Genomic DNA, 121,896 nt, shown 5'->3' with positions numbered 1-121,896 from the left:
TGATTAGCAGCCAAACTTGCTGTAATTACGGGTATAAGTGAGAGTGGAAAAAGAAAACTAGACTGTCTCTTTGTTGAATTCTATTTTTTTGACTCATGAATAACTTCTACAGCAGCAGAAAGGAAAGCCGTGTCATTTCCCTTTCAACTCTTTGCCTTTTATGGGCAATAAAAAGGAACCCTAGGTTTTTACAAGGATGTTTGTTCAGATAAATCTACATTTATTTCTTATATTAAACACTCTGGAAGGTATGAAAGGGATAGGAGTAATAGTGTTTGGTCAGAGGCTGTGGGATATGGTAGCTTAGTGGTTAAGTCATTGGGCTACCAATTGGAAGCGTGAATCCTGCTGCCGGGCCCTGCAGCAAGGCCATTAACTCTCAGTTGCTTGGTGGTATAAAATGTAAGTAGCGCTGGATAACGGTGTCTGCCAAATGCTGTAAATATACAGTTTTCAATTTAAAAGAATGCAATGTTTTGATTGCAGAACATTACCATAAACAGTGACACATAAGATATATGTTACTGATTGTTAAACTGTAATATTCTCTGTGAATACGTTTCTAAAGAACCGTGTGTCGGTTGACAAAGAACTGTCACGAATGCTATTTTACAACTACAGGTCTTAGAACTGATACATGGTACAGAATTGCTCTCAGGATGAAACAGTAAGTCGATGCCATGTGGAAGAATTTATGTGACTAGTATGATTGTATGAGTTTCACAATTACTGACGCAAACCGTAAGGTCAAAGAATGGAGTGGGTGGCCTTGCTTAAGATCAGTAACCCGTTGTCTGTCCACATATGGTACACATCTCTTTGGTTTCGTCAGTGGCTTGAAGCAATTCAGTCTGACCTGAGTGTCATTGAGTAGGTGGATAAGCTCTGGACTTTAGAGCAAGTGAAACATGATCCATCCATGGTTGGAAGGGGTTGGGAACATAAAAAAACAGCAACATAAGAACAGACCGGAATGAAAAATGAATAATAATTTGGGTTGACACACACTGACCAGCTCCTTCCTTGTCTGAACCTGCTCAGTGTCTCACCCCAATCATGCAACAATCTGTAGTGAAGTCATATATCACTAATAAGATACACACCATGATTACACAATCATGTGCTCTCCTTTATGGAGAAAATTTAGTCTGCTCCTTTGATTACATGAGTTTATCAGATTTTAAAAATAATGTGTCAGTCTAACTCATCCACAACAGATTGGTTTCCCAGGAGCAAAGTTGCACTACTTTCACTGTGATTGAGACTAAACTGTAACAAAGAATTAGTCATGTAATCAGACACTCCCCAGACAATGGTTTTACCAGAAAACGAATTTTAATAATGCATTCCCATTTGTTTGAGTGTACAATCCCAGTAGTGGCTTTTGAGATTATTTAAAAATGGGTGGAACACTGCAGGAAATAGTCAGGAAAACTTTGGAAAAGCTATTAAAACAAGGAGTGGAAATGAAAAGAAAGGAGTGGTCTCTTCTGTATCTCTGTCATTGCTCGTAATTAAAGAATGAGTTTCAGATTCACGTCAGCAGTTTAATAAGAAGTCCTTAAATTCCAGGAAAGCCCATTTAACATAAATCTGTTTTTAAACTTGAGTAAATGATACCATCAACAATATAGAAAATAAAACATATTCAAAGTAGATACTATGCCATAGTATAGTATATTATAGTATAGTATAGTATAGTATAGTATAGTATAGTATAGTATAGTATAGTATAGTATAGTATAGTATAATATAGTATAGTAGTGTCATAGATAGTTCCAAAATAGTAGCATGTATAAATGTATGTCTTCATGTCAGAATAATCTCTTTTTATCACCAGTGTGTGTTGGATGATTGTAATGGGTGTTTTTTCTCACTTTCATCCTGAAAAATTCCAAGAATTTCTGAAACATCTCTTTGACGTCTGCATCACAGGACTATGCGACTTTTGGAGTAAGACACTCTCCAGAAGCCACTGGGACATGAAATCTAACGTCATGTCCAGGAAAATTAAACAAGAATCAACAATCTCTTTACAAATAATTATTCAATTGTTCTCCTCTTTGTATTAACATGCCGCAGGGTGTTTAGGCAAAGAAGACAATGAAGAAGTACTCATCCCGTATGGTTTTTGTCATAAGAAAAAATTTGTAACAGTCTCATAATTGTTTTTATTAGCAAAATGTGTCCTGCACTGTGTAATGTACTGGTACTGATCTACTTTTAGGCTCCATATTTGGTTATTGTTTCTTAAATACATGTAAAGTCAATTTATGGGTTGAATACATGATACTCAGAATCTTGGGCCACTGGTGTATGTGCTAATTTGTTGTTTAAATAAATAAGTGTCATGAATCTTCTATGTTGTTTCTTATTGCTTTGTTAATAATATTAATAATTTTAATTCCAAATCCAATTTTGAAGACTTTTTCAAGTACATTCAAGTACATTATGATTTTTACGTTATTTTTTAGCTTGACAACATACTTAAAGGTCCAAATGATTATCTCATATCTCATAGACTAATTATTATAGAGATGTATCAGTATCACGCCAATACTAGCCTGAAATGATGGATTGGTGACACGTTTTCAAGTCCGATCCATATGTTTTCCTCTATGAACGTATGTGATGACCACACTGTTATGCATCTGATATCACATGTGATACAGATTGTTTTATAGATATTGATATTTGTTTTAGATAAAGCTTTTTGTTTCAAGGGACCAGTGAATAAACTCTGGCAACTAAATAATATACAGGATATTAATAATCACCAACATCATGTGTTTAAACCTTTAGGATCTGATCTTTTTCTATATATTACAAAAAATATAAATATAAATAAGGCTGAACAAAAAGTTTCAATATTTAATAGTATAATATCCTTTGTGCTTAGTGTCTTGTTAATTTTAATATATTTGTTATTGATATATAGTATTTATATATAATGATCACCATGTGTTATGTTATGTGTTTAATAAATATTTAATTTGGACTTTTTTTTTTCATTTTGATCTGCTAGATGATGTAAAATGAAACATACAAACATTTATCTTGTGTGATTTTTAAATGATCAAACATTGCTTTTGTTATGACTTAGTCATTAGTCATATATATATATGAAAATCTTTGCACACAATTTAAGGATTTACATAAATGAGCATTATATATATGTATACATATATATATATACGTATATATATATATATATATATATATATATATATATATATACGTATGTATACATATATACGTATATATATATGTATACATATATATAATGCTCATTTATGTAAATCCTTAAATTTTATATTGATGTCATCAGAGGTGGACATGGATTTTTTTAAAAATATAGTCAGACTCTCTGATATACAGAAAGTGTGATAGGCACATACATGATTATTACATACTTATAATTTTGTAAGTAAAAGGCAGGGAACATTTTTTTTTAACAGTTCCTCTCAGCGCATGAATCACATTGACCATGTGAGGCATCTGGTGGCGGGTTGCAGTGTAAGTAAGAAAGAAAGTGACCACACTTTCAACGTTTAGGCCCCTTAACAATACGTCACTTCCGAGATACAGCAGCAACAGCACGAGCATGTTACAGGTTAATTAATAGTTTCATGTAAAACTAATTATTTCTGGCCTACGCAGATGGGCGTGGATTCCCGCAAATGGGCGTGGTTTTGAGATTCGTCAGCTGCCTTGTCTGATGAAGCGACGGTCACGTGTGGGCGGAGCTTGAAGCAAATAAAACGCAGCAGTTCAGACGCTCGAAAGCGGAGATCTGCATCGCCTCAGGAAGTGTCTCTGCGTCGGTGCTCCTGTCTTCTACTGAATTCTAGAAAGTTTGTCCTGTCCTGTCCGGGTTTTGCCTTTTTTTTCTCTCTCTCCACCATTTCCATAATTATTTACGTCTTATTTTCAATCCTTTGAGTCAAGTTCGAGTTTTTCCACGTCGTTAAACTTCATCTTTTTTCTTGCTAAAATGACCAAACTGAGTAGTTTTTGTGCTCCGTTGCTGTTGTTATTGGTCTGGAGGGCGGGTGAGCTAGCTGAAGCCTGCAGCTGTTCTGCTAAACATCCTCAACAGGCTTACTGCAACTCTGATGTCGGTAAGATCATTATTCTCTCTGTAAAATGCTAAAAAAAACACAGTAACGTGTCGTTTGTTTTTTCTGCTGTTTCTAACGTGTTATTCGCGTGTAAACATCCCCTGAAAAAGAAAATGTAGTTTGTCACGTATTCCGGTCAGCTTTCCTTAATGATTATAAAGTCTAGATAAATAGAATAGAAGTTTTCAGCTGGTCTATAAGCTGTAGGATTTTAGGGATGAATAATTTTACATTTTGGGCCTAACAGCCAGGACTGACCCGTGCAGCGTTCAAGTTCAGCTGGACACAAGTAAATAAATAGCCTTCTGTACGCCCAGGTTCAACACCACTGCATATAAGAGGTTATATAGCATGATTAATCAAACGCATGTTGGTTTTTCCTCATTTGTATACTAATTTAAATACGTTTTTCGAATCCGATTCTGAATTTGATTTTTGTAAATAAAATGTAAACACCCTGTTAGTTGTGCACGTGACTAAGCTACTGTTAACTGTTATTCAGAAGTTATGAACTCTCGATGTCGATTCTGTCACTATTTTTTTTTTTTTTATTATTTTTTTTAATTCTAAATCTCGATTTAATCTCTGGCATCTCTGCGTGCTAGTGTTTTTACAGTTAAGCTACGTTCACAATCACAGCTATTCTATGATGTTGCCAGTTAGCGGTTCTACTACTGGTTGCCATAGTAATAATGTTTCTCAGTAGGCTGCACAACTGGCATTTCACTTTTGACAACAATTCAGTTTTCTTGCCATTGAAATGAAACATTCTGTATGTTTAATTCTATAATACGTGATAAATGTATTTATCATCATATCAAAGGAGGAGCAGTGTGTTCTTTGCTATGGATCACGTGTAATCTACTGTTTTCACTCCCATTTGTAGTCGTTTAACGCTCCCATTATGGCGTTTGACTACTACAGGTCCACCAAGTTGCCACTGTTGGGCCCCTCAGCAAGGCCCTTAACCCTCAATTGCTCAGTTGTATAAATTGAAAAGTCACTGCCCCAAGTTGTTCCATATTTGTATAAAGTCAAACTTTGCCACGCCCACATCTAATAGTCATTGCTTAAGGGTCACAATTCTCATCCAAAATGAACGATCTCCTGGTCACTTGGTGCCTGTGAGTCACTGTATGTGTGAACGTAGCATAAGAAGGATAATAGAGCATCACATTACGTGTTTGTTTTGCACAACATAGAAAATGGAAGGAACCCAACAATTGGGAAAGGCATGGCATACTAACAGATGAGTTTTAATAACTCTAGTTGGTGTGAATGATTGATTGATTATAAGAATGTATATGTTTTGCAACTCTTAAGCAGCCTTGCCTTAATAAAACTGGGAAGTCTTTTTGGCCGGTTTCAGACGAGTGTATCGGTATAACGAATCATCTTTATCATGTAATTTACCATGTTTATTTTCATTCTTCTGCCATTTGTCTGGTTAACCCATCTGGGTTTTTACTGTTGCACTGCCCAGTTTTTTAAAAATAATTTGAGCCTGATCATCAAGTAGCTTTGTTGCAAACTGACCACTGAGGTTATTTTAAGGACCGAGGAGAGATTAAAATTATCTTGAACACGCATGCCTCTGAGGTTTGTGTGATGATGAGAACAGGAAGCCAGATGACTAAAGGCACGATGGGGTGGTTTTATCTCGGAAGTGGATATAATGAATTGCATTTAAAGAAAAAAGAAACATACTAACTGGACTCCTAGTCCTACACCCTAACATCCTGCATTAGCCATCCCTACAGTGACAAGGCAGTCCTTGATCACCACCTTTTTAAAGCCACTTGTCATCGTCATCATCGTTCGCCCAGATTCTCAGCTCATCGAAGTTCCAGAGATGGGAAAACATTGCTGCATTCCACTGGAACCTCCACCCGAAAATCCAGCCATGCCACGTCATGTGGTTTTCCTGTTCTAGCTTTCATATACCACAGCAAGCAAATGGTATTGGTTGAAGGGGTCTGCCACAGTCGCCATGTGTCCACCTGCATTCTGTCCGTTTTAGTCACAATGACTGGACTTTTGGGTAACCTTTTTTGGGAAGGTTTTTTTTTTTTTTTACTTTTTGTGACCTGTAAGCCTTAACGATGATAGAATCACTGATGCAGTTGCAGGGCATTTGTTAGCACCACAATTATTTCGGCATCAATTTCCCAATACCTTGCACAACTAATTAAGGAAATATCCTGTTTTTCAAACTTTGTGTACTTATAAGTGCCGAAAAGCTACCTTTCTGAATTTACATTAGACATCGATCATAATAGTCAATAAAAAATATAAGAGGCTGGTGAGAAACTCACAAGCTGCCATAAGAGTAGTGACAACAGGGACAAACTTGTGGATGTTTCATTAACGTTAAATAGAATTGTAATTGGTTAAAAGTACGACACTGACTTTACAACTACAGGTTTAATATTTTAATTGCTGTGCTATAAAGCAATCAAACACTAACAGTACCCCATCCACATTTGACCAACCTGTCACTGATTACTTTCCTGTTCCTTGCATGATGAATGCATGATCCAGTTTAATGCGTTTGCAGACTTGCATGTAGAAGAGCACACATATAGCAGGCTTGACGCAAATGATAATATAAGATTAACAGATGAGTAAAGCGCATCTTTAGTTCATTAGGCTCTTATTCAGATTTGGATTTGATGGGTAAAGTAGAACCTATTGGGCATTAAGCATGTGGAGCAGGGCAACCCAGGACAGTGAACACATTCAGCAGCATATAAGATGCATGAATCTGACCTGGATCATTACGCTGAAGCAGCCTTAGATTGAGGGAATTTGTTCCATGGGTTCTGCTTGTATCCAGTTTTACAATGGGAACAGGAAATACCTGCAGTAACTGTAAATATCCACATCCGTGATCTGGATTGCTAGCTGAATCTGGTCTGGAGTTCTTTCTGTTCCATCTCGAAGTCTAACACATTGCTGGATAAAATGTTTGTCTGCTTCCTCAAACTGCTGAAGCGAAAGGTTTGTTTGTAGATCTCACTTCAGAGAAATGTGCACTGTTCACAAAACTTCTACGACTAAAGTTAAACACGATAGTTACAACTGCTAAATTTTACCCACTCGCCACTTATCATGCAGGTCGGTTCATGCGATTTCCCACAAATATGGGACCACGTGACCCAGAAAAGTATATCCTGTTGAAGAATTTCGAACATTTCCACTTCCAGTAAACATGGAGCCGAAAGAGGAGTGGAACGAATGAGCAGAAAAAAGGACCTGTGCCTGAACCTGGATAAAACATTGCAGCCCTGTGTGCCTTCACTCACTGATGAAAGCACCGGATTTGACTTTCTAAACGCGGACCTCCTGTGGGCGTAGCTGGCATCCCACGCTTCTGTGTGGTCGAGAGAAAAGCGGCTCTGTGCTCAGGAGAGGGTATGGGGAGGGTGTGTGTGGCCTCTCTGAGAACACACTCCAACATGTGTGCTGTAAAGACAGAGAGGCCACTGAAGGCCATCGGGATTCGCCTTGTGGGAAAGTGGGATGTGCTGAATAATGAATGACGGAAACTTAACGACAAATAACAAGCAAATACACGTCTCTTTTATCTTGATGTGCTTTAATGAGCTTGTGCATGAACAAGAGCCAGAAATGGAGAAGTGTAGCCGTATGCACTTCTGCACTCTTGTCTATTTTGGGTTGAAAGAAAGACAAACATTGTGTACTCTTCCTTGGTGTGTGTCTCTTTCGTCTTTTAAAAGAAGCGGTTTGCCATTTTTCGAGCCCCTTTTCCCCCGTACTGAGATTACCGTGAAAATGCTGACAAGCCACTTTTTCTTCCTCCACAAAACCCACCCAGCTGATCTCTTACCTTTTCACCCGTTAAACACTTACTGACTGTTCTGTCAACGAGTTCAGATTTACTTTCCTCATTCTTCAAACCACATAGCATTTTCTATTAGTTCCACTGTAGCTGCTGAATAAATTATTATACTTACTACATAATATGCTTTAAAGTCATTGGCTGTAAATGAAACAAGGGCTTATGGGTTGGTGAAAAGAGCTGGAGCTGTGCTGCATAACTGTGGGTGGAGCCTGAAATTCGAGGGTTAACCCAAGTTCAAAAAGCAGCTTTATGCATTAAACGTTTCACATCTGGGACATTTTTTAACAAGACACAAGATGCGTCTGCAGCACACAAGTTGCAGGCTGCGAGTGATCTGTTGACGTCTTGGCATCTCAGCTGGATGCCATCTAAGTGCCTGAGCAATTAGTGAACAGCATGCTGTGGCGAAACCTCTATCCAACTTCTTGAGCTTCAGGCAGGATTTTTTTTGCACCGGGCCCAGCACATTCCTCCCTCAACACTAATCAAATACTCCTGCTTTTCCATATGCAGTTCACAGGAAGTGGACTTGCTGAACTCAGAAGACTGCAGTCATTTTTTGAACAGCTGATTTTCTTTTCTTATCTCTTTCTCTCTCTATAGTTCTCAAAGCCAAAGTGGTTGGACGGCAAGAAATTGTCACCGGCAACGACGTATATGGCAATCCAATCAAGAGGATCCAGTACGACATTAAACAGATGAAGGTATTTCTATCACTTCTTCAAACCCGAATATGACTTGGTATCAGTTTATTCATCTGTGAGCGGATCTGGCCTCACACTGGAAATTCTTTCCCCCGAATTTGACAAGTGTGAAAAGCCAAGAACAGAGATGAGCAGTCAAATGTCCTGACCTAATGACCTAAATGATTGCCGTATCAACAGAGAACAGTTAAATGAGTGCTAAGACATGAAATTAAATTAAAGTGAATTTTACAATTAAATTCATAAATGAATAATGCAAGTTTATATTTAAGTATTTGAATATTTTGAATCACTTCCCCAATATGCAGTTTATTTTCAGAACTTTATATTCAGCCAAAGTGGGAAATATGTAACATCTGTTAGTTATAATACTGCATTATTATTATTATTATTGTTGTTGTTATTGTTAGGCATTGAAATTCCATTTGTCAAAATTCAAATGAAACTGCTATGGAAGTTATATTGGTGCTAATGGGAATTGGTGTGTTAATTACAGAACATGCAGCGACACTCCTGATACTAAATACTAACTTTAGCACAGTATTTTGTAGTAATATAGTTGATTTATAAATTTGAAGAGAAAAAAATGTGATGCCATTTCTCCAGCCAAAAAACACACCAATTGGGTCTTTGACATCTTAATAAATAATAAATATATTTCACCAAAACGATATGGAAGTATTTGTGTTAATCACATTGGGTAAAGAGTCTGTTTAACCCATATTGTAGTGAACACGATCAATCTGCCCAACAGTGTCCAATACCGGACTAGATCAATGTGATTTCATGCTTTTGACAGTGAAGTTAATACGTAACTCTGGTTAAATGCATTGAAAATCAGATATAAGTTGCAAAAATGTTGTTGATGCTTCTACATTTCAGTCGAACTGGGAATGCTCTTCATTTTCACTAAATTTAACATACTGTAACTTTAATTGTAATTGCAATATATAGGGGAAAAAGCTTATTTCATTGAAGTGTATTCTCAGGCTGCTACTCTATAACATATATTATACTGCTAATGTATCAATAATAGCAAAATATGAACTTTATTACTATTTGAATCCAATACAAGTAAGTGACCTCACCTTCCACTGCTGCTCCGCTTCATATTTAGATGTTCAAGGGACCGGAAAGAGAGATCGACGCCGTCTTCACTGGCCCTTCTTCTGCTGTGTGTGGTGTGAACCTGGACATCAATGACAAAAAGGAATACCTGATCACAGGTACTGTAGCTGCGCATGATAAATCCTGACTTGTTAGCCTGTCGTACTTGGCAATATCAGTGCAGCATTGGAGCTGTTATTTCATTAGATGTCTCCTCTTGCTCTGTGCAGGTAAACTGGAGTCTGATGGCACGATGCATGTGACACTGTGTGACTTCATGCAGCCATGGGAGTCCCTGACCATGGCACAGAAAAAGGGCATGGACACACGCTACGAGATGGGTTGTGAGTGCAGGGTATGTAGCAAAACATTTATACAGCTGTTCATCCTAGCCAGACTCCTTCATGATTGTGACGGAGCCCTGAATTCAGCAGTCACTACATCCAAGTATTTAATACTACCATGGTTAATCACTTGTGCTCTGTCTTTCTCTCTCTCTCTCTCTCTCAACATAGATTATCCACTGTGCCTCTGTCCCCTGTACGATCAGTGATCCTGCTGAGTGCCTGTGGACCGACTGGCTAATGGAGAACTCCGTGCAGGGTCCTCAGGCTCGGCACTACACCTGCATAAAGAGGAACGACAATTCTTGCGCTTGGTACCGCGGAGCCGCTGCACCAAAGAATGACTTCCTGGACATTGAAGATCCATAAACCTGAAGTCTCCTGACTTTACAGCCACCCCCACCCCCACCTTTTAGAAAAGCTCCCTAACAGTTCCATGGAAATAATCACACTGTTCTTCAATTGCATTCTGTGCTTTATAACATGATGATAACATGGTGATGCGACAATGTAAATGAATATGGCAGAGATAACGTTCTCTGTTGTTTTTTTTTGTAAAAAGCACTTTGAGTCCCCAGTAGCACCTAGATGCGACCTTGCTGTTTAGGAAAAAAAAATGTTTACTGCCTTTATTACCACTGTTGTAGGTTTTTGGTTGGAATTTAGATGACTAAAATATAGGAGATTATGTTGACTTTTTTTTTTTTTGTTTTATTATTTGAGAAAATATCAAACGAATAGAATAGCTCAGATTTGTTTTAGGAAGCATAAATGATTGATCTACCCCATACCTTGATGTTATGGTCTCTCTGAAATGCCATCATTTGACATTTCACATACAGATCCAGTAAATAAAGAAAAGTAACTTATTAGAAATAACCAAAGTGATTCGATTTCTGTGTACAATGTGGACTTATACAGTACAATAGATGTAAAATAAACTGCTTATTATACTATGCACAAAAGGCATCTTGTAATAATTTATGTATGTTGTAATATATATACATGTTTCTAATTTATATCTAAACACTCAATTTTGGTAATTGGTTAGAAAATAGGGCTTTTATTAGGTGTTTTTTTTTTATTTTATTTTGTGGAACTTTGGTGCAAAGCGATGGTACCGTTTTGTACGTTCGAGTTTCCATTATAGAAATGAATCCAGTATTCCAGTTATTCAACCAACAAATGTGTAGGAAATGTCACGAGGCCTAATTCAGACATTTTGTATATCATGGTATCCTTTTTTTAATTTCCATATGTGTGTTTGTCTGTTTGTGTTTTTATTTGTATTATTTTTTTTAATTCATAAAATGTCCTTTTTTTAATATCTTGAGGAGAAAAGAGGTAGTGTGAGCCTTCCGGTGCTGGAACCACTTGGGAAGACTAAGAAAGCTACCCTGCATGCCTTTCATACTCCTGTATTATTCATCTTGGTGTAACAGTTCCATATTCATGAATAAAAGAAAACAAAAAGCACTGACCTGGTGTCTAACTCATTGTACACCAGGCTTTAATCAGGTTTTTCATGTTTCCTGTTGGAGGGTCTACTGCATGAAATATTCAGTATAAAATATTGCTATATTATGTAATCAATTCTTTGCACAGATGACTGCTGGAATATATTTTAAATGAAAAGATTGTGTTTAACTTATTGCTGTTCATCAGAGTAGAAATATTAAACTATATATCATACTGCTGTTTTATAATAAACTCTTCCATTCTTTTCTATTATCCACTTTAGGTATTCTTTGAAACCTAGAGCATTTTTTAAGGAGAACGTTTACAGCAAACTTCGACATAAAACATAAAAAATAGGAAAGGACATGTTGGTCAGACCTTGAACTGGATGTTGGTCCAGAATGACATTTTTTTTTGTATTTAGATCAGGCTGTATATGATAAATTTACCATTATATATCTGCTTATTGAGGACTTTGTAAGGTGGCTCCAATATATAGTAACTGACAATAGTTTGTGACTATCTAATAGTCACAGACTTCTTTTAATTATAACGCTCTTTCAATATATACCAATGTACAGTCTGAACATCCAAGATCATGTCAGTGTAGCTAAAGATGAGAATTTTAAAATATAAATGTGCTAAATAATTAAATTAACTTAAATAAATAAATAGATTCCTTTGAACCACATTAATAAAAAAGACAACTAAAATTATCATGTTTATTAGATACATATTAACCAAAAACTACATTTGAGTATCTTACCATTTCAGAATTTTATTAGATTTTCTTCAAATTGATTTCAATATATGATTTAAAAAATATGCACAGTACAGCCTTTACAGTAATTAAATAAACATATGTGAATTCTAATAATAATAATAATTATTATTATTATTCTTTTGTTGTTGTTATTGTTGTTGATATTATTATTATTATTATTATTATTATTATTATTATTATTATTATTATTATTATTATTATTATATGCCATGACTGCAGTAATAGTCTCTCAAACGCTAAAACATGGCAGTTCACTCAGCCATAGTAAACAAGAAAACGTGATTAAAGCAGTAGGTAGAAGGACATCTTTCTTAGTCTCCTGATTGGATGCTTTTATTGTGAATGAAACGTGTCGTCGGTCCTTTCCTTGCATCCGATTGGTTTATATCGCTGTCTATTAGCCGTGGCCACGCCCTCTGGTAATGCAGCACGGGAGAAAGAGAATGGAACAAAATGAAGGACTTCGCGGCAACCGAGGCTCTTCGTTAGAGAACTAGATTAAAGGCTCCTAACAGTTTCCGTACGGGTATGTGTATTATATCTTTTTGTGCGAATTAAACCCGTGTGGATGACTTTGACGGTATTTGTTGTAATCCTCTGTGAATGTGAGTGTAGAGTTCAGGGCGGTGATGATGGTGCTGCAGCGCGTTAGTACTGTAACAGGCCGAGAGCAGTGGACGTGAGGAAGTCTGATCTCTTAGCAACAGTCAACTTCCACAGTGTCACCTTGTGTCGGTGCAGCAAATAACAATGTAGTGAAGAAAATCCGGCCTACATGCCGCTATGGTGGTGTTTATCTGTGACTGAGTTGATATTTATGGTGTTGTTTGACTCCTCGGTGTCCTGGAAGCTAGCGATAGCAGCAGCGAGTAAACCGAGCAGATAACTAGTTAGCTTTACTAGGTTACACGGTGGGATAAAGCTGACCAGTCAAGTTTTGTGCGCGTGTGTGTTACGTGTTCTCAAAAAGGAACAAAACGAAACACATCTGTATGCTAATCTTAACCCTTATGCTTAATTCAGTCATGAATGCTAACTAGTTAGCTTGGCGCGTGGCATGCTGTGTTATCAACGTGTTAGCACGCGCTGCCGCAAACTAGTCGTGATTTTCACTAGAGTCCTCGTGGTGTTTTAATTTTAACTTTATTTATTATTTATTTATTTAAGATTTGTATTTATTTTTCTGACCTCAGGCATCCTATGCACGTTAATGTTTCTGCTCCAGCTTTGAATAAATAGCTAATCACAGCCATCTGTCTTGTTTACCAGCTCTACTTGGGTGTGTGTGTGTGAGTGAGAGAGAGAGAGAGAGATTGATTGAAAGAGAGGCTGTTAGCGCGATATTACATGAAAAACAAACGAATACCGAACAATTATCCCTAACGTTATATGTTGCATTGTTTATAGCGGTCGAGTGTCCCGTATTGCTTTCATTTTGTCCTCAATATTTGGCAGAAGGCCTCGTTTTGTTAGCACGTGGTCTTTAAAAAGGATCTTCAGTCTTGTCGTGAAAACGTAACAGACGTATAATTTACTTGTTACGTTGTTATTTTTTTGTTTCATTTAAAATTAAACAAAATGCATGCTTTATTCCGAGCGTATATTACGAAATAGTCATTAAAATGTTGAGCGGAGGACATTGACGTCAGATGGACCTGGTGCACGTGCTTATTTCATCATAACGCTGATAACGTCCAGCATTCAGTGTTACACATGCATGCTGGTAAACGCCACATCAGTGGAATAAAACAGGTAATGGTGAATCACAGGTTGAGGGGGAAAATGCAATACACGCCGCTCATATATTGCTTTTTGTAATGGTCAACTTTTCCTTCCACTTTTTGACCATTCTGTTATCAATGATGTGAAAATATGTACAATGAGTTTCCATTTATTTGGCCTAATAGAGAGTGTGTGGTGGGGGGAAAGCACGGTGGCTTAGTGGTTAGCACGTTTGCCTCGCACCTCCAGAGTCGGGGTTGGATTCCCGCCTCCACCTTGTGTGTGCGAAATTTGCATGTTCTCCCCGTGTCTCGGGGGTTTCCTCCGGGTACTCCGGTTTCCTCCACCGGTCCAAAGACATGCATGGTAGGTTGATTGGCATTTCTGGAAAATTGTCCTGAGTGTGTGTGTGTGTGTGTGTGTGAGAGTGAATGAGAGAGACTCCATCCAGGGTGTATCCTGCCTTGATGCCCGATGACGCCTGAGATAGGCACAGGCTCCCCGTGACCCGAGGTAGTTAGGATAAGCGGTAGAAAGTGTGTGTGTGTGAGAGAGATGTTTCTGTACTTAATCTTGTGTACAGTGACAAAATTTGGGCCTTTTTTTGTACTCCACATGACTTTTTAATTCTTTGTAAAGCTGAATCGAGTATAGAGAAATTTAAATTGTTTTTCTGAATGAACTGTTTTCATGCAACAATCTAAACATATATTTAAAAAGATTGTTTTGGAGCTTGGGAGATGTGCTTTTAATGCTTTTAACTGGGGAAAGATCTAAAAACTTACATTTCCTGAGGGAACTAATTCCACCTGCATTTTATTATTGTTTTCTTTTCTTTTTTTTCCTCTTACTGCTAAACAAGTTTTTATACAGTTGTAGGTACTCTACATCACTTTATGGTTGTGTTATGAGAGCGTGAGTTGGAATCACAACCATGGGGAGTCAAAGAGAGCAAAATTTGTAGCAGTCGGAGTGGCAGGGTCGGTGTTTTCGTGATCTCTTGCCTATTTATCAAAGTAATTTTAGTCATAAGTGTCTGTGAGCTCCTGCATGCAGACTGGGTATGGAGTAAAATGGTCAAAAACACGCATGCATAAATCAAAAACCTCTATGTTGAACGTAATCCTTTTTTTGTGAGTATTCAATTCCAAAAGTCTACAATGATAACAGATACAACATTTGTGCTATTTAAAGATTGTAGTACTTTAGTTTCCAAACACGTCTGAAGTTTTACTACCTCAAGTCTCATCTACGAGTACGAATCAAAAGCAGCAAGAGTCGACTGTAAGAATTGTGCCGCTCTGTGATACAGTGGTTGGAAATGATGTTCGTGGCTGGCTCCATGTTTCTCAGAGGTTCTTCATGTTACAGAGTTTCTCAATAAGCTATGTGATATTACTTTGGTAGCTGTGTATCTGGAGACGCTGGATCTCTGGAACACTGAGTAAAAAGTTCAGATCCAGTGTGGAGGGATCACAGTCCTTTTGTGTAATGATTTAATAGATACATGGCAACATGCTGCTTTCTAAACTCCAAACAACATGTTGAGACAGACCCGAATGTCTTAAGGCTGATTTCTACACCTTAGCACGGTAAAAGGAATCATGGGTAAGCATGCTCGTTGTACACCTCTCGACAGCTCGTGTGAGCTGATGCGGTGTTTCAGGCGACTCATGATTAGTTGAGCAGGGAGGTTGATTTTACCGTGTTGGGAATTGGACTGGAATCGGATGGATTACTCCTTGCTATAGCTACATGAAGTATTACATTTCTGTATTTATCACTAGAACTGTTTAACTATTAACTGTGCGTTTTTCCATTACAGATTATTCAACTATTGCAGCAAACAGTTAATGCAGATGTAGTGGTGCACACACGGACCCAATCAGCATTCAGGCCCTACAGGATGTCTGAGGTTTTCTTGTGATTGTTGCTCATAATGCAGCTTCTCTCTCTCTCTCTCTCTAAATTTGTAATGAAACTTGCTGACTGTGGGTGGGCGTTTTTTGGTGTTTGTGGGGGTTGTTTGGTGGATGGATGTGGGTGTGGTTGTTTTTATTTTTTTTGGCTACTACTTGTAAACTTCTACCAATGAGGATACATGTGTTCTGACTGTCTATGAGGGCTGTACCCATGTTAATAACACGTGAGTCATAGAAAGTTTGGGCTGAGTGTGTTGTGACGTGAGCACGTGTCTGCCTCTCTCTGCACGTCTCCGTGCGCGCGTCTGTCTGTGTGCGCGTCTCTCCATCCATTTTGTGCTGTTTGTTAAGGCAGGAAACCTGAAGCCTGAAGGAGCAGAAGTAGGGGGACACCCTGGATGGGTTGCTCTAATCTCACACACCAGACAAAATAGAGATGACAGTCTGTGTAAAACACATGTCTTTGGATTGATGGAGGAAACCAGAGTACTCTGGGGAGACCCCTGCAGCACAGGGAGGGCATTCAATCTCTGTGTACACAGGGGCAGAGGTGGAAATCAATCCCCCAACTTCTGATGTGCCAGGCAAACGCCCTAACCACTAAGCCTCCATGCTTCCGCAGAACATTGGAAATACAAGCAAAAGTTTTGCACGACGAAGAAGCAGTCAGACGAGCGACGCAAATACAGCCATTCACGCACAGCAAGTTATTATTGGAATATATTAGTAGTATTTAATAAACCTGAAAGTAGCAAAAGCATTCATTCACATGTTCACGAGTCACATATTAAAATACTTCCATTGGTTGTTTCTTGTCAAATTCTACCTGATATGAACAAATGAATCCATTACACTTTCTAAAAAGATTGTTTTAATGAACTTAAGGAAAGAGGATCGATTCAGTAGCAAAAGCAGCTCACAGGACTGGAGCAGTCAGTATGAACGTGAACAGACCCTCTTGTGAAAAAGCTCATTAACCTGAACAAGGAAAGATGCAGTGTTGCATATAAAAAAAAACTTGCTTCAGGCAGCAATTCATCCCTTTTCATTCAAAAGATAAAGTTACACAAATTCACAAGCCTCTGAAACACGAGCCGAAAAGCTCGTCATTCTCTTGTTAGGGGGGAAAAGCACCATATGACACATTTCGATCACATTTACAGTTATTTTTTCTCTCTCCATTTTCACTCTTATAATTAAATGTTAAGTTTTTATTTAAAAAAAAAAAAGCAAAGAAATATTTATATTAGTTCAGGAACACTAGAGCAAGATGGTAAAAGAAAAGAAATGCTCTTTTGCCTAAACTAAGATTCTATTTTTGTGTCTGAGGTTTTTGATTCTAGAGGTGGAACTTTTTGCATAAAGCATTCTGTTTCCACCTCCACCGGCTCCACAGACCACAAATGTCCACTATAAAACCACAGTGAGCATAAAATGCATCTCACAAAGGTTACAAAGCACATGAGTGCATCAGGTTCCGCTCCTGTCAAACAAGAACAGGAATCTGTAGCTACACTGGACACCAGTGATGAGCACTGGAAAAAAGAACTAAAGCGCATGTGGACAGATATTAACACTGCAAAGTGCTCTTTCTGGAGTCCTGTTTTGCACCTGATGTTCACGTTTGGACTCCATGACTTTCGCTCAGCTCTATTTGCTGAATCTATCCATATTCTGGCAATGTAGAAAACAGAGGATTTGTAGAGCGGGTTGCCTGGTAGAACTCAGTTGTGCTGTTCATCGGTGGCCCTGCGTGCTAATAACTTGCATCTGGGAGAGCGTATGAAGGTTAGACTGTCCTTGTGTGCATTGATGCATGTGCGGCCTGCTGGTGTGCGTCAGCAGCGCAGCTGATGATGAGTAAGCCTGTGTTTTCTAGCACACTGCAGATCACCCCTCTGTCCCCCACAAGACGTTTAACTCGAGCGTGTTTGGATGGTTCGAGGGATGAAGCTGATATAAAATGCTTCCGAATGCCATACTGCAGAGGGCTTCTGCTAATGGCCGATAGTTCTATGATGTAAAGCACCTTTAATACATTAAGGTCTTGTCTCTTGGGTCTAAGAAGACAAATGGTATTTTTTATTCCTGGTAATTAGCAAACTATGAAGAAAAATGGTGGCTCTGCTATAATAAACACGGACACGAAAACGGCGTTGCTTCTACTCTAGCTAGCTATGCTTTTTAAAAGAATTCTGCAACTGGGTAATGATGCAAATTCCACAAACAAGGATACATTTGTGAGAGCGTTCACTAAATCGGCTTTCTACCATAATTAGAGAGAAATGCTATTGGCCAGATTTATACTCCTGAGGATTTACCCATGTTAGGATTAAAGGTGGCATGTAGAGACAGAAGATTGTGTCTTTCTGAAAGCCTAGCTGTTGTAAACAATCTCCTCTCTTTCTCTTTCTTCCTCTCTCTCACTCTCACCACAGCAACTCTAATGAGGATAAAGTCTACCATCAGTTCCTGTGGCATTTTTTTTGTGGATTTAAGCACTAATTCATGAAATGCGTCACCTCGTGTGAAAAAAACGCTTTGAATAGATTTGGTTTATAATTGAACACTCAGGCTTTTTTCCTCCCATCAAAGTAATGTCTATGTTGCAGTGGCTTTATTATTCCTACAATAAAACATGACCCTTCACTCTGCGCATGATGCTCTGTCGTGCTCGCACCTACACGCTGGGGGAAGTGTAAATCAGGTTTTATCCTTCCTACAAGAAATAAAAGCTAAAACTACTCACTACTGAAAAACTGATAGAATACCACTATCATAATGATAGAAGACCCATATCATCTCTCTAAAATGGACTCAATCTAATTTCCCAGTGATAAAATGAATTTAAAGACGTACTAGACTTCAGATGAGATCCAAATCACGTATTTGGTGACTAAACCTGCACACTGTGTTGTAGTAGAAATAGTGAGTAGTGAGTTCACACTGAAAATTCCCACAACAAAACAAGGATGAGAAAATATTTTCAAGAAGGCCGACAAGACTCCGGAAGATAAGACATCTTACAAAACTTACCGCTAAAGCTAACGGCATCGCATTATTTTAGTTTGACATCATTTGCTTCATGGAAATTAAACTTCCAGTGTTCTGTTTGAGAAGATGATAACCTTCCAAACGTCATTTGAATTGCAGATTAGTCATGTTTTATCTTACTAATGGAATGGGAAGCTAGACATTAACTGTCGGCATGTGATCTTTCAGTGATGCACAATGCCCATAGTGGACAAGCTGAAGGAGGCCTTGAAGCCAGGCCGAAAGGACTCTACCGATGAGGGAGACCTTAATAAGCTGCTCTCCTCCTCGGCCAAGAAGGTGCTGCTGCAGAAGATCGAGTTCGAGCCGGCCACCAAAGGCTTCAGCTACCAACTGGAGACGCTCAAGACCAAGTATGTGATCTTGAACCCCAAGAACGAGGGTGTGGTACAGAGAGCGGCAGAGCCCACACCAATCAAGAGGCAAGGTGAGGCCATCACTGTGTGCTCAGGATAGGCTAAATGCATGTGAGTGGTCCAGCTAATAGAATATTGGGAATATTAAAAATAATATATATATATATATATATATATATATATATATATATATATATATATATATATATATATATATATATATATATATATATATATATATATATATATATATACACATACACACACACAGGGAGAGAGAGACACAAAAATACTCTTGTACCCAGTTATGAACTTATTGGTCCATCTATCTATGCTAAATCTGAACTAAACCAGTTTCAACTGGGAAAAACAAGAGAGGTGGATATTACTTATGTACTTTAAATATCGATATGGACTATGCTACTCTCTAATAAAGAACCTTAAATAACACTGTAACAGACAGATCATAAAACAGGTCCTAACCTGGTGTGTTTGCACAGGCTCTGAAGGCCTCAGTGGAGGTCAGGGTGATGGCATCCCCGCACCTCAGAAGCTGCTCTTTCCAGGGAACAAACTCTCCATGAAGTGGGAGCGAGTGTACCGGGTGGGAGCGGGCCTCCACAACCTGGGCAACACGTGCTTCCTGAACTCCACCGTGCAGTGTTTGACGTACACACCGCCGCTCGCCAACTACCTGCTGTCCAAGGAGCACAGCCGCTCCTGTAAGTACAGAAGTCAGGCAAACACCAGATACACACCGAGTCACAGCTTTCAGTTTTAGAGCTTCAGCATCCTGGTTAAATGCATAAGTATTCAGTGTGGCCAAAACCTTATCAGGCTGTACGCGAAGTTGTACAAGCTGTACAATAGTTGGATTATATTTCTAAAATAAATCTCTTGAAGTCTTTTGAGTGGAGGTGTATACCAAAGTGATGTGCCTAGTAATTATCTACATGTTACTTAAACACACCAGTGTTATTTACCCTACATAAAGGATTTATATTCATATGCATAAAGGATTCCTTATAACTCATCGAAACAAAAGCCTTAATTATTTTTGGTACAATAACATTTGGTGACCATAGCGTTCGTGCTCATCTAGAAAACAAATTCTCCTCGTAAAGGTAATATATATTATATAAAAATTTGTTACGGTCGTGAAAATCCAAGTTAATATCGCTCTTAGTCGAATTCTGCTCGATCAAGTCATCAACTTGTTTGACTGCTCACTAGAACTGAAAAGGATTGAATCTGATTTTCTCCTTTCTTCACTAGGCCACCAGACAGGTTTCTGTATGATCTGCATCATGCAGAACCACATCATCCAAGCCTTCGCCAACACCGGCAACGCCATCAAGCCCGTGTCATTTATCCGTGACTTGAAAAGTAAGATTATAGCTGTGTGACAGATGCATGTGCTGTAAACTGATGTTACTGTTGGGTTGCAAAAAAAAAGCATGATTCATCTCACTGACTCAGCTATATCAAGAAGTGTGTGTATGCAGACTTTGGATGGTTCTCACTGACTCTAGTCTGTGATTAAAGGTTTAGTCATAAGCTCCATCTCCTCTCTCTCTCTCTCTCTCTCTCTCTCTCTCTCTCTCTCTCTCTCTCTCTCACACACACACACACACACACCCTGTGCCATGGCTCTTGTGATTATGCAAGAATCTTTGCCCTTCAAAATACTTTAACATAAGCTATGTTCACACACCATGAGATTTTGTTATTAGTGTCTTGTACACGTGACGAGTCCAATACAAAATGTGCTCTTGCTGCAGAAATTGCCCGCCACTTCCGGTTCGGCAGCCAGGAGGACGCTCACGAGTTTTTGCGTTACACCATCGATGCCATGCAGAAAGCTTGCCTTAACGGTTACCCAAAGTAAGACCCACACCAATAGCATCCTATCCTGCGGTTCTGTCCATTTGGTGCTTTCTCTCGACTCTGAGCACAGAAGTGAACCTGCTGTTCTTTGCTCTTCAGGTTGGACAGACAGACACAGGCCACCACGCTGGTTCACCAGATCTTTGGGGGTTACCTGAGGTCAAGAGGTAAAGCATGACTCCCACTGTGATGTGGTTTATATTACACTCATGTTACTGACGTGAGCATATGTGGGGGTGCCGATAAATATAGTAGAGTAGTATCTGAACCCTGTAAAGAGAAGAAACAAATTCTTAGTTTCATCTGATAGGTTCCCCATTTGTAAAGGCACATCTGTAAATCGATTTCTTCTGTTGGGTGCATGATTACTATTATTATTATTATTATTATTATTATTATTATTATTATTATTATTATTATTATTATTATTATCATTATTGTTATAACCTTATAATAAAAGTAAGAGTTCATAAAGCAAGACAAATAAATGTATTTGGATTCTGATGGACGGTAAGCAGTAATTCCAATAATTACAGAGGAAAGGCAGCCTTTTATTCTTTATGCTGGCTCGCACTATAGAATGACGTAACACTGAGTCTCGTGGTGAAATACCCTCCCCACCCCCACCCGAAGCGGAAAAGTCCTGTTTTTACCCGTAAAGTGGTCTCTGGTTAGCGTCTACATGCTGGAAGACAGGAAGGCTCGTGCAAACATTCCAGTCATGAACATAACAGTCATGACTCATGTGGGTGGGTAAAGCTGCTATGTTGGTGTAAGGTTCTCCTTTCAAATGATCAGAACCGAGTGGTTTGTGGGTTTTTTTTCTTTTTTTAAATTAGTTTTTTCCCTTTCTAAACTGAACTTGATTTTTTCCCAACAGATGTGGCAATACATATTCATTTCATAGATACCTACAACCTGTACCAGAACAGGTTAGCTGTGTCATAGATGATTATTCTTTGAGTGCTTGGTACAAGCGATACAGGATATAAAATTGTTCTTGGGGAGGTTTAAAACAAGTAGCTAATGTTAGCCCTGATGTGTTTTTTCTGTCTTCCCCTCTCCACACTTTGCTGGTTGCTTCTTGTATCTGCTAAAATGCTTTTCCCCCACACCATCACCATCACAGATCAGCTTAGGGCTACTGTCAGGTGGGCTAAATGACATTGATTATCCCATTACAGCGCCACCTGTCAAGGAGTGGGATAAATTAGGCAGCAAAATGAACTGTCAGCTCTCAGAATTGGAAAATGTGCAAGCATAAGGATCTGAGTGACTTTGTCAAGGACCAAATTGTGATGGCTAGATCACTGGGTCAGTGCATCTCAAAAACAGGAGGTCATGTGGGGTGACTGGATCATGGACACAGAAGACTGATGTTCATGGGGAGCGAATGTTAGCCTGTCTGGTCTGATCCTACTTTACACAAACTGCTGAAAAAGTTCATGCTGGCTGTGATGGGAAGGTGTCACTCTGTGCATCACAGCTTGCTGTAAAGCATCTGCTCATAACGGCTGCGTTCCAGATTCCACAGCACACCTTCAGAGGTCTGGTGGTGTCTGTGCCTCGATGGGCCAGAGCTGTACACAATATTAGTCAGGTGTTTTTAACGGTAACTCTGATCCGTTTATACGGTTAATAAGCGGGAGATTTTTTTTTATTGATATTAATCTGGGTAGGCTTTTCTGAACCTAGATGAAGTGTGTTTTCCTCATGAAAGAGTTATAGTCTCACTATATACAGTCTCAGGAGTTAAGTGCAATTCAGGCAACCTTTCTTTTATTTAAAGATAAAATATTCAGTATATGAGGATTGAAGTTCTCTCTCCCTCTCTCTCTCTCTCTCTCTCTCTCTCTCTCTCTCTCTCTCTTTCTCTTTTTCTCTCTCTCTCCCTCTTTCTCTCTTTCTCTCTCTCCCCTCTCCGTAGTGAAGTGCTCTATTTGTAAAAGTGTGTCCGATACATACGACCCCTACCTGGATATAGCTGTCGAGATCCGGGTGAGTTTCCTTTAAATGTGCTTTATTGTTTTTAATGTTGCAATGAAGTTGAAGAAGCACCTTTTAAACATTCTCTCACTCCTGTCCCTGTGTGTGGTTTTACTGTCAGCAAGCAGCCAACATTGTTCGTGCCCTGGAGTTGTTTGTGAAGCCGGATGTCTTGAGCGGCGAGAACGCCTACATGTGTGCCAAGTTAGTTTCTGTCCTCACTAAACCCACCCCCCCACCATACACAAACATACACGCACATGCTCATTGGATAAAAGCCTAACATTTTATTTCTAAAGCTTTAGGCTTTTGCTTCATTTCCTAACAGTAACTGGTCATTTTCCAGGTGTAAGAAGAAAGTGCCGGCTACAAAACGATTCACGGTCCATCGGACGTCGAACGTTCTCACGCTGTCCCTCAAACGCTTTGCCAACTTCAGTGGAGGAAAGATTACCAAGGTAATACGAATCCCAGTAAAACACGTTCACGTTTGAATTGTTGCAAATTTATTTTTGTTAGTTATTTTATTTATTTATTTTTTTGTTTCGTCTCTCAGGATGTTGGCTATCCAGAGTTCCTGAACATTCGTCCATACATGTCTCAAAACTCAGGAGACCCAGTGATGTATGGCCTTTATGCAGTCCTGGTACACTCTGGGTATAGCTGTCATGCTGGTCATTACTACTGTTATGTAAAGGTGAGTCACTGCACTAGCTTTTTATTGATGTTATTTATTTACTTCTTAATTTTGCTTCTCAGAGCTTCTGAAATCATTTTTATTAGCTTTATGGTCATCGGACACTGAAGTCATTTTTTGACTTCGCCTCCAGTTCACTATTCTGCCTGCTTTCTGCCACCGTTCGACTGTATGTCAGTCATTTGGTGCAGTTAAGCGAAATTTGGGAGTAAGTGCAAAGCTGGGAATCGATGCGTCTTCATTTTGGTTAAAATTTGCTAAAACCTACATCTGTGCATTATTCCCATCCCCACCCCCCACCCCCCCTTTTCCTCCATGTCGACCATCGTCCCTAGGCCAGCAACGGGCAGTGGTACCAGATGAACGATTCGATGGTACATTCTAGTAACATCAAGGTTGTTCTCAATCAGCAGGCTTACGTCCTCTTTTACCTGAGGTAAAACAACACCTTTGGTGCACTGACCGTACCTGTTCACTTAAGAGATTTTTGAGGCTAACCTTCGAGCCCCTGTGCTGTAGGATTCCTGAAAAGAAGAACACGGACAGTTCAGGTGTTAAGCAGAACTTGGTGCATTCTGGAAGGAGTAACATGACCCCCGAGCAGCTGAAGAAAATCCCACTTAACGGGCCCTTGTCCTCGCCGCAGATCACCAAGGTACAAGATCATCATTAGGACCAGTAGAATATTGCAGTATTCAGTATGGTAAGAATCTACTGTAACCTCAGTAAGTGTAACGACACGTGAGACGTGAGTTTGTGCTTTCATTTTTTCTCTCTCATGAACTTCATGATGGAGATAAACAGTAGAGTCTGGTGAGATAACTACTACGCTGCTATATCGTCACAGGAGCTAACATGTTTATTGGACTATTTTTGCTGTAAGTGTAATTACGAATTATATATGTATTTTCAAAATGCCTTTTCAAATGACTGGAATAGTTAGAGGAAGGGCAACCTTTAATTCTTCATGCTGACTCGCGCTGTAGAATGGCGAAACACTCGGTGTTGCAAGAACTTCTTCCTGCACCCGAGGGGAAAAAGTACTGTTTTTACCGGAAAAACAGCCTAGGATCGGTGTCTACATACAGGAAGACACATGAAAACATACTACCATTCTGAGTAAAAGTCGACTCGTATGTTAACTTGTAAAAACCAGATTTATCTTTTATTTTTTTAATTTTTTTTAATTTAAATGGTTCCTAGTAGATGTAGCACAATACAGATTTATTGAGGTTCAGGTGTTTTGAGTGCTTAGTACAGTGAGACAGGAGCTAAAGCAGTGGATGTGAATTAACGTTGGGGGGGGTATCTTGTATTGATATTAAGGAGAAAAAGGATGAGGGATGTGAAGGACACATGCTTTAGGTAGTTGTTACGCTTCCTCCGTGAAGACTTCATCCCTGCGACTGTGTGCTCATTTCAAGTATGTGTAGCCTATTTAAATATTTAATGCAGGCCCTCCGGTTAACAAAACGCAGCTGATCTCTAGGCTGCTTGTAACCTTTTGATTTTGTTCTTCTTTCCTGTCTCTGCAGAAGGTGGACACCGCTCAGCTGAGGAAGATCCAGTCTGTGGACGGAGGACTGGGCGTGCCATTGGCCCGTAACGGCTCGGGCATCCAGTCGCCCAAACTGACCAACGGTACCCCGAGGGTGCCGGGTGGCCCATCGCTCATCGAGGAACCCATCAAGAAGCTAAAGAAGCCTCCTGTTCAGCCACAGAGCCGCAACAACATTCCTGTCTCATCTAACGGCGTCGCCAAGTCCGAGCAGGACAAGGGGAGCAGCGGCGAGGGGCGGAGCCTGGCAGTGTCTACCTCACTCAAGTCCCTTGCGTCAGAGTCCTCATCAGCGGACACCTCGTCTGAGTCCAAGGTATTTCCACCCTGAGCTTGTTCGAATTAGACCTGCCATTCACTGGGGTTTGTTCTGCTGAGCTTGAGTTTCTGGAGCTGTCTTTGCACTTCCAGGCATATAAACAAGATGTCAGTATTTAGAACCAGAGCCTGGAACAAGCACATTGTGTTTCTGGGTTATTTTTAAATTGTACATGCCATATGGGCAAGTACCTTAAGTAAGGTGATTAAGTAGGGATGTCGCAGCTTTTTTTTTTCCCCCTTCAAATGTTATTCTTCCTTTTCTCTGTTGTTTTGTGATACATTCCAGTCGGCTAATAAAGCTCTCGTTAGGAAAGATACCTCGCTGCTACATGCCGCACTACAAGCATGAACTGAGCCATCAGTAGAAGCTCTTTTTCTTTACTATATATATTGGCGTGCATGGTAACTGGACAATCCGGAATATGAACACCGGACACAGTGCAGTGCTAAAATAACACACACTTACACGTGAAGATGCTAGACAGACTCCAAAAACGGCACCTGGCGAGCAGAGACATCGCCACCACTCAGCTGAAAGATGTGCAAACTTTTTTATTTATTCATTTGGTACAACAGTACACAGATGACGTGTATATTGTCTGTGTTAATCCACATAAGTAGAGTGACTCTGTTCCTATTCTGTCAAATTTTAAATTTAATGTAAAATCTAAATGAAAATGCATTTCTTTAATGTTCATTTATCTTTTAAAAACTCTAATAACGAAAAACAGAAAACCTGCAGTACATATGCTGTCACTGTTGATGTAAAACAAATTTTTGTTTTTACATTAAACTATCATTGGGGCATGTTGCTATGGCAGCTAATAATCATAACTAGCAAAAGCCCATATGAAGCAACATAGGTCTTTTTTTTTTTTTTTTTTTTTAATTAAATTTAATCCTAAGTATTTTTTAATAAGCTCTGCTCCTCTGACCTTCACTCAGGAATCGATTGGCACCAGAAGTGCTCCCGCAGGAGACATGGCTACTCCTGCCAAGAGCATCGTAAACAGAACGTCCTCTCCGGCTAAAAGTGCCGAGCGGCTTGCTCCTGAGGATCAGAAATCGGCCAAGCTGAAACCTCCCGCCCTCAACAACATTGCATCCGAACAGACCAGCACCATGTCGCCCCCTCCTGCCAAGAGACTGGCGCTGTCTGCCAAGAAGGTGAGAGCCACTCGCTCTGCTTCTTCTCTCCCATAGCCAGATGTTTAGAACAGGTGTGCATTGACCCAGGCTGAGTGACGCGACCTGAATGTTGCAGCTTCTAACATCACGAGCTTGTAAGATGAACAGAGTTTTAATATTAGACTCTTGCTGCCTGCACTCGCACCTCATATTCTCCTGTTTTCTGCTTTAAATATTATAAATCTGATATCATTCTATAATTGAAAGGAACTTCCATCTAATATAATTAACATTTTCCTCAATGGCGTGCAAGCCTTAGTTTGCTTATTTGAGTTTTGTCTTTTGTAGGAATATTGATCTGTTTTCACTTTTGTGAAACCCACAACGCTGTTCAACTTCCTGCTGAGAGCGACTACAGTTCTCCAGAAGTCTAGCCTTTCTTCTGTTAAAAAAAAAAAAAACCCATAGTAATGCAACTAGCAATTAAAAGACTAGTTTAATAGTTTGTCCTGTTAGTAGCTTTTAAATCAAGTTTAAGCATTTAGTAGAAAACAAAATAATAATCTTTTATAGACCTCATGCTTTCCTTTGCTAGGACAAAAAGCATCATTTTCTAAGCTGCAGGTGATCCAGAGAGTAACAATTTCTTCTGAGGCCGAGAGAAACTGAAAAACGAATAGTCATTTAAAATCAAGAGCTAAGGACAGCTAAGGCAACACGTCTAAGTGCCAGCATCACCGGTTCCTGACTTTTCAGGCCCTCTGTGTAAAATGTGAACATTCGTAACAGGAATATTATTCATACCATGACAGTTTGTTAGGTCACGTCGTTGCTCAGCCATGTATTGTATATTTCTTTGTCATGCGCCTGCTGCCTGCCCCTTCATTCTTTTTTTTTAAGCAGTTATTTGTGACCGAGTTCTTCTGTTTGATTGTGTAGCTGTGCAGCAGTAAATCTCTTTCGATGTCTTCTCGTGTGTCGATATTGTTGGCACTACTGTCCATTTTAGAATTTCGTTGTCTTCCTTTGCTTTCAGATTCTTTCTTTCTAACCATTTGTAATTCTTCTCTGCCATCGTCCCCTTTCCATTTTTCCCCCCTCTCCCCATTTTTATTTTGTGTTTTGCTCCTGATTTCCCGGCCACGGTTTGATCCCTTTATCTTCGTCACATTTGTTTGGCTACGGTTCATTTTTTTTATTTATTTATTATTTACTTATTTATTTTTTTAATTTGTTTGGTTTTTTTTTTCGACCACCAAGTTTTTATTTATGTCAATAACTGCAGGCCAGTCCCAGTCCCAGCCTCAGCCTGAGCCTGAACAGCAGCAGCAGCAGCATTGAGGCTCCATCCTCGTCATTGCCTCATCAGTCTCGTGACCCTATGCATTCAGCTCTATTTCACCCTCTGACCCCCAAATCACCTTCCCAAAACCACAGGTACTTATATCTTTTAGGCATGTGTGTGTGTGACTGGGTGTGACTGTGTGTGGGTTAGGGCTGCACGATTTGGGGGAAATGTCATATTGCGATTATTGAGGTCAATATTGCGATTGCGATATGCAATTGTGATATAATAAACAAATGGTATCATGAGGCAACTTGCTTGGTTCTCAAGGAAAATGCACACACAGATTACTGATAATGCTGAAATTTGTATTTCTAAACTCAAACTAGCAACAACAACAAACAAATGCAAAACGTTTTCAAATTAAAATATAAAATAACACATTAATGCTGATTAATGAAAAGCCTAAGATCAAAACTGTAGGTATACAGTATATATGTGTGTGTGTGTGTGTGTGTGTGTGTGTGTGTGTGTGTGTGTGTGTGTATATATATATACACACACACACACACACACACACACACACACACGGTAAATTACCAACTTAAATGCAAGTTATACATGGTATTGCACACACCATTATCGATAATATTTGGAGCAATATTACATGTAATTATTAAACTTGATTCCCTTACATATACATTTGGTTTTAAGCCTAATTATTAATTTTGATTATGATGTGATTGTGATAGGGAAGTTTTTTCTGTCACCACTTTTGAATAAGAAACAATATCAAGGCTATAAAACTTGTCAAAACTCCGCGAATCACAAAAGTATCAGTGAGAAGTTGAGAACACTCGTTTAAACAGTGTATACACTCAAACTTGACAGCACATCACATTTTTTTACTTTACTGATACTGCTTTTAATCGTAATGTAAAGACTGGTCATCGGGACATAAGCTGTCATGTTACAATAAAAGCGCCTGCGCAGCGACAGGAAATATCCACCGCCTAGTCCACCGTCTAGGCGGCTTTTTTGTGTTAAATGATATTAAATGAATTTTTTCTACGCACACACTTTTATTTCTTGATAACAGACCGCTGCTAACTATAACACACCGTTCAAATGTAAAACAGAGCGTTGCCATGGACACACAGGGTTCTGACCGTAGAGACGGAGCGCACTATGTACTTTAGCGGAAGCAATACAATTAGGTGTATACAAACAGGCGTATGAGACCTGCAACAGCGCGAAGCCGCAAACTCATTCGGAATATTTTAAAGGCGTAACAGCTGATGAAAAAACAGACAATTGTAGACGAAAAAGAATAGATTTTATCTTAGTTTTTATTTTATACAAAACATTTTCGTCTCGTCTTTTTTTGTCAACAATAATCCATGTTAATTTAAAATGGAATTTTGGCTCAATTATACTATTTTGGTGTGGTGGAAATCTCTGAGCTGACGTACTGCTTACTGTGTGCTGCTTGTGTGCAGTTTAGTGTGAGTAATACACATAGCATGTTTACTTGAACACAGACCACAACCATAATTATAGGTGAGCTCAAATTCACTAGTTTCCACTGTTGTTTTTTTCCATTCGGAGTAACAGTATCACATAAATCCGGGGCATCAGCTGGTGTTTTCAGTAATAATCTGCTTTTTCTCTACTTTTATGTTGGAACAACCCTGAGATGTAAGCATGAGTCCCCTGTGTAGACTTTAGTTATCTATGTGCATGGTCTGTGAAGTCCTTATTCTCTTATATTACTGCAGCTCCTGTTCGAGCAAATGTGATTAGAAGCTCCTCCATCGTGGATAAAACGTATCCGGACACATGCTGTTTCCCAGTGTAGCTAGAATTCATTTTTTTTGATGATCTGTAGGGCCTTTTCTCATGATGTTCTGGTTCTTTATCTTCTCCCAGGATTCCATTCCATTCTGCCAAGCAGCCTCAGCATGTACCTCATCTCTTTAAAAATGCAAGCCTGTTTAAAGAGCCGTCCTCCTCCTCCTCCTCTCCCTCCTCCTCCTCCTCGTTTTTGAAGAATCCCACACTTTCTTCTCCAGTCAGCAGGCTTCACCCCTGTCCTGCCAGCAACTGGGGACCAATCCAGAGCCAAAAAACCACCGAATCTGCCACAGGGTTTGCCGACGGCCTCACCAGTCCAACCTTGAAGAAGAAGAAAAAGAAGAAGAAGAAAAAGAGGCGCCATTCCGAAATGGAAAACCCCATTGCTGAGCTTCCTGCCAAAAAGGAGCACGATATGCCAGAGCTCACAGCTGAAAAGAGAAGGGTAAAAAAGCGCAAGAAACAGAAACGAGAAGAAGAGCCAAACAGCCTGACAGTTCAGAGAGAAGTCGTGCAGTGCCGTCCAGAGCCAGCAGGCCAGGATGAAGACTGGTGCCTCGGAGAGTCGTGGAGAATAAACCCAGATGGAAGTTCAGAAAGGCCAAAACAACAACCACAACGGAGCACAGAGCCAAAACCATCTGAGACCCAAGAGCAAATTCATCCAGTGTTGTGTGAGACTCCACAGAACCATCATGACTCTGACACTATTAAAAAGAAAAAGAAGAAGAAAAAGCACAAAGAGAAGCTGGATGATGAGAACATAAAGCATGAGACTTCTGAAAGGTTTGTGGTATTTACTACAGTAATTCCCAACTCCGTTATTTCCCTAACCAGACATGATATACTTTTTTTAAACATTACATGATGCAACACTTTCTATCCACTTTCCCCTTTATAGAAAGACTGAGATGACACACGTAGACACAGAGTCGCCGGATTCAAGCATTTCAAAGAAAAAATCCAAAAAGAGGAAAAGAGAAGCATGCCAGATAGAGGCTGAGGATGCTTTGGGGGACAGTGCTGGAGACGAGTCACTTAGTCGGACCAACCATGTGGTGCCTGAGAAGACCTGCAAACCCAGCACAGGTACCGATTGTAGCGTCGTATACAGATCCCACAGACATAGCATTGAGACTTGTTAGCTGTTTTAATTCACCCCTTTTTTTTTCATATCAAGTATTGATATGCTTTTGAAGTAAGTCTCAAAACACAATTTTTTTTTCCATATTCCTTGTTTGTACTCCTCACTGCAAAACCAAAGGTCCAGAGGGTGGAGTCTGACCTGATCTAGCTCTGCCTATGCTTGTGGATTCAATCTAAAGTCCAGAGGGTGGAGTCTGTCCTGATCTAGCTCCGCCTACCCTTGTGGATTCAATCTAAAGTCCAGAGGGTGGAGTCTGACCTGATCAAGCTCCGCCTACCTGTGTGGGATCAAATTAATCTGGTCAGACACCCTCTTGATTTATGATACAGGCAGAATCAGCCAGAGTGTAGAGGCTCACTGGATGGTGCTTCTCCTACCCTGGTGGAGTACTAACTAAAAGTCCAGAGGGTGAAGTCTGGTATGATCAAGCTCCGCCTACCTGGGTGGAGAGTCACTGTACAATACAGACATCAAAAACACAATTTTATTGAGTCTGAAACAAAGTGTCAAAGTGTTGGCACAGTTTCCCCATCTCAGAAGCTCATCCAGGCTCCTACTGCCCAGCGGTATACAACTCATTGAAAAATGTCTTTGTCAAACAAAATGAAGCTGGCTTCTGAAGCGAAGTGTTCAGGAGAAATGGACAAGAGCATAATTCGTCTGGGAAATTCATCTGCCACGACCCCATTTGTTTAATTTGTCTTTGTCCAAAGAATTTAATATTCAAAAGCACTACGAATCCAACCATGATTAAAAACTAAAAACTATTCCCCTGTATACTAGAGGTATAGAGAGACGAGGATAACAATCTAATCAAATCTCAAAGAACATCAGTCTGTTTTCTCTGATAGTCCTGCCATGAATGATGCTTCAGTGAAGGATCATTAGTTCTTGTGTTTTGTAAATTTAGTTACAGCACTAGAAAGATTGCTTGTTCATCAAAATGAATCACTTTATTTCATATTAGTAATGTCCAGTGGAGGGTCTGTACCAGTACACCCAGTGTAACCAGTAATCACATTGTGTGTGCATGCCTATTACCTTGCAATCCCCCGCCCCACATGTTTTTAATTTTGACATGTGGATATCTGTATGAAATGGAAACATCTCATAAATTATAGATCCGTCTACTAAATAGTTATTCTACTATTTTTATATACTAATGCTGAGTTTTACTTTTCACTTGTCCTAGCTGCCGTGGTGGTCTGGGACAGCAAGGTTCAGGACGGATATAAGCGCAGTAAAGACACTGCTGATTCAGAGCAGGCGTCCAGGAAAGAGTCTCGTCCCGCTGCCGCAGCCTGGGACGGCACAAAGAGCTCTAGTGTAGTCGAGGAACTGCTTAAGAACGCCACCGATAAAGCGTATGGAACTGAAGGTGAGGTTCATGTTGCGCTTTTTGTTTGTACACCCCACAAATCATTCAGCTTGAAAGTGATGGGACTCTAGCGTGTGAACACGTACGAGCCTTTTGAGACAGTTATACAGCCTCAGCAATTAAGCAAATGAAACCTCTTACTCTTGGCACAAATATGCCGTCCACCTCAACGCACTTGCAGCAACTAAGCATGTAAAACATCCTCTTCAGCACCACTGAGACGCCACCTGACTTAATTTGTGTATTTGTTCTTCCCATGACATCACTGGTATTCTGTGATATGTGACGAAAAGGAACCTTCAGTTATTCATATTCATGAGTTGTTGCTGTCTGTGTTCAGTCCTCAGTTGGGATGGAGCGTGCTCTGCCATCAGTAGAGATGCCATGCAGGATACCTTTGATGCCAAACATAACGCAGTAATCGACGAATGGGATGAAGAGTTTGACAGTGGCAAGGTGAGGGTTTATTTTTTTAAACCTGTAGTTTATTTATTGATGTTTTAATTGGTTGCTTTAATTAGTTCCCAGTATTATATGCTGATCTGATCATGTCCTTTCAAATGAAAAGGTAAAGAAGGTGAAGAAGTTTAAAAAAGAAAGGAGAAGTGTTAACGTCTTCCAGAAGATCCAAGATCGGCGCAGCATGTGGTCTGTCACACCAGGAGGAAGAAGGAACAGTTGGGGCCATCGCTACTGACATGAAGGGTGGGTATAGGGTGGAGACTGAAAAAAGTCTTTGTTTGTTTTGGGTTTTGGCCCTCTGTTCTCTCTTTTTTTTTTTTTTTTTGAGACAGTGTTTGAATGTAATACGTTGGTCTGGTGGCTATTCGTTGACAAGCAAAATTTTAAACCTCTAAAACCTGCTTTCTGTGTTTTTTTTGGCCATCAAGATTTTGGGGAGTACAAGAAACTTCCTAAATCGATTAACATAAATCTTTATAAACTCTCGCAATCCACTTTCATTCTTCCACACGAGATGCCTTGGTTCTAGGGGTGGGGCTAAAAGTGTAAATCATGTTCAAAAACAAACAAATCCTGAATGTATCTATGCGGCATACCAAAAAAAAAAAAACAGGAAGAAACTCCGCTATGCGACTCCAACCACCATTTCCACCTATCACAAATCCCAATTCCAGCACCAAGCAGGAGTGTTGCCTTGCTCTCTGAGGACTCTTCAACCCGGGAAGCGTGTTCAGCTGTGGCATGATGCGGGCTGAAGAGATTCCAATACAAAACTATGAAACTTAATTTATTTATATGTCAAAATGAGGTTTCATAGTTTGGTAGCTGAGAAAACTCGGGTACAGAGGTGTTTAACATGGCACCGGAGAGTGCGCCTAAACGTTCCTCTACAAAATGCTCTCTATAATATCTCTGATACACAATAGATAAATCACCTTGAAAACTTGAAACAGTTAATAGTGAGACGTCTATTTTATAACATCCTCAGTTTTTAGGCTTTCACTGCATGAATTCAAAGAGATATACTGTCTAAAATATTAAAAACGTTTGTCAGGCAGAGGTTATGTTTTTTTTTTTTTTCCATTTTTTACACACATTTTTGTTCCATCTTTTTCCATAGATCCATCTTCTCTTACTCTGAGCTGGTAAAATCTGTATACACTTCCGAAGCAATCGCACACGTTTTGCCTTTATTTTGGTGCCAGAATTATTCAAATACACCTCGAGAAACCTTGTATAGTACAGAAGGGTGCCAACGTGTGCCATCATGGCACACTGGAGAGTGCGCCTAAACATTCCTCTACAAATCTCGATACACAACAGATAAATCAATCTTGAAACAGTTAATGGTGAGATGTGTTTTTTTTTTTTTGCTTTTTTTAGGCTGTTTGAATGAATTCGAAGAGATATACTGTCTAAAATTGTAAACATTTTGTCAAATGTTTAAGGAAAAAAAAAACAGACAGCTCCATTTTCTCTTAAAGCTTTCAACTGATTAAAGTTTGTCTGTCAAAGTTTGTATCAAGGGCATGTCTGAGAATAGAACATTGTCTCTGTATCTGTTACAGATTCGAGATAGAGATCCTGTTCGCACACTCTGGCTTGACCGCCTTATTGGAGAAGAAACTCTCTGAGAATGTTCCAGAAATGCAAGATGCTCGTTTGGGAAGTAAAATAACCCGTTGAGACCAAAGCCACCTGCAAGGGCTGAAGTGCAGTATGTCAAGTCTGAATCAATCGGGCCTGGGTTTGAGCAAACCACCGTGTCGTGGTGTCGGGTTCAAACCGTTGTAATAAACTATTTTAGCCACATATAACTTGAGTCTATGGTGAAATACTGTACTGTATCCTGCTGCATCAGGACAAGGAGGCGTTTATGATAAAATGGTGGTTAATGGTGCTGTTATTATTGGGTTATTGAGACACTGGGCCTACACTACTGCCTAGACTAATGACAAATAATGAATCTGCTTTTTTCCCCCCTCTGTTCTTAAAGATGTTTCATTTTATTACGTATTAAATATAATATTGTCCCATTGGCCAGTGGTTTACTACATATAAGCTTATGTAAGGCCTGCATTTTTGCTCAGTATGGATTCTTACTGATTATGATTATATGAGCCTCATTGAATCCTCCCTGAATCCTCCATATCGCCTGTTTATTGCCACAAATATTGTTGAAGATAATGTGGTTCCTACTATATCTGTTGTTATAACCTTGTATCCAAAAATCCCAAGCTTGATGCACCCTTAATATTTCACCAATAGAATGGATGGATGGACAAACTGACTATCTGTTACCTGTCTTACAGGTTATCAAAGGCTGCTTTAATATAAAAACATAACCATCCATTTCATCACTGGAGGTCTCCGACGGCAGAGCTCCGTCCGTTAGAAATCCGCAGGGAAGGTTCTAGTGTGTATTTTACATTATACATGCCAATGCCACTGTTTCTACTCTCTATGCAAGTCCGACAGGTCTTATAAAAATGTTCTCTCCATCTCGTTCCTACAGTGCAAACACACTCTTCATCCCTCATTGTCACTGCTCATTCATAATCCAGAGTGTAAACCTTTCTCTGGAATTGTAGTATAATGCTTTAGAACAAAAAGATTTATTTTACTCCAGAGACCTAGCCACAGACTAATAGTGAGTAAGATGTGAAGCTTTCTGGAATAGAACATTGTACAGTCCCACTTGTGCTATGTGTGACTTCCTTAAACATCCTTGTAGTCAAAAGTTTATTCCCCCCCAGATACTTCCATTTTAGAAAAAGTTGCCTTGAATTAATTAAAAAAAAACAAAAAACAAACGAATAGACGATCCTAAAAAAAAAAGATCTACTTTAACGTTTAAAAGTGAGACGCATATTTAAATGCGCATGTATTTCACAAATAATGCCTAATATATTAAAGGGTTTTTGGACTGTAACTGTAGAATTTTCTCAGCGGACAGACGCGCGAGTGCTGCGCAGATCTCGGCGTCTGGAGGAACATAAGGACTGTGAACACTGTTGAATGTGTTAGTGTTAGAAATGTTACTCTGAACTTTACAGTAGAACCAGTGCTGAAGAATACACTGATCTTTATTTCATGATCATTTACACCACTGGTTCTATACCTTTACGATGCCCTTTCAAGACTAAGAAAAATGTTTATTATCGAGACTATATGAATATAAATATACAGGTGCAATAAAGTTGTGGGTTTTATTTTATTTTTAATTTTTCAAATTTTTTTTTTTTTTTTTTTGAGGAGGAGGAAAAAAAAAATTCCTCTAGCCTTGATTCCCAGGCTACTCCTACAAATGTATTTGTGAACAAATAGCAAAAAAAAAATGTTTTTCATTGGACTGTTCCAGTTATTTTAACTGATGTATTAAGATTTTAGTTAGTTTTCCATGTTTGGGCTTATATAAGGTAGTTCAAGTAAATTACAGACATTGACAATAGTTGGATTTGTAATGTAATGGTCCAAATCAGGAAAATGCATAAGTTGTAATAAACACAATGAAAATCTTAATCATGTTAGTCTCCAGCATTTCTAAATTATGAAATGGAGTACTGATTAATTCTCCATTAAGGAGCTTTTCTCAGCCCTTGTCTACCTCTTATCAGTTCAGTTACAAGTAAAAATTTCATTTATTCACAGTATTTTAAAGGATTTAGATGAAATGTAAGCTTTGGTAGTAACTTGAGAAATGAATCTACGAGTGTCCACAGGGTAAAATAGCATGCTGTCATCGATGCCATAAATGTAAATTTTTGTTTGATACTTTTTTTCCTATAATTTTCCTATAAAATGGAACTCAGCCTTTGGGCTGCTGCCTTTTTTTTTTCTTTTTTTTTTTTAACATTTAGAAATCCGTGCCAACTGGGTCAGTAGGAATGCCCTTCAGCACCAAGTCTGATTCTGCTTTGAATAAATTTGATTGCCTGAAGTCCATTTAAATATACTTCAAACAGGAAGGAAGTTATTGGAGAAAATCAATCTTAGTCATTTTACCTTGGTGTGAACTTGAGCCTTTTTGAATCATTTCCTGAATTCAATCAGATTGTCTGCTGTTTAGAATAGTAAGTCCATGTATATGGTATAAACCCCCCCCCCCCCCCCCAAAAAAAAAAAAAAAAAACCTGGCAACCACTTTTTCCAAAAGATTACATGATCTTGAACAGTTACAGCAAACTGTTCCACAAAACAGTTAAAACTAGGGACCACTGCCTCAGATCTCCATGCAACATGATGTGCAACTCCACGGCATGTTAGTGACACAGCCCCAACCTTTTCCGTTGACTATCCAGCTATCTCCAGCTGAATCTTATCCACCCCTGCAGTCTTGCCACTATAAAGATTTCTTGATTACTGCCATAATAACCTCAGCCACAGAGCTGGATTCCCAGACGTTTTCTAGCACTGGCTGTTGAAGAGGGGGGCATGTCCACTAGGTTAAACAATTCCTCTAATTGCAACTTCATTGCTTAGAAATATCTAGCTTAGATTTATTCTCTATTGAACTTGCTTAGTAAAACAATTTTGGAATTTTGTGGGGTTTGGGGCCAGGTTTCTATGGCCCTATAAACTGTATAAACTGTGATTGCCTTAGCTTTTTCTTCTGCAACTGCATAGGTAGCAGCCCTTAAGCCTTACCTATACCTCCTATCTGAATCAGGAAAACCTTCTGTTAACGTTAATTAGAAGGTCTTTTTCTTCAACTTGACATTTACCATCACCTCTTGTGTCCATTAGAGCAGCCATGATGGGCATAGCATCTTGCAGCTGTCTCCCAATCAACCTTGAAGGCTCTCCTGGGTTTGTACATACAGTTGACTGGAGATCTGCACAATGAATTAAACTCACCACCAAGTGGTAATCAGTTGACAGCTCTGCAAATCAGTCTGGGGATGCAATTACAATCATTTGTTGACCGTTGAACAAGGTGCTCTAGTATTAAGTTGGTTATTGACAATTCCTGGCTTGGACTAAAGTCCACATTTCACAACCTTGGTTCAGACCTGAGATGTCTCATATCCACCTCCTTCAGAAAGGCTGAATACTCCAACCTGCTGCTTAACAGTCAGTTTTTATTCCTGAGATTTCAGATCTCATAAAGGTGACACTCATGTAGGGAAAAACTCCAACTGCATGTCCCTCAGCCTGGATCCTGTGGGAACTCGAGTACAAAAAGAAGTACACAGGATCAAGAAAGTTTTTCACACAGAGTGCAACAGCACCACCAGTAATCGTAAGAAAAACGATGGTATGAAGAGAGCTTGTGGGATAGGTGTCATAAGGATGGAGGTCATGCCAATGAGCTCATTGTATTTCAGTGTATTGTATTACCAGTCTTGTATTTCAGTCAAGAGAAACACAGTAGCGCCACAAACATTTCATATTACACGTATTACATATGTTTTGTTTCAAAATCATTTACTTGAGTAGTCTTTCACCACTCATGCTTAAGCTAAGTGGAATTTAATTTGTTAAATACCTGAAATACTTTTATTGTTAATGTTGGATACTTTCTACGGACCCCAGCAGTGACTTGTGTCTATAGAGTTTGTTGTTGCAGAAGGATGCCATTAATAATGACTTGAACAAATGACTTGACATCAAAGGGCTATTACACTTGACTTATGCTATAGGTTACTATGTAGAGACTGAGAGACAATATAGTCATTCATTCCTTTTATTTAAGTTGCTTTAGACACTTTTGTATAGATGTTTGAAGTATTAAAGTCTATCGTATCATTAGCCAGGGCTGACATGTTTTAACCACATCTCAAATACCACACAAAAGATATGAATCCTAGTGACTAATCATTTTTAACTAACCTAATCTAGCAACCCTCTCACTATGTATCCTGTCTGTTGCTCCTCCTATAATTAAAAGCAAGTATGGGGCATTTAGATTATTGTCCATACTTTACCTTTATTAGCTCTTGTTGCAATACCCATTTTGACCAGTAGGTGCAACAATAAGTACAGAAGCTAAGCAGTTACACAGGTGTACGTATGACAACTAAAAAGGCTAACAAGTCAATCTGACAAATAGCAACAGATTTTTCATGAATAAGTCTTAAAACACATTTTTATCTTGTTTGTTATAAAATAACGAGTAGGCAAAAGCCAGACTTTTTGACATCGGCCACATATCGACACATATTTGGAGAGCTGGTTGCCGTAGTACTAACGTTTATCTGTGAGAGGTGCAATTAGCATTTCACTTAACAACAAATCAGGTTTATTGAAACTTCATGGTGGAAGAGCGTTAGTAGCCTATATAAAATTCACAAGTGTGAATATGCGTCATATACGAGACGAAGGAGAAGCAGTGTGTGGATCACGTGCGCTCTTCTGTCTTCACCGAGTCGCTCCATATTTGCGTAAAGTGAAACTTTTCCTCAACTTTCCCACGTCTTAGGACACGCCCACTTCTAATAGCCTCCAGCTCTCATTGAAAATTAATGGTTTACGGTCACTGAATGTGTGAACGTAATATTATTGTGACAACGATAAAGAAATAGCTATTTCTCTTGTTGGGTGGGCCTAATGCCTAACGTACTGTAGTATTTAGGGCATGACATCATTCTGGAAAGGAAGAGTCATATATACAGTAGATAGAGAATATGAAATCATGCAAGTATAGAAGCAGTGGTGCAGGGAAGTCTCTGAGAGAGAGAGAGAGAGAGAGAGAGAGAGAGAGAGAGAGAGAGAGAGAGAGAGAGAGCATCAGCACTGCGCCAGCATCGCCTCCCACTCTCTCCACTCTCCCAGTCTCCCACAGCCGGCATGGAGGCGGAAAGCCACGGTAAGAGCGCATCCTTTACGGCACATTTGCACTTGAGTCGTGACTGAATGAATCGTCTTTTGTAGCAATGCGTATCGTCTTTTATTTGTGCACACACACTTTCGTTCCTCTGCGGATTGTTTCTCTATTTGCTTATCTAAATGCGTACGAAGTGCTCGAGGCGCGCGCCAAGTTTCGGAGGAGAGAACATGTCTAATCTCTTCATGGAGGTTAGAAAAGACCGGAGGTGTTAATTATTAACTGAACTGATGCTGCGTCGAGGCTTTTCCTCAAGACCGTGCCCAACCCTGGTCCTGTTTCATAATCAAGTTCTATAACCATGATCCTTTTTTTTAATATAGGTTCTTAAATCAGGTCCTGGTCTTGGAGTACCTCTCCATCTTGCACCTTTTTGTTTTCAGTGTTTTTCTTGCTTTCGATATATCTTATTTAACTAATCAACAGCACTTCCTGAGAGCAGGGAAATCATTAACATGAGCAAGACATAGGGTACTCCAAAACCAGCTTTCAGAACCTGTGGCCTAGAACTTTGTGTAACTCCGTCGCAGAGTCGTTTTGCCACAACCTTTACGCTCTTCAGTTGACTCTTGATCCATAATTTTTTACTGTTAAAATCCACAGTGGTTCATGGTATAAAATATTTTACTGAAAATGCTCAGTCTGTCATATTGCCCAAACTGCATTGCTCTGCTATTTTAAAGATGGAAAGATCTTTTAATTATTCATTGGTCAGATTGCAAAGTGCATGATGCATCTCAGAATAGCGCATCTCAGAATAGAGACTGTGGCTGCAGTAGTCCATTGCAGGAGATCATCTCTCATAGTGTCTTAAAGATTTCTGCATGTTAATGGATCTAAAATTTGATTTGTGATTTTGCGTGATCTTAATATGATGACAACGGTAATTTGGACGCTCTTTGGAAAAGAGAAAGATCATTTGTCCAGGAAGAATCAAAACATTGTGAATTTTTAATCTTCAAATTCAAATTTTATATAATCATACACGGTGTAATGCTCAAAATGCGGTGTTACTTGTCAAAATTGATGAAATCTACAAGGTGTTGGAAACATTTTGACATGATTGTATGACACAATTGCTGCACGTTTGTTAGCCGTACACCCATGGTATTAAGAGGTGCAATTGCAAAGAGTGCCAAAAATAACTGCTCCACAACCAGCCTGATCTTTGAACACATGGCAATTTAAGTCTGTAAGTCCATTAAGTCCATTCTCCAGCTTCAGTGAGCTTTTGCCCACTGTAGTCTAAGATACATGTTCTTGGCTCTCAAGAGTGTAACCCATGTAGTCTGTATGTTTTTGTAGACACTCTGCCTCAAGATTCAAAGTTTGTAGCTTTTCTGTCAGCTAGGACCAGAATTTTTCACACCATTCTGTGCAAACACTAAAAACGTGTAAAAACCTCCGGAGATCAACAGTTTCTGAAATACTCACACTAATCCATCTGGCATCAACAACCATGCCCTGGCCTAAAATCACAGAGATCACACTTATATTCCCCGTAGTTCTGATGTTTGTTGTGAACATTAACAGACAACTGTGTCTCTTTGATCTTATGCAATTGTGCTGCTGCTACATGATTAGATAACTGCATGAATGAGCAGGCACACAAGTGTTCCTAATAAAGTGGCAGGTTATTGGATGTTTTTTTGGAAAAACACATGCAGATTATTGTTTATTTCGTTTTAATTATTTCGAAAAAAATTCCCCAAAAATCAAAAAATAACAATAATATTTTAACAGAATCCTTTTCGATTTTTATAGAATGTTGTTGTTTTCTTGTTAATAAAATGTCTCCAAATGTTTATCACCTCGAATGACAGCAGCAGATCTATTTTACTTTGATATATATGAAATTTGCAAATCAACTTTCAGCCATCATCAGTTGTTACTGTACGTATTCATATATTGGGATTATGCATCGTGCACAGACATAAAACCTCTCCAGTGCTCGAGTGCTTCATTCTCTTCATAGCATGTCTCTTCTTCTCTCATTGATCCACTCAAGCTGAAGACTCGCATCCGAACTGAACGAATGGCATTTCTCGTTCTTTCATTTCTTTCACTGCTGACAAGTAAGGGTACAATTACAGTATATTGCTCACAAACTAGTTCCTTCAGACACATACAGGAGCCACATACAGAATCAGTGCTGTGCTCGTTCAGACTCGACACCAAATCTTATTCAGTAAAAAGTGTATTTTTTTTTAGGTCTAACCAGCGGCATGCCTGATCCCTAGACTAATGCAGACTTCAAAAAGCAGGAAAATATCAGATGTATTATACATGCACGAGTCTGTACATGGATGTGAACTAAAATGATTCGTTTACTTCAAGGATTCAGTCAGAAACCCTGATTTGTTTATTAACAAAACACTGCTATGTTAACTTCCTGTTTATTATAATGAATACTAATCAACAGTTTTGGTCTTCGGTTCACCAAAATACACAAAACACTCTCCAAAAGTGGGAGTCAGATTCAAGTGCACTAAATGCAGTTAATCCCCGAACACACGCAGGTTCACTCTGAATACTTCATGCTATGTACATTGCAAGTTTGCTGACCTCAACAAATGCAACAAACACTGTTTATCTCCTTCGTCCTATCTTTGACTTCCTGTGTCCGTTTTTCCCTCCAACGTTTCTGCAGTGGTCTCTCTGCCCCTATCTCACTGAGATGGCTCTCCATTACAGCATTATGTAATCCTATAATTGACATTAAGCCCTGAAATTCAAGCTCTAATCAGTTTTACTCCATATCCATGAGAGCATGCTCTTCTCTGGCTGTCTCACTTCCTCAGCCTAACCTTTCTCATCCTTTTTGGAAGGAACAGTTAATACAAAATTGGTTGTTTTTAGCCAGTTTTATGTATCTGTATTTTAAATAGTTCAGCAATTGCTAAGGGATTAAGTGTCGCTTTAAATCTGGGTCTAGGCACAGGATTATGAGACAAGCTTTCAGGACTGCAGTATGCCACAATTTTGTGCAGAGCCAGAAGAAAAGGAAAAGTGGCAAATTTATTGAGGCTCCATCAGCCTCCATAACTGGGTGTTGATATAGATCCTAGAAGTCTCTAGGAATGATTATAGGTGAGAATAAGCTTGTATTGATGTGAGAGCCAGCAGTTTTTTTCTGAGTGCATGTTTTCTGCATAACTTTACTGTGTAGGTGGGTGTAGGTGTGTGTTTGCATCAGTGGTGTAGTCAGACTGTGATGTCAAGGAGGCCTTGTTTACCAGCTAGTGGCTCATGTTAGCAAGAATTTTTACAACCTAAAGGAAAACCCTCATATCATATTGTATCATATCATTATTTCATATCATTATCCTGATCAGGATAATATGTCATTTGCTCGGGAGCAGTTTAGCACGTAATTTTTAGGTCCGATTATTATCTTTAACTCTCATAGTAATTTGACATAATATCGAGTAATGGTTGTGCAATATCTCCCACTAGGTCACTTTTTAACTCCATACACCAGTTTCAGTTACTATTATTTTTGTACTTACACACAGGGCAGAAGCAGCAACCAAACCCCCAACCTTGGAGATACGAGCCTTTATTATCATCATGTACATTACAGTGGAATACTTTTCTTTGCATATCCCGACCAAGGAGGACAGCATCAGACCACAGGGGCAGCTATTAAGAGTTAAGGTTCAATTGCCCTTCCAATCAACAACCCAGAGCCTTAACCACTTGAGCCACCACTGCCTGCTAAACACACCCTCATCCAATCAAGCTCATCAATAAAAAACTATTAAGAATTGTTCCAATTTGTCTTCAGCAGTGACAATAAAGTTAGCACTATACCTCAGTAAAACCTTTTTCAGTCGGCTGGAATACGCAAAGACACAGTATAAAATGAGGCGTCTCCAGTGTCTCCCTAGAAAGCATGAGCTGTCTGTTGAAATTTAGCTCATTTGTTGCTCATTTGTTGATGTCAACTATTTTTAATTCAAATAAACTTGAAATACTTAAAGCATATTAATAATTTTACACTGTCTTCAGTGTTTACAGTATATACTGTAGCAGACATCCTTATCCAGAGTGAATGACATTATCTAATTTTTTTAATACAAATGAGCAATGGTTGAGGTCTATGGAATAAAAACACTGTCAATAATAATCGTACGTAATTCAAAGCATTTGTGTGTAAATTTTAATTTTGCTCAGTTGGATCCCAAAAGTTACGGCCACGACAGTTTACAGATACGCGATTTTGTGTGTTTGTTCAAATACAACTCCAAAATGTACGACTATGACAGTTTACACACAAAACACTTGTTTTCACAACACCTCTTTTTCACACACGAAAAAGGTCTGCGAAATAACTGTCAAAAATACGTCATCACGTTCACAGGCATTACTATCCGAGGGAAGATGAATCGATTCCACGAAGTGCGCAAGCGCCCCGCCCTCTTTTAAACCACTGGCGCCGAAATGGCGGATCAGCAGCCAAGCGCTCACTCATCGTCAGTGTTGTATAAAGTATTAGAAAGCAATACTTGAGTAAAAGTACAAGTATCATACTAGAAAAAAACTTTGGTAGAAGTGAAAGTCACCTTTTAGAATACTACTCAAGTAAAAGTCTTAAAGTATCTGATATTTACTGTACTTAAGTATCAAAAGTCATTTTCTGATATTCAATGTACTTAAGTATTTGAAGTAAAAGTAAAATTTCAGTGATTTTCGGTAGGTATAAGATCAGGGACGGTTCTAGGGTTTCATCTTTAGGGGTTTTAGCCCTCAGTAAGAATTTAAAACAAGAAGAGTTTTATATTATATATTATATGACTACATAGTAAGCCAAAAGTTATGGTGTTATTAAATGGCAAAAGTGGACACCAAAATTTTATGCATGATGTAATGATGTCAGTCTTGAATCAAATCAGTTCATGTGTGTGCATTCTCTACAAACAGTGTGTCCAATGAATGCAGTCATTAATAAACAAATATTCAATATAGACCAGATCAATAAATGTTATTTTTATTTAGTATTGTATGGATTGTTTGCATTAATATTTTGTTTGTGCTACAACTCTGGTAATAAGAATAGTGAAATTTCACTGCTTTTGGTTGCTGTATTTGCAGCTTTCCGATTAACGTTATACATTAACGCCTCCAGCTCTGACTGCGCGTGCACTCTGCGCGTGCCTGTGCTTCTCCGTACAGCGTGCAATGCAATCTAGAAGTAGTGATTCACCAAACCTCTCTTATTGCAGTCACACACATTTCTTCTGATTCTATTTTGTAGTAACGAAGATGCTTAGTGGAAATATAACGGAGTAAAAGTATACATTTTATCTAGGAAAGTTGACATAAATTTTAATAGCGAAGTAAAGTACAGATACGTGACATTTCTACTTAAGTACAGTAACGAAGTGTTTTTACTCCGTTACATTACAACACTGCTCATCGTCTCAGGTAAGTTGGTTTTTCCTTCCAAATTCGGACACGTTTATGGGTTAGTTATCACTAATATCAGAGAGGAGTAATATTACAGAGATAGGTTAACTATAGTAAGTAAGATTAGCTCTCAGAGTAAGGTTACATTAGGTGCTTAAAGAATACAGCTGTTTAGGAGGTCATCACTGCAGTCTGTAGCGTGATGAGATAGGCCTACATAAAAGAATTAGCAATTTTAAGTGTTAACTTACTAACAGCTGTGTACATGCACTGGAATACACAGGTCATACAATATGTGTTCACTGCTTAAGTGTTAAAGTCATATTTTATTGTTTATCAGGTTCCATTAGGTGACATTTTGCACTCAGCCCTGAATCTGGTGTCGATGTTGACCGACACCTTAAGTGTTGGACAACAGAAAATGGCGAACCAGTCCAATATCAGTGGACAGTCAGCACAAGTAAGAAGGTCCAAGTCAAATGGGCAGTCAGTGCAGCAGGAAATGGCTAGGTGTGTGTGTGTGTCTTTTATGTAGGCCTATCTCATCACGCTACAGACTGCAGTGATGACCTCCTAAACAGCTGTATTCTTTAAGCACCTAATGTCCGAATTTGGAAGGAAAAAACCCGAGACGACGAGTGAGCGCTTGGCTGCTGATCCGCCATTTCGGCGCCAGTGGTTTAAAAGAGGGCGGGGCGCATGCGCATTTCGTGGAATCGATTCATCTTCCCTCGGATAGTAATGCCTGTAAACGTGATGACGTATTTTTGACAGTTGTTTCGCAGACCGTTTTCGTGTGTGAAAAAGAGTTGTTGGGAAAGCGTTTTGTGTGTAAACTGTCATAGTCGTACATTTTGGAGTTGTATTTGAACAAACACACAAAATCGCGTATCTGTAAACTGTCGTGGCCGTAAATTTTGGGATCCAACTCCGCAAAATTAAAATTTACACACAAATGCTTTGAATTACGTACGATTATTATTGACAGTGTTTTTATTCCATAGAGGTCATGCTCAAGGGTCCAGCAGTGGCAGCTCGGTGGTCCTGGGATTTGATTTCACAACCTTCCAATTATTAGTCCAACCTCTTAACCACAAGGGAAGATCAGAAATCGCGAATATCAAAACGTGGTCAAAATCAGAGAATCTATCAGTAAATTAAAGAGCTTGTTATTGAATAATACAGTCATGGGAAACATTGCACACCAGACCCAAATGCAGGATATAACCATAACAAGACAGAAACAAAACTAATTAAATATTGTGTGTGTGTGTGTGTGTGTGTTTGTGTGTGGTTGTGTGTGTGTGTGTGTGTGCGTGTGTGTGTGTGTGTGTGTGTGTGTGTTTACTAAAAGTAGCAGCTTTTTTACCTTTTTTCAGGTGCTTGTCCACCCTTGATGAGTTTACCTAATTCTGTAAGAGTTACTTGGAAGATCCCAGATGTTTAGGCAGATCTCTTTGTAATACATTTAGTGGCCACCAGGAGGCAACATTTTTGCAAATAAAGAGCAGAAAATTTCATGGCTAGGACTCTCTGGAGCATCACTGTGCTTCAGTACAGTAGGTGTCCTAGATCAAGTTTAGAGAGTTAGAGAGGTGTTAGGGCTGTAAATGAAGTCTTATTTGTTAAAAGAGTAATGTAAGTGTTCATCTCACCTAGATGTATAAATACACGGATATTATTTTGCCGCATATTAGTCTGTGCTCATGTTTTCTTCAAAACCAATTTCAGAATGTTACCAAAATGTTGGATTTCTCCTTATTGAGCCAGTTTTGTGGCTAAACTCTAACTAGGATTCATGTGTAATGCTTCCTGGTTAAGACGAGGGTCTGTGAAACCAGGCGGTTTGTGAGGATTTTAGATTCAAATGATTTCAATGATGGAAATTACAAACTCGAATTATGCAGTATAATATTTATTTCTGAGCGCTTATTAGCCTGTTTGCCTGGTTAATAAAAACTCCCTGAGATGATATAAGGAAGAAAACGAGAGGATCCAAACTAAGACGGAAACCCATCCTCGTTTGGGTGACACTGGACAGTAAATAATATAAATATAAATAAGGTTCTTTCTACAACAGTTTACACTTGGGTGAAATTGTGGTTGCACTTGCTTGTATACTGTACTGTTGTGAAACAGCTTTAAACATTTTGTTCATTTTTATTACTATTTTATATTCCTCTAAAGTTGCTTTGTGATGATGTCCATTGATAAAAGTGCTAGACAAATAGAATTGAACTGAATTGAATCAATGTGTCATGTTAGTAGAAAGTAAGGAATAAAAACAATATGGCTTTAAGTCCAATGCAAAAAAAAAAGGTCAGTAAGATATAAGAAAAAAAGATTGTGTACTGTATAGTTTACATAAAAAGATTAGTTTTTTCAACCTAATTTTAATGTTTATATGTTAATGCAAAGTTTTTGTTTTTTGTGCCTATCTACATTAATGCTTCTCTTTACTGAAAAATTTCATACACTCAAAGCACCCACAAACAAACAAATGTTAAATTTGTGACATGGACCACGGAAAAAAAACAAACTTTGATTCAGTACCAGGAGACAGATAGTAGGACCAATCTACTGTGATAAATATGTTGAAGCCTGTCTTGCTCCTGGATTCACGATGGATATAGTGTGGCAAAGGAGAGAGACCCATGTGTGTTTTGTGTCAACATGTGATAACACAACTGTACTTTAATTTTCTTTATTTTTGGTACTTGATTCTGTCTGATGTTATTGGTTTAGAACTTGATATTTTACTAAAATAGACATTTTAAACTTGGAGTATTTCGTTATACCATTTTGTGAGATGATTCAGGACAGGTGGGGAAAAGCAGAACATATTTTTTACTAAACATAATTAAAATAATAATTCTAATTACCGGATTAAATGATAGTTAGTGTGATCAATTCCCATAGAATAAATGTTAACTATTTATACAATTTACTATATTGTAAAATCTCACAAGGATGTGATTGATGGGAATTGTAACTGTCGTATTTAGATTTTGGTGATTAAATCATGCTTGGTATCAAAGTTAAATTAAGTCTAGCAAGCTGTTTTTAGGTGAAATATTATAGTAAATTTTTTTATATAAAGGTTTAAGAACCACTAGATTAAGGCATATAGACTGACAGCATGATCAGTATATTCATCATTAGAAATAGAAGCTGATCTGAGCTTTTAGTGCACATTTAGTGCACTGTGAGATCTACAAGATGTCAGATATCAGTGTGGAAGTACTATACACACTCAGGGTTTCAGAGTTAACTAAAACTGGAAGTGTAGGCGAAAAACACAGCGTGTGAAGCGTGACAGCCTGGCTGAGTCAGTGGGAAATGGTCATGGTGTCCTCTGATGCCTTTTTCTTTACTTGATGTGCAGCTGCAGCATGTGCCATGGCAGGGTTTTGATCGAATCTTTTATCTTTTTTTCCTGGTGTTTTACAGACTTTTTATTTCATTCTGCCTGTACTTAAGCATCTTTCTCCTATTTTCTTCTGAACATAGCATCTTGATCCTCTGCTGATTTTGTAAGTTTAATCCCTTACAAAGACATGAACCGTCCATATTTTTTATGGTATGTTTATTCTAACATAAAGAGACAAAAAATCCAGGAAAATAAACATTACATAAAGGTTGAAATGAATTTTTATTTAATTGAGTGAAATAAGTATTTGGTCCTCAAGCAAAACATGAGGGTTGAGAAACCCTTGTTGTCGAGCACAGTGGTCAGACATTTCTTGTAGATTTTGGTCCACTCCTTTTTACAGATACTCTCAAAATCCTGAAGGTTTTGAGGCTTTCGCTTGGCAACTCAAATTTTAGCTCCTTCCACAGATTTTCTAAAGACTTAAGGTTCAGAGACTAGCTGGGCCACTTCAGGATCTTAATGTGCTTCTTCTTGATCCACTCCATAGAAAGTTTGAAGACCTATCTTCAGTGTTCTTGCTGAGCCCAGGAGGTTTTAATTCAAGATTCTATGGTACATGGCCGTGTTCATATGTCCCCGAATAAGGTGAACTCTTCCTGTACCCTTAGCAGAGAAACAGCCCCAAAGCACCTCCATGATTGACAGTGGGGATGGTGTTCCTGGGGTCATATTCAGCATTGGCCAGAAATGGCAAAATGAGTTAATGCCAAAGAGCTCAAATTTGGTCTCATCTGACCACATTACATTTCTCAAGCCTTCTTGGAATCATTCTGGTGTTCATTGGCAAACTTTAGTCAGGTCTGTATATGTGCCTTCTTAACCCTCAAGGGGACATTGTGGGCACTGCAGGATCTCAGTCCATTACGGCGATTTGTGTTACCAATGTTTTTCTTGGTGACAGTGGTCCCAGCTCCCTTAAAAGCCCCTCCTGTGTAATTCTCAGAATTACCCCATGAGGCGAGATCTTGCATGGAGCTCCAGAGCGAGGGTGAATGACTTATCTTGTATTTCTTCCATTTTCGAATTATTGCACGCCTCTTTCTCACCAAGCATCTTGCTGATGGCCTTGAAGCCCATTACAGCCTTGTACAGGTCTACAGTCTTGTTCCTGATGTCCTTTAACAGCTCTTTGGTCTTGCCCATGGTAGTGAAGAAGTTTCTTCAAAGAAACTTGAAGAAGTTTGAATAGTAGAGATTAATTCTGTGACAGGTGACTTTTATACGCATAATGAGTTAAGTTTAGGAGAACTTTCCTAAAGGAACCAGACGAATTTGTGTGCAGAACCGGTCTGTGGGGGTCAGAATTCTTGCTGGTTGGTAGGGGATCAGATACTTATTTTCCTCAATCAAATACAAATGAATTTATAACCCTTCTTTAATGTTTTTGTTGATATTCTGTTTCTCTGTTAAAATAAATCTAGCATTAAAATTCTATACCTTCTTTCTAGAACTTCTTTGTAAGGGGTAAACTTACAAAATCAGCAGTGGATTTCAGTGTTTTTATTTATTTCTAGAGCTTACTATTGTTTTTTGTCAGTCCTACTGGTTCCTATTCATTTCTAGTGATTTCTAGTTATTTGTTGTGAGTTCTAGTCTATCATGAAAACGTCAATCTCTGACCATTTATATATCACGTCAACATAATATTATGATGGTTTTACAATCACACCACCACTAACACTAATAGGTCCTTCATTCTCTGTCTCATTATTGTAGAGTATATTAACACATCACACAATTATGTGATGTTACCTGAGGTAGCAGTAAAATGAGCAGTGTACAGTATACACAGAAAAAAGCTCAATGAATAATTCAAATGCATACTTCGGTTCCACGGATTAAATTAAGTAAGAGCATTTTTAACACAATCTTAACAACCAACATGATTTGAATAAAATCACACAAGCTCGCACCTGAGCTGAAAATCAGGTGGTAGCTCAGTGGCTAAGGTGTTGGACTATATAGGTGTTGTATAATCTAGTAATTAGAAACTTATTTAAATTAAGTTTAGTATAAGCAATGATTCTTAGAAACATTTAAACTATATGTAATAAACCTGACCTACTTTACTGTATATTCCTTTTTTTTAGGGTAGGTGGTCTGTACGTCCCATAGCACCACTTTGGTGTTTATTTCCCTTCGTTTAATATCCACAGTTAGTTCCTGCTTGAACTCGAGCTGCGTTTCTGTGTAAATTACATTGGCGTTTTTCCATTCAGTGCAATAACAGCTGACATGATGGTAGTAAAGTGTGCATTAGTTGCTCCCATGACATAATGATAGATAATAATGACAGTGCTATAACATGCATGGATGTGTATAAAGGAAGGTCTTTTATTTACAATGGACCATAAGAACCATCAACAAACTAAGGAATAAATGATCTATGAAAATATGGAATTAATGAAATGTAAAAAAACTTGTAATAAAATATAGTATAGAGAACTTTAATGTGAATTGAATAGAATGGATAGAATGTATATAGTAACAACAGTATACCTGCAAAAATCTGTGTGTGTGTGTGTGTGTGTGTGTGTGTGTGTGTGTGTGTGAGTGTTTTCAGTATAAGCTCCTGTATATGCCTAAATGTCAGCGAACTACAGAGCGGATCTGAACATGTGTTAGGAAATATGAGCAACTCGCCCACCTGTTGCCAAGCAACAAAGCCATCTTTATGAACGCTTCTATTATTTTTATGAGCTTTAACTACTTAAAGTGCTGATGGAAAGAGATCATGAAAGAAATCGAATATGCGATGCATACCAAGATCTGAGAGAGTTAAAAAATAAGAAATCAGTGACAGGTTTCGGTAAGAGGAGGAAAATTTCTGACCACATTTTCCTTGTTATGATAAACGAGTGGGACTGTTTGCTGTAACTTCGGCCGCATGCATGTTGTGTAATTTCAGAAAAAAGACTGAAAACATTGTGTGGGTTGCACCTAATTGTGTGACTTTTTCACAACCACAATGATGTGTTTAATTTTCTAACAAGGTTTGTGTTGATTATTTATCTTGTGTAGTCATTCAGCAAATCAGCAGCGAATGAGAGACAGAGAGAGAGAGAGAGAGAGAGAGAGAACTGAGTTTAACTCCCTATACAGATAGAGAGGAAGGCTGTGATTGCCAGATCGCTGAGAGATGTACTAGGATTACCACACGCTCTGTCTCACAGCCTTCACACACTTGGACAAAAGGACTTTATGAAGAAGGAACTAGCTTTGAGTAACCTTGGAGTAACCCTCTGAAAGTCTATGACGATGGCCACTGCACTGACTTTCACACACACATAAGCTGCTGACGGTTTGAAATTGGAGAAGACAAAGAGGACATCGCAATAGAGACGAGAGTGAGGACTAATTTAGTGTTTCACAATAAAAAACTTCAAACACTTTTATAGAGCATCAAAATGGGGACAGTGAATGAACTGTGTATGTGCAGCCTTCAGGCTTTCATGTGTCCGCCAGTGACGATCCCGTGTTCAGGTAAGACAACGGCGATGACAGAGAAAGTAATGTTCTTGTTTAGCGCTTAAATTAAATCTTACTTATTAAAATTTTCTTACTTATTAACCATATTTTTAAACACCGTCATCTCTCGTCTTGTGTGTTCCTGCTTCTGTCCTGAGTTTTGTCCTGTTGGGTTAGATTGGGTTGGTTTGTATTCACGTTGTCTGGATTTGGAAAGCGGTGATATGAATACGGCTTACTGTTCATATTAAAACTCAGTTTAAAGCTGATACATGAAGGTGTGGTAAAGATTATGTGGTGTGTACTGTATATAGTAAGAAAAAAACCCCAAGATTACCTTAGAGGAATATTTATCTCTGTTAGAATTCTTCAGACTGCTATATCGTGTCACTCGAAACCCATTGCATGACAGAGGGGAAAAAGGAAATATCAGATACTGATTTTAGAAGTTTGTTCCTGAAATATTACTAAAGAATATATTTTTTCTATCTTAAATAGCAGCACCGAACTTAAGACAATTGTTAGTGTAACTATTGTGTAAATATACAATCTAAAAAACAAATACATGTAGAGAAATAAATAAATAAACACAACAATCAAACAAATAAAATAAACAAGTAAATAAATATATAAACAAATAAACAAAATAAAGCAAAAGAAATTGTCAAATGAAGAAGTAATAAATCACCTAATTAGCTAACTGCAAGATTATTCAGGCAACATAATTTGTTTACAGCGATTGTTATTATTATTATTATTATTATTGTTGTTGTTGCTGTTGTTGTTATTATTATTAATAACAACAACAGCAACAACAACAATAATAATAATAATAATAACAATAATAATAATAACAATAATAATAATAATAATAATAATAATAATAATAATAATAATAATAATAATAATAATAATTTATCATAATTTATCATTTCATTTTTGTATCATCATTAATACACATTTTTAATACATATCACAATTGTACCACCTTGTTTGATGCATGTTGTCTGACATTTGTGTACTGTAATCTGTGCACTGTTAACTTGAATAATATTTATCCTAAAAATTTTTCACCATAAGCAAATGTTATAAAACTGAAAATTTAGTATGCATGCTGGTAAAAACAGGAAGTGCTTATACATGGAAGTGCTACCGTGTCTATATTTTCAACCCCAATGTATGCATCTTTTCATGTATAAGCAATTTAGTGCAGCAAACATGAAATCAACCAACAAACTTTTTAAAAGCTGTGAGAATATGAGCCTTTCACATCAAGATATAGTTGTAAACTGTGATGGAAATTTTTACAAAGAAGCTGTTCTGACTACCTGTGTGCAGAACTAGAGGTTGGTTGTGACTAGAGATTGTTTGTATAAACTTATTAGTGTCAGAATGAGCTGGAGACAAGTTGCTCATAAACAACTCTAGGCAGACCTTGGTAAGGGTAAGATTATTTTGATCAGGAGATGATTTGACCATCTAGCCAATAGTAGATGATGTTTTCCTTTCTTCAGATTCTGTGTTTAAATCAGGTTTTTTAAAATGACCATGTAACATATTATCGGGGCCCTTCCTCTCTCTTGCTACACGATGAGGGTTGGGCCCTGTTGAGCAGCAGCACACAATAAATTGTACAATAAACATTTTACTTGATTTAACCCTTGATCCTTCAGGTGAATAAATACGCTAAATGTAAGGTGCTCTAGATAAAGGTGTCTGCCAAATGACATAAATGAATATGTAAATCTTATTATAAGTGAGTGTTGCAGCAGCACTTTAAACCTGAAGTCTGGCCAAGGTCTCAGATACTCTTAGCTCAGACTGATCAGGTTCCAAACCTTCAACATTCATCTTCAATTGAAGCTTGTCATTTACTAAATCACCAGCTATCCAAGTCAGGTCTGGCCACGCCCCATCTCAACTCAACTCTGTCATATTCAGTTCAATTTATTCAATTTAATTTGTAGAGCATTTTTAACAATGGACATAGTTTCAAAGCAGCTTTACAGAACATAAGAAATACAGGAATAAAACGTTCAAGATTAATATTAGACTTATATTTAAATGTGTTTGTATTTATCCTGAATAAGCAAGTCTGAGATGACTGAGGTGACTGTGGCGAGGAAAAACCCTCTTAGATGGAAGGGTGTGATTATAAACTGTTATAAACACCAGAGTGTTATTATGAGTCATGTACAGTCTAACAATTGTGTATTGATCAGGAGGTTGTTGTCCTCAAAGACCACATGTAGTTGGCATCTTCTCTTTGAATGTCGAAAAATGCCGAAAGCTTCATGAAGAGGAATCCAACTGGAACCGGTAGATCTCTAGATGCCCCAGGATCCTTACAGGGTTGGCCTCGTCTCAGTGGTGGTCTGAAATCTTAATGAAGCATTGTACTCTAGAACTTGCAGAATGTTATTTGGAGCTTATATCTCATATGTTTAAGATTCTTTTCATAATGATAATAATAATATAAGATATGCAGCATTGACAAACTAATTAGCACCAGACACCATAAATGTACTTCCATTAAAGAGACCATGGTTTACAGTGATGTTAGAACAGCTATGGGGCATTGCTAGGCATGATGTTGAGCAGAGTGAGTAAAATTTCCTTAGTTGCTCTAATATCACTGTAAACCATGGCCTCACACCATCTATTGCTTTTAGAAAAGCAGAACATACAGTATGCACAGAAAGTGCTTTAACTGAAAGCACTTATCACACCCCACTCCCTCAGATCCTCCAGCACTGCTCAATGAGTCCCACTGTCTCTCAGGGTACAAGGAAGGTACTTACAAGACATTTCTATGTTCTGGCTCCTGGAAGGTGAAATAAACTTTCTCTAGATGTTTAAACAGCTGAGTGACTGGCTGTCTTAAAATGACGTGAAAAGGCCTACCTACTAAAGTGCTTATTCTGATGGTGTTCTTAGTCAGTGACCTGGTGGATGAGTATCAAATTCAGAAAGCACTTCTTTTAAATCACTCTGGATAAGGACATCTGCAAAATGCTGTAAAATGTAATAAATCTGTAAAATACTATAAGGCAATGCTTTATAAAAATAAGCACAGGGCCACAAAAATGCAGTAATTTTCCAGTATATAATAATAATTGTTCCACCAAGCGATGTAGTTCTTCAGCAACATTAAGTGCACTGTAAAGATGCAGAAACCCACTGTAATGGCCAGTGGTCCTCAAGTGGTTGTTGATTGAAAGGTCTGAGTTCATGCCCCAGGACTGCCAAACTGCCACTTTTGGGCCCCTAAGCAAGGCTTTCAACCCTCTCTGCTCCCAGGATGTTGTGTCTCTAGCTTCCAAAGCAAAGATATGTGGAGGTTCTTCTAAATGTAAACGCTTTATACTCAGTTCTTCTCCAGTCCAGTAGTTGGTGTAAATGGATCTTTTAGCTTAATACTAACCGCAATTATAGACAGAAAAAGAGCCTGAGTGCCATATGTGACTATGTAATAGACTTGAGCTATCAAAAACAAAACAATTAACATTGTAGTCTGCTTTATTATTGTATGCTACCATGCCTACATTATATATATATATAAAAAAACATGTCTGTTGAATAAAATACTTCTTTTTTAGTTTTATCTTCCCCCAGTGCTGTCCAGCTTTCAATCACATACTGTATCTCTGATTAGTTCATCCAGTAAATCAAAATAAATATTACAACAAAATCAGACATATTTTGTAGTTCAATAGTTTATACTGATTGAAAATGTCTAATAAGTCGATTCCCATTCAGCCGGTCTACTGATAAAAATGGTTAAAGAGAATAAATAAAGTCTTTCAGTGTGTACTTGAGTGTACTTTCTCTTTACGTACATCCTGAAACACATTTTATATTATTGGATGTTGTCACATTTTAAACATCTCAAAACAATCTTGGTTCCTTTATGCTCAGCTGAAGTCCCACTATACAGTAAGGAAGTTAAAGCTATCCAAGAGAGCACAACAACATATGCTGATAAACCCAGATCTCCTAATATTGCTTTTCTGCTTCTCTGGAAGCAAACGAGTCTGAATGTTTTGTTATTCTCACCAGATGCACGTTACCTTTAATCACTAGCTGTGCATTTGAGCAGCAGACGAGGCATAGGGGCTGTTTACTGCCCATCATTCCCCCGACCCAGCTGAAAACGGCTGCTTTCCCCAGAAAAATAATACAGGAAGCAGTCCACAAACAAAAATAACAGGACATTATGTTTGTCCTTGCAATCTGATTGTTGCTTTTTTGCTGCCAGAGTACAAAAAGATGTATTAAAAGTTAATGACAACGAGGCTGCTCGAGGACAATAAAAGAAACGGAAGATCACACCAGATAATGGTTAGCTTGTGGCAGCGTATGTTTGAGGAGCAGGAAGGCACTGTTCCTTAGAGAGCGGTAATTTGGAGCTGTCTGATAGCTTTGCTTTTATTGAGGGTGGACGTGGCTCTGGGGGTTGTGTACTACAGGAAAATAATAAGCTGCTAAAAGCAGAGCTGATGTGAATTTTGCCAGCTACTGGAGGCTTCTATACGCTGAGTTCAAGGACAGTAAATCTAGAGGGTTTTTGTAACAGGGTTTTTTCCCCATTTATCCCCAGTTTGCTTCAATTGTCACACTCCTCCCAACTAGATCACCCAGTGGACTTAACACACAATTTGTCTAAGAATTAAAGTGGTGTTTGTGCTACATTTAAGCATTTCACACTGTGCTAAACCCTGTGCTGTTGATATTCTAAACCCCTTGATATTTAACCCCAAGTAGAGAAACATTTCACACTTGTAATTTAGAAGCAAGGTCTATACCCCTTTTTTACAATGGGTTATGAAACCCTGCTCAGAAGCGTTACGATTTGATGCAACAGAAACCCAATAAGAAATGGAACAGCATGTGCCTCATATCACATGATTTATACAGCTACAGAAACTCTGCCAGAAAATTTAGATATAAAGAATACAGAATTTAGAATAAAGATAACAATAGCTTTCAAGTGTGAAAAGACCTTAGGAAAGCTCTAATTGCCCTCTATTACATATTTACGCTCATATTAATTGACAAAGAAGAGAATAACACCCTCCCCGTCTGAGACTTCCAGCTGTCCTGGTCTGCATTTGACGTTTACTTCAACTCTTTGTTCAGTATTTAGAGTGAAATTTTCATTAAGAAGACTGACATCTTAAAAGATGCTCAGTATCTCTCACTAGAACGTGAACAGTTAAGACATTAACTGTGTCCCGTTTCCCAATATGTTTTTGTCAAATATAAACGCTCCCAGGTGAAAAATTTGAACCCAGGTATGGGCCAAAAACTGATTCCCAGTTTAACTGAACAAAGTCTGAGATGTGATTCCTGAGATATATGATTGAATATTTTGAGCAGCCAAGAGGCTTGAAACTGAACTTTGATCTCATACATACTGCCTTACAGCCTACTGCCACTGACCTGTGTGCATGCATGTTCTCCCTGTGCTTCAGGGGTTTCCTCTGCGTACTCCAGTCTCCTCTTCCAGTCCAAAGACATGCATCTTGTGACATCTTTATATCTTTATTCATCTTGTGACTGAATGACATCTTTAAATTCTTCATTGTGTGTGTGTGTTTTTATGATCAGTTGACACCTCATCCAAAGTGTCCCTCACCTTAGGCTTCATATATACAGTGGCTGCTCACAAGTCAGGAAATGGCTATAAGACCTTATCTAAATGTTTTGAAGCTCCAGTGGCTACAGTGCAAAGTATTTTAAAAAAAATTCAAGATGTTCCACACTGTGAAAATCTCAAAGGATGTGGTCGGAAGCCAAAAGTGACACCTGTGCTGGCCAGGAGGATAGTGAGAGAGGTAAAAAACAATCCAAGGATCACCACCAAGGCCATCCTGATGAATCTGGGCTCTGCTGGTGGCAACATCTCAAGGCAGACAGTCTAACGAACACTGCACACTGCTGGATTCAACAGACACAGACCAAGGAGGACACCACTTCTCCAGATAATGCACACAAAAGCCCACTTGGCTTTTGCAAATGCTAATCTGGACAAAGAAGATGAAACAAAAATTGAATTGTTTGGCCACAATGATGTAGCTTTCATTTGGTGTAAAAAAGGAAAAGCCTTCAACCCTAAGAACACCATCCCCACTGTCAAACATTGTGGCAGAACACTAAATTTTTGAGGGGTGTTTTTCAGCTAGTGGACCAGGGAAACTAATGACAGTAAACAGCACCATGAAAAAGGAACAATACATCAAAATTCTCAAGAACAACATCAGGCAGACTGCAGAGAAACTTGGCCTTGGGCACCAGTGGACATTTCAGCACGACGGCCCAAAGCACACAGCAAAAGTGGTGAAGAAATGGTTAGCAGACAAAAACATTAACTCTTTTCAGTGGCCCAGCCAGAGTCCTAATCTTAAATCCGGTTGAGAATCTGTGGAGGGAGTTAAAGATCAGGGTGATGGCAAGGAGACTCTCCAACCTGAAAGAGTTGGAGCTCATCGCTAAAGATGAATGGGCAAAAATAGCAGTTGAGACATGCAAAAAGCTGGTCAGCAATTATAGCAAGCGTTCGATTGCTGTAATAGCCAATAAAGGCTTTTCTGTTGACTATTGAGAAGGGTATGAATAATTTTGGATATGCCACTTTTTTCAAATGTAAATAAAAGATGAGTAATAATTTTTTCCACAATGATGCCTCTTGTACATCATCTTATTATCTTCTGGGAGACGCCTGTGTCATTTCTAATCAAGAAAAAACTTGCTGGTTGAATAAAAGTTGAATTAAGTCAGAATTTGCCAGGGGTATGAATAACTTCGGGCTTAACTGTGTATATATACAGCAAATAATGTATAGCAAGCAACTCCCCAACATTAGTGTAGTAATGTTATACAATATGAATCCAATTCAGATTATTCACATTTTAAATCTCTTTAGATTTAGATGTATAGAAATATTTGTGATGGCACTGGGATGGACAGATCTGTGCCAGAGGTGACGGGGATGGAGTTTCATGCTGAGCACTATGAGATTCAGAGCTGTTTCAAAGAGAATGCATTACAAGTAAATCCAGTCTGCGATCTTTAAAGCTAATTTTCAAAGCCTGTTTGTTGTGTGTGTCTCAGTCCCCCTTCTGTCTTCCATCCACTCTTCACTGTCAGTTTAAATATGCTGGATGAAAAAATAGGCTCCGAATTGTTACCTATAGTGAAATCGAAAGATGATGAGTGGATACATTGATTACCGGAACATTCTGGAAACAACGATTTAGAGCAAATTTGTAACTTGTGTATAGATTGTGAGATTGTTCTCTATGATATATTGGCACTCTGTCCAGGGTGTCCCATGTCTTATCCCATGAGGCCTTTGCGGAATTTATTTCCAAATATACAGCATATCATATTTGATATGGATATTGGATATGTCCAATATCAGCTCTACCATTTTTAGCTGGTATCGTCCCAGTACTGATACTTGTATCGGATCACTTACAATCTCTGTTTTTATCCACTGTTTAGATTTGGGATTATTACAATCTGCAGTTCATCGTCTTCTGAGTTTCCTTAGTCACACTAATGCTGTCTAAAGACTTAGGTTTGGTATTAATGTGAATTAGTTCAAATGCAGTTGGAGTATATACACAGTATGAGGCATACAGATACAGGACTTGTGTCATTGCACAGACATGGATGTTGTCACAAATACAGAGGGAACTGTTTGTTTAACACCTTTATGTGGAATTTCTAATGACTATCACTCTTATGCTTTGGCAAGACATGGCTTTATCAAAGTTCTTCACACTCTGGTTATAAAGTCTTGAATCCTTAGGTAACACACACAAAAACATGCATCAGCTGCTTCAGGGTTGGCAATGACCCAGCCTTCAAGTGATGTATTATAAGATGTGAGGTGAAGTTAATACTTAAATGTCTGTATAAGAATACATCATTCTGTGTATTATATGCACATTCGGCTTCACAGTCTCCCGGGTATCCTAGGTAGAAAAAGTCAAATGTACCTCCATTCAGCTACAAAAAATGATTACTTGTCTGGCAATCCACAATCCAAGGGTCTCTTGTTTGTTTATGAGTTTGCATGCTCCTCAGGTCCACCTGGGTTTCTTCCCTTCTCTCCAGTTTCTTCACTAAAATAGTAGGTGAATTTAGTACTTAAAGAGGAGGGAATCAAATCAGTAATGTGGGTTTATTCTTTTGAACAGAACAATAATCCTCCAGAGCTGATTTACAGGGTTGTGTTTAACAGCTGGCACAGGTAGCACTGAGATATCATGAAGTACTGTATAAAAGTCTGAATATTACAGTGAAGATGATTCATTCATCCATTTTGGGAACTGCTTATCCAACACAGGGTCAAAGGAAACCTCAAGTTTAGAGATTGTCAGTGAGCTTACTGGACTAAAACCGCCACAGAGATGTGAGGCAAACATGCAAAGCACTAAGCCACATGTGACAAACATTGATGCAGTTATAAAGTCATGGACATACAAGTTATTAGAGAGTATGTATAAGACAAAGACAATAAGACAAATATTGACAGGCTCTCATATCATATAAAATCAGTGTTAGTAACCAAATATTACCAATCATAGTGAACATATATAACTGATATAAATTTTTACATATGCATATACATATAAATTTTTACATTTCCTAAACATATGCATTTTATTCAACAGTAAGAATTGCCTCCTGGTGGTCCAGAGTCAGGATCCCATCCTCTCATTGCCGTGGCCCATGTTTGAGTCCCGGGCAGGGAGCTAACCCAGCCACTGAAGTGTTAACTCTCAGTGCCGGTCTCAAACCCAGATGAAATAGGAGGGTTGTGTCAGGAAGGGCATCCAGCATAAAACCTTTGCCAAATCTAATATGCTGACCACGTGATCTACTGTGGTGACCCTGACAGGGAACAGCTGAAAGACCAACAACAAAATGATATACTATGAATTTTTAAATATTTCTAAATTTCCTTCTGACATGTTTATTCTGTAGATGTACCAATGTTGATATCTGTGAAAATTTGGGATCGAATGCTAAAATCATCCTGGTATTAAATCTTGTGAAATCTAGTAGCCTTAACAGCATCAGCATGGATGGGGATGCCTCCTCTGCTCAGAAAGTCTAACAACAACAACAACAACAAAAAAACACATATAGTGTTTCCACCACCTAGTGGTGTATCTGGCACATTACACAGAGAGTGATTAGTGATCAGAATAATGCACAAGCCTTATATCTCAATCCCTTTGGTCAAACTGTCACATACTTTAGTCCTCTGAAACTGTAGCTATGTTTCATATAATGTGCTACACACTGTGCACCTACTCCAGCACCTAGTGTTTGAATTTTCATATTTCATTTGGTCTCAGATAGTACACCAAGTTTAACTTTCAAACAATTTGGCAAACAATGATAAACACATATACAGTAATGCATCATTAGCTTAACAGTATACAGTGAATTTTAAAAACATATTAAAAAAATAATAATAATAATAAAAATTATTTAAAACACTGCTTTAAGACACCAGCCATTGGGTCATTCGGTATCGGGCCGCAAAGGAAAAATAAATAATTTCTTTTATTTCCATTTTATTGACAATCACACTCTCTGAACCAGAGTCTCTGTTAATAACATCTGTCTGTTCCTCTTGACATCAGTCAGTCTTTGTGCTGGTTGTATAATTTTATTTTAAATATCTACAACCAGTCCATGATACCAAAAAAAGGTTGGGGACCGCTTACCGATCCTTTGCAAGACGTCTTGTCCACTGGTGTGTTGTTGACCATTTTTAAAAATGGTTTTGTCATCCAGAGTCAGCACTTGGTAGCCCTCCTCCTCATCCACTGTGTAAACAAAGCTTTTTTTAGTTCAATAAGTGTCTAATCTGACATACTATTAATACTACAAAATGGTGTAGACTAGTGAATAAGTATGCCTGTTGGGATTCACCATGTTGACTTGGATGATGTGCTTTCCATTATTATAGATTGTATTGTGTTGATTTAATAGTTATTTCAGTGGTAGTTTTTTGTCTCTAAGAATTGGTTTAGACTTAATGAGACATTTTGTAGTTGCTAAATGTTGTAATAGGCTATATTGTTGTAATAGGCTAGACTTATAAAACCTACAGTCTCTCACAGTTCCTCTGATTTCTGAGAAAAGAGTCAAGAAAAACAGGGATTGTTAGGGTTTTTCCCAACCAGATCATAAAATGTGCTGTGAAACTACCTTGTTATGCATGTTACCCACGTCCTTGTTCCTGGCAGTATGACTGACACAGGTTGTTAAATGTCTAACAATACGGAAATGGTATTTAGTTTCTTTTCTAACTTCAGTACAATAGATCTGAAATGTTCTGAGGTGTTACCGAGCCCATGATTGACATGCCAAACTAAGACAGCTTGAGAAACCATAATACAACATGAACTGAACCTAATGGATGATCGTTTTAATAAGTCTGATGGTGAATCACACTGCAGACTGGATTACTTTCACCTCTAGAAAACATTTCTCTTTTCTTGCTGGGAGGGACTTGGAGCTGCTTACATCTTCTCCTGTTTTAATACATTTATGTCTCTCCTGCATCACCTCACATAAATGGAGATGTCTTTAGTCAAAGACAAATAAGGCAATTGCTCTAAAGATTTGATTAGCCAATGTTTTATTACAGCTGCCTTGTATAATATTTATATTTATGATTGTCCTGGGTCTTTTCCTGGTTGTGTCTTCAGTATGGCCTAAGGGTGTATGTATTGAAAATGGCCTTCTTGGCTTTATAATTTTGTTTTCAGAATTTCTAATGGCTTTAACCCACAGGGAAGCAGAGTTTAATGCTACACAGTCCTGTATGTTTATTCTGCACAGCTGCTAGTCCAGGCTTTGTTACCTCAAAATTGGACTAATGCAATGCATTACTCCCAGGCCTCCCAGCCAACTCCATCAAACCCTTTATATGATTCAGAATGCAGCAGCACACCTCATATTCGACCAGCCCAAATGGAACCACATTACATCCCTCTTGTTTACTACATCTGGCTTCCTATAGCCACTCAAGGCCTTGATCAATGCTCACATACAAGACCTTGTTTGGAACAGCATCCTCCTCTCTCCTTGTGGTTTATTTTCCCTACAATCACGCCTACTCAGTGAGGCATGAGATCCCTGTCCTTCAAATTGACCGTCCCTCAATGGTGGAATGAACTTCCAGCCTCAATCTGGTCACAGAATCCATCACTATCTTCATAAAATGACCAAGGACCCACCTCTTCTGTGAACACTTAACTTGTCTCTACAAGACAAATCAAAACAAAAAACTCAGAGAGGACAACTTATATTGTCCTCTGCTTGATATATCGCTTTGCTTGTATTTCCTTACTCGTGAGACATTTTGATAAATGAATGAAATGGATAAAAGTAAAAAAGTAATATAAAAGTAATATAAGTATATTAAGGATAACCTTAATATAGTTACTGAAATGAGTTGAATAATATCAACAGAAATTGTGTTTTCATTGATATTGTGCTGTTCATGACTTGTTTTCCAATAATGCTTAGTTTTTGAGTGGGGTTAATTCTGTTCACGCCACTGAAATGAAGGAGTTCCCGTGTTATGCTAAAATAAAATTCACTAAAACAGTAAATTAAAGTCATTAAAGTCTGCTAGCTGGAAGATAGAAAAAGACAAAACAAATGCATAAGATACATAATTTCTACATAAGTTGCTTATGGGGCAGTGGTAGCAAAAGTGGTTAAGGCTCTGGCTTGTTGATCAGAGAACCAGGGTTCAAGCTGCCACTGTTGGGCCCTTAAGTAAGGCCCTTAACCCTATCTGCTCCAGGGGTGCTGTATCATGGCTGACCTGTACTCTGACCCCAACCTCCAAAGTTGGGATATGCAAAGAAAGAATTTCACTGTGTAGTAATGTATATGTGGCAATACAAAGGCATGCAGACATTGTTTTCTAACTTTTAATATTCTCTACAATATGTGTGACATCATTAGTAACTGATTTTATCCCTTCAGGTCTAAACTGTTTACCCTGGGAACAGTTACACTGGGATTCGCAGCAAACATGCCGTGTGAAAATCAGCTCAGTTACAGTACTCGCTTGATCCCGAAGTAATGTTAGATATTCCTGTGCTCTGACACGACTCACAAGCTTCTTGTTGTGTTACACAAAAGCCACTGCTTGCTCTTAATAATAGTGTAAGTATATAGTTAAGCTGAGCTAAGGGTGCATATGCAAGTCATGTGAATGAAAGATATCTTGCTGTATTTAAGCATTGTGAAAGTTCAAATTCAACTATAATGAGTTTTCCACACTGGGATGGACACATTCCAGAATACAATAAGAATTGTATTGTGTGTCGTGAGGAACAATAAAGGTAAAAATAACATTCCTCAAATAGAAATGTGTGTTAGTGTGTGAGTGTAGTGCAACAAGAGCAAGACAAAGTCTACTTGGTCAGATTATGGTCTTTGTAAGCATTGCCAGCTCTTTGGGTAAAGCAGTCTGTGAACATTCTCTGACGTTTAAACATACTTTAGATGATTTTCACACTGGGCACGTTTGCTGTGGTCCGAATCAGAGTGCGATTGTTCCTGGTTCCCCTCCCAGCACTAGTTTGGATTCTGACTAACACGATTCGAATCCCGGTGCATTTGTGTTCTTCACAAACATGCATAGAGAATGCAACAACCTCTTCTAGGTTACAGTGTCCCCCTGCCTGGCTTGTGCTTTTGTGTCAACTACTCTCCAAATGTACTTATTGAAGAGAAGGAGAGAAGAGGAATTAAGTCCCACATTCAATCTGTGTGTGGTGTGTGTGTGTGTGAGAGAGAGATAGAGAGAGAGAGAGAGAGAGAGAGAGAGATAGATTAATTCACAAGAACTTTAGTAAGACCATCTTAGTTTGTTTGAGAGTTTTACATTTACATTTTCGTGACATTACCCTGAGCACATTTGTACTTCCTTCAAGCCCTGGGGTCAGATTTACATACGCCACGGGAACGGGTACAATGAATGACCTTAGATTAAATTGTAAGACTGGCTTGTCCCAGCGTGTTTTACATGTATACTTATTTGGGTCAGTGGGTGTACTGCAGGAAAAAAGAAAGCTGTTTTTGTGCACAAACTGTTGCACTCCTTGACAGAGACTGCATTGTGCAGGACTATCATTGTGAGAGCACAACAGTGGCTTTTGTGAGGGAGACGAGCATGTCTGCTACGCTCATCAAAGTGTGACTTATCTGCTTCCTGACCGACTCTCTGGAGATTCTATTTGTTAAAGTCACTACATTGGAGAATAGCCTCTGTTATTATAGGAAGCCTTTCCCACAGGCTTTCTCTCGCTAGGCCACAATCTGGATCAAGCTTTATTTACTTTAGTGTGAATTGATTAAACTGGTCTTATCACGTTTATAAGTTAAAAAATAGCTAAGTCCCTATTCTCTATAAAAGCAGGGAGACATTTTCTTTTGTATTGTTGATGTTAAGGGATTTCTGCAGTAAGCAAATTAGAGAGATGCTGGAGAGTTATATCGATTTTTCAAACTCCAGAGAGAGAAAATGGGTGCGTGTGTGTATGTGTGCACGTGTGTGATTGGGGGGGGGGGGGGAGAGAGAGAGAGAGAGAGAGAGAGAGAGAGAGAGAGAGAGAGAGAGAGAGAGAGAGAATTAACAAACCAGAGTTAACCACAATTACCGCTGTTCTGACAGATGACCTATAAATTATTTTTATAGCATTTATCTTATGTTTAATAAAGTTTATAGTAAGCGATTCTGAGACCATGTTTGGTACATCAGTCAGTGTAATAACTATTATTATTATTATTCTAATGCATGATCTGCTGATATTTCATATATCGTATGATTTTCTTACCCCAGCTAATTATGTTCCACCATGTAACGACCACTTCATTACCAACACGTTGTATTAAAGCATTAAAGGTTATTAGTCCTCGAGCCTCTGTAGCATACATGGCATTTTTTCCAGCCTTAATTCATCCACAAGCAGAGACACGTGTACAGTGTGGACAACTGACATCGATCTAATGTTAATATTATGTGATGACAATAAAAATATCTAAAAGTAAAGAAAGGATTGATGCTATTTTCCCTTCACATCCCTTACCAACTGCATGTTATTTGTTTCCTTATGTTACCTATGAGATGGAAAAAAGAATTGAATGTGATGTTACACAAGTGTATTGTACTGTTTAAGAAGCTGTTATTAGATAACTTGATGTCCAGAAACAATGAAAAGCGGTTCATCCGTATGGATTTTTACTGACGTTAAATGAACATTAAACAGCACTATCACCATTCAGACTGCTTATGTAGAAACTGTTTGTTTGTGATTTTGATTTTAAAAGAAAAAGTCATATATCAACAGTGTTAGAGTCTACACCGGACATTAAATTTGTCATCATAAGGACATTTTTTTAAAAAGTTTGTCAGCACCAGCAATAGAAGCTAATTTGTCAAAATGTCGGTCAACCCTAAGTGCTGACATCACACCCCCAAGCATTTGTATGTATTGTAAGTGTTGTATAAGTTGGTTTAATAAATGAAATGCGTTTAATCAATGTCGAAAAGTGTAAGTGTGTGTGTGTGTGTGTGTGTGTTTCAGGGCGGATTTACAAACCCTTCACACAGTGAACCACGTCATTAGGGCAGTACTATTACACCCCACACCGCACTTCCTCATTTTTTTTAGCGACAACAACAGACAGAAACGGAGACACGGGGTTTATACGAGAACTCAATACATTAAATATCGCCATTTAAATTATAATAATAATAATTTTAAAAAAAAGTATTCGACTTCCGGCGTCTATGAACTGAAGCCACTTCTTCGAGAATCCTTCAACAGCTTCTCATCCGGCGTCGTGTTTATTCTTTAGTGTTTAAAACTTTTGCACTAGTAAAAAAAACCCGCGAGTTTGTTTCGAGATTTGTGAGTGTTTACAAATAAATAATAATAATAAGAAGTCGTGAAAGAAGACGTCATGGTGCTGAAATCAGAGGACGGTGTCGGTAAGTTGATTGGCTGTCAGATATAAACATACAAACTGTTAGCATGCTAAGCTAAAACGACCAACAAGTGTGTGTGTGTGTGTGTGTGTGTGTGTGTGTGTGTGTGTGTGTGTGTGTGTGTGTGTGTGTAGGGGTTGTTAGTAAAGTATTTATTTCAGTCCTGTATTATAATATTTCTAGCTTTAGCGTAAATGATCATTCATTCATTCATTTTCTACCGCTTATCCGAAATGATCATTTTACAGTAAAAACACAGTTAAATTGGATCCCAGCAACTTTGTATTTATTTGTTTTAAGCTGTTTAAACTCACTATAGCTGTACTTTAGTGATACAGAGATTTCTGCATCAGAAAACACGTCTAAACAACAATATTATAAAGCATTGAATTTAAATTTAATGTAAATTTCCCCTTTGCTTTATAAACTAATAAATACAATGTTTTTCTGCTATAGACATGACTTAGAAACACACCAAAGCAAATGCACGTTTTACATCTTTACCATGTCATCGTTACTCTCAGATGAATACAGTCCTGTATTTGTATCGTAGCCTGATTGAATTAAATACCCCCAGATTATAACAGTACCATATTGTCTGTAAGTCTGGTGTGTGACATCAGCACTCACTAGATGACGTCAAAGGTTGCATCATCGTTCATGGTGGGCAGAGAAAGGGTCCTTTGGTTTCAGCTGCTGCTGTAGATCAGGGTTTGTCCCAAACTGCACAATGCCCTGCTAAATATTAAGTGACAATAGAAAGCTGGGCTTATTTTGCTTGGATCCCGTATCAGCTTTAACCCTTATATGTTGTTCGGGTCTGTGGGACCCATATTCATAAACATCAATAGTTTTGAAAAACTTTGCTTCCTTGTAAATTTGTTGATTTTTTCCACTCATAACTTGATTAAATTTGATTTTCTTTTTTAGCAAGAGTAGCACTTTAATTAAAAAATGTAATGTAATAAAGGTAAAGGGCAAATATTAACCATAAATGCTGTTTATATTGCTTGTAATTGGGATGATGTAAACATCTGTAGAGTATTTTAACATAAAATTTTTGATTGTGTTGAATTAAAAACCCAAAAATGTAGCGGGTCCACCAGACCCACGAACACTGGCTGAGTAACAAAAATACGAACAACATACAAGGGTTAAGTCAAGTCCACAAATGTAAAAGGAAGGATGAAAGCAGTTGAGATTTCTGACGTCATAATGAGTGTTGTGTTAAAGGTCAGTTTTGACACACGAACAATTTTTAAAAGGATATTTTTTATTGTAACGTTTCAATATGTGCCAAAGCTTTAATAACACGGACCACTAAAAGCAATATCCTTATTTTTATTTAAAATTCCTTTAATTTCCTGTAAGAAACATCAACAACACCATGAGCACTAGATTTCAGCGTATTTTCCAGTAAACGCACATTAAACAGGTATCAGTATCTAAGCTGGTGCTTTGTTGATAAACGAAACTTTACCGGATCGTACTTTCAACATCTATAAGCTTGTTTGTGATGCCTTCAGCCTGACACATGAGCACTACTCTTAAGCTTATAAGAACAGAACATTATCATCTTATCTGGCGTAAACAAATATTTATCCAAGACATTTTCTGGATACGAATGCATATGTGAAGTCCTGCAGCTCAGCGTGATAGACACACCTTGCAGCCAAACTGTTATAAAGCAAAAAAAAAAAGACAGGTCTGGCCTGACAGCGATTGATCAACTCGACCAAGATGCTCGAGATAGTCAGTGGTAGTTTAACGAAATGAATCATTCAGCCCACGCCCAGCAAAACATCAACATAATCTGAGTCATATCTTTATGAGACACCGTCTGACTCCTACTTTTAGCCTAAAAAACATTTATGATAAACCTCCTGCCTGCCAGCCTGCAAAATTAGCAGCTGCAGAAGCCTGCATGTGCAATCAGCAAAACCTGTCTGCTGGAACAAGGCACGGCTTGTTCTTTAAATATTCTCTGATGCACTTATCTGTCCGAGGTATGACGAGCTACATACTTTAAAACCTGACAGTCCCTTGAACCTATTCCTACTCTTTAACTCCAGTTATGACAGTTTTTTCCTATTGAACACAAGTTTTATATGTTTTCCAAAACAAAAAACAAAAATATTGAGTTGCATATTATGTTTTTAAGGCAGCAGGTTTTAAGACTTCTGTTTCTAAACGTAACTGACCTGAAATGTTTAACACTGTGTACGTATGGAATCATATCATTTCTACACAATATCTATAAGACTGTTCTGACACCGTTGCAGAGAAATTGCTGCCTTAACACAGTACCGTCTACAACAAATGTGTAGAATACTAGAGTAACTGCAGGACAATCATCAAGTCAGAAGTTTTAATCTGATACTTATCCAGCATTTTAGATCAGCTGCTCAGCATCTGGAGCACAATCATATGTTAACAGTCAATTTACATATTTTATGCAAGAGCTTTTGTTTCGAGGAACCTGGAGCCTATCCAAGGGGACTCGGAGCACAAGGTTGGGGACATCCTGGACACACTCCAGTCAGCCTACAGCGTATATATATTTAGACTGGGGAAGGAAACCAGAGAACCTGTAGGAAGTCCACAAAGCCCGAGAAGAACATGCAAACTTCCCAACCCTTTAAAGCTTTAACTCGGACTGTAAGGTGTTACCATAGAAACAGTAATGTAGCTGGCTCTATTGTCCCAGCCAAACTTATGAAATTGGAAACAAATTCCAAGCAAAACAGACGTATGATGAATCGTTGCGAAATGTCTGTAATTTGGAGAGTTTTAGAAACGTCATGACCAGGAACCAAGCACACATTTGACCTTTAATGACATATTCAAAATAATCAGCATGGCTGGCTAGCTAGCTAAAGCTTAGTTAAAAGCAAACCAGCGCACCCTAATGTCCTGGACTTTTATGGACAGTAATATTACGGCCGAAAACTGCCATAATGTGTAAGAACACTCACTCTCACTCTCTCTGAATCCATTAACTCTTTTCTCGTTTCATGCCATTCCTGACGCTAGAACAAGCAGCTGCAAGTCCTAACTCAGCCTGACTTGCAGATGAAACGCAGAACAACACTCTGTATCTATCGCTGACTCGATCTTCATTAACCGTCGCTGAAAAAACACAAAGCCGAATCACAATTTTTCCAGGAACACTGCTTGCTTTTATGCCGAGAGAAGAAAGCAGCCAAAAGACACGCCAGTGTATACTTCTGTCTGAATAATACGGACTTCCTGTCGGTTGGAAACGTTATTAATGTCGTGTTACAAAAGTGTGACCATTCTCATACGATCAGAGCTCTGTAGAGAATCTGAGAGCATTTCAGGAGGCACAGAATGGGATTAGGGGAGCATTATGGAGCAGGTGTGTGTGTGTGCGGGCATGTGTGTAGGGGTGGTAAGGGGGTTGTGTGTGTGTGTTGGTGTTTGAGGGAGAATGGAGGATTGAGCAGACCATCTGTCCCTTACCATGTGAAAGAAGGGGACATCTGAGCATCTGAAAGAGCATCTGAAATTCAGATTTACTTACTTGAAAGTATTTTTATTTGGTATTAATAGTTTCTATTATTCATGTTCATCTAGCAGGTTATATCATGAAAACGAGTCTTTCTAATTACAGCAGCAGTTCTCATGTTTACAGGATCAATGTGAGAGGGTTTTGAGACACAGGGTTTGGGAAGTGTCCAGCATTCCTCAGTTTCCTCAGACACCCGATCACCACCACGATATGAAACAATATCAATATCTTATTTGGGAATCTGAAATATTTCCACACCTATGAATTGTGAATGACTGAGTGGGTGTTTATGTTGTCATGGAAACAGTCTTTCTGCACAAAATCATGCAAAATAGCCTTTTTTTTTTTTTTTTTAAAACATTTAACCACATTGAAATAGTAGCTGAGGATGTTTAATTTAGTTTGTGAGTGTACTCATCTTATGTTGATTTAATCTTTACGGTCAGAAAGGATATTTTTTATTTACTTATTTTATTTTTCTCCAAAGCTCTGATCTCATCCTCACACAGCAACAGAACAAATGTGGTGTAGAAATGTTCGCTTCAGCCGTTTATTTTTTTTCTGTGTGTTCAAGCAAGAAAAAACATCTTCTGTTACTAAAAGCGCAAGTGTTTCTCACCTAAAATTTCACAAAGCAACCTTAAAGCTTCTTCATAAAAGTTGCATAACCTCTATATCCTGACAGATAAACAGGATGTTGCGAGACGTGTCTCTATCTCGAAACAGAGTGTAGCTCCAAGAGGAAGCAGTGTCTTGCGCATACAGTATCTCAGTTTAGGAAGTGCCAATAGTGAGGCCTTTACCACTCTGTGACACAGGGAATCATGGGGGACGGCAGCACGTTTGATAGCCAGCTTTTTAAAAAAAAAGTGATTAAAAAAATGGAGCGTGTGTGTGTTTGAGTCGTGTATGTGTGCTCAGTTTCCTGTCTACACGTATGAGATGTTTACAGCCTGCTATGTCGGGTTTGGTCATGTGACCCAAGTCTGTGGCTTCCGCTGGTTAATCTGATGTGTACCGGATGTGTGAAGGGTTTTTCCATCCAGGCTGAGAGCTCTGTGGTAAAGTTTCTGGAGCTGACTGTATGAATAGATTGTATGTTTAGTTTGTTGTATGATTTCACACATTCATTCAACCTGTCTGCTTAGGCTGTGAAATCTTTCTGCCTAATGCAGCAAATGGTTCAGTGTTCGTTACAGTTTTAGATCATTACAAACCACTTCGATTCAAGTTTAGCTGTAGAAAGCTTTAAATGAAGGACAGTGCCGTTACAAAGAGACTTTACAGAAATATAGCACTTCAGGATTAAAGATACTGTATACATTTAGCGATTTATCCCTAACGAGAAAGACAAACGGTGATGACTGTTGAAAGGAAAAACTCCCCGAGAGGACATGAGGAAGAAAGCATGAGGAACAAGGAACCAGGCTGAAAATGGAACTCCTTCACATCTAAGTGACACCAGATAGAGCCATTATAAAACTACGGATGTAGTATATTTTGTAGTATAAATTGTAGTGTAGTAGCAAGAAGAAGTGCACTTCAAGCCCTCAAATGATGCACTTATTTAACCGATGAAAGTGCCACTTCCTGTGGAAAAGTGGAAGGGCTACCAGGTGCTGATGCTGGAGGAGAAACCTTTTTTTTTTTTTTTTTAAGATAACCGATGACAGTCCGGTAGACAAGACGTCTAACGGATGTATTTTAAATCAGTTCCAGCTTAGTATATTTTTCAACATACGGTAAAGATTTACTGTATTCTACTAAAGCATTACAGAGTTTAGAGTTTTATACCATTAACATCGATTGGGAAAGGCTTACACTTCCATTTAGTAAAAAAAAAAAACCATTAGTGTATTACCCTTCTAACATTCTACACTAGACGCTAGTGTACATAGTGCATAGTGGAAGTGCATATAGTGTAGTACGTTATTTAATTTGGGACCCAGCTCATGTGTTCTGCTTTGATTGATTTCCTCTGCTCCCACACATCACAGGAAGTTTACACGGCTAATCCCAGTCTGTTTGCTTTAGAGAAGCTCTCTGTTTGTCCAAGCTCCCTTTCACACACTGAGGAAGCCTCAGATCATACCGATGCTGGCCTCATTTCCACACCATCATGATATCGATAAAATGTTTTATACACAGCACTTTTACTCATCACGTAAGTCTGTAATAATTCTACAGAGGATTGACACAATGCTGCGTTTGTCCCAGAAAAACGAGTAATGCAGTTTGTATCAGTTCTCGGACCTGATTGGTCAGAATACCGGCAGCTCGGACACCAATCGTGTCGACTTGTTACTATAGTAACAGCGTACAAAGGGATTTGTATGGCAGATTAGTATTTCTCAAAAAGCAGAGAATTAAAAATGTGTGTAGTCTTTTGATATGGTGGAGTTTTCTGATCTAGCAGTTTTTAGTTCTCCCGTAGGCTTTCTGACTGGAGGACGTTTTCAGTCCAACTTTGTGGCTTCTCTGTAACACAACAAACCGGGGTTTGGTCAGCATATCTTCAAGCAATAGTGTGTTGAGTGAGCGGATGTTTTTAGCTGATAACAGGAACTAACGTGTTTTAGGAAAATTCCACAGATGTATTTGGAGTTCAAAAGAATATGAAGTTCTTTAAAAAACAAAAACCACCACCATCACCCACAAAAAAAAAAAAATAAACAAAAAAACATGTTAACATTGGCAACTTCCTGTGGCGTCAGAGGAATAAAACACTTGTGTCCCAACCATCACAACACACTGGGTGGAGCTTCTGTGTTACTGACAGCAGTGTGTGAGTGAAGGTTGGGGGGATGGGGGGAGAGAGAGAGAGAGAGAGGGAGAGAGAGAGAGTTCTTACACATTATGACAGTTTGTTGCTGTAACATTACAGAAAGAGAGAGAGAGAGAGAGAGAGAGAGAGAGAGAGAGAGAGAGAGTAAATTGACTGTAAGCGATAACAGGAACTAATTGTTTGTTGTTTCACAATGTTTAATCTTAACAAACTCCAAACGGTGAAAACCTTGATATGATTGTTGTCAGATCTCTGTGGTATGAGCGGATTAACACACGCCACACCATGCAGTTAGAGGAAAAGGATGTGGGGCAGGTACAGGTGGTGGGTTTTAGTGTATTTAAATAGGTATTCTGAGTATTATAATTGGAATGAGTTCAGTGCTTGGTTACAAATTGAACGTGACAGCTTGTAGTTGTAGTATTAATAGGGATAGTGCATTTATTAATCATGTAAAATCAATCTAACGCTAATATAAATATCATTAAAAAGGAATTATTAGCTGCTTAGTCGGGGAAATAAAGCCATAACAACATGTCAACTCTCACGTGAACAACATGAGGCCATTTAAGAGAAGAGCTGCTGCTTGACTAAGAATTTTGTCATCTGTTTAAAGTGAGTGATGATCTTATAGTAAGCCGCTCCCAATTCACACTGACTCACGTCTGTGCTGGATCAAAGTGCGGGAAAGATGAGTCACTGAGGGTTGCCTCCTCACCTTCAGGATTCTAGCAGTGATGAAGCTGTAGTAATGGGGATCAACTTGAGTCAGTGTGTGTATATAAACCTGGAGTAAAATAGGGTCAACATGGACAGACAGAATCTTTAATAACCCCGAGGGAAATTCTAGATGTCTAGAGGAATAGAGAATCTGACTCACTGACTTAAGAGCTATTACTATTGCTGCTATTGCTACTATAACACAGACACACAAAAACACACACACACACACACACACACACACACGCACACACACACAATTGTAACCCCTTTGTATACCTCAAGCCTATTTTTGAGTTTCCCTTATATGGTCGTGGTTTCCTGTTCTCATTAACACACACACACACACACACACACACACACACACACACACACACACACACACACACACACACACACACACACACACTCTTGGTTTATGGTTTTATTTCCAGCTTCTCTATTTCTGATTTACTGATACTGATTTCCCCCTGATTCTCACATTTTTTAAAAAATTTTTTTTTACTGTAACTTGTTTACAGAATCTGCTGGGCAACATAAATAAGCTTTTCTAAGATATTGTGGATCTTGTAATATCTTTTTTATTCAATTTTAATTCTTAGTATATTCTTTATTTATTTTTAAAAAATTTTTTATTACAAACCCACCAGAAACTTCTGATTCGATGTTCAAATTTATTTATAATTTTAAAATGTTGAATTTGTTTTTGTATCCATTAAATAAAACCCTTGAGCTGTTTTTGTTCATCGCAACACTACTGATTTGCGGCCCGGTTATGAGACAGATTGTGTCTCATAAACATTGTATTTTTGTCATATGGCTCACTCCTACCTTTAAATTTTTTTTATAACAGCTCGGAGGAGAAGAGACAGAAGCAATCCCAAACTGTTACAGTTTAGAAAAGTACAGATTAGGTTGTGAGAAGAAGGCCAGAGAGTGTCCACTGGGTGGAGCTTCTGTGTAAGTGACAGCAGTGTGTGTGAGCGAAGGTCGGGGGGATGGAGACAGAGAAAGAGAGAGGGAGAGAGAGAGAGAGGGAGAGAGAGAGAGAGAGAGGGGAAAAGAAGAGGGATGTCTAGATGGACTACAGCAGTATACTTGCCAAGTGACAGCTCGGATACAAGCTTCGCTCTCTGTTCCTCTCTTTTTCTCTTTCCTTCTCTCTCTCTCTTTCTCTCTCTCTCTCTTCATTCTCTTTATTTCTCTATCTAGTGTGTTATGGAAGGATATTTTTGCTCACTGCCGCTGAACCGTTGTCTCTGGACCCTTTAAGGGACGTATCTGTTATACAGTTATTGTCTCATCACCGACGCTAGTAGAACAGGAGTTTAAGAAGCGCATGGAGATTGGCTGAAGAAGCAAATTTCTTCCCAGGATTAGACAAAACAGGTCAGTTTCTAGGCATCTTTTGTTTTTGTTTTTGGCATAATAGCACCATGTAAAGTCCTAAGAGTTTTGTTTTTGAGTGAGTAAAAAGTTTCATGTATTGAAAGCTTCTGTTAAAGATCCTCTAGCATAGATGGATGGATTTCTGAATTAAACACACTGATTGAGTTAAGGCTGATATGTGTAAATGACCTCTGACCTGATTGGATGGACACCTCACCTGCAGCATGTGTAGAGATCAATAAAGGCAACTGTTTAGTTTGCTTTCTTTCAGCGGATCAGCTGATCCATATATTAGATTTGGCACGGGTTGCACAACTCGCCCATTTTATCCAGGCTCAGACTGGCACAAAGCGTTAACTCCCAAGTGGTTGTGTTGGTTCCGTCAAGTCAAGTCAAGTTTAACTTAACCGTTTAACTGATTTTTAATAATTAGGTTGTAGACGTGATATCCAGCAATAGTATGAGCAAATAGTCTGCAAAGAGCTGCTTCATAATCACTGCTCATGCTGTGTAAACAGAATTGCTTCCCTACTGTGCCTTGAATAAAATGCAGTTCTGTCTTAAATGAGCTGAACTTTTTTTTGCTATGGAACAGCTCAGCGTTTCACTGTTTGATGCCACATCTTTCACTCCAGTAACCCCACAGTGACAGTGGGCAGGGATGAGATGCTGAAAAATGGCCGAGCCTGGCAAAAGCTAAAGCACGCAACACGGCCTATCTGACTTCTAGCTAGGAAAAGACACTCACATACTCTTAGGTGATCGTGAGGGTTTCCTCAACAAGGAGTTTAGCACGTGATGTCATTCCAACATGGCTGCTCACAACATCAACAGTAAATAAAGCAACACTTCTTTGCTTTTAGAAGCGATGCTGTTTATACTAGTATTTACTTTAGCTCAGTGAACACACCGACATATTCCATTCATTTAAACTGTAACATTGGCTATACAGTACAGCTGATTTGAGGAGGAATATATATATATACATACATATATATATATATATATATATATATATATATATGTATATATGTATATATGTATATATATGACTAAACATCACTAAGGCTAGATTGCTAGATCGTAAATGAAGGAGTCTGTGTTTCTCCAGCCGAATCTCCGACACATATATAGTTTGAAAACGTCGTAATTACCGGGTCACTTTAGAGTTAAATGGAACACAGGATTACTTACTGTTAAGTAAAATGCGTTTATTTTAGGGAAACCACTTTGACACCTTGCTTCAAAATGTCCGCCTGAATCACTGTTTCTTATCCGTATCTGCAACAAGAATCTTGTCTGAATTGGACATTTTAAAATCTGCTTAAGAAATCACTCTTTTTAATGGATTTTTTTTTATTATTGTGCTTCTTCCTATCGTTAATTCTATATAAAAATAATAGCAAACGTGGTACTGAAATGGCAGTTGACAATAAAGTAATATTCCCATATGTCAATTCTTCTAATATGTGCTCAGAAGATAACGAAGTGGACGATTGAGAGTGTCTATAGCAGACTTGACCCTTAAAACACGACAGAAGTTTAGCGTGAACTCAGGGTTTAGTGTGTATGCAATTCCATGAGTCCATGAAGTCAAGCTTTTGTAATAAAGCTCGGGATTTTACCCAGGCTGTAAAACCAGGCTAGCTGCAGCCAGGCTCTGTGACCTGAAGTCATTATGGGCCACATTTGTGTTATTTACTTAGAGGCCCAAATTTCTTTCCTTGTTTAGATTTTGGGGTTAGGTATGTAATCAGTCATTCAGTCACCGAATAAGCATGTGGATGAAAGTGGGACTCAGTGAGCGTGCTCTCGTTTAGCTTTTAGTGTGTGTAAGCTTCTGTACGATTCAGCTTCGAAGCCCAAACGCAAGATCTAAATACTCTAAATTTAACGTCCAGGCCTGACTGAATTTAAAGAGAGTGGAACATTCGGGTAAAAGAGATTTTCTCCTCCTTTTATCTGACCGAGGTCCCGGAGAAGTTGAACAAGGATACGAGGAAGACGAGACAAATTCTCATCTTGGGTCTTTCCCAGAATAGACTAAGTTCAATAATGCTAGTGAAGGTTGTGTGGGTGCATGTTATCTGTGATCTGCCCACTGCTTGTGTGTTCCTCTGCCAGTTTGGCCCACATTTCTCCTGTGGAACACTGAGCTCTCTTTTTCACCGCAGGTCAGGTCGAGTCCCTAACGGCCTTGTTTTCTGCTGAACCGTCACCGTATGTGTGTTTGCGGCTCAGGTCAGTCCAAGTGCGAGAGGTCGTAGGGCTGGGACATTTACTGTAAAGTCCTACGCTGCGTGACGGACACAGGCGTCTTTCTGTAGGTATCTTCTGAAGAGTAAATGTAGATGTTGGATTATTGGTGTAGCTTTATGATCTGTTACAAATGTCTCAGGGGACAAGGTGGGGACATCCTGGACAGGGGGCCAATGCATCACAGTCCATATACAAATACACACCATGAACAATTTAAAAACGTCAGTCTGTCTTTGGATCAAACCTTCAATCCTGGAGGTGCAAGGCACATGTGCAATCCAGAAAGCCCTCGTTCCACAGCTGTCATAAAACTAAAACAATTTCAAAACTCTGGTATCTTGCAGATGCTCATTATGTGTTTTTTCACTCAACTTAAAATACAAGGCTGTCTTAGCCAACAGGACACAGACATTCTCACCGTAGTTTCACTATCAGCTTTCCAGCCTCCAGTTTCTCCACTGCTGTGAAACTGACCTGAGGCTCAAAAAGGATTGATGGATGAGGCTGGTTCAAACGAGCGAGAGTTATTAGCAGGGCAGATGTGTCCGTGTTTTGCCTTCTCTAGAGAAGAGAACTGAAGCTCAGAAGTCTTCAGTCAGATTAGAGGAGGAGGAGGAGGAGGAGGAGGCGTGTGGGACCGAGTGGAAGCTAAAGACATCAGGACGGGCAGTTGGCTGCGAGGTTGATTGTATGGAGCACATGGCAGTGGATCAAAGAAGAATTGTAAAGAGTGGTAAAATGGAGCATGATGAAAGTTGCGAGCAGAGCAGATACAGATAAGAGCTTGCACCCTTGAAGGAAAAAAAAATGATTACGGTTGGGATTTCAGATGAACCATGTTTGTTTTTCCCTAATTGAACACGCATTTTGGGATAAATGAACCAGAACTAAGATCTTTTCAACCCTTTTAGCAGTTTACTGACATTTTCAATCAGTAAAAACCATTGAAGTACTTTATTGCCACAAGTCTGATATAAGATCAGTCAGGAGACTAATCCAAACTAATGGGTTTCCGTGTGCTGAGTATCACAACTCTGGATTGTTACATCACATAAATTCAATGCTGAACATGGCAGAAATTGCATATTTTGGCTTCTGGTGGAAAAGAAAAATGTGAAAATGAGCTGAATAAGCATAAATTTCCTTACAGTTATTAATAATGATCTGAAACAATACTCCTCCATACCGTATTGACCACTTCTCTGGATAAATAATGTGTACGGTGCTATAGAGGATACAGCCTTAATGCATGCATTGTTCAGACGGTTCAATAACAGCTGGATCCCCAGGGGAAGGAAAGCTTCAGGGAAGACACCATATCACTTAAACTCTAATGATCCAGTCTGAGATGAACCAGAGATGTTAACTCTTACTCACTGACCTAAGAGATGGATGTGGACGATCACACAGATGAGAGATTATCGACATTGTTGGTTGGTAAACTGATTTCAAAATGGACAAGAGCTTCAGTGACTTTTTTTTGTTGCTGTTTGAGGAGGGCATAGCAGATAGGACAATGGCATTCGTAGCTGGAATTGGTGTAAGAGGGTTTTTTGATAAATGGTACCTTTACAGCTGGTTGCTTATACTATAGGAAATATGAGCTGAATACAATCTGTAAATCACTGGCAGAGAACCTATTGACTGGTTCCTTCTGTCATCCAGTTGTGTTAGTACGGCATTACTAGAACCTCAAGCTTTATATCAAGTCAGAAAACTTGGGCTATATTCACCTTATAGACTAACAGGAAGGATGTGCTTTCTTGCTACAAAGGCTACAGATATTTTGCACTTTACGGTGTATGTGTAAGGGTTTTTTTAATTGGAAAAACCCATGCTTTTGAGAATGTGTTGCTTTAGATGAGAATTTGTAGGCAGTCTCGTAATCTGATGCTGGAACAGATCCAAGTTTCAGGTCGTTTCTGCTTCGTTCTAAAGCGAATGTTAACATACGTTATCAACCATAATGCACTGACTGGTAGATACAAATGATTTGTGATTCATCATTGTTGATTAGATTAGCTGACCTTCTATTCCAAGCTTTGCTCTTTGGGGTAAGAGCCACCGTTTCTGTCGATGCGGCACCCTGAAAGAGAAAGACGACAGCTGAAGTGCGTTTAAGTTTCAGGGGAATTTCTTCAGAACAGTAGAAAAGTTCATCACTTGCTAGATCTAATGCACAATATTGTAATAACTGAGAACATACCCAGTCAGCATGCACAGGGACGGGTTAGGTTGGTTCACTGGACAAACTCCAGTGTGTTGCCTAGTCCAATTTTTTTGGTTGCCTGGAAACCTTATTGATTCTACTTAAAAAATGGTATCTGATTATGTAAAATAACATACGGAGAGCTTCAGAGCTAGTTAAGTGCACTAATAAAGACTAATGGAAAGAAGCTGAATTCCCAGGGAGAGGATGACAGTGCAGCCTTAGTCCATCATACGTCATCATCCAACTACAAATAACAAGCTAATAGCCTGGATATGAAATAAGTCTGTCCTGGAGTACAAAGGAGTCCAGTCCTAGACAAACAGATTTCTTAATCTTCTTAATCTGAAGCTCTTTTTTGATCTTATGAGCAGCTTGAGAGTGTAACCTAAGCGGAAATAAATAAATTAAAGGGTGCCGTTTCTTAGAGGTCCATGAATATCTCTTGTCGATGGTGCCAGAGCATCCTTAGGGGCCCGACCACAGGACATCGCTCTTCATCCGAGCCCCAGCCTGCGGTCTGTGTCTAAAAAAACATGCTGTGGGTGGACTTGTGGCTGTTTGAGAAGGTGTGCACGCTCCAGTATGACCTCACTCTTTCCATGGAGAAGCAAAAATACTTCCTGTTTTCCAAAGCCAAACTCATCTGCAGCTGTAAACCATACTGGTCAATAATGGAACGTCATTAAGATGTTCCATGAGGCTGTGTGTATGTGTTTGGATTTGGGTTACTGTTTACATTTTTTCAGGTTGTCACCAACCTGTAATACACATGCATTTAAAAAACCGCTACACACTCAGCTTCAGAAGTCTGAAAGAGAGAGGAAAATCATGAGTGCTCAGACGAGCGTAGGAGTCAGAAAGCCAGCTCGGGAACAGTCCATGTTGATCGAGTCTGGCAGGGGGAGCAGGTAAGTGCCGTGATCAGCTGATCAGAGCGCATAATAACTCCATCTGTTTCACTGTGCAGAGAACATTGTGCCATTGTTCTACACAGCCATGTCGCAGATGAGTACAGGCATTGCTTGAGGCCTCTGCTTGCTTACATTATTCTTGTACTGTTGTTTTCTTGCTAGCATTTTCCCTTCGTATTAGTTTCAAAGCCGCCGATGGTCATTGGACGTGCAGCCTTGGTTCCATGTTTTATGAAAAGCAGCCAATTCTTACATTCAAGATTCACAATTATTATTATCCTTTCTCAATGGACACAAATTTATATCTGAGAGTATGATCCAGACTTTGTAATCACACAGTGAGAAGGGAGGACATGAACATTCTTGAAAGGATGAGTCAGGCTAAACAGGAAAAGGCCTTTCCTGAATAATATTCTATGAATTTGTTACAAGACAAAAGTCTGTATGTGTAACTTGTTTAAACGTACATACCAGAGCTATACACTGTTAGGGCAACATGGCTACCAGAAACCTGCTGTGTTTCCAGTACATCATACAGTATGTGCATTTCTAGCCATACAGGAACTGTGAGAATGATGCGACTTACTGCTTGATGAATTATGAATAGCTGAGAGGTTTTGCATGAGTGGGTGAATGAGAGAGCTTCCTTGTGGGAGGCAGAGAGTAAGAGGTAAAATATTAGGGAATGAGTGCAATAAGTGGATCGTCTTCATTGTCAGAAGCAGGACACCAAGCCAACCTTGACGCGTTGCCCCACTAATCCCCTAATGCTCCACACTCCCACAACTTCCAGCATTTCTTAACCGGTCATTTCCTCTAAGCGCATGACCTGAGAGCATAGATGCACCTTTGAACCCTTTGGTAACCATGAAGGGAGGATGTGGGGTCATGGTGTTAGTTAGCAGTTAGGCCACTGAAAGGGCAAACCCATAGGAAAACTCAGAGAAAGATTATTTTCACGATTAGCAGAGCTCCATTCATCCTGTGTGTCATCACTCAAGGGTCAGTTGAGATGATTAGTTGCCTTACAAAAAAAAGAGAGCAGTCGATAACGTCAGATAACGTCTCCAAATCGTCGTACTTGCAGCCTCAGCAAAATGCCGAAACTACCCGAAAGACTTTTTTTTTTTGGTACAGAAAGACATTATTGCAGTCTTGGTAGCATCTTTATTTTCATTTGATGAAGTGTTTGAATGTTCACACTAATGATGTAGTTCGAAGCTGTTAGTGTGTAGGAACAGCACTTGGTGGGATTCAGGTAAAAAAAGGGCATTGCACGATTGAAATAGTGAACCCTGGATTATTGTAAACTCCAGGTTAACAGAATCCCGGGTTAGCTTTTTCCACATTTCACACTGTTCATACTTTACCATTGTTCTTGAATCTGATGTTTCACACTTTACAGTCCTAAACCCTGGCTTAACATTTTAAAATTTGCACTCAAAATTGGACACACACAGTGCAAAAGCACCACTAAAGTGTGAAACGTGCCTCTGTCCAGGGTTAAGAGCAGGGTTTAGAAAGATGAGAACTCGTGGTTAAGCTTAGTGTGTTAAGCCGTTAATAGGTAACAGAGCACAGCACTATGTAGAAGGTGCTTTGCTCTAACGAGAGATATATGAACCATTTAAAGTCTGTTTACACATCAAATAGATTTCTTTTTGGATGGACATCAGTTTTAAACAACCAATACTGGTGAAATTATATCAAAACTCTTCATCTCTAGCATCTCTTCCTGATCCACCACAAAAGCCTTTATGAAATATTGATGTGTAAAGACACGTATTCACCTTGATTTTCGTTTTTTCCCACCTTCTGTAGTCCAAGCCCTTTTCTGTTGTGTAGCCCAAAGGAGCTGGTGATCAACAGACAAACTGCTGGCCTTGTGTGAACGCATTAACAAAATACAGCAATTCTAGTTAGTTAGATAGTTAGAATTGATGAAATTGGTAAAAAAAAATCCAGTGTTAAGTTATAAGAGCAGAGTGTGTGAAACAAGCAGCCTTTATTTCCCATTAATATGGATGAGTCTGAATTGCAGGATGATGTATTTGCTGTTAGTAGTAGTTTTGCTGTGACCTTTTATTTCTCTCTGAACCGTAACTTAACTCCTATTTCTTTTCAATTTTTTCCCTCAGTGCCAGACGACCTCACTCCTGAGGAGCAGCAGGAGCTAGAGAACATCCGGCGACGCAAGCAGGAGCTGCTGGAGGACATTCAGGTATCAGAGCTCACGCTGTACTCAAAAACTCAGAATTTGTTTGTTAGGATGTGCTATTTATTTTTAAATCAGTCAGTTGGTTTGAAAATGAAAGGACAGCCGAGTTTCTGGGGTTCTTTTGTATATTTGATGAGCATGACTTTTTTCCAGGCTGATTGATAATGAAAGTCTGGGAGCGTCTTTTCTCCATCTAGAGCTCGTTTATTTATGAACAATTTTCCCGCTCTTCTGAGTTGGCCTTTTAGTCAAAATCCCTTACGTTAGTTTAATGGATTCCCATACTACCCACAATGCCATCTGACTACCTGCTAGGAGAGGCACAACAATGAATTTGTCTAATTTTTTGTGATTACTGTGTAAACAATATGGCTGATTTTGGAGAGGATTTTTTTTCATTATTTGTGATCCAACATGCAGATGATTTTTTATTTGAACTGGTGAAATTGCAAGCACAATACTAATAAATTACTACCAGTGAATGGCTTACTTATGCTAGTGATACTCCTGTTGGACACACAAACTAAAGAGGGCGATGATGATGATGATGGTGGTGTCACATGATGCTTCTTTATCCAAATTGGCAGAAATCTGCCTTCACTTACAAATACAGTGTAGGTTGCTTGATTTTCTGTGATCGCAGAATAATGAGAAAGAGAGCAGTCCTGTAATCTTTACCTCGTCATTTATACATAACAAATCTGCTCAAACAAATCAGATCCCTAAGCTTCAGATGTCATATTAGTGCCACACCTTTGTGATGATCTTCTAGAGAATTGGACTTTGAGTCCAACATTTGTTTTCTCCACCACTTTACTACTCTACTACTACTGAGTTCTCATTGATGTCAAAGTAAGCGTTTGTTTTTAGGAACTATAGAAAACCCTGATTGTGTTCATTGATAGTTCTGGTTAAGATTAATGTCTCATCATGATCTTTGCGCCTAATTAGATTTTCTGTCATTTTCCAAAGGCTGACAAAAATGCACTCAAGTTTAACCAGCTGCAGTTTAAAAGTTGGTCTGAATAATAAAACACGCAGCACTTCGGATGTGCTAACAAACACCGGCTTTGCCTGTAAACACCGTAAAGTGCAGAGACGCAGCTTTGAAAATGTCAAGGAAGTGAGTCAGTGTAACAGGAAGAGGAATCCAGGAGAATGGTACAGGAGACTGATTACATGAAGCAAGTTGCTTTGATCAGATACGATTACATAAAGCTGCATTCCACAGTCCAGTGTGGACTAAAGTGACTTAAGATTCCTCTCTTTTCATTTTGTATCTTTCACAGCAAGATTTATGTTGTTTATTTCCATTACTGCCTCTGTGTTCCTGTCTCAAAAGCCTCCTCCTCTTCCTCCTAATCCTCCTCCTCCTCCCCCTCCTAGCTTCATGTCAAGGTCTGGCATTACAAACATCGCTTTTGTTTGCAGAAACAAGCATCTGAGGAATTTGTTGTGATCGCTAATGTCTTGCAAACAAGGAGGAGAATTAAACAGCGATTTCCTTTCCAACTTCCGGTGAATCTTTTCCAATGAATAGAAAAAAGACACATCTTATTAGAAAGTGAAAGAAAAAGGAAAATGCCACGTATTGTTTTTGTTTAAATCTTAGGGAGGCATAAAAGTGTTGTCACAGGCAGCAGGAGGTCTTTCTGTGAAATGTGAGACATGCTCTGGCTCCAGACTAACACAAGACCTGTAGCAGGAGACTTAAGGTCAGAAAAGACGTCCCAAGAAAGAGTAATTCAATTTCGCCATCATTCTGAAGCCCTTGGTTAGTTGCCGTTTCTTTAATGTCAATTATATGTGAAGGGGCAAACCTGGGGCAGAGAGAAGGGCTTCTTCTGTTAATATTAGATTTGCGTCAGACCTGCTTAAGCTGGGGAGGATGTAATGATTGAGTCATTTTTTTAAATTCCCATTGGATCAGACTCATTGGTCCAAAAAATGTTTAAGTGTAAAATGTGAAATGGATTGAAACATGAAAAATAACCAAATGGTTCAGAATTGTTTAAAGTAGCACTAGCGGCACCTCATGAAAGTGTTGTTCATTCATTTGTTCATTTATTCACACTTCTTTACAATTTGAACAGTTTAACTGCTAAATCATCCACTGGGAGAGGCCAGAGGAAACTAATACCATATCTTAGCGTATGAAATTGGATCAGAGACTCATTAGAGTCATTAGTGTATGGCCTCCACTCATCACACCCTCTGTTCCACACACTGCAACACATCACACCCTCTGTTCCACACACTGCAACACATCACACCCTCTGTTCTACACACTGCAACACATCACACCCTCTGTACTATGGAATAAAAACACTGTCAATAATAATCGTACGTAATTCAAAGCATTTGTGTGTAAATTTTAATTTTGCGGAGTTGGATCCCAAAATTTACGGCCACGACAGTTTATAGATACGAGATTTTGTGTGTTTGTTCAAATACAACTCCAAAATGTACGACTATGACAGTTTACACACAAAACGCTTGTTTTCACAACACCTCTTTTTCACACATGAAAACGGTCTGCGAAACAACTGTCAAAAATACGTCATCACGTTCACAGGCATTACTATCCGAGGGAAGATGAATCGATTCCACGAATTCCGCAAGCGCCCCGCCCTCTTTTATACCACTGGCGCCAAAATGGCGGATCAGCAGCCAAGCGCTCACTCATCGTCTCGGGTTTTTTCCTTCCAAATTCGGACATGTTTAAGGGTTAGTTATCACTAATAACAGAGAGGAGTAATATTACAGATATAGGTTAACTATAGTAAGTAAGATTAGCTCTCAGAGTAAGGTTACATTAGGTGCTTAAAGAATACAGCTGTTTAGGAGGTCATCACTGCAGTCTGTAGCGTGATGAGATAGGCCTACATAAAAGACACACACACACACCTAGCCATTTCCTGCTGCACTGACTGCCCATTTGACTTGGACCTTCTTACTTGCGCTGACTGTCCACTGATATTGGACTGGTTCGCCATTTTCTGATGTCCAACACTTAAGGTGTCGGTCAACATCAACACCAGATTCAGGGCTGAGTGCAAAATGTCACCTAATGGAACCTGATAAACAATAAAATATGACTTTAACACTTAAGCAGTGAACACATATTGTATGACCTGTGTATTCCAGTGCATGTACACAGCTGTTAGTAAGTTAACACTTAAAATTGCTAATTCTTTTATGTAGGTCTATCTCATCACGCTACAGACTGCAGTGATGACCTCCTAAACAGCTGTATTCTTTAAGCACCTAATGTAACCTTACTCTGAGAGCTAATCTTACTTACTATAGTTAACATATCTCTGTAATATTACTCCTCTTTGTTATTAGTGATAACTAACCCTTAAACGTGTCCGAATTTGGAAGGAAAAACCAACTTACCTGAGACGATGAGCAGTGTTGTAATGTAACGGAGTAAAAACACTTCGTTACTGTACTTAAGTAGAAATGTCATGTATCTGTACTTTACTTCACTATTTAAATTTATGTCAACTTTCACTTTTACTCCACTACATTTCCTAGATAAAATGTATACTTTTACTCCGTTATATTTCCACTAAGCATCTTCGTTACTACAAAATAGAATCAGAAGAAATGTGTGTGACTGCAATAAGAGAGGTTTGGTGAATCACTACTTCTAGATTGCATTGCACGCTGTACGGAGAAGCACAGGCACGCGCAGTCAGAGCTGGAGGCGTTAATGTATAACGTTAATCGGAAAGCTGCAAATACAGCAACCAAAAGCAGTGAAATTTCACTATTCTTATTACCAGAGTTGTAGCACAAACAAAATATTAATGCAAACAATCCATACAATACTAAATAAAAATAACATTTATTGATCTGGTCTATATTGAATATTTGTTTATTAATGACTGCGTTCATTGGACACACTGTTTGTAGAGAATACACACATACATGAACTGATTTGATTCAAGACTGGCATCATTACATCATGCATAACATTTTGGTGTCCACTTTTGCCATTTAATAACACCATAACTTTTGGCTTACTATGTAGTCATATAATATATAATATAAAACTCTTCTTGTTTTAAATTCTCACTGAGGGCTAAAACCCCTAAAGATGAAACCCTAGAACCGCCCCTGATCTTATACCTACCGAAAATCACTGAAATTTTACTTTTACTTCAAATACTTAAGTACATTGAATATCAGAAAATGACTTTTGATACTTAAGTACAGTAAATATCAGATACTTTAAGACTTTTACTTGAGTAGTATTTTAAAAGGTGACTTTCACTTCTACCAAAGTTTTTTTCTAGTATGATACTTGTACTTTTACTCAAGTATTGCTTTCTAATACTTTATACAACACTGACGATGAGTGAGCGCTTGGCTGCTGATCCGCCATTTCGCTAGTGGTTTAAAAGAGGGCGGGGCGCTTGCGCACTTCGTGGAATCGATTCATCTTCCCTCGGATAGTAATGCCTGTGAACGTGATGACGTATTTTTGACAGTTATTTCGCAGACCTTTTTCATGTGTGAAAAAGAGGTGTTGTGAAAACAAGCGTTTTGTGTGTAAACTGTCATAGTCGTACATTTTGGAGTTGTATTTGAACAAACACACAAAATCGCGTATCTGTAAACTGTCGTGGCCGTAAATTTTGGGATCCAACTGCGCAAAATTAAAATTTACACACAAATGCTTTGAATTACGTACGATTATTATTGACAGTGTTTTTATTCCATATGTACCACACACTGCAACTCATCACACATTCTGTACCACACACTGCAACTCATCACACCCTCTATACCTGACAACCTCTGTACCACACACTGCTACTCCTCACACCCTCTGTTCCAGACACTGCAACTCCTCACACCCTCTGTATCTCACACTGCTACTCATCACACCCTCTGTTCCAGACACTGCAACTCCTCACACCCTCTGTATCTCACACTGCAACTTTCTGTGGTATAAGATGATCATAAAACCTCCAGAAAAAGCAGTTAGTGTGAAATAATCAGGTTCAGGACACATCACACCACCCCATCATTGATTACTTTCCTCTAGCAGCATGTCCTGGTATGTTTTAGTTCATTTATGTTGTTGGTCTGAAGTGATTTCTGTATATAAAACACTTTTATGTTTCTTTTTCTTGTCCACTGATCATCTTTCCTGTCTCCTTCGCAGCGTTTGAAGGATGAGATAGCCGAGGTGACCAGCGAGATCGAGAACCTGGGCTCCACTGAGGAGAGGTAGCCTTTCAGTCTTCCTCTTCACTCTAGCCACTCCATTAACCCTTAATGTCCAAACCATGACCTGACCTGTCCCAGAATGACCTGTTTCTCACACTAAATTCCCATGCAGTCTACAGTACTGTAAATCTTTCATCAGCTCTCGCTTTTCTTTGATGGGAGGGGCCCTTGAATAATTTACACCAAACAGACGATAGGGAATCTCCAGAGGAGTGCCAGAGTGCAGGGCGAGTCTAACTTCTCAAAACAACCATTTATAAAGCTCTCATGGTTATTTTTATGAGCTCTTCATGCACCGTAGTGGATTGTGAGCACATTTAGGATCCATTAGTTGGACGTTTTAGCAAAAAAAATTCACATGAGCATTTTAGCTAATGGAGCATCTTTTCCACATCTAATGTCCACAATTGTGGTTTAGGTCTACCTGAAGGAGCCAGGATGTTTGTCACTCATTTATATAATAAATTTATATAATAATGTTTTGTACAAATACTTAATGTATCAGGCACTCCATATACATTTTTAAAACAAAAATGTGTAATCACTGATATAGTGAATCGTTCTGTGAGGAGACTTTAATTGAGCATTTTCGGAACGAGTCTCCAGTGTTAGTGCATTGTACCTGTCAGGTAATGCTGTTCCTTTAAGTATTCAAAAAGTCTCCTGTCTGTATTTGTAGGATGTTTTGTGGTTGCAGAAATTAATTAGAAATTAATCTCAGCAACTTGGAGAAGTTTGCAGATTTTTCAGTTTAAGCACAGATAGACAGACAGACAGACAGATTTGGGACAAGACTCAGATTCACATGCGTCAAACCTGAATACAGCTATCATCATAGAAGGTGATTACATATGAGTGCATTTTTAAATGCAAATGTTTAATGTTTGCGTTAATACCAGACCTAATAGGGTCTCATGTTAATTAGCAAAACAGATGAATCGTCTGTGGTAAGAAGACACAACAGGATGTTATGCTATTGAAGAGGAATCAACCTCGGGATAGTAATAACATCACCCCAGCATGTCTTTAATCAACATTTCCCTGTATGCAAAACATGTACAAGACAATTAATAAAATTCCACTTAGAGAATTATTAGTCAGTATTTTCTCGAAAGAAATGTCTATATACAGCATCTTTAAGCTGTTATATTAGGCAGCGTAGTAGTTGAAAATATTTAATGGCTTACCTGTTTTTGTTTTATTTTATTTTATTATTATTTTTTTATCCAACTCTGAATGTCTTCATCAGGAAAAACATGCAGAGGAACAAGCAGGTGGCGATGGGCCGCAAGAAGTTCAACATGGACCCTAAAAAGGTGATTCATTAGAGCCATTAAAGGCTTTATTGATGTGGGCAGGGCATGCAGTATATTGATGATGGACTGTGCTTTGGTTCTCAGGGGATTCAGTTCCTGATTGAAAATGATCTTCTGAAGAACACCAGCGATGACATCGCTCAGTTCCTCTACAAGGGCGAGGGCCTGAATAAGACAGCAATAGGGGACTACCTTGGAGAGAGGTGTGTATTTCTGCACTGTGTGTTTTTATTCCCTAGTTTTGAAGATTTCTATGATATTGATGTCATTATTGTATGGAGTGTGGATATAAAGTGTGGTGTGTATGGTGTCTGTGCCTTTAGAACTACCTGACTTATCGTGCCAAGTAACTGCGCTGGATGTAAAATTATCAACAACAAAAAAAGATTTTTTTGAATAGTTTTGTTTTCTTTGTAGTAAACGTTCTTAGTCAAAAATGCTTGGAGACTTTTACATGGTACACAAAATATAAGACAATATAAAGGTTGAATGCTTTCTCAGCAAATCAGGAATAAAACAGATTTTTTTTTTTAAATTAGTAAACAAATTCAATAATACTTAAAAATAATAAAGTTTTTTATTATAATCATGATATTGCCCAGCCCTATTTCTTAAATTGTTATAGTCCTTGTCGGCTCTTCAGGGTTGCGATACACGTTGTGTATCTTGACAGAGACAGGTATTTTTTGCCATATCGGCCACCTATACACTTCTACAGTGTTAAACCACTGAGCTTTTGTCTCATCTAAAGTACATGTATATACAGGTACATGCTAAGAGAAAGCTGCCTTTCTGTGTCTTCCTCCTGCTTTCTTTGGGATGAAGGAACTGGATGGTGTGGATTGCTCTATTAATCCTGTTTGGCTTTTATTTTTGTACTCTGCTTCCTTCTGAACAAATGACTCCCGAATGTTGTTTTTAATAATAAACCGTAGGCACATGTTTTCCAGTCGTCTCCTTTCAGCCAACACGCTGTGACTCTGTATTGTCTGTGGATCTCTCTCTCCCTCTCTTTCTCTCTCTCTCTTTTTCTCTCTCTTTCTCTCTCTCTCTCTCTCTTTCTCTCTCTCTCTCTCTTTCTCTCTCTCTCCCTCTCTCTCTCTTTCTCTCTCTCTCTCTTTTTCTCTCTCTTTCTCTCTCTCTCTCTTTCTCTCTCTCTCTCTCTCTTTCTCTTTTCCTCTCTCTCTCTCCCCCCCTTCATTCCTCCTCTGCTTTTACTGACCACAGTGTGTGGGTGTGTCCAAGTAAGATATATGGAAAAGAGCACGTTGGTGTCTCCATTTCATGACTAATCTATCAGGGAAGGATGGATGGAGAGATGGTCTGCATTACTTAATCTGTTAGATCGGTTCCTGCGATAGCAGCGGAAAGAACAAAAAGGCAGAAGGGTCAGAGAAAGCTCTATTGTGGTATCCCACAATCCCCCTGGGGGATATCACTGACTGAGTATTAGCACAGGTCAAATGTGATGTCATGCTCTGGGGGAAAAAATGCCTGAAGCTGGTTGATTATATTTCATATAGATTTTCAGGAGTGTTGTTTTATCAGGTAAGAATCGTCCTTAATATTGACAAAGTTCACGGTCTCAGTCGAGGGCACGTCTGAGGTCATGATACAGGGCTAGGTGTACGAGAATTATCATCATACATTTATATGGATATGTATACATGTTGCTGAATTAATATATGAAAGAGATGAGCAGAAATTAATGTTAGAGTTGGTTCAGTTTGTCACATTATGCTAGGAAAAGCATTCTTTTGATTAGTGATGTGCAAAAAGTCGGAGTGTAATTCACATTCGTAGTCTAGAAACATTTATGTTACAAAAACTGTGATTATGAGCCCCACTTCCAAATGAGTCCAAAATCAGTCCTGAGTGCTGACTCGGGCACAAGTGTGAAAATATATACATATTAAAACATAGCTTTGTTTTAACTTTATTCACTTCATTCACTCATTCATTCATTTTCTACCGCTTATCCGAACTTCTCGGGTCACAGGGAGCCTGTGCCTATCTCAGGCATCATTGGGCATCGAGGCAGGATACACCCTGGACAGAGTGCCAACCCATCGCAGGGCACACACACACTCTCATTCACTCACACACTCACACACTACGGACAATTGTCCAGAGATGCCAATCAACCTATCATGCATGTCTTTGGACTGGGGGAGGAAACCGGAGTACCCGGAGGAAACCCCCCAGGCACGGGGAGAACATGCAAACTCCACACACACAAGGCGGAGGAGGGAATCGAACCTCCAACCCTGGAGGTGTGAGGCGAACGTGCTAACCACTAAGCCACCATGCCCCCTCTGTTTTAACTTGAGTAGGTTATTTGTTGACACAGCTATTGATCCTTTATATAAAAGGCGACGCCCAGGTCACAAGCCACAGGCCATACTGAAGATGATGATTAATACCTGATGTATAAAATCAGAATCAAAAAGATTTCATAAGCAAATACTAAGTACTAAATTTGCAGAATTCAGGCTTGTACTGTATATACTAGGATAATTTACTATCCAGTTAATTGTTCTGCTCTACAGAGATGATTTCAACATCAAGGTGCTGCACGCGTTTGTGGAGCTGCACGAGTTCACCGATCTGAACCTTGTTCAAGCGCTCAGGTAAAGAAACCACCCTGGCCTTTTGATCAAACACACAGTATTGCTACACTCTTGTCATATTCGAGTATATTATGCCTGTACACGCCTGCCTCATATTGAAGTTTGTTTTACTAGTGACTCTCTGAATCATATACCGTCAGCACGACTGTTTTAGAAACACATTAATCTGATTGCTGGATCTGATCGAATGTGTGCAGGCAATTTCTTTGGAGCTTCAGACTGCCAGGTGAGGCACAGAAGATCGATAGGATGATGGAGGCTTTTGCCCAACGCTACTGCCAATGCAACCCAGGAGTCTTCCAGTCCACTGGTAGGTCAATGTGTGTGTGTGTGTGTGTGTGTGTGTGTGTGTGAGTGTGTCTCAGGGTGGATATGTGTCTACTGAGGCATTATGTCATTTACTTAACAAATACTCATGACTATGCATTCCCTTTAGGAATGTCGAGGTGTGCACTGGACTACTTTTAACATCCTGCCTACTTTCAGGTGGAATTCGAACCAATTCTGTTTGCTCCCTCAATTATTTCTGCATATATTTGCATTGATGTTTTCTGACGAGTTCATATTTTAAACTGCAGCCTTTCAAAACTACTTGTAGAAGTATGAGTGAACACAGTTAACAAGCCACACAAGAGCAACCGGTTTCATCTCGTATGCTAGTGCACGTCAGTGAGCATTGCTTTATTTCACGTAAATCCGTTTCCCTTGAGGTTTTTTTTTTTTTTTTTTAAATTTTGTCGGGTCTCATATGATTTCAGTCTTGATGTACGGCTCTGCTGCAGAGCTTTTCCTGTGCGAATTCTGATTCTTGTGTGTGGTTAGGAGGTGTTTTGTTTGTTTGTGTGCATGTGTGTGTGTGCATGTGTGTTTATGGCCGATCGTCTGAATCAGACAGATTGAACTACATTATTCATGTGCTCGTGTTCTGCTGAGACAAGCAGACGAGATAAAGTGCTGCTGTGTCAGCTACACACACACACACACACACACACACACACACACACACACACACACACACACAGCTCAACTAGAGTCTCTCATGACTTTTCTTACCCTTCTGAACATTTACACTAGCTTTCTGTCTAAATTGAAGGGTCCAGTCTGTTCACTTAACATTTATAATTAACTGCACATTAGCGTAAAGGTCAAAGGAGACAAATACTACTTTGGCTAGTCATTAACATACCGTTGTGTTCCCAGCAATGATCACCTGTGACAAAGTTCTGAAAACAAACCATCTGTATGAATACTCGAGTATGGCTTAAGACACTTAGCGTAACATAACAGATCACAATCAGTGTTCATTTCCTTAACAGAAACTAGGACAAACCAGATTTTCATCCAAGAGCTTTTCCCCTGATGGAAGCTAAATAATTACTAACATTCTTAGTATATGCTGTATAATAACTGTACTGATTAATAAATGGCGTTATTTTTATACATTCCAGAAAACTCAAGCTTATTTACTTCTTTATTTATTTAACTAATAATACCCAAACAGACATCAGGGCAGGACCGCTGAAATGAATGCAAGTACTCAAGAAACTGGCAGGCTGATCCAAACCAGTGCCCAAAAACAGGCAGAGGTCAGGCGATGTGTAAATATCAACAAAAGGGCAAAATCCGGAATCACAGACGAGAAGCGAACAATGTCAGGACCAGAGTTACAGTAAACGAGTTCAGGCAGGGACACACTGAGCGTTACTTCACACTGAGTAATTGTTTTTCAAGCCCTTATATAAGGGTGTGTGCGATTATCTACAGGTGTGTGTGAGATTACTAACCAGGTGACTGTGAATGTGACGTGGTCTATTGTTGTTGGTGAGTAGCTGTGTTTGTAGTCCGCAGTGTGTTCTGGGAAATGTAGTTGGTGGTGTATGCTGGAGTTGAGCTGACAATTCAAGAATTTAATTCAATTTAACGATTCAAATCAATGTCATAAATATAGCAACAGCAAAACCCCAAATACTGTATGTGCCTGGTTTATAAGTTTGAGTAAATAATCACAGCTGAAAATTGAATACTGTGCAATCCATTATAGTTTTTGATACCTTGTGCAAAGATGATTTGAATAATTTAAGTAGACTCTCGTGTCCTTTACACCTGTAGTCCGTTTGAGCTAACTGTAATGAGTTTAATGAAGAGACGCTTTACATTTGTACTTCCAGACACATGCTACATCCTTTCCTTCGCCATCATCATGCTGAACACCAGCCTTCATAACCCCAACGTGAAGGACAAGCCCGCAGTGGAGCGCTTCATCTCCATGAACAGAGGAATCAATGAGGGTGGAGACCTACCAGAGGACCTGCTACGAGTCAGTCTGGTTTTTTTTTTCTTCTTCTTTGCCTTATTGTCTCCAACATTCATTTAAAAACTCCATTCAACATTACATAATTATTATTGCAGGTATCAGCAGGGAGCAGCTTAGTAAAAATAGTATGATATTAATTACAGGTTAGCACATTTGCCTGGCAGCACCGGCATCGGGGGTTTGATCCCTGCCTCTGCCGAGCGTGTGGAGTTTACACACACTCACTGTGCTTTGGGGCTGTGAGTGTGTGTGTGTGTGTGTGTGTGTGTGTGTGTGTGTGTGATTGTGTGTGTGATTGATGCCTTGTTAGGCTCTAGTTTTTTTCCTTGACCATGTGTAAACTACATAAGCACTACAGAAAATGCACGGATAGATGGATGTCTAAAAGCACATTTATATTGTGGGGACTTGCATCCAAATGCTTCTTTTGGTGATCATCGTAACATACTGATCATGTTGTTGTTCCTTTGGCTGCTTTACTACAGCAGATCATGTGGTCCTCGTATTAGATTTGGTGAAGCTTTTACTCCAGATACCAGGGGCGGTTCTAGGCCTTTTTTAGGGTGGCTTGAGCCCCCTGTCTGTGATCTCAGCCACTCTAAAACTAAAAGTATAATTTTTACTTTCATAATTAAACAATAAAATGTCGATGGGAAAGAAAATTATTTATCAGTTTGATGCAAGAGCGATTTTTTTTACTTTGCTTTTACGTGCGTGTTTGTAGTCTTTCAGTAGTGCATCATCAGCAGTCAGAGCTGGAGGCGTTTATCTATAACGTTAATTAGCGGAAAGCCGCAAAGACGGTAACCAAAAGCAGTGAAATTTAACTATTCTTATTACCAGAGTTGTAGCACAAACAAAATATTAATGCAAACAATCCATTCAATATTAAATAAAAATAACATTTATTGATTTGGTCTTTGTCTTGTGAATATTTTTATATTAATGACCGCATTAATTGGACACACTGTTTGTAGAGAATACACACGAACTGATTTGATGCAAGACTGGCATCATTACATCATGCATAAAATTTCGGTGTTTACTTTTGCCATTTTAAATAATAGCATAACTTTTGGCTCACTATGTAGTCATATAATATAAAACTCTTCTTGTTTTAAATTCTTACTGAGGGCTAAAACCCCTAAAGATGAAATCCTAGAACTGCCCCTGCCGGATACCCTTCCTGACTCAGCCCTCTGTGCTTAATATCAGCACCCAGTGTTAACTCTTTATTGGCTGGGCTAGCTCACTGCCCTGCAATCAAACCCAGGCCACGGCAGTGAGAACACTGGATCCTGCCTCTGGACCATCAGGAGTATCGTAACATACTGAGCATACAGCGAAATGATATACATGTGAAATAACACTGTGCAGCAATTGCACTATATGACCAGGTGTTGGTTATTGTGACTCGAAGCATCAGTCAGGGAAGCTTCGGTGTTGAGAACGAACCCAGAGAGCAGGCTGTAATCCATTTACAAGCAGATTCAATTTTAAATTCACTGCAATTCCAGAGAAACACGGTCTCTCTTCACTAGAAGCACAAATATTTTGTTTGTTTCAGTCCTATACAGATGACTAACTGTACTGAAGAGCCCTTAATTACCCATTAATGTTTTATCAAATCTGTGTTGTTGTGCTAACATCACTGTTGGTTTCCCACCTGCTTCTGTGTTGCTTCCTCTTCATCTCGGTCCTCTCCAGAACCTGTACGAGAGCATCAAGAACGAGCCGTTTAAAATCCCAGAGGACGACGGCAACGACCTCACACACACGTTCTTCAACCCTGACCGAGAGGGCTGGCTGCTCAAACTGGGTGAGCGAAATACAATGTGCTAGAATTAACATTCAGGAATCATTCAATACTCTTCTGTTATACTAAGTGCTAATATTCATCTCCAAATATTAAATGTGTGTATAAAAGTGTGTATAAGTGTGTATTGTTATGAAGCGTGGCTCATCACCGGGCCTCCACATACCCCTGCATTCATAATTAATGTGACCTTGAGGTCATCTTAAGACTCATTAATAATTCATATATCTGCATTATCATCCAATGAGATTTAGCCATAAAGCCATCAGCAGGTGTTCAGTAGCTGGCTTCTGAGCAGAGGATCTTATTTGCAGCCCTGATGCGGAGATCCGATGAACTGTGATATTGGACCGACGTCACTAAGCTGAACTGTTTACTTGTATATTGTATTTACAGATACAGACATGTGCGTTGCTCCTGTGTCATCTCTCTTAGACACACACACACACACACACACACACACACACACACACACACACACACACACACACCCTCTGGTGACCCCTTTTGGAACTCTAGTGCTGTGCTCTGCTGTATTTCAGCACATTTACACTGACTTACAGCAAAACACATCTCACTGGTCCTTTCTGTCCTGTTCCTCTGGTTAACCCCTGCCCAAACAACCGTTTCAGTGCTGATTCAATGTCATGCTGTTGTTTCGTCAGGGTCTAAAGTTGCTCCCAGACCAGAGAAACAGATCCCTTCAATCTCCCAGGGTATTGATCAGAATGCTGCGCCTGTGATGAGGAGTGCAGAGAGAACAAACAATTCGGTCGGCTTTTTAAACGAATGAAGTGCAGCATTTTATTGTGATAAAGAGCACCCCCTTGTGGTCAGAATAGGTCATGGACCCAGGATATTTCTACTCAATTATTCAATTCTAATTTGCTGTTTATTTACCCTGCTTCATTTGTATTGCTTTCTTACCCTGGCACTAGATGTGAATAATGTAGTTCTAGAAGTTTTCTGAAAAAACAAAAGGAAAAAAAAAAAACAACAGAAGCACTTCCTTTGATCAGCAGCGTGTGGTGGATATAATTTCTTACCATTTAATTTGATTTAATTTGATTTTTTGTTTTCTTTTCTTCCTCGTGTGTTCGTTTGTTCCCATGATTTTGGCTGTTATCTTTTCCCTCAGGAGGTATGTACACCTGTTCCCCACCTCTTCCCTTTAAAAAAAAATAAAATCTAGTCCATCTCCTTGCTCTCGGTTGCTTTTGGTGGTTTGCCATGCTTTTCTTTTCCTCTCCTCTGTCTGGTGTTAGGGTTCCTCCTTTTATTTCAGTTGAGCCTTTAGTTTGGTCTAATTTTTTGTTAGCCGTCTATTATTTCCCATCAAGCTGGTGGATTTGTCCATGTGCCCCTCTCTCTCTCTCTCTCTCTCTCTCACTCTCTCTCTCTCTCTCTCTCTCTTTGCTGGTCGATTGCAGGGTGCTTGTGGTTGGGGTTCCATGTGACCACCGTAGTAAAGAGTTCTCACTGTTTCCTGTGGTGTTCAGTTTTTTTTATGTCTTGTTTATTTACACTTTGGGAGCTGCAGTATTTTCTGTCTGGATTGGAAGCAGCAAACTCTTTTCAACTCTAAACACTACCCACAATACAGTATTAAGAATGACTTGAGGACACGAGCACGTCCTTTTAGATTTATCTGATCAGGATCATTTGTGGTGTTCACACTTTATCTGGACTTAGTGGAAATGCTGCATCTGGACCAAAGTGCTTGCGCTGCTGTTCTCCATGCTGTTAGTAAAGCAGAGGCGTGTGTCTGTGTGCGTGTAGCTGTGTGTGTTTGTGTGTGGCCTGCCCTGTTGCAGTTGGTGAGCGTGGCATGCAAGAGAACGTACGAGTGTGTGTGTGCGTGTGTGTGTGTGTTTGTGTGTGTGGTTGTACAACTTACTGCATTTTGTTAAAGTTCTGAACTTTATTATTGTGGCCACTTACACATGCACAAGGGATAGGACATGATATAAAATCAACAATCAAGTGCAGAAATGATATCTGAATAAAAGTCATCAAAGTAAATATTGACTTATTAACCAAACACAGATTCTAAAAGAAGTAGTTTATTAAGCTGTTTCCAGATACTAAGCTTGCACTTGTCTGGTTCTTTTATCACATACATTATAGTGACGATCATTTATTACACCAGATAAAAACAGGCCACTGTTGTGAGAGAAATACAAAGCATCGGTACATTAATGTCTGGAGGTGGGTTAGTTATTGCTTCCCTTCGTGTTTCAGCAGCTCGTAGATCCTGCTGTAGCTCACAATGTTTACTTTGTCTGTTTGGATCCATCAGTTAAGTCAACGCTTTGGGTTGCTTTCCAATCCTAAACAATCCAGGACACTCCATCTAACCCTTAAACAAAATCCCTCTGCAAGGTGATTGTTCTCATTAGTGCTTCTCAGTGATCATTAATCCTAATCAACCACCCGATCAGCCGATCCGCTCGCTCTGGGTCTTGTGCTCCCTGATGCTTTAATGTTGCTGTGCTGTTTGGCTGTAGCTGGATTAGACGTTTTCATCCAAAGCTTAGAAAGTGGAAAACTGGTTATTCCTTCATCAGAAAGTGCAGGCATGCAAGTTTTTAGAAATCTTTCTAAAACAAATTCTGAATTTCTTTTTTTATAATTTTTTTTAAAATTCCTGAACCACAGTAGACATTGGACCTAATGCATTATGCTAGAAGGAAATCTCCAGATGTTGTCATATTAATGAGAAGGCATTTATTTATTTATTTATTTTGTGTACACTGTAACTCTTCTCAGGTGAAGCTGAGACGATTCTCATCCTACATCGTGTTGTTAAGGTTGCATTTAACACGACATACAGAGCGTCCCGAAATCCCCCGGATACAGGAGGAAACACTAATTATTGTTGCTTAAAAGACTTTTTGGACACGTATACTAATCGAAGGTCTACGGAGGCAGTAATAAAGGACTAGTTGGGAGTGGGCTGAACATGATATTAGAGTTTATGATTAAGTTAATTTATCTTAATTAAGTCTAGTTTGCTGCCACATTTACTCATGAGAGTTTTATGGCTCTAATTACATGGAGAAAATGATATTGTTTGGTTTCTCTGTGGATTGAGGATCAGCAGTTCAGTTTCAGGGCCCTGAGTTCAGTCACAGTGGCTTAGTGGTTTAACGTGTCTGCCTCACACCACCTTGGTTTGGGGTTTGTTTCCTTCTGCTGTCCTCTGTGTGGAGTTTTCATGTTTTTGCTCCTAGACATAATTGGAATCTCTAAATTGTCCACAAGTGTGTGAATTCCCACTCCATCCAGGGTGTTCTTCACTTTGTGCATTCCAAAACGTATATAGTGGTAGCATTTAGCAGTCAGTGCAATTCCAACACGTGTTTACGACGGAGTAACATCTCTGAACATCTGAATGGACTGGAATCCAAGACAAGTTTGCTGACGTCCTGCACTAAATCTGATAACGCAGTTCATTAGTGAGTTGAAGCATGTATTTCCAAATACAGAAGTGACTGAACTGAGCTGGATTCCAACCCTAACTCTGGGGTAAAGCTTGGAGTTAAGCAGAATTAAACATGCCACTTAAAGCCAGATTCCATAGAGAGAGACTGATGGAGCATAATACAGAGTTGGGAAGGAATGCAGTGTTTGGGGGAATAATGGGAAATGGAGATATTTATAGAAATGCTCTTATTGTCTGCCTGCTCATCTGTCTGTCTTGCTTGCCTGCTGCTCCACTCTTCACGTGCTGGGTGCTCTGAGGTTTCCTTGTTACGCCGTACCATGATTATACTGACCCCACGCCTTGCGTTTCTCAGGTGGACGTGTCAAAACTTGGAAGAGACGATGGTTCATTCTCACAGATAACTGCCTCTACTACTTCGAGTACACTACAGTAAGTGCTCTTTAATCAGGACATACAGTACATATTTTGAGGTTCCTGCATGTGTGCTACTAGCTGTAGGATTATTTAATGAGACGTATTAACGCAAGCCGCAAAACGTGTCATTTAACCAGATATAAGATCATGTGATCTAAAGAGTCTTAAAGAGGAAAAATAATAACATTTATACAGATATGGAAGTAAGTTAAGGCAAATTCTTGTAGTAAGAAGAGATTTTAATTTTTTCCCAAAACTGATGCTGGGCATAAACGACAAAGCTCTGCGACAGATAAATAAAACATTATCTTAATATATTTCTTTCTTTTTTTTTTTTTAGTTTTTTTCCATCTTGAGGATCTGTGAATTTTTTCATTTTAATTTAATTTCTTTGCTTGCTGCTTTTTAACCGTGAGGTCTGTACTGCCATAGTTTGTATTTTTAACCGAACCCGTTAGTAAATACAAATATGCTTCATCATCCTGTGTTCTGGAAATATCAGAAATCTAAAAACTAGAACATGTCATAATTTATTTGTATTTCTTTATGATTATTGCAGGGTTTTTTTTTTCCATTTCAACACCGGATTTTTGTTCCTGTGCACAAATCTAAACTTTGCATAAATCAAGTGATTTAACAAGTCATCTACATCTAATACATTCTGTTTCTGTACATTCAATATGGCAGCATAATCACTTATGCTACCACACAACCCATAATCTCTTAAATATCTTCTTCACAGGACAAAGAGCCCAGAGGAATCATTCCTTTGGAAAACCTGAGCATCCGAGAAGTAGAGGACAAGAAACCGGTGAGCTTTTTCTCCGTCTTGGAACTAAACTCAGTTTTTTTTTTGTTGCTCTAGTCGTGCTCCCTCGTTCATACTCCAGCGGTCCCTGTATTTAAACAGATCAGCAGCTATTTTCTGTTTATATGGGCTGCAGTGGGACAGAGAGAGTGAAGTCAAAGATGAAGTGAATCATGGTTGTATTTTAGGTTGATCTAAGCATTATCTAAACATTAAAGGAATATAGTAAAAATCTTACACAGTGTATTAATAATACTTAAGAAGTTATTTTGTAGCTTAAAAATTCCTGAGCTTTAAACGTAGAATAAATTCCTTTGCTTATAGACAGTAAAGACTGTTCAAGTCGTGGCCTAATGGTTAGAGAGTCTGATTTGTAATCCTAAGCTTGTGTGTTCGAGTCTCGGGCTGGCCACGACTGAGGTGCACTTGAGCAAGGCATCGAACCCCCCAACTGCTCCCCGGGCGCGTTCACTGCTCCGGGTGTGTGTTCACTGCTGTGTGTGTGTGCACTTTGGATGGGTTAAATGCAGAGAATTTGTTCTCCATCAGTTAAGTCAGCGCTTTGGGTTGCTTTCCAATCCTAAACAATCCAGGACACAATTTGGGTCACCATACTTAGCCGTATGTCACGTCACATACAGCTGTTTAGTCTGAGCGCAAACTCAGCATTTTACTGAGCACAAAGTACCTGGAGTGTGCTGTAAAAAAAAAAATAGGAAGTTTAGCACAATATGCATGCTATATATATATATATATATATATATATATATATATATATATATATATATATATATATATATATATATATATATAATCTTTTGCACCACTGAATTCAGCTCAACTCCCACAAAATTCCCACAGCGATGCTCTCTAGAGCATTACGGCCTCAATATGCACGTTCATCCACAATTTCCGACCTTGCTTGACACGTCAAACCAAAATTGAGGTGTGCTGGGTTTGCTTAACATCTATGATGTTATATACTTAATAGCTTTGTGCAGTACACGTGCCTGGAAACATCTGCACATCTGTATGCCTGTAAATCTTTTTGTACATGGGGGAAGGTGTCCGTTAGACACTAGAGGGAGCACTCACACAGCCTTTCAAGCCATGTCATCCAAAGTGGGTACGAGAGAAAGATCTTGTAAGAGAATACGATTTTTAAAGAAGGTTTAAGAATTTTGTCAAGAAATGTTTTACTTTTGCAGGATTGTCGTTAATTATGAGCTTTGTCACTGCAAGACGCTGTATATGTGGACATAGCATAACATGGATAATTAGTTCTGACATAAACTTCTGGGGTCTATCAGGAGTCCAGACACTGAAAAAAAACATCATGTAAAATGTTCCAAGCTTTAAGTTGTTGCTGACAACAGAACAGAAAAAGTTTGCATTAAATGAGAAAAGAATGCACAGTACAAAGAAAGATTTCACTAGAGGTCTCAGATATATGCTGTACATGTAACAAGAGTCTGTATTACTAACAGTGTAAGGTCTTGTAAGTGGAAGTGATTAAGGTAGATAACATCTTGTCTTTTAAAGTGCAACATACACACTCGGCTTGCAGTTTTCAGTGGACAAAACCTACCGATAATCTCTGTACAGTATCTGTGCTTTAGTACACGAAAGTAAGTAGTGCTGATTCTCAGTGTTATCACATTCAGAACATTCAACTCTTCATTTCCTTTGTACAGTGAAACCTACGCTGTCAGTCATTTCTTCTTTTTTGCCCGTTAGTGATTACATTCACATTACGCAGAAGATTACGTACACAGATTCAGAAGGATAAATCGGGTACAAATCGAGTGTGTCCCCTTTGTGGCTTCCAGTTTCATTATTTCTGTTTGTGCTCCTCAGAACTGTTTCGAGCTCTTCATACCAGACAATAAGGATCAGGTGATCAAGGCGTGTAAAACGGAGGCAGATGGCAGAGTGGTGGAGGGCAATCACACATTCTACCGCATCTCTGCGCCTACCACCGAGGAGAAGGACGAGTGGATGAACAGCATCAAGTGAGTGGAGGCATCAGGAAGGATAGCAATCGGGAAGGATTAGGCACGGCTCAGGTTGGCTGTTTTGCGGACAAGTTCAGAGAGGATAGATTGGGATGGTTTAGAGATGTGCAGAGGATGGTTATATTGGTAGAGGGATGTTGGAGATAGAGCTTCGAGGTAAGAGGTCAAGAGGGAGGATGAATTGAAGATTACAGTGACCCCTCATTTATCGCGGTTAATGGGGACCGGAACCCCTCGCGATAGGTGAAAATCCACGAAGCAGGATTGGCCCAAAGTTTGACCTTTTCACTGATGGTCATCATCTTCCTCTTCCTCTTGGGCTCACTAGAGGAATCTTTCGCAGGGGCACAGCACTTAGGAGGCATTGTAAGGGCTTAACGAAAAGTTAATTTCGAACACAATACGCGAGACACAGCTGGCAGCATGAACGAGAGTGGTAGAGCTCAGATCTCGCGCCGGGAACCAATCATGTGCCTTGTCTGAGTGGCCGTGGGTATGTACAAAGCCTCTGAGAGAGTTTCTCTCTTTGTCTGGCATCCTGGGAAACCGTTTAAATTTTTAGTTTTCGATGAATATTTTTGAAAAATCAGCGATGCACTGAGGCCGCGAAACTTAAACCGCGAAGTGGCGAGGGATTACTGTACTATGGATGTGTTAAAAGAGGATATGAAGGTAACTGGTGAGGATGCAGAGGATAGAGTTAGTGGAAACAGATGATTCTCTGTGGCGACACCTAACAGGAAAAGGTGAAAGTAGAAAAAGTAGTTTAGGGCCAACTGACCTGATAATGACATGGATTCGAGAGTAAGGACTTTGTATAGGTGGTGGCATGGACTGTTACTATATAAGTATATAAAAAACTCCGGAGCCGCAAGTGGCTCTTTCATCCCTCTGCTGTGGCTCTCTGTAGATTTGGAAAATAAAAATTTTATTTAAATTTATTTTATTTTAGTTAGTTAAAAAAAAGTAATTCTAAATTCTTTTAATTCTAAATTCAGGAATCAAGCTCGTCTACCCTGGAGTTATTAGTCGAGCCTTACACTATCAGCCAATCAAAAAATAGCAATATCTGGGAAAGATTTAACCCAACAAACAATGAAAAAAAATTGGGGTTCGGGGGGGGGGAGCCGAAGAGGACTCAATTAGACATTGAACATTTTATTTGAAGGTAACCTTCAACCCAGCGTCTTTTTACTTAAGGTTAGTTCAAACTGTTCAAAATATTTTTGTTTGCCTGCAGAAATAAAATTTCGTTTACTCTGTAGCAGTTCATTGATTTCATAAATACAACATACTACAGTTTTTTTTCCTATACTTTCCATAAAGGTAAAAAACGACATATGCAGTGTTATTTTCATTTTAGATGTCAAATGGGTTTTGTGGCTCCCTGTGTTTTTTTTTCTGTGGGAAACGGGTCCAAACGGCTCTTTGAGTGTTTAAGGTTGCCGACCCCTGGTATAGCAGATATCTTTCAAATGTGTAAGATCTGTGTATTTCTGTATTGTGATCTCTTGGATACTTAAAATAAATAAATAAATGAATGGAACGTTTTAGAAATATAATTTTAGGGCATGAAGATGAACCTTGTGTTAAGGTAGAAATGAAGCTCCAAAACAAACGTTAAAAAAAATGGTCTTAGGAGTTGTCTTTTAGTCACTGACTTTGTCACTGACTCAGTGTTCATCAGATCTGCTCAGACCATCAGCTGTTCCACCTAGTAATCCCAAATGTGTGTAAAGTTCAGGATTTAAAACATCCCAGTGTTTCATCATACAGTTTCCCCCAGTTCAAATACTAAAAGTGGATATAGAACCACCTCAGTAGTGGCCTAAGGGAATATGAAGGGAGAGATTCATATATTTAAATATGTAAAAGCAAACCTGGACCAAGGAGCTGACAGCTGGATTTGATTTATAGACCTCAGAGGCTTAGTTCTGGTTACAGTTGATGTAACCAGAACAAAACACTGACAGTGGAAAACCATTGTTAAAAAAAGTTGAGAATGATTATACACTTTGACGTTATATTTATTTTTTTATATATACATTTGTTTATGTAGTCAAAAGTACTTCAAATTAGTTCTTAGTATGAATAACAGCAATCAGAATTAAGTAGCACATTCTGACCAGTGGGATTTAAGAGGTATATAACTGCCAGCTTTATGGTATATTGTACAGTAAGTCACTGTTCTCGGTAAATGCATTAAATATACAACCGGGGAGCTTGTAACTAGGTCTGTGCAGATAATTAATCAGCCTTATATTATTCATCCTCTTTCTTTTTTCTTTTCTTTTTTCTTTCTTCCAGGGAATTAGATCCCTGTGTGATTAGATTGTGTTTGTCTCCCTCAGGGCAGCGATCAGCAGGGACCCGTTCTATGAGATGCTGGCTGCCAGGAAGAAGAAAGTCTCCTCTGTGAAGAGGCACTAAATCTGCTCAGGGCTGTGTGAGAGAACTGACACTTGACACTTGAACTGAATGAGACTGGTCTCCTTCCTGCTGCTTTCCCCCTTTCAGTAATGTAGTGTCTATACTGGGACAGAATGAGGTTTGAGGACTAAGTAGGACATTGGAGATTGAACAAAGCCAGGACTAGACACTGTAGTGCTCAGCAGGAACTGTGCCTCTGCTCCACTTCCTGTTTCAGTGTCCCTCAACTTTCCTTCAACTCAAGTTGTGTTTGTGTTTAAATGTCCCTCAACTCTCCTTCTCCTGTGTGCGAGTGTGTGCGAGTGTGTGTGCGTGCGTGTGTGTGTGTGTGTGTGTGTGTGTGTTTGTTTTAAGGGCATTATTCTTCTCTTAATCCCCAAAGAATCGATCTTAGTCCTAATGCAAAACCAAAACACACATCATTTCTACTCCCACTCTGTCTCTTTTTCTCTTAATTTCTCTATCTTTTTTAAACATGCCTTTAAACACACACACACACACACACACACACAGACGTTCTTGTTTAATCAGCAGGTCTGACAGAATGTGGGTTACCAAAAAAAGGCCTCTCCTTTATTTCCTAACAGGAAAGACCTTCTTGTATGCTTTTTTTGTTATGTACAGGCAATAAGTGTATTTTTTACATTTCTATATTCTCTGTATATTCTCTTTTGGCTCTCGTCCTTTTGATAAATGTCATTGAAATGCACCACGTGGCTTTCATGAGAACTGGGTGAGGCTGTGGTTAGTGTACACAATGTAGAATATAAGGTAGAATTACTCATGAACTATCCAGCCAAAAGTATGTGGAAACATGATTGTCACCCATATGTGGGTTTTCCTAAAATTGTTGGCACTAGGTGTGAAGCACACTGTTGTCTCTTGTTTTTGTTGTCTCATTAAGATTTCACTTCACTGGAACTAAGGAGCTTGAACCTGTCTCAGTATGACAGTGTCCCTGAGTATGCAGATTAACACCAGGGCTTCTTGCTCCTTGTAAGTGACTTTGTGCTTGTAACCGAATGGGCAGAAATCCACCCAGTTCTGGTCCAAATTCCCAGAAGGCTGTTATAGCAGCAAAGAAGATAAAAGAGCAACTGCTTATGAATGCTGTTAGATTTAGACAGGGATTTCCAGCAATATATGGGTGTGAATGAATCCATGTACTTTTGGTCATATGGTGTATGTCAAGCTAGGAGTGTGTGTGTGTGTGTGTGTGTGTGTGTGTGTGTGTGTGTGTGTGTGTGTGTGTGTGTGTGTGTGTGTGTGTGCGCCCACATGTGTGTCCAGTGTCTTGGATGCTAAAAAGCCGAACTGTTTGGGCTGCTTCGTGAATGCTGACCGTTCATTTGTACAGAAACACTGCAAATTGTGTCGAGTCCCAAACTCTTACCTAATACTTTATGTTGCAAATCAATCTCAAATTTAAAAACAGAAAGGAAAAAAAAGTTCGTCTGACATCATCACAGACAGGATAGCCGTCACGTTTGACGTAACTCGTGCTCTAAATAGCTTACTGACCACAGAGTGCCCCCATTTTTCTTTTACCTATTTTTCTGTTCTGCTTATTTACAGTTTTAACCAGCTAGCAGTTTCTGTTCTCTGAGAAAAGTCATACATCTGAGCAGTATTGGTTTATTTATCAAAGATGTAATATACTTTAGTGTATAGTGAGTATCTTTCTGCATTTTATATATAAAAAAAATATATATGTGTGTGTGTGTGTGTAGCAAATACATTATTAGCTGAGTGCCACTTTTTTTTCTTTCTTTAATTTGGTTCCTGTTGAAAGTGTACCTTTTGGCCTCACTGGTGTGTGTGAGCTCAGTCATTTTTAGTAAAAAATAAATGAATAAAAAACAAATTAAAAGTTAAACACCAAACACCGTGTTCGGTAATCATTTTAACTGTCATCACATCCAGGGTGTTTTCTCGCCTTGTACTCCTGTGATCAGTTCTGAATCGATCAAGTTTATGAAGACAAACGAATGGATTTATGGCAGAACAACAACAAACATTTTAAAATATTATACAGAGTTAAAAGGTTGTCTCTAGGTGGCATAGACACCTTGAGAAAACTAAATTATATATATATCTTTCAAAAAAAAATGATGAATTTTTTTCATTTGGCCGTTTTCCAGACTGTAATCTAGCCGTTATTGCTCCACTCACCACCTTCACACCAATAAACCGTCATGCTACCGCATTCTCGTTAAGCAGCAGATGCTATAACTTTTATTATTATATCACCACAATAATGATGATTTTGGGTAACCTCGGGTGGTAACTGCAAGTCACACTCCAACCTAAAGAACAATGGATGATTCTCGACACCTCCGGACAACCCGATTCATACAAGCACTAGATTTACATTGTGGATGTCAGCCACTTATCATTTCCTCACATCTAACTGGATTTCACATAGCGTCTGCAGCCCGCATTGTTTCTCTTCCAGGGAAAACAGACGGACAGCTCATGAATGGACTGAACGGATGAGTGTGAGGATTATTAAGTTGAAAAGCACTTCCTGTGTAAAATGAAATGCATGTTCATTTCATCTCAAATACTGATTCTTCTTAGATATTCTCAGGCACTACAGAGGAAAAAAATGTTTAAAGTTTAAAATTAAGTTACTTTATATCTCTAATATCTATCCCTAATGATCAAGCCTGAGGTGACTGTGGTGAGGAAAATCTCCCTGAGATGATATGAGGAAGAAACCTTGAGAGGAACCAGACCCAGAATGGAACCTCATCCTCATTTGGGTGACATGGTACAGTAAATAATGTCCTTTCCACAACAGTTTGTAGTTGAGAGGAATTAATCAGCCGAGGGCTTCTGAGGAACTACTGTAATGGGTCAGCGCCATTTCCCAGTTCACCACAGACCAAACACTAATTCCTTTCTGCTGAAGTCTTCAAATAATCGCTGATGAAGCCTCGAACCCAAATGTTTAATGCTTTGTTAGGCTGTAACTGAAATCCCTTTAAGAATGGAGACTAACATTAATGCACAAATCCTTGCTTGTATGCTCTGGGATTGCGACGGTTTTGCGGCTTTGTTTACGCACGACGCGGGCAATAGGAGGGTTTTCCAGAAACCAAGGCGTGGGTTTCAGTTCACTGGCTGCATAGGGCGAATGCCTGGAAGAATGCCTTTGTGTTGCTTTTGTAATGTGACTGCATGAGGGCCAGCTGTTTCCACTGTTCTCAGGGCATTTTACTGGAAGAAAACAAACTGCCAGGGTGTGGTCAGGGCATCAGGAACAATTTGTGCCTATGTACGATACCAGTCAAAAGTCTGGGCATACACTCATTGAAGGGATTTTTTCATTTTATTAATTTTTGAATAATATTAAATGAATGATCTCAATCAAGTATCACGTCTGGAATTGATGAAGTCAAAAGTAAAAAAAAAAAAAAAAGCTTCTTGTTGGGGTTTCACCTTGGAGGCTTTTCATAAAAGTTCCCACTTCTTGTTCAGGGGAATTGAAAAGGGAAACAATTGCCTTTTTAGTGAAAGCTACTTTTAATATACTGTATATTCAGAGCATAAACTTCATGGTTTATTAAAACATTTTTAAGCCAATGAAAAATAATTATTTAGCCTGGTATCTAGCCCAGAACATTCTTGTTTACATTCCAGAAACTTGTTGTTTACAGCAATTATTCTGAGGTAATAAGTATGGTAAATAATACACATTATTTAGTACATATTTGTACCCCACTTTATGATACACAGTCATCGTTCATTCATGATACATGATCTGTATAATGGTTCAAAGATTATTTTTAAAAGAAAAGAAAAATGTCTTTTCATGACAAAAAGAAGAAACATGACAACTGGTTCCTTGTAAATCATTTCTAAACATTCAGTGAATAAGTGAATAACTTCCAAAGAATGTCTGACTTCTGTTATCATGATGAAGATCCAGTATTTATCAGTATCATTACGTCAGATCACAGCTAAAACATATATATCTTTTTTGACATTCTTAAAGCTATCTATGGTATTCCCAAGGTAATAAATCAACCAGTTACGTTTTCTTTTCTAACAAGTGTGTACTGTATCAGTACAATTCTTCAGAACAGTTTGCATTACCTTACCTCTAAAACTGACTCACACCACCACAACACTTCATACCTGTCTCAGAACTATAACAAGGTCAACATTTCTCACTCTGAAAGCACCCTGACCTAAAAATTCAAATCAGCTTTATTTGTATAGTGCTTTAACAGTGGACGTTGTCTCAAAGGCCAGAGTTTACCGTACAAGGAAAAACCCTGAGAAGAACCAGACTCAAATGTGAATCCATCCTTGTCAGTGCGATTATTAATAATTCACCTTCTACATGAAGTAGTAGAAGGTGAATTATTAATAAGTCTTCCTTGATCGTTTTTTCCAAGATGCCGGAGTAGATTTTAGGTGAATTGGCCTAAAAAGGTTTTAGGATGATTATGATTTCCAGATTTCATTTGTTAATGATTTTCTATATATTTCAATTAACATTTTTTTGTCACATACAGTATACAAGCATACACAGAACACCATGTAGCGTACTGCTTTTTTTCGACTGACCGCATCATAAAACTAGAATTAAAATAGAATCAAGATAAACTTACAATAACAACAGTTAAAATAATTTTTTATTACTTATTTCCCCCCTTATGATAGTATTATAATATCTTTGGCTGCAGCAGCATGGGTACATTTCCCAGGCAGGAAACCTACCCAAACACTGAGGGTTAACTTTCTAGGCCGGTCTTAAGCCTGGATAAAATTGAGGGTATCAGAAAGATTATCCGGTGTAAAACCTGTGCCAAAATCAAATATGCAGCTCAGATGATTTGCTGTGGCGACCCGGAACCAGCACCACCAGGACATAACAGTATTATAGTATACACATATTCAGAGTTATCTCTAAATTCTAAGCTTTTCTGGATAAATGCTCTTCTAAAGTAAACAATTTATAAATTTGCACATAAGGTAATAAATTACATTGGAGATATTTACTTCCATCCCTGAAGACATTAAATATGAATTGTGAGATAAAAAGTCTTATTTTAAATAAGTTTTATTTTGTGCTTTGTTTTTTCATACAACAGTTTATATCTTTTAATCTAGTAACAGTGAAGACACATGTTAATATCTTTGACAGCTGTACTCATGTTCAAGCCATGAATTAAGGGCTTTAGCTGAATGTGTGTTATGATGATGGCATATGATGAGCCTAAATCTTGGTCATTTGGAAGAAATTGCAAGTTTATTCGGTTTTTGAGTTTATTTGATTTTGCTTTTATTTCTTGAAATCCTGGAGAGAGTGATTATGAGTAGCCTAAAAGTTTTTTCAAAAGTTTGTGAACACCCAGCCATCACTTCCTCTTGACACTATGTCAGTAGCACAGAATTTTCTAGAATGACTGTATGCTGTAGAATTATGGGGTCCTTCACTGGAACTAAAGAGGCTCGAACATCACTTCCTCTGGACAACTCAGACTTGCTCATTTGGGATAAATACAAACACGTTTAAATATATCTAATATTGATCATGAATTTTGTACTACATGAATCTTTATATTATTATTTATAATAACCTTTTGTTCTAAGTTTTTGTTCTGTAAAGCTGCTTTGAGACATCAACTGTAAAAAGCGTTATACAAAAGAAACTTGAATTGAATTAAGTCAGTAGCACGGAATTTTCTAGAATGACTGTATGCTATAGAATTATTGGGTCCTTCACTGGAACTAAGGAGGCTCAAACATGTTTCAGCATGACACTAGTCCTGTACTCAACAACCTTACAAACACCTTTGTAATGAACTGGAAGTCCAGGCCTCATCACCAGACATCATTGCCTCACCTCACTAATGCAACTGAATGAGCACAAATCCTCACATCCACTCTTCAAACTCTAGTGGAAATGAACTGGAGGCTATTATAACAGCACTAAGTATGGAATGACATGCTCTATAAAGATAAATGTGATTTCCAGGTGTCCACAAAGTTTTTGCTATCTAGCGTTTATACATAATATGCTGTTTGTGATGTGTGCACGAAGACCAGGTGGATGTGTGCCAGGCTGCCTGCTTCCTTCATCCTGTAAATGACACTATTCTCAGTCATACTTGTTGTTACTGAAGCTCTTCCATCAGAGCTTGGTGTTTAAACGCTGGTTAAAAATTATGGCCTAACAGTATGAGCACCTTCCTAATATTGTGTTGGTCCCCCTTTTATTGACCCGTCGTGACACACACACAACAAACCGATTTTCCAGGACAAATGGATAAAAGGAAAATCAATTAGATTAATTAATCTTTTAGAACTGGCCTGGGCAATACAAATCTCATTATAACCAGTCAGCCTTGTGTGCAGGTTGTTAAGACTTATATGTTTTTCAGCCTTGAAAAGAAAAAACACTTAATCACAATTCTCAATCTCAAAAAAAAAAAAAAATGACATTAATTAATGTTAAAATGAATCAAATATTTGAACATTTTACAATAGCAGTACATCAATATCCAATATTGTATTCAAATCCTGCCAAGCTGCTTCTTCTGTTATTAATAAGTAAAGTGTGTTGTAGTTGCTGTTGAATTCCTCTAAAATCATCTTACACTGGAAATACCTAAGTCGTCTTCTGCGTTAATATCAGATGAATGTGGAAGTGGAAGCCAACACCCTTACTGCTGTACTAACATTCCCAGTGTTCAGATGAATCACAATGATAATGTGTGTACTTCTTTTGAAGAGCACAGTTTGTTCCAAGAGAAGTCATCTCTACCATCTATTTAACAAAGCTAACAGTTTTATATATAAATGCATCAGATTACATGGACAATAGTGAAATCCCAGGATTCCATGAGATTATACCTCACTGTAATAAATACTGCATGTAAAGGGTATTAGTAGTGCAGGACAAACGACATGTTGTGTGTAAATGTCTGTAATGGACATGTCATGTTTAACAAGAAATCTGATTTAATCTCCTGATTTGGGTGTGTACTATGAGAATGTTCATGATGATATCTGCTATGTATTCCTTAAAGTATATAATTTTTTAAAACTTATGATTCATTAACAATCACACTTATTGTGATATAGAACAATAGAAATGTATTAGGTCTTTTGCATTACAACGAGTAATGAATATGAGCAGATAATTATTATCCAGAAATAGGCCAAGGGGCTTGCTTATGCTGTAAACCAACGCTTGCTCATGTAGTAATGCTAGAAACCAGAGTACTCGAAAAGTGTTGATAATACAGTAGAGATTGTTCTTATAAAGGGCCCCATAGGGTTTGGTTGTTTTGAGAAGGATAAGATTGGGACACATTGTTCTGTTCCACTGAGATAACCGTAAGAGTGTTGGAGGCCTTCCAGAATATCCAATGGGTAAATGGTTGTTTTGCAGCACAGTGAAGTAATTTTTATCGCATTTCCCATCTTTGGAAGTTGGGGTCAGAGCACAGGGTCAGCCATGATACCGCACCCCTGGAGCAGAGAGGGTTTAGGGCTTTACTCAAGGGCCCAACAGTAGCAGCTTAGCAGTGCTGGTGCATGTCATTCTTCCTTATTTTTTGTCAATTATGCAGTCAAACTGTAGACACTGATAAATACTGATAATCAGTGATAAATCCTCAATGAACAATGCACAAAATTATTTACAGGAATAAGTAAAAAAATGGCTGCATTTTTGCACAGATTGTTTCTGAAGAATACACTTTCAATCATTTGTGGCTTGATGAATTTATGCAAAATGTAGTACTGGGGAAATGTTCTTCTATGATAGGGTTATACGAACAGAACATTTCCCAAAAAACTCCTAAAGTGAAAAACTGTAGAAGTTCCAGAAGAAGAAGTTTTGATTTGTCAGTTCTCCCAGAAGTGTTACTGCACCAGTCAATTCAGTTACATTCACTTCCTTATAGTTATTACAGCAATTAAATTTTAGTAATAAACTATCAGGTTACATAGTTAGTCATGCACAGTCAAAACCACACCTTGACCCCAGGTGATTCTGTTTGTTCTGTAGCAGTGATGCATGGGTCATTGCTTCTCGTGTGAGTTTAAATTCCTCTGAAGAGAATGTCAGATAAATGCACAGGTATCACAATTGACACAATATACCACTTCCTTTTTTTTTTTTTTTATCAGAGAATGACCTTAACTAAAATGAATCCAATGCTTGTATGAAGTTATAGTCAGGTTCCTCATTCTTTAGTGTGATTTCCATTCACCTGTTTTTATGCAAATTAAACATTTATGAATAAAAACAGCACAAAGCTAATTCAGATAAATACTGAAATATTGAAACTTTATTCTTGGAAATAGATCACAGCTTGGAAAATAGTATAATAAAGTCTGAAATTCTTTCATCGTCTTGCTATATAAAACTCTTAATATATTTACTTTTGCTGTTTGGAGAGTTATACTGGGTCCATTTTAGGTAAGTGTGGAAGTTTTATTGTTTTACATTTATAAAAGAGGACAACAGCAGTGCTGAGAACTCATGGTTTCCTGGTTCCAATACAATCCATCTGTCATCACTTCAACAAGGAAGTTGGAACATGGGAAAAACAAATTTCTACTAAATATATAATATCTTACAGTACATCACTAAAATTTTGCTGAGTCTGAGTGAGAAGAGTGCTGGATTATATTTTATACAAAATAACAAATCATTCCACTTAAAAATAGTGACCGAAAAATGCCAATGGAATATAGGAATGTGGGCAGGAATATTAGACTACTATTTTCTGAAAGTTCAAATATTTCTATCCTAAGCTCCATTCTGTGCTTACAACTGTCCAAATGTCCTGACAGAATAGTAATAACACACATAAGACTAAAGATAAAATAAAAATAGAAATAAAAATAAAATGAAAAACAACAAAACTGTGAAAATTCAATAAAAAGGCCAATAGTCCTGTGGCTGTCCTGTCTCTGGTCCAAAAGGAAAGCCACTACTTGTTTGAATAATTTGTGTGAATGTATTTCAAAAATGTTAGCAATAAAGATAATTATATTTTTTTCGCACCATAGATGAGATTCAAAAACCACATCAAGTTCCCCTCCTGTCAGCCTGAGCACCTGATTCCTGTGTGTACATTCATTCATTATTTAATTCATCCATCAATCATTCATTCAACCACTCGATCAATAAAATATAAGCAGTCAATCCATTTAAGGAAAAGAAGAAAATGTGGTGAGAAGTCAAATGAAAGAAAGAAAAGACTTTCTCACAGAAATGCTGACAGAAACCTCAGCATCCGTTTGTATATATACTTTGCCAGTGGACTGGGTCAGATGAGATGCTGAAGTCACTATTTTCCGTTCACAGAAGATCATGCTGTGATAAGTTAAGTATAGTGTGTTGAGCAGTTCGTGTTATTTCTCCCACAACACAGAATTCTTTCTCAGCACAGCAGGTTGTTGTTTTTTTACATATCTATTTGTCCTTCAATTGACATCTTGGTAATGCTAGAGAGGTACAGAAGTGCAATTCATTCTCAAAACTGCTGACACAGCAACACTTCTATTTATAAGATAGATCAACACTTTGGATAGAAATAAGAAAGAAAGAAAGAAAGAAAGAAAGAAAGAAAGAAAGAAAGAAAGAAAGAAAGAAAGAAAGAAAGAAAGAAAGAAAGAAAGAAAGAAAGAAAGAAAGAAAGAAAGAAAGAAAGAAAGAAAGAAAGAAAGAAAGAAAGAAAGAAAGAAAGAAAGAAAGAAAGAAAGAAAGAAAGAAAGAAAGGTAATTGAACAGAAAAAAAACAAGTAAAAGAATTGTGTGTGACTTCTAACTTTGACATGTCAGCACAACTCCTTTTTACAGGAACAAGAAAAATCAGCAAGCCTCATGGTGACCCTCCGCTTGGTCGTGTTTTAATCATATTCCTGTAAAGTCAGAGAACAGGAAGATGCTGATAGACTGAATACACAAATAGGAGGAAGGTAATAACTTCCGAACCTCACTGTATGACAGGGAAATTTCAGTTAATGTAGTTTTCTATGGAAGAGATAAAGGATGATGAAACATAAGCAATCATTCATAGTAATCAGATTAACACTATACGCGGTGTCATGTTTCTTTCCCACTAAAGGAATGTCTACCTTTTGATTTCTCCGATGTTTTCTTCACTGGCTGCAATCCAGTTAAAAAAAAACAGGAACAAACTTTGAGGAGATTAAAAATTATAACTCCTTTGGAGTCCCTGGTGGTCCAGTGGTAGGATTCCCTGCTCTCAATTCCATGCCCCAGGGCTTGATCCCCAGCCAGGGAACCAACCTAGCCCCTGTGGAGTTAACTCTCAGTGCTGGTCCCAGGCTCAGATAAAATCCCTAATTAAAAAAAAGTTTACTAATACAAATACCAAATTTAAAACATTCTTTTAAATCAAAATAAAAATATGCTTTTCATGCATAGTATTACAGATTGTACAGTTGACTGTAGTAATCATTTCCCTGACACACAACCCTCAAATTAAAGTTGATTTTAAAAAGGCATAGTCACTATGAAATTGAAATAATGTTTGCCACTGAATTTAAATTTGTGACACCGTAGGTAAGGGTTTCACCCAGAATTTGGGTTACTGTGTAGAGTTTCTGTTCTTCCCCTGGATTCCTTCAAGTCTCTGGTTTCCTCCTACCTTCCAGAAACATGGCAGTAAGTAGACTGGCTAAGATAAATTACCCAAAGGTATGAATGAGTGTGTGAATGTGTGTATGCATGGTGCCATCGAATGAGCTGGCATCATGCATACACACATTGTGCCCTTGACTGAACTGGCATCCCACCCAGAGTGTATTCTTACCTCACTTCTGATGTTCATGGTATACAAACTGGATCAGTTGTTACCCTGACCAGAATAAAATGGTACTGAAAGTGAGTGAAAATGAAAATAAGATGTTAATAACAAAAAAAGACAAGGCTTAAAAAATTCCTCATAACAAGTTTGCAGAAAACATGTTAAAAACATCAACATGTGGAAAGGTGAACTGAGCTACGTTTAAAAAAATGAAATAATACACAACTTGGCATTGGGTTTTTTTGGCCTGTGGGCTGTGAGTTAAGAAGGTATAAAAAAAATGTAAAAAAAATAAAAAAAACCGGCCATATTAAATATCTACTTTAGTCATTCTTGTTACCATAGTGGCATAAATACATGGGAGATTCATAACTAGTTTTCCAGTACATTGTGTTTTAATGTAATTTGTGAGTTATAGACCAGTGTACATATTTGATATACATCACTTTGGGCTTCTCTGTTCAGGCTAATGTAACTATCAAGTCTACTGTATGTAGATATTAATTGGAAAGGGTTCGATCTTTACACAGTAATGACAGTGTCTCAGTGCTGATACAAGTACATTCAGATTTTAGGTGTATTTTAGATAGTATAGCTCATTATTTTTAGCAGTGTGTTTTTCCTTGCCAGTACATACTGTATACTGTATATGTCTATGCCCATTTTATTAAACACTTTTGGCCATATAAGACAAATTACCGGAGATCTGAATCATACCGCTGACTGCTACAGTGTTCATCTTTGTGTAGTCAAAAACTGTGATGCATGCTGTCTTGGCCATGATTTAGTATTAGTCACAAATCCCATGGTAATATGTGTGTGTGCATGTGTGTGTCAGGGTGGTCTGGTTTTCTTGTAAATGGCAACAATTTCTAGCCCCATCTTTTAGTAGTAACCACCAGCCAAAAACTGACACAGACACCAACAGAAGTGATAACTCTGGTTAATCTTGACCACAGAGGAGTACAGATACATCATGAGAATAGGAATTATTAGAACAACAACAGTGATGTGCACTACTGTAGTTAGTGCTAATAAATGTAAAGGATTCATGTCTATATTGCAGACTGTACAATTATTTTAGGCAAATAATAATTCCCCCAGACTGTTATTGGAGAGAGAGCTAAGCACAAGACACAGTTACACAGATAAGTATGAACAAGCATGCTAAGAAGCACCGTTCATTTCCGGAAAGCCAACCATTATTGTCTTTATAACATCTTGGAAGTATGTAATGATGCTTATGAAGATACGTTACTTCTATTTTAGTACTATTTTAAAAGTAGTTGCTCCTGAAAACAGTGTCAATAAGAAAGGGGAACTGAAACAGGCTGTTTTTTTTGTAGAAACTGAATTAAAGAGAATCAGGTAGTTAACATTGAAAAGCCAATGTTCCAACTATGCACCACTGGAAAGTTTGTTTTTTATTTTAAAAAGATGAACAGGACTTTGGACTTTCCATGTCTGAGATGTCTGCATACAGTGACCCAGAGAGCACACACACTATTGATCAAACATGTGTTCTTCTGCAACAGCTTCTGTAATTCCTGGCATTTAATATTTGTGTCTAAATATAAACATGGGTGGAAACAGTATACTTGCACACACACACACACACACACACACACACACACACACACACACACACACACACACACACACACACACACACACACACACACACACACACACACACACACACACATTTTTACAACAGCCATGATGACAGGCTGCCGGGTGAAATAAGTAACTTTGCTTTGCTAACCAAGCGCATGAATAATGCAAACAGTGAGGTGTAGTATTTCCGAGACTTGCTGATTAACATTTATGTGTAATAGAGTTAATCATTTGCATTGAACAAACGTGCAACATGTGGCATGAGAATAAGGAAAGAATGCTATCAGGATTATACAAAGCAGTTCATGTAAGCAGAGTGTGTCACAGGAACCAGCTGTGCTGCTTCAGGGAAGATCCACCTCTTTCTGTATCGGTTAGTTGTTTCATCTTTGCTTTAACTCAATTGTATTACTCATTATTAAGCCGCCATATGTAGAATTTATGGCCATTTGTTCTTTCTGGTCACTATTCATTAGAAAAACAAGTTAAACTTTTCACATGCAAATATTTAACATGCCATTCCAACATCTGCAGGGCATTTGAAACAAACTGCAGCAACATAAATCTTTTTTTATAAAGTGACTAGTTACAATTTGTACAGTTGCCAATATGTGACTCTTACTTAACATTTACTGCACAGGTGATTATGGATTGGGTGTTTGTTTTTAAAATAACCATTTTAGCACTACAGGCTGAAACAGATGTTAAGTATTTTATGCTACTTGTTTGTTAAATTTAGTCCGTGAATAACCTCACTTCTGAATGGACACTAGCCCTCTGAATAGGCGTAGCGATTCACATGAATTATCTATATTATAACATGTAAATAGTATAACTTGTTTCCAAAGAAACAGGATCTGTAGACAAAAATCCGTCATACAGTATAGGTCTCATTTTCTCACTAATAGTACTAGTTATAATGTTACATCATGGATAATTTAATAATAATAGAATCAGATTTTTGGAATATCCACTGATTTAGATAGATGTTGAACAAACAGATATCACTGAAAACATTTGCATCACTCCAACAACTCCACACAGGTAGCAGCTAACCTGTAGGTGATCTGTCTTTGTCAGTTGTTAGAAAAGTGCTGGTAAAAAGTTTATGGATTACCACTACAGTAATTCAGTTGATTGTGGTAATTATCAAAACTCCCAGTTTCACAAGCTCGGCCTGTGTTTCAGCAACTGTAGCAGTTTTTTTTTTTTTATCAAATCTGGCATGAATGTGATAACATCATATAACCTATCACTAATCACTATGATGGATCTTTTTGCCTTTATGACATCCAGTTTAATTTTTTATATTTATGTATTTAGTTATTTACTTAATTATTTTGTCATTATTGATTATTTGTTCTAAAGTATTTTAACTTCTTGGAATTGTATTTTTGTCATTTACAAAAATTCCAATATGTACAACTGTGTTTATATATATATCATAGCGACTAATTTGTATTAGCAACTAAACTGGTTACACAACCAACTCGTTTCCATGGTACCAGCAAACCCTGTGTTTATTTTTCGCTTAAGAAAATAAAAATGGCACAACTTCCTGGAAAAGAGCCGTCTACTCACTGGAGGAGCAGAGAGAAGGAGGAGGGAGTGTGTGTGTGCGAGAGAGAGAGAGAGAGAGAGAGAGAGAGAGAGAGAGAGAGAGAGAGAGAGTGTGTGTGTGTGTGTGTGTGTGTGTGTGTGTGTGTGTGTGTGTGTGAGAGAGAGAGAGAGAGAGAGAGAGAGAAGGAGAGAGAGAGAAGGAGAGAGAGATACACAGAGCGAGAGAGAGAGAGAGGGAGAGAGAGAGAGAAGGAGAGAGAGAGAAGGAGAGAGAGAGAGAGAGAAGGAGAGAGAGAGAGAGAAGGAGAGAGAGAGAGATACACAGAGCGAGAGAGAGAGAGAGAGAGAGAAGGAGAGAGAGAGAGAAGGAGAGAGAGAGAAGGAGAGAGAGAGAGATACACAGAGCGAGAGAGAGCGAGAGAGAGAGAGAGAGAGAGAGAGAGAGAGAGAGAGAGAGAGAGAGAGAACAGGACGAGAAGTACCAGGAATCGCATATAAAAGAACTCAGTTTGAGTTTACTGGAACGACCAGGAGAGGTTTCACACAGGGGCGGGGGATTGTAAATAAGGGGCGGAGCTACACCGGGTAATAAAGCGGAGCCACCGGCGCTTAGATTCACTTCAAGCACAGGCAAAGAGATACACGCATCTGTTACAGAAGTCTGAAGGATTAACGCAGCTCTCGGATTAGCCTGTGGAGTGTTACTGACTTCACGCACCCTTCGAATAATTCTTTAATACCAAGGACCACTACAGGTAAGATTTAGCCTGAATTAACTCTTTTATTTCTAAATGTATCTAATAGAGTTGACTCTTTAATGAGGTACCAGACCTAGTGAAGTAGCTGTAAAGTCTTAACAAACTTTACTTTGATTTATCTATGTAATAGTAGTAGAGTTTCTTCTACCATCAGAAGGCTTCATCTAGTTCAGCTTTACTGTTGTCTTCATTGTTATTATTATTATTATTATTATTATTATTATTATTATTATTATTATTATTATTATTATTTTATAGTACTCTACTAAGCCCATGGCTTGAGATCCATCACCAAAGTATTTATCCGTAAAAAAAAAGCTGACTGTCTTTAACTGTATGGCTTTAACACATCTTTCCTCTTTCTCCTTAGGTACCTCTGCATCTGAAGTTTATTCTGGTTTACTTGTGTGTATAGCAACATGGTCAGGCACAGCAAGTTTGGGCAGGCAGTGAGCAGCTTCGGATTCAGTCATAACAGATTCAGGACATTCAGCTCCATGGCGGAGTACGAGTTGGTGCATGGTACATGGTGTCAACTCCAGGAGTGTGGCTTCTACTGGGCTTCGATTAGTGGCAAGGAAGCATGCACTATGCTGGAACGGGAGCCGAATGGCACTTTCCTGATCCGTGACAGTGCTGACAGGAAGCATTTCTTCACGTTGTGTGTCAAGACACCAATGGGCACCAGGAATGTCCGTGTGGAGTGTGACAACAACACATTCTTCCTGCAGACAGATCCTGAGAGTGAGCAAACAGCACCGCGATTTGACTGCGTGGTCAAGCTTGTGTGTTACTATATGAAAATGCTGAAACAGTCAAAGGACAACTCGCGTGTTTCATACTACATCTACTCACATGGGGAGAAGGTTCCCCTGGAACTGTGCCAACCTTATTTATCCAGAATGTCCTCACTTCAGCACCTGTGCAGAAAGACAGTCAATGGCCACGTGGAAATCTTAGCCAATACAGACGAGCTGCCTTGGCCAATAAAGAAGTTTCTGAAGGCATATGATGCTCCTATTTAAATGACAAATACTGGTGATATGACGTAGTCACACTGATATCAACGATTTTGAGTAGAGCGGCTAAGAGAACGGAAGTGATGAAATGGATAGATTAAAGTGATGTGGGATCACTGCCATATTGACATGGGTGAAGATCAAGAAGCGCTACAATGACTGAAGTGATGAAATTCAAAAAGCTAGGAGTAGACAGACGAGGAAATCAAGAGACTGTGCTCAGAAAGGTGAAACTCTGCAAACCCAGCCAGCTTCAGGGAGCAGATATTTGGACTGTAACTAGTTGGTTTGAGTTGGTTAACAGATTAGATTAGTTAACACAAACCAAGTGTGCTGCTATTTGTCATGTTGGGA

The 121,896-nt window shown here is 38.7% G+C and overlaps 4 protein-coding genes across 12 annotated transcripts in view; all 4 read left to right on the top strand.

Annotated features, from left to right (window-relative positions):
• Window positions 1–3,770: 3,770 nt before the first annotated feature.
• timp2b (TIMP metallopeptidase inhibitor 2b) lies at window positions 3,771–11,617 on the top strand. Its single transcript, XM_027141514.2, has 5 exons — window positions 3,771–4,121; window positions 8,590–8,690; window positions 9,808–9,916; window positions 10,028–10,152; window positions 10,313–11,617. Exons 1-5 carry the CDS (start codon window positions 3,995–3,997, stop codon window positions 10,508–10,510), a joined length of 660 nt encoding a protein of 219 aa, XP_026997315.1. The 5' UTR covers window positions 3,771–3,994; the 3' UTR covers window positions 10,511–11,617.
• A 1,136-nt stretch (window positions 11,618–12,753) lies between these two features.
• On the top strand, window positions 12,754–36,662 carry usp36 (ubiquitin specific peptidase 36). Of its 4 annotated transcripts, XR_003439853.2 has the most exons (22): window positions 12,755–12,909; window positions 19,250–19,508; window positions 19,938–20,159; window positions 20,713–20,823; window positions 21,219–21,321; window positions 21,424–21,491; window positions 23,252–23,322; window positions 23,432–23,514; window positions 23,657–23,768; window positions 23,867–24,007; window positions 24,343–24,443; window positions 24,527–24,662; window positions 25,543–25,881; window positions 26,832–27,053; window positions 28,300–28,451; window positions 30,229–30,939; window positions 31,055–31,242; window positions 32,493–32,678; window positions 33,019–33,134; window positions 33,247–33,383; window positions 34,261–34,489; window positions 34,709–36,662. XR_003439853.2 is itself a non-coding variant. In XM_027141465.2 (21 exons), exons 2-20 carry the CDS (start codon window positions 19,259–19,261, stop codon window positions 33,373–33,375), a joined length of 3,441 nt encoding a protein of 1,146 aa, XP_026997266.1. In that variant the 5' UTR covers window positions 12,755–12,909; window positions 19,250–19,258; the 3' UTR covers window positions 33,376–33,383; window positions 34,709–36,662. The 4 variants fall into 4 exon arrangements, 2 of the variants coding, with proteins under 2 accessions (XP_026997266.1, XP_047656686.1); XM_027141465.2 differs by lacking the exon at window positions 34,261–34,489; XR_003439854.2 differs by lacking the exons at window positions 33,019–33,134; window positions 33,247–33,383; window positions 34,261–34,489; window positions 34,709–36,662 and adding an exon at window positions 31,418–31,600 and having other exon boundaries at window positions 12,754–12,909; window positions 32,493–32,615.
• A 3,252-nt stretch (window positions 36,663–39,914) lies between these two features.
• cyth1a (cytohesin 1a) lies at window positions 39,915–107,663 on the top strand. 6 transcript variants are annotated; one of them, XM_047801045.1, is made up of 14 exons: window positions 75,519–75,745; window positions 83,266–83,348; window positions 84,777–85,060; window positions 88,525–88,589; window positions 89,839–89,905; window positions 89,990–90,108; window positions 92,455–92,535; window positions 92,733–92,845; window positions 94,704–94,852; window positions 96,557–96,669; window positions 100,464–100,542; window positions 101,270–101,338; window positions 103,193–103,347; window positions 105,702–107,663. In XM_047801045.1, exons 5-14 carry the CDS (start codon window positions 89,846–89,848, stop codon window positions 105,778–105,780), a joined length of 1,017 nt encoding a protein of 338 aa, XP_047657001.1. In that variant the 5' UTR covers window positions 75,519–75,745; window positions 83,266–83,348; window positions 84,777–85,060; window positions 88,525–88,589; window positions 89,839–89,845; the 3' UTR covers window positions 105,781–107,663. The 6 variants fall into 6 exon arrangements, with proteins under 6 accessions (XP_047656999.1, XP_026997535.1, XP_026997536.1 ...); XM_047801043.1 differs by lacking the exons at window positions 75,519–75,745; window positions 84,777–85,060 and adding an exon at window positions 39,915–39,948; XM_027141734.2 differs by lacking the exons at window positions 75,519–75,745; window positions 84,777–85,060 and adding an exon at window positions 52,064–52,291 and having other exon boundaries at window positions 96,557–96,668; window positions 100,466–100,542.
• Window positions 107,664–120,284: 12,621 nt separating this feature from the next.
• Window positions 120,285–121,896, top strand: part of socs3a (suppressor of cytokine signaling 3a) — a 2,417-nt gene continuing 805 nt past the window's right edge. Inside the window, exons 1-2 of the mRNA XM_027141673.2 lie at window positions 120,285–120,520; window positions 120,894–121,896. The exon at window positions 120,894–121,896 is cut by the window's right edge and continues 805 nt beyond it. Of these exons, the coding sequence (XP_026997474.1) occupies window positions 120,943–121,548 (606 nt within the window). The 5' untranslated portion in view covers window positions 120,285–120,520; window positions 120,894–120,942 and the 3' untranslated portion in view covers window positions 121,549–121,896. The remainder of the gene's footprint in view (window positions 120,521–120,893) is intronic.

This window comes from Tachysurus fulvidraco, chromosome 15 (genome assembly GCF_022655615.1).
Source record: "Tachysurus fulvidraco isolate hzauxx_2018 chromosome 15, HZAU_PFXX_2.0, whole genome shotgun sequence".
NCBI classification, from domain to species: domain Eukaryota; kingdom Metazoa; phylum Chordata; class Actinopteri; order Siluriformes; family Bagridae; genus Tachysurus; species Tachysurus fulvidraco.
Note: the sequence above shows the minus strand (reverse complement) of the source record. Positions and strands in the feature narration are given on the sequence as shown.

Excerpts from the sequence above, each read along its gene's own strand:
- timp2b (XM_027141514.2), top strand. The coding sequence starts at position 3,995 with ATGACCAAACTGAGTAGTTTTTGTGCTCCGTTGCTGTTGTTATTGGTC. Across the intron at positions 9,917-10,027 it reads AAAGGAATACCTGATCACAG|GTAAACTGGAGTCTGATGGC; the intron begins GTACTGTAGCTG and ends TGCTCTGTGCAG. Across the intron at positions 10,153-10,312 it reads AGATGGGTTGTGAGTGCAGG|ATTATCCACTGTGCCTCTGT; the intron begins GTATGTAGCAAA and ends CTCTCAACATAG.
- usp36 (XM_027141465.2), top strand. The coding sequence starts at position 19,259 with ATGCCCATAGTGGACAAGCTGAAGGAGGCCTTGAAGCCAGGCCGAAAG. Across the intron at positions 23,769-23,866 it reads GTGGAGGAAAGATTACCAAG|GATGTTGGCTATCCAGAGTT; the intron begins GTAATACGAATC and ends TTCGTCTCTCAG. Across the intron at positions 31,243-32,492 it reads GACCTGCAAACCCAGCACAG|CTGCCGTGGTGGTCTGGGAC; the intron begins GTACCGATTGTA and ends CACTTGTCCTAG.
- cyth1a (XM_027141734.2), top strand. The coding sequence starts at position 52,216 with ATGGGGACAGTGAATGAACTGTGTATGTGCAGCCTTCAGGCTTTCATG. Across the intron at positions 83,349-88,524 it reads AGCTGCTGGAGGACATTCAG|CGTTTGAAGGATGAGATAGC; the intron begins GTATCAGAGCTC and ends TCTCCTTCGCAG. Across the intron at positions 94,853-96,556 it reads TACCAGAGGACCTGCTACGA|AACCTGTACGAGAGCATCAA; the intron begins GTCAGTCTGGTT and ends GGTCCTCTCCAG.